The sequence below is a fragment of the Miniopterus natalensis genome, chromosome 20, assembly GCF_054644295.1.
Source record: "Miniopterus natalensis isolate mMinNat1 chromosome 20, mMinNat1.hap1, whole genome shotgun sequence".
NCBI classification, from domain to species: domain Eukaryota; kingdom Metazoa; phylum Chordata; class Mammalia; order Chiroptera; family Miniopteridae; genus Miniopterus; species Miniopterus natalensis.
The window spans coordinates 20,863,095-21,007,273 of record NC_142100.1 but is presented as its reverse complement, the minus strand read 5'-3'; the positions used below and the strand labels follow the sequence as shown (position 1 = coordinate 21,007,273).

The window sequence follows — 144,179 nt, the reverse complement described above, 5'->3', positions numbered from 1 at the left end:
GCTCCATTCCCAGTCTCCCCGCTGTCCCCTGCCTCCCCTGTTCTTCGCCCCCCCCCCATGTCCCCATGTCCTCTCATGTGGTCACAAGAAGACTACAATCTCTACAGCCCACATCCTTCCACATTCCGGTCCCCAGCGGGGAAAAGCCAGTGTCTTCCCATAGTTTTGGCCATATACCCAGGGTCATTCTTATTAGCCCAGCTTGGGCATCACATGACCGCCTTTAAGCTACAGCCCACGAAATCAGTGCTTGGATTGGCCAGGCCTGGGTCACAGGCTCCACCCCTGGGGACAATTCCATTTAATCCCACATCACCTTAGGAAGTAGATACTAATTTTACAATACAGAAGCTGAGGCTGAGAGACAAGAGGCGGCTTCGGTAAGTCACGCGGAGACAGCAGAACTCGAACCTAGATGTTGGCTTTTGGAAGAGTTCATGAGGAGCTGCTGGCTGCTTGTCAAGAGCACCCCCAAAGTCAGCAGGAGTCAGCGAATGTTTCCTGAGCACCTGCTCTGCCGGGTCCTGGGCTGGGAGCCAAAGCTATAGCGACCAATGAGCCACAATCCCTGCCTGCTAGAGGCTCACAGGCCAGAGGCAGGCCGATAAGAGAACGCCAGGGCCCCCCAAATCCTTACTATGTGCCAGACACTGTGCTAAGAGCTTTATGTCTGTAATAGACTCGATGACCCCGCCACTCTATGAGGCTGGGTCAACTCTTATCTCTATTTTACAGATAAGGAAACAGACGAGGGAGGGTTGAGTTTACTGTCCCCAGTCACAGGCCTGGTAAGCCACAGGCCCAGGCAGGCTGACCCCAGGATCTTCATTATTAACTCTTCATTGCCCAGTCTGCCTTTCTCCCAACAAAGCAAATGTAAACATGCCTCCGAGAGTCCATCCAACGTGGGGGACCAGAAGAGAGGTGCCACTGAGACGGGAGAAGTCCGCGTTCCTGCGGCCAGCCACTACCAGAACCAGTGAGGAGAGACAAAGATCGAGCCTTTACGGGCCCTTTATTCAGATGGTGGGCGATCTGAGAAGACGGCAGGTTGTGTGCCCTACAAGGACCCTCTCACCTCTCACCTCAAGCTGACCTTTTTTATAAAGAGAAGTAGGTGAAGTGTTTGGAATTCAGGAGAAAGGAGGTTAATCAGATAAAAGCTGCAGTCCGGCGATTTCCCAAGCATCCCCAATGCTCTCTCCCTGGAGCACAGTGGCTCAGACACGGTCTTGGAGGCTTGCAGTCCCCCTGGGGCACAAAGGTCCAACTGCTTGAGGGTCTCCTGGAGTCAGGGCAGGTCCAGTCATCCATTCCAGTCCCGGGACAATAGTTTTCTACGTGCATCAATTACCAAGCCTATTAACTATACCTCTAAAGCTAAAAACTTTAACTTCTTGAGTTCCCCATCATTATTTCCAGTTGGGGCTTTGCAAGGGCTGGGGGGGCGGTGTCAGGAGTGGCTTACAGAGGAGGGGTTACTCCTGCCAGGTCTGAAGACCCACAGGGTTGTAGGACTTGAGCAAACAGGGACGGGGTGGGGACGGGCCTCACAGGCAGAGGAAAACACATGAGCCAAGGGGAAAGGTATGTCCCGGTTAAAATCCTCTGACAGTCCCCATTGTTCAGAGGGTTGAGTGGAGTTTCTTTGTGAGGCTCAGGTTACCTCTCTCCACCCTACCCGGCCCCGCACCCTCGCCCTCCAGCCCCACCTCATTGCCCTCTGTTCCTGCAGCCAGACAAGCCCTCCTGTTACCGAGCTCGGGACACACCGTCCCGGCTCCAGCGTGACTTTCCAACCCCTGCAGTGGTTCATTCTTTAGGGTCTGTCACCGTAAGAACGTCCGACCCTGCGGAGAATTTTTGTCAGAGTTTATTGGAGCCGAAACTGAGCAGGACTTATGCCGCAAATGCTCCAGAGAATGACAGTTTTGCAGCTTCTTTGGGGGGTTGAAATTAAGGAGGGACCAGAAGGGAGACGGCCTGGAGGCCGAGGAAGCAGGGTGCAGGTTGGATTACAGGAGAGTTAACAAGATTATGAGGGTGGTTTTGCTTATTTCAAAGGTTTGTCCACCTGCGCTCGGGAAAACAATGGACAGGGCTTAAGGCAAAGAAAAACCTTTTACTAAAAAAGTTACGACACCCACAGAGACCCGCCCAGTTAGGAATTTACAATAAGATCACCCTGTGGGGTTATTTTCCATAAACCCCTTTTTTGTCCATGGGTCCCAGTTGGGACTCCCACCAGGCTGTCTAGAGGCCCCCCTTTACCCCTGTCCTAGCACAGTACACCCCATGACAGCCTGGGTATTTGTGGCAGAATAAACAATAGGCCCTGCAGGTAGCTGAGCTGGTTAGAGCACTGTCCCAATACACCAGGGTTGAAGGTTCAATCCCCGGGCAGGGCGCATACAAGAATCAACCACTGAATGCGTAGGTAAGTGGAACAAATTGATCTCTCTTTCTCTCTAAAATCAATTTTTTTAAAAGAATAAATAATAACAGTCATAAAAACCCAAGCCAACCCTAGCGGCTCTGCTTTCAAGGATGGAAGGAGGAGTCAGTCATTCCAGCCAAGGGGAAAATCCCTCGCTATTTGACATTTGCTCAACAAATATTTACTGGGTACCTACCCTTAGGAGGCCCTGTGCTGGGTGTCGGGTTGCAGTTTCGTTGGGCTCTGAGAGCCCGTGAGAGGAGGAAAACAAAGCTGGTATTGCACCAGTGCAGGGCCACTGAATGGTGGGACCCCAAGTGGGTAGAGTGGGGAGCCCACCTGTCAGCTGTGGCAAGGCCAAGGGCATGGAGGACCACGCGGATTTTCCCGAGCGGGGTCTCTAAGGCTAGGGGTGGTGAGGGCTGCCCTGCAGCGAGAGGTGGCCAGTGGGGAATGCTAGGTGGTGGGTGGACCCAGAACCTAAAACATGTTGCATGATGTTCGATGCTCAATTCTTTGCGTTGTGGTATGAAATTCATACGCCAGTGCAAACTTTGGGGGGCCTGGGGACAACCCAGAGCAACGAGAATGGAGAGGAGACTTCTCCACGGGCAGAAAGCTGAAGGGAGAAGGGACCATGAGAATGAACCTCCTGGGACATCTTGACCTCCTGGCCAGGGCACTGGATGGAGGGTGTGGCTGTTTTATTTAAATATCTCAAGAGGTCGAGGCTTCACCAGATGGCTGGACTGTTCCCTTGGCAGATCACAGGTCTCTGAAGGGCAGGGACCACATTGTGTTTGTCTCCAGTGTACCTCTAACTCCTAACACGGTTCCTACTACACAGAAGGCATCATTTTGTCCCCACAGGATGCATGATGAATGCGCTGAACAAATAAAATCCAAACTTCTTCCCAATGCCTTCAAAGTCCCGCACCTTCCGGCCCCACCGCCTCCCAGATCCACCTCCCGTGGCCCCCTCTCTTGTTCATTACACACAAGACTCCTTTCTGTCCCTCAAACACATGATGCTCACCCTCGCCCCAGGGCCTTTGCACCTTCCATCCCTTCGGTCACGAATCCTCTGCCCCCAGCTCAGCCACCTCCTTTTTACACCATTTCTTCAGGTTTCTCCTCGAACTCCACCTCCCCAGAGAGGCCTCGCAATAGCCGCCATCTGGTCACTGACTATGAGATACATCACGCTGCTGCATCGGCTCCAAAGCACGTCCCAGAACTGTGCCCGCTTGGTTGCAAACACGCCTGCACATTAAAATCTAAGCTGCCCTCAACACACGTCGCATCCATAGACACACCCTGGAAGTCAGCTCCAAAAGGGAGGGGGCTCTGTTTTTCTCTCTTGTCCAACAGCTGTGTCTTCTATGCTGAGGGTGATGTCTAATGCATCATGAATAAATACGTATTGAATGAATGGATGGATGAATGAATGAATGAATGAATGGTGTGAGTCACCCTGGGAAATTAAGCCAAGGCGTGATCTCAAACCCCAGGAACTCGGCTCATTTCAGTTTGGAGAGCTTCCAGCTTAAGGATACAAGCTTTGTCATCAAAATAGATGACTTGGCCCTTCCCAGGAGATCTTCAGTGAAATGACAGAAGAATAGCTCTCACTTCCATGATAATGCCGAGACGGGATCCGCGGAACCCGCTACCCCACTCCCTTGACCAGCTCCCCGGGAAGTCTGATTTGCAACCCACCTCTGCCTCCTCCCAACTGCCCGCCGCCAGCCAGGGGCTGCTAGTGGTGCTATATGGAGATGACTTGATTTGACCTTGAAGGGAAGAAACAAATTAATGTGTCTCGAAATAAATTCCGGGAATCAGTGGCTGGCTTCTCCCCCACCTCCTCCCCTCGGTGCCTCACGAGTTGTGCATCATAATGTGAAAATCAATCCTGTCTCTTAAATGAGCCAACACCTGGAGCTGGAGGGGCTGGGGCTGCCGGGAAGGTCCCTCCCGCCCCAATGTCCTGGGCCTGGGAGTTGTCAGAAGGGGCGGGCGGCTCAGGAGGCTTGAGACCCGGCCTTGGCCTCATTTCCCTGCTGGGGGCTCTGCTCTGTCTGCTGAAGGCTGGCTGAATCACCGCATCTGCGGCGAGGTCAACCGCAGCTCCGAGGCCTCCTGGGTATGAGCAGATGTGGGCTAGATGTTGGGAAAGGGAAGGGCAGCCACGCGGAACAGCACTGCCATGGCGGGTCTCCAAGGATAACTGAGATATGGGGAGGAGACGCCAAGACCAGCCCCCGATTCAGCAATTTAGTGGATATCTACCCAGTGCCCGTGCTGGGCACCAATTCAACGGTACGATGGTGCCAGGTGTCCCAATATTGAAATACTTCAGTGCCACTTGATAAATCGCATTGCCTGAGCCTCGAAGGTGCCCCCAATGTCGTCCCCAGTGGAGGTGTTGAGGGGCCCAGACACCTAGCCCCCAGCACCCATCACTGGCTCAAGAGGAAAGTAAGGGTGGGGAAATATTATTGGGGTGGGGCCGGGGCCTGGATAGTTTTAAAAGCTGCCCAGAGGATTCTAATCTGTAGCCAGGGTTAGAAACCACCGGAGAATTCGGCAGGGGCAGGGGGTGAGGGGTGGGGGGCTGCACAGGAAGAGCCCAGAGGCGGCGTGGACACAGCCTGGTTGGGGCGGGAGTAGTTCCTAATGGCTTCTAGGAAGAAATGATGTTGAAACCCGGAGGATGAGTATTAATAATAATGACATTATTAAATGTTTATTAGCTCCAAGGCCCTGTCTACGGTCTTCACATCTATCTTCCCACTTCATCTGAAGCCAACCCGCAGGGATCCAGAAATGAGCCCCCATTCCCACAGCCGGGAGGTGGCGGAGTAGCTGAGCCAGCTCCAAATGGAGGGGCTGGTTCCAGACCACTGTGCTCACCAGCGAGCAGGTGGGGGCGGGGGGTCAAGAGTTGCTGGCGCAGAGAAAAACTCATGGGCTCCGTAGATGGATGTCTTACGGAACGTTAGTCCGTACTCAGAGCCTCACTTGCTTCATCTGTAAAATGGGAACCATTCATCGCCACCCTGAATATCCATCCCCCAGAGGGGGGCTGGGAAGACATGCAAAAGTTCGTAAACTAAAAGGGACAATTGCTTTGTAATTATCGCCATCCTGGCAGCGAGGGCAGAGGAAAGGCGAGGACCGGCTGTCTTGGAAGCCTTGCCTATGACCTGTTATCAGGGGATGATTTCGTTTTCCCTCCGCCTGTCTGTGTCCCATCAGCGCTGCCTGACAGGCCGGCTCGTTTGGGTTCTGGCGGTGACAGCTTATACAATCCACAGCAGACAGGATGACAGAGCTCCCTGCCAATAGCTGCGTGGGCACAAACACGCCCTCGCGAGCCTCGGATCTAAGCCAGCACAGACACTGCTGTCAGGGGACAAAAACGGTCTCAGCAGAAGCGACAGATACTGAGAATCTCTGGGCGTGTCCGAATTTCATGCTAGATCAGCCCTTCCCCGAAATGAGTTCCATCAAAAGGAAAGGGAGTGGGGTGGGTCCCGCAGCCAAATGATTTGGGGACGTGCTGGGTTAGAAACACTGAGACATTCACCTTCAGTCTGGTGACGTGCATTTCGAACCTCCGAGACTCGGATCCGGCTGGTAGCTCTTGCTGCCTAATGGATTAGCCTAAAACCGAGTGGCTAACAATAAATATGGCAATATTCGAGATAACGATATCGATACATTTGATGTGACAATGAACGGTTATCATCACAGTCCCTGAGGCTCCGGAATTCAGCCGAGGCTTAGCTGGGTAGTGCTGGTTTGAGTGTCTCTTTAAGTTGAGTGACAGTGTCAGCCGGAGCTGTCCTCATCTGAAGGCTCTGCTTCTGAACTCACTCTCACGGCTGTTGGCTGGAGGCCTCACTCCCTCACCATTGGGCCTCCCACAGGTCTGCTTGGGTGTCCCTCTGACATGGCAGCCGGCTTCCCCCAGAGCACGTGATCTGAGAGAGGGCGCGAGGCAGGAGCCCAATGCGTCTTTTGTGGTCTAGCTTTGAACATGGCATGACACCCTTCTGCTACCGGCTACTGGACAGCCTTGCCACAGAGGAGTTCAGAGGGGATCAGAATTTATTCTGAGTCAAGGGAGCTGGCCTTGAGGACTCCCACACTGACACTCCTGGGCTAAGGTCTGCCCTAGGGACAGAACTGGGGGATCTAAACTCCATCATCAAGCTCTTCAACCCTGTGAGCAAAGTGGCTCTGGTAGTCCCAGGGCCGTCCTGCAAAAAAGAGTCACAGGTGCAAACCCCTGGAAACAAGAGGACCCAGGAGCCAGGAAGGATGCACAGAAACTGAAAAGGGATCTGAGCAGACCACCAGCCATGCCTGCTGCATCTATGCTCACGGATCATTGGAGATGACAAAATGACTCAATTACAGGGGTTAGTTGGACAAGTAATGGTCTGTCCACCCATACAGTGGGGAAAATTATGCAGTCAGGAACCGTCGTGTCCCTGAAGATGATTTATTGTCACAAAAACAGCACATGGGAAAAGCTGGCTTCAAATAATTAATAGGTAGGATACCCCATTTAAGAGAAATACAACTTTGCATTTATATTTGAGTTGTTTCAAGGTGCCACTGTTTTTCTTCGTGCGTTTTTGGGGTTTTCAAATATTCGGCATGGAGACTGTGTTTGCCTTTAAGACGGGAAAAGTCAACCTGGTTGTTAAATCTAAGATTAGATTCTCATAAGGGACGCTCGATGTGATATATTACTTGATGCAAATTTCAGTCCCCAGCCAAAACACGGCATTTGTGTGGCTGTGTAGGGTCCTAGTTATGCACACAGGCTGGAGCTGGACGGCCCTGGTTTCAATTCTCCTCCATCATTTATTAGCTGGGTGACCCCGGGCAAATTTCCTAACCTCTCTGGGCCTCAGGCTCCTTGGCAAGAGCACAGGGGTGATGACAGAGTGCCTTGTCCATTTGTGGCGAGGAATAAACGAGTTAAGAATGTAAACTACTTAGAGCAACTCCTGGCGTACAAAAAACGCTTTGGCAGTGTAGATGGACCTCCCTCCACCCGCCCTCATCTCTAATTAGCCGGAACGGCCGAGGTCCGGTCGTGTCCTTCCTCCTCTCCTTAAAGCTACCCAGTCCCGCCTTCTGTGGCATCCCTTTGGGATCCTGCCAGGTGCACGTGGGCGGTGGCGAATGAACCAGGCTGCCCAACCACCTTCATTCACGCTCAGGTCTTACCTCCCCCAGGGAATGCCTTTCAACCCACTTTCAGGAGCTCCAGAGGGCCCTGTGCAGGCCTGGGGATGGGAGGTGCACCCCTGTGGCCTCTACCTGGTGGCATCCGTGTCTCTTTCCTCTGGTCACAGCCCCTCAATATCCTCACCATTATGTGCGGTTCCCCTGGGAATTTCCATCAAAGGGCCTTGTCCCTCTGTCACCAGCAGTGGGCGGTGGCACCTGGCCCACGCTAAGCCAGTCAGGCCCCCTCGCAGGGGACTGTGAACCTTTTATAAAGAGACTGGAGGATGGGAAACAGCTGGAGCGGTGACAGTGTCCTGAAGAGAGGCCCATCTTCCTCGCTCCCAGGTCCCCAGAGCAGCTCCACTCCAGCCCTCCCTGGTCCAGGGCTTAGCTTTCCTCTCAGTGATCTGAGCTGCCCCACACCCTCTTCCTCTTGAGTTAGGTGGAGTCTATGCCTTTCACAAAGGACACAAGGGGAGAGAGAGACAGAGAGACACCTGAGTTCAAATCCAGCCCAACCAGGAACTCCTCCTGGGACCCTGGGCAGTCCTCCCACCTCTCCCTTGTTCCCGTCTCCTGGGCGCATCCCATAGAGGCCGTGGCGCTTGGGGATGCTGCCCGGAGCCCCCTATGCTTCTCCTGGGATCAGTGTGCACCCCCCACAGCCGCACCAGCCGTCTCTCTGCCACACACCCAACCCCTCTTTCCTGCCCAGATCGGCTCTCCCGAGCCCCAAATACCTTTACATTTCCACCCAAGAGCTTCTCAAAGTCCACACGTGCAAAACAGAATCCAACCTCTCTCCCTGCAAACGGTTCCTTCTCCCCACTGAAGTACGTGGCATCAGCACACGTACCTGTCCCCAAGGGTGCCCAGAGCTCCCCCAGATGTCTCTCTCCTCTGAGGCCTGTCACCGGGCACTGTCATCTTCTCTGATGTCCTCTGTCCTATGGGTCCTCCTGTTTGTCTAGCCATCGTGACTATAACATCCCTTCATCTGTTTATCGCTCAACCCTTCCAACAAGTCCAGGAGTGGGTAACGTCATCCCATGGAAGGAAATGGGGAAATCAGAGAAGGGAGCCCGACTGACCAAGGTCACATCGAAAGTAGGAGGCAGAGCTGGGATTTGAACCCGGGTCTGTGTGAGCCCCTGGCCTTATACAACATCCTCCAGGGCTCCCTCTGTCCATGGTGCCTGAATTAGAAGGATCAAGATTTCGGTCAGTCTCTCTCGGGCTGGTTACTAAGGCCCACCGTGCAAACAGCAACGGTGTTGTCCCTGAGCTCATCTGTTCCACTTTGCTCCACCCAGTTCCTAATCTGGGCTCGTGACCTTGGAACGCATCTCCCAGACAACCAGAGTGATGCAACAAACAGAGGCCGAGCTGCCGGGGCAGGACTGGATTTGCAAGGCCCGGATGTGGGGTGCAGGGAGGGGGAGTGCTGACGTCCACGGGCTCTAGCCCAGAACCTCCCCTCTAGGTAGTTAGCACCATGTGCCCCTAACGAGCCAGAGGATCCAACACCCAGGCCTGCCAGGGCCACCAGGCGCGGGAAACACTGGGAGGCTGATCACCTACATGAGCACAAAACATTCACTGTGTGGTCCCGGCATCCTGGGGAAGGTTCAGGAGACGCAGGTTCCACGCCTGGCCCTGAGAATTACTAGCTCTGCCTACAGTTCATCAGGAAATCCTTAGCCCCTCTGACCCCCTCCCCTGCCTCCACCTTGATCCGAGCCTCTTCCAGCATAGGCTGTTTCCAGCCTTGTCGATTTCTAAATGTTTTAAAAAACTGTAGTAACGCACATAAGAAATTTTGCCATTTTAACCATTTTTACAAGTGCACCCGAGTTAGTGGCATTAATTATATTCACGGCTGTGCAACCATCATCACTATCTATTTCCAAAACTTTCTCCTCACCCCAAACAGAAATTCTAGGTGTTCAGCAATAATTCCACCCCCATCCCTCCCTCTCCCCAGCACCTGGTAACCTCCACTCTACTTCTGTCTCTATGCATGTGTCCACTCTAGATTTTTCACGTAACTAAAACCATACAACATCTGTCCTTTTGTGTCTGGCTGCTTTTATTTGACATGATATCTACAGGGGGCACCCATGTTGTAGCATATATCAGAAGTTCATTCCTTGTTATGGCTGAATAATATCCCATTGAATAGCTGGACCACATTTTGCTTATCCAGTCATCTGCTGATGGAAACCCTACCCGTCAATTAGACTGCAAAAGCCAGAGCGATCCCTGGAAAAAATACTACTCAAGATGTCGGCACAACTTTATTCAAACCCCCCAATGGTTCCTCAGTCCATTCAGAGTAAAAGCTTCCGTCCTTATTATGGCTACAAAGTCCAAAAGGATTGTCTCTCCACACACACTCCATTCCCCCTGAGCCCCTCCTACCTCGTTCCTTCCAGCTCTCTCCACGTCACTCCCGCTGTCTCAAGAACTCAGGGCCTTTGCACATGCTGAATGCTCTGCTCCCCAGACATTTGCATGGCTGGTCCCCTTATCTCCTCGAAGTGTTTGCTCAGCTTATCTAGTTATCTAGGGATCAGGAAGGTCAGGCATTTGCTCATCCGAAACGCCCTCTTTAAAACCGCACCCTGCCTCTCCCTCACCCATCATTCCAGATCCCCCTTGTCAGGATGTAGTGGCTCCAAGCGTTTGTCACTTTCTGACATACTACATACATGTAGTTGACCTATTGATTGTTTTCACTGAGTCCCATCTCTGGAACATAAGCTCTACGAAGACAGGGTTTTTGGGGTTGGTTTTTTTTGGTTTTTTGCTTGTTTTGTTCATTGATATATCTGAAGCACCTGAAGCAGTGACTGGTGTGCAGCAGGCACCCAGTAAATGCTGGTTAAATGAATGAACATGAGTTCGGATGAGTTGCTGAACCTCTCTGGGCCCCCGTTTCCCTACTCTTGAATCAGGAATTATGATCTATCCCTGTGACGGTGGGAATCGTACCAGATGACTGTCACTACCCTTTGTAAGTCGGAAAGTCTCGTGTGAGCCACGTGGGGTGGGAAACAACTGATCTCCACCGAGTGCTCTCGAGGCCAGACACTCTCCACGGCAGATCTCACTTTATCATTCCCATTTTACAGATGAGGAAGCCGAGGCTCAGAAGAGTGAAGGAACTTGCCTTGGGATCGCACAGCATGGAAGTGTTGGGGAGTCACAGCTTGGAACCATCTGGCTATTTCCATAGGTTGTGTCCAGCTTTCGCATTTCATGAGCCTCAGAGGAAACCCCTTTTTCTCCGGGGACCTGCTCTGAGCCCTGGGGAATTAATAATGAGAATATGAATAATGGCAGCCTTAAATGAAAGGCTTCCTACCTGTGTCAGGCTCGCTTTACTGTGCCGGGTGCTCTACCGACGCTGTCCTCAAGCGAGAGCAGGAAACAGGCGCTGCTCCTCCCTGGGAACAGAATTCAGGGATCAGGCAGGTCAGGCATTTGCTCGAGGCCACGCAACTGTCAAGCAGCGGGGTCAGCATTTGAGCCCAGAGTGGTTTTTAATGCCACATACGCCCCCCCCCCCCACACACACACACAAACTCCATGATCACCTCCAGCTGCCTCCCCAGCGGAAGCAGAGCCGAGGGGCTGCTTCTGAAGGTGGGAAGGCAAACACGCCCCCCACCCCCCGGTGCCAGCCCCTGGGTGTGCGCAGCGGGACGCAGAAGGAATGCGGCATCGGCGGGAGCTGGCGTGGGGATCCCACGGGCCTGCATTGCCAGCGAAGACAAATGAATGAACCGTTCAGCAAAGCAGGGCACTTCTGGCCCAAAGCAGAACTGTCACCGATAGACAAATCATCGGAGCCCCACGCCGGACGTGCCAATTTCAGCCGGAGAAGATGAAGGCATTTATCTGCCTGGTGACACCCTGGCTGTCTCCAGGCCAGGAGGGGCATGAACATATTCCCCAGCATGTACTCTGCCTGGGGCTGGTTCCCGGGTGGGGGTGGCAGGGGGTGGAGAGAGGGTCTCAGGGCAGGAACGGGGTTCAGCTCAGACTTCCCACGGTGCCCAACTGTGGGGTCCCAGTGCTTTCTGTGCCTTTTAAACGAATCATAATCAAAGCGACAGCACACATCGAGTGCTAACTATGCACCAGGCACGATGCTGAGGTTTTTTTTACTACACATGATCTCACTAACTGGCTAAAAAGAAAATATTATTGAGGAGTCTCTGTTGCAAAGAAATAGGACCCTTTCGAGCACGCCTATTCTTTATCGTTATTCTCGGGCATTAAATAACATTTTAAAAAGGTGGCCCGGGTCACCTCCCAAGGGTTCACCAACCTTGCACCATCTCTGGCATTAACTCCACCACACCACCCTCTCCTGTTTGTGGTGGGACTGGGGGGAGGGGGGGCGAGCTGGGGATGGTGAAGGGAGACCGAGCAGTAGGACCTGGCAAAGCCAGCCCTGGGAGAGGGAAAGACACTGAGGTCCAGGGCACCGGGACCTCAGAGCCAAGTTCCTGCCACTCAGAGGAGCCTGGTCACACTGTCCTGCCAAGTTCTGCTGTGCGCTGCCAAAACACTATTGTCTTTATATATATATATAAAGAAAACATACAGGGTGTCCCAAAAAATGTATACACGCTTTAACATCTGGTAACTCAATTGCTGTTTCTTTCTTTCCAGATTTAACCCAATGGAATGAATAATTATACAAAGTGTGTATACATTTTTGGGGGCACCTGTATGTATATACACATAAAGAATGATTTAATTTGTCCAGTTTAATGTTTTCTAAAACATCTGATTTTTAAAAAATGATGCTGAGAAAACAGGGGAAATCGACTAATGTTTAAGAAGTGGTTCAGAACATTTTTTTACACCATTTTTTTAATTTAAAAAATTTTTTCAATTACAGTTGACATTCAATATTATTCTATATTAGTTTCAGGTGTACAGCATCGTGGTTAGACAATCATATACTTTACAAACTGTTCCTCCTGATACCTCCAGTACCCACCTGGCCCCAGACATAGTTATCACAGTATTATTGACTATATTCCCTGTGCTGTACTTTACATCCCCGTGACTATTTCGTAACCACCCATCTGTATTTCTCAATCCCTTCCCCTTTCTCACACAGCCCCCCAACTCCCCTCCCCTCTAGGTATCATCAGTCTGTTCTCTGTGTCCATTTCTGAGTCAATTTCTGTTCTGTTTGTTCCTTTATATTGTTCCTTAGATTCTACGTACAAGGGAAATCATATGGTATTTGAAGCCGCTATTGTCTTGGTGAAACAAAGCTACTAAAATCCATCATCCTTGGGGGAGTATACAGAGCCCTCCCGCGTCTGTGGGGGTGTCAGAGTTAAATAAACGGAGTGGAGGGGCAGGAGGAGGCACCGCGTGGGCCCCTACAGGGCTTATCTCGCACAATTCTCAAAACAGCCCCACTAAGGCGAGGGGACCTGCCCACAGCCTCAGGCCGCTGACGGAACCTGATCGTGAGCTGTCCCCACATGTTTGCCATCAGAAGTCTCCTGAGCCCTCACTGGCTGGGGGCAGGCAGAAGGCGACCCCGCCAGAGATACCTGCCCGCCGAGCCCTGCTCAGTCCTGTCCCAGGACCCCTGGCCCCGCAGCCGACACCCCAGGTAGCCCCAAAGCACTTCTCGTCTCTCACTTTTTGGGGGGTCATGGAATAAATCATTAACAATCAGACATCGGCAATAATAAAAATGACGTGATGTTGCCTTCGTGGATAGGGTTATAATAAATTAAAGGCAGCAGGACCCAAAATAGCAGGTGCGACATGATCCCATTTTAAAACTGCATAAAAACCAAAGCCCTGGGGGGGGGAATATATACCCACTATTAAGAATGGTGGTTTTTTTTGAGTAGGGGAAGGAAGATAGATTGGTGGATTTTATATTATTATTTTAGCTTCTATGTATTTTCTAATTTATCAGCAATGTACGTGTGGTTTGTATCTTGGGAAATAAAGAACAAAGTAAAAGTTGGGATTTTTCGTCAAAAGAAAGAATGAAGCGAATGCTTCCCGACGCTGGAAACTTCTAGAAGGTTTCGGGGAAACGGCGCAGGCATTGTTCACCGTTCCCTGTGCTTCGTTTCGGGGAATAAACACAGCCGGATCTGAGCTCCAAGGAGTCACACGACTACAGAACAAACAGACAGCCAGAGAGCCAGAATTTCCATTATGTTTGTGACCAGAGGGCATCGAGACAGGAGGAGGGGCCTGGCCTGTGACTCACGGTTTCCTTTTCTGCTTTGCCCAGTTCCTCTAATATCCAAATGGATGTGCCATCAAATCCCCCTGTAGCTCCCGAATTCCTTCACTCCAGAGCCCCATCCACTCAGCCTCCACCTCAACGTTCGTTTCTTTGTTCACTGAATCAGTGACGCTCCTAGAAGGCCATGTTCGTGGGACAATGGACAGTTCAGGGGTCAAGGTTCTGAAACCTACTGCCTGGCTTCGAGTCCCTCTCTGCCTAAGTCTGAACCCCTCTCTGCTTGGGTTCAAATTCCTACTCTGCCCTTAATTAACGAAATGATCTTGGGCAAGTCACTTCACCTGCCTGAGCCTCCGTGTCCTTATTAGTGAAAGGGGATCATTTCCATAACCACTGGAAATGAGTCAGTGGTTTGGCAGCCAACATGAGCCGACCTCTCCCTTTTCTCTTCTATGTTTTTTCCTCTCATGGAGGTGACCAAAGGGTCCAGGTGGCGCCTGGGGACACAATGTTTTCTTATTCTCTGAGGGTCCAGATGCAGCTCATGGCCTCCTAATAGGACCTGTTGAACCCCATTTCTCCCGCAGAAGTGAGAGGCCGATACCTGGCTGGAAGCCAGGCTGTGAATACACTAGCTTGTTAAATTTGCCAAAAATATCTTGAAGACTAGCTTTCTTTTCTTTTTTTAATTTTTATTGATTTTTTTAGAGAGAGAGAAACATTGAGGTGAGAGTGAACCCGGATCGGCTGCCTCCTGCACGCCCCCTGCTGGGAATCGGGCCCGTAACCCAGGCATGTGCCCTGGCCAGGGATTGACCGGCAACCTTTCAGATGGCAACCTTTCAGACGGTGCCCAACCAACTGAGCCACACCGGCCAGGGCAAGACTAGCTTTCTTGAATATTTTCGATGAATACGAATGTGGTCGTCTTCTTAATAAATTGGTCTTGAACACACTCAGTGAATATCTTCTCTGCACAATTTTCAGCTCAATTTGTCTAAAGCTAAATATCATGGGAGCTGTTTAGCTTTCTTATGACGAGCTTCTAACGAAGAATATATTCTTGAATATCTTAACCAGAGTCTTGAATATAATTAAAATATCTTGAATAAATTTGGGGGTAAGAGTATTCAAGAAGTATAAATTCATTGAATGTTATCCTCCAGCAAATTAAAGTAGCATATGTGTAAAAATGTAGCCTTTGACTGTATTCAAGAGGAGTATATTCACATTCATTAACTATATTTGATAAGAATTGCCCTGATTAAGGTTTGGAAAATTGGCAAATTTGACTAATTGGAGCAAGTGGTCATCAGCAATTTTATTTTTCAGGGAACCAAGTATTATGGATTTGATTTTTGGTAGATTGAGCAAAGTCCCTCCAAGTCTGCTGGAGAAGACATCCAGAGTCCACCAAGATTCCCCTCCAACTTTGACCAGAGCCCTGACCCTCCAGCTCTGCCCTTGACCCCTTGGCACACCCTCATTCTCTCTGGGCTCTGAGGCCAGCCCACATTTTGAGAGGAGCCGATCCTCTTCATTCTTTTCAACTCGCAAGCACTTAGTTATGGGATGTGAATAATGGACTAAGAGCCAAAACTGAAACACAGACTCTGGGCTGGAATCCCAGTCCTGCCACCAGCCAGCTGTGTGACCTTGGGCAACTGGCATAACCTCTCTGATCTTTAGTTTCCTCTTCTGTAAACAAGGCTCAAAATAGGTCCAATTCTAGAGAGTCACGTGGAAGATTCCATGAGATAATCACTTAAAGAGCTTAGTGCCTGGCACATAGTAAGAACTTGGTATGTGGTAACTTTTATTATCATTATTGTTTATTTGAAAAATTTGCTTCTGCTTTTGGGTAAGTCCCTCCATTTCTCTAGCCTTAGTGTCCTCATCTGTAAAATATAAAATTGTAGAGGTGGACTAGATCTATGGTTCTCAAAGTAAGGTCCAGGGATGCCAGGGGGCCCCCAGCACTTTCCAGGGTTCCATCAGATCCAAACTATTTTTTATAATAATACTTACATGTGCATAACGAGGAATGTTCTGGAGTCTACATGACCTATGACATCACAACAGACTCAGAAGCAGCCCTGAGAATCCGGCCATGTTCTGTTGTCCCAGTGTAGGTGGTGTGAACAACAGATATTTATTTCTCACAGTTCTGGAGGCTGGGATGTCCAAGATCAAGGTGCCACTGATTTGGTTCCTGGTGAGATCTCTCTCTCCCCCTGACTTGCAGACAGCTGCCTTCTCACTATGTCCTTCCATGGCCTTTCCTTGACGCGTGTGCAGAGAGAGAGAGAGTGTGTATGAGTTTATAAGGACACTAATCCTATAGGATCAGGGTCTCATCCTTATGACCTCATTTAACTTTAATTATTCCTTAGAGGGCCCATCTCCAAAGGCAGCCACACTAGGGGTTAGGGCTTCCCAACATAAGAATTTGGGGGGGATGCAAACCTTCATTCCATAACAGAGCTATTTCATTTCCAGTTATCACCACCTCCCTGCTCTGAGAAAGAAATGGCTGGTAGTGAAAACAAAGTTTCCTCCCTCCTACAATGCATAGAGTAAAGACAAAAGACAAAAGCATTCACCCAAGCAGCAAATATTTACACACTCGGCAAAGCCTTCCCGACTTCCCACACAATCGCAAACACTCCCCCGCAGGTTCCACTACTGCCGGGGCTTAGTTTATTGAGCTGAAAATATCTGCCACCGAAATACTTTTATTGGTACTATGATTAGAATGTCGTTGTTTATTTTGCAGCAAAGTCATTACAAGAGCAGGAGCCTATGGGCCACAGAAAACACCACAGAGGACGCCTAAGCGGGTGGCTTGTCTTCATTTCTCCCACAGGGTCTACATCAATTCCTTCACCACCACCCCTTTAATCTTATTATTTTCTAACTACATAAAAATATTTTATTGAAGGAGACTCAGAAACTCAGAAGAAAACAAAAATCGGGCACATCCCCCCTACACAGAGAAGCAGATAACTACCATTATATTTCATTTGTTTCCATTCAACATTCATATGTTGAATAGATATAGACATTATTATTATTACTGCTATTAGTTTACCAAAAAAATTATCAAGTTTAGGTTATATACTCCTTTTATTCTATAACATGAGTATCTTTCCACCCCGATAAGCATCACTTCATTTTTAACGCCTGTCTACTCTGCTATTTCTTTATATGGGTGCCTTATAATTCCTATTGGTGTGCATGTAAATTCTTTCTAATTTTTAAAATTTTTAAAAGCAAAGCTGAGATAAGCATCCTAGTGACTAAACACCTGCCCTCAGTCATGCTTTCTTTCTCAGGATAAAGCTCTAGACCCATCATTTCTGAATGAACGGCTCCCCATGGTTTGGCTGGTAGTGGTGCATGTCCATAAATTGCATGCGTGTGCATTTCAAGATCCAAATGGAGAGTTCTTTCCTCTCTTTCCTTACCGCTTGTTGGGGGGAGATCTTTGGAAAGACAGAGGAAACAGTCAGAGGTTTTTAAAAAGTATAACAACGCATCAGTGTCATACTGTGGGAGTTCACTGATCATTAAATTGGAATTGCATCACAGCTTGGAGGCCATCACAAATAATCCAAGGGAGAAACTGAGGTGGCTCAGGCCGGGTCTAAGACTGTGACAGATGCTGCCATCGTAATAGCTGAGCTCGGGGCTCCTTGGCTGAGGACTACATTTCCCAGCCACTCCTGGGGCCAGATGGGACCATGTGACTATGTTTTAACCAATGGAATGAGAGCAAAAGCACCGCGTTTAGCATTGCTACATTTGCTTAAAAGAAAACTGTACATGGTGCTCTTTTTCTCCCTTCCCCTTTATACAAAAGCCCAGGGATGGGCTTGGATGCAGCTGCACCACGGAGACGCAGTGTGAGGGAAGAAACCCAGGCCCCCGAAGGAGGGTGTGGGGCAAAGCCCGGCATCTTCCGAACCAGTTCACCTCGGGACTGTTTCACAAATAAGAAATAAACTTGTCTTCTTTAATCCGCTGCATTTGGGCTTCTTTGTTACAGCAGCTTAACCTTTACCTCAACTAATACACAGACTTTTATGGGAGATTTAGTGATATTGGGAGTGAATTACAGCACAGTGTGCAATAGGAAACAACCAAAAATGCAATACTCAGCCACCTCCATCCTTAAAGCTCCTTAACTAAGACCTGCAGGGATCTCTGTCTTTCCCCTGAGGTCCCTGCCAGATGCCTTTTCTGTTTGTGTATTGGCACCACCCCTGATGTACACATTTTGCCAACTTCCCCATGCCAGAGGACAGCTACAAAATTTTATTTTGTTAAGCAAATGAATATTTTTTTCCATCTCCATTGCAGACAAGCTCCAGGATTTTCCTTAGCATTACTCAAAATTCTTGGTGGTGTATCCTCAGGAAGGAAAAAGGCATCTAGCCCAGGTCTTCATCTTAACCCTAAGATCCAGCAGAAATTTCAAAATCACAGTTTTCCTTTCATCTGTCTCACAGTAAATGTGTTGGTGTTTTCCCTTCCCTAAAAAAATACCCTCAATAAGCAGAAGGGAGGGGAGGCGAAATGCAAGAGAAAATATATTTTCCTCTGGCCTGAGAACACCTTCGAGTTTGCTCCTGGGGTTTTCGATTTCCTCTCCCACTTACTCGAACACAAATGTTTACACAATGGGCACCCATAGCTATGCATCCACGTGGCTATGCGTCCACATGGCTCTTTCTCACGCACACACACTCAGGCACCACAGACACCCAGGCAGCTGGGCTGTGCAGGTGGACCCTGGGAGGCCCATTCTGTTCTTGTCTGCTTTCAAACTCCAGCTGCCAACCACGCTTCCCTGGCCGCCTGCTCTGGAAGTTCAGGCTGAAACTCACACCCATTGGCGCGGATCTGGTGGCTCACCTTGTTGGGGGCTGGTGGGTAGCAGACGGGTCCCTGGCTCCTCCCTCTCCTGCTGGATCTCCTCTTTCTCCCTCTCCAATCCCAGGTCTGGATGCAAATCACAACATCTTTGAAGTCTGGAGGCAACGAGAGATGGACATGGGTCCCAGGAAAAGACAGATACGGGTTCCAGCTCATCCTGGTGGGATCCTCTTTGCTCTCTCCCATCTCTAGTCCACAGTCGCTTTCTGACTGACGGCCGGAGGTAGCGATGAGTGGGAATTATTTGTTTGTCTAAGGGCAGAGTGGAAGTGAGCTGTTTCAACTGTGAAGTGGTGTAATGGACACTGTGCCTGTTATATTACATTTTATGGTTTTGTAGCAATTACATTGCATTTTATGGTGTCATAACATATTACACTTTATGGCTTCATATCAGCTTTAATAGGAGACACCACGGCCCAGAATTTTAACAAGGGGAGGCTTCTCCTGGTGGGATGGTAACAGGCTTTCCACATGACCACGTGCCTTGAGGCAAAAGGCCAGGGAAGGTGAAACAGGGACCAGATCTCCATCAGGCCTCGCGATACCACCCCATCCTAGGCCTCCTCCATCAAGCCTGGATTTCTCACCAGGGGTCCTTGTGCAGACTAGTTGAACAGCTGCTGCTCTGAGCTTCCAGCACCCCTCACCTCCCCCTCTCCCCCACAGTCTTCTCCATACAGCAGACAGGATGGTCTTTCTAAAGCACAGAGAAGATCATGACGCCGCCCTGCTTAAAACTCATCGATAACTTCCCATTGCCTTCAGAGCCAAGTCCACACATAAGTCCAAATTACCCCGTGGTTCAAGGACCTGTCTGGGCTCAAAAAATTGGTTGCATGTGTTGGCAAACACATTGACTAAAAAGCTTTGGCAATCGTAGTGCTATTGGAGAAGTGCTGCAGAGCAATGAAAACAGCTCTGGGCTAGGCACCAGGGTTTTGCCCTGGCTCTGCTATTGATTTACTGTGCTGCCTCTGGCCAGACCCTAAGCCTCTCTGGGCCTCAGTTTCATGAACTCTAAAACAAGGAGGCTGGGCAAGATATAATCCGAGCCTTCCAGAAGTTAGCAGAGTTCGGGAGTTCAAATTCCAGCATTGCCTTCACCAGCTGTGGTCTTGGGCAAAGCCACTGAATCCTATGTGCCTCAGTTTTATCATCTATAAAATGCGGAGAAGTGTAAAATACATACATTCCTCAGAGGCTAGTGTAAGGATATAGTAAGTTTATACAAATAAAACAATTAGCACAGAACCTGGGATATCATAAGCACCCTATCAATAAACCAAAGGGTCAACATTGACATCTCTGCAAACCACGGAAGGCCAGAGCCAGAAAAGATTCTAATAAAAATAATAGCAGATCCATATCAGGCACTATGCCAAGTGCTTTATAACAGCATTTCCTGTGAGCCTCACAGTAACTCTATGAGAAGGTAGGTTACTTGGTGGATTTACCAATCAAGCCCAAGGCAGGTGAGTAATATGCCCAGGTACACAGATGGTAAGTGGCATGGCCAGGCTCAAACCAGGATCTTCTTGATACCAAAGCTTTTAATCCAGTATGGTAAAATTTCAGCCATTCTTCAAATATTTTTCAATCCCACCTTTCTCACCTCTCCCTCAGGGAATCCAGTTACACATATTTTATACTACTTGATGTCCCATAGCTCACTGACTCTGTCCTTTTTTAAAAAAATTCTTTTTTCTCTCTGTGTTATGCCTTGTGTAGTTCCTATTACTAAATCTTCAAGTTCACTAATCTTTTCTTTGGCAGTATCTATAATGATTATTAATCCCATTCAGTGTATTTTTTATCTCACACATGCAGCTTTCATCACCAGAAGTTCAGTTTGGGTCTTTTTTATGTCTCTCGTATCACTACCTAACATTTTCTACTTATGGAGTATAGTTAGAATAACTGTTCTAATGTCCTTATTAGCTAATTCTAATTCTGTGTCTGTTCTGGGCTGGTTTCAATTGATTGATATGTCTCCTCATTATGGGTTATATTTCCATGTTTGTTTGCACGCTTGGTAATCTTTGATTGGATGCCAATCAGGAGTGGTCATGTGACCTGATTCTGTCTAATGAACCACTCACTGGTCTAAGCCAGTCACAGAGATTATATGTGCCTAGGAAGTGACTAGTTTAGGAGTGAGCATGTGACCCAAATCTGGCCAATGAACTGTAAGAAGAAATCTGCAGGGAGAATTTTGGGAAAGGTTTCCTCACTCTTAGGAAAGAGGCCAGTCCTCTGGATGTGACCACTTTTGGATGAGACACCAGGAACTTCTGCTTTTATTGAACACTTACAGTGTCCCAGGCCCTGTGCTAAATGCATTGTCATGTGATCATAATAGCACACCTCTGAAGTATTGATTATCACGATGCCCATTTCACAGATAAGGAAACTGAGGTTCAGAGTGCTGAATGCCCTTCCTCAAGGTCACATGGGTAGCAAAGGGCAGAGACAGGATTAGAAGCCAACTCTCTGGCTGCAAAACTAGTGACCTTAAAATCCTACTCTATGCTGTCTGTTTTAAAAAACAAACCCAGGTGAGACTCTTTCCTCTCACTGATCCACATTCATGTTGCTCAGAGACAAGTAATTGGGGCTGGCAAAGGATGCTGAGAAGCCATCCTAATGAGTTTGTTCAGCTCCTCTTCTGAAACGGCATCCCCTGCTGGGCCGTGGGGCCTCTTCTGTCAATATTGACACCTGTCTGAGACACTTGGAATCTGCCATGGACAGAGGAGCAGCTGCTGCTGAGATTTAAAGAGAGAAATGAAAAGAAAGAATACAAATCCCCTCAACAAAACTACCATTTGGCATTGCAGACCCTGCCAACCCTGTGCATCTGGGGAAACTGGGAAAGAAAAGGCGTGATCAGATGCCAGCCGATCTGCAAGGTGCATGGTTAGGCTCTAGCACCCAAGGTCTGCTACCTGCCTGTTCAGCAGCACCCTGGGGAGCTGGGAAATCTGCTCTGGCAACAGGATCATGCCTCCTTGCCAGGTATGCTCCTGGGGAGCTGAGAGTCTATGTTCCTAGACCTGCTCACAGGCACTGCCCAGACTGCAGCTCCCTAAGGGGCCAAAGTCATACTCAGGAAGGGCAATGGGGTGGGAGGTGGCAGCTAAGAAATCAGGACTTGGAAAAACAAGCCCTCCTTTTCAAGAAGGATGGTGCACAGTAAGGAGCACTGTCCGTGGAGTCACACAGTACTGGGTTTGAATCCCACAACAAGCGAGTTATCTGCTCTGGCAAATGTGATTCATTCACTCAACAAATATCCAGTCAGCTGAAGACAAGGGCAGTACAAGGTCATGGGGATATAAGTCCAATGCCAAGCATAGAGCCTGGCACCTGGTATATCCTCAAGAAATGCAGAAACTCCAGCTGGATCATGCAGGTGTCACCACCCCATGGCTGTCTTGTCCAAAAAGAGCTTTGAAAGTCTCTAGCTTGCCAACTACAAATCAAGGGACTTCTCAGCCTCCATAATTGTGTGAGCCAATTTCTTATGATATATACATCCTATTGGTTCTGTTTCTCTGGAGACTCCTGATGAATCTCCATGTCCCTAACTCTGTTTCTTCACCTGTAAACCGATGACAATCATCCCTCCTTAGTGAAGTTGTGAGGACGGACAACTACAGTGTAAGTTACAATATAGTTTGCAATGAGCCATGAAATGGATAAGTACAGAAAGCTGGGGGGCCCAAAGTAGCACATGAACCAGTCTTAAAAATAGCTTCTTATAGGAAGGAAGTGGATGGATGAGTAGGTGATACCAGCAGAGAGTATGGGAAGGGTGTTTTAGGAAGAGGGAACAGCATGTACAAAGGCTGGGAGGCCAAATAGTATGGGGTCTTATTGGAACACTTAACAAAGCTCAATATGTCTAGTGCCAGATCACAGGGCCCTTTTGCATCACATTAATATCTTGAAGGCAATGAGGAGTCATTGAAATTTTTAGGCACAGCAGTGACATGAATCTATGGGACTTTAAACAATTCATTTTAACCTTTCTGGTTATCAGTCTCCTTACAACTGACATCAAATAGCTCCACCTGCCTTGCTGCATTTTTGTGAAGGCTGGAAAAAGTTATGTACCTTAAAGAGCTTTGTAAATCACTGAGTGCCTGGCAAATAGAAGGCAAGGTTATCAACCAATAAGTCAATATTATTACATCAACTTCAAGGTATTTCTGTCCCTAGCACTTTCTCTCACCAAAGCCACAAGTCAAATGAGATATGGGGTGAGAGTGTATTTGGCAAACCCTCGAACTCTTTATTAAAGGTGGAGATTTGTTGGTTGCCTCCCTCACATCTGTGTTAATTTGGATCTTCCAAGCAGCAGATGCTAAAATGGGGTTACATGTGTGAGAGGTGTATTAGGGGAAATGCCTGTGAGAGATGGAGAGGGAGGGACCTGGGAGAGGCTGGGGGAGCTGCCACCTTGATGCAAGTCTGATCTCAAGCCATTCAGCAAGGCCACTAGGGAGTCTGTGAGCCAAAATTACCTGTCATGGGATGTCCTGTGTCTCTGGGGCATGAATATTCCTTCTGCACTCAGCCCCTGGCTGGGAGCAGCCCAAGAGAAGTGTGACCCCTGTAGAAACACAGTGATGGATTTCAGAGCATGGGACCTGAGCCCCTAGATCCATTGCGCCTCCTGCAGAGATCTGACACGTGCATTGTCATGGTCATCACAGTAGCCATTACCCTTCTTATGACTATAGCCCTTATTTTTATTTAAAAATCTGTTCCTTTCCTGCTCTCTCTCCACGTGACATAGGCCTGAAAGGTGTTGGAGCATCACAGTCCCCTGGCTGCATCTATGGCCTGGACATCTGTGCTTCAGATATCTGTGCTTCTTAGGCCAACACCTCCACCCCCTCAAATTATGTGAGTTAGGATATCGGCCCAAAGACCAGTGAGGATCAACAATGGCTGACTTATTTGATCAAAGCAGAGAACAAAGACATAGAATCTGTCCCCATGTGGACATGTGGGCCCTGAATTATGCAAATTATCTTACTGGACTGTTGTGCGGAAGGTGTCTATCACTGTGACCACCCAGCCATACCACCTCATAAAGGGAACTCTCTCACCCCCATCCCCTGGTTAAGGGGTGGGCCCAGGCTACCTTGATCTTGGCTCACTGTTGATCGGCACACACCTGATTGGACCGAATCTACCTGATTGCACCTGATCCAAGGGCAGCCGCTTATGGACGGGCTGGTGATACAGGCCTTAACCTGGGGAAAGAGATGGGCTCGACCAGTCATAGCCTCTCCCCTGGAAATCTGAACTAAGGTGTTCCCAGGGCCTGAAATAGTCAGACGTTGGCATTGAAGTGGCTGGGTCATGACACTGACTTCTGGCCAGGGAGGCTCTGATGGGCCAGGAACAGGAAGAGGTTTTGAGGAAGCAGAACCGCGGACAGCAGAAGGCACAGCGAATAGAAGCAGCACAGAGGGAACCTGCAGAGCAGAGGCCGTGCCGGGAGAGAACCCAGCTAGTTCCCGAGCTGCTTTCATTCCCGCTGTTTCCATTCCCTTTCTGGCTATAGTTGACAGGTATCCCTGGAAGTAACTTTTCCTTTTCTGAACAAAAAAAGCAATGCATTATCATTGGGTAAAAAAAAATCAGAAGATCAGAGAGAAATATAAAAACAACCTGATTCTCATCTCAAAGCATCACATTTTTTTTCAGTCTTTCCCATGCACTTATAGCCATAAAAATATTTTCCCATAAACCTGTGATCATACTATTTCGTTTCTTTCACGCAACCACATATCATAGCCTTTCCCCCATTCAATATTCTTCTCTAATATGCTTTAAAATTATTTCATAGCATTCCATTCTAAGGATATGCCATCTTTAATTTATGAAATTCCTTGTCATTGGACAATTGGGCTTTTCAAGGGTTTTATTCCCCCCCCTTTGCTTTTATAAATAATGTTGCAAAGAACACAGCTGAAGTAAAATCTTTACCCTCATGATTATCTCTTTATAATAAACAACGAGAAGGCTGATTGCTGGGTGACTGGGCATGCACATCTCTTAAATCTTTTGAAAGATATTGTTAAATTACACTCCAGGAAGGTTGCAAAGATGTACGTCGCCACCAGTAATGCATGAATGTGTTTGATTTGATTTTACCACATCTCGGGGACCAAACCGTCACTGTTTGGAAATGCATGGTGGTGTGCTGGTATACAACAGGCACTCAATGTGTGTTGGCTGGCCCCACTGAAGTCACAATGAGCGAATGAAGAGCCCTTCTCCTGAGCTAACTTGAGGGGTCTCGTGTTCTTCGGGGCCCCCACAGCACCTGACACCCTTCCCAGCATGCTCTTCTTGGGGAAAACCATTGCTAATTCCTCGGGGAACGCAGGATCCTCGGGCAGCAAGCAGATCTAGAGCCAGAGACCCTCCCCTCTTCGAGTCCATGAGCTCCCAAGACTAGAGTCTGTTCTTTCCTCCCTCCGAGTCCCACTGCCGAGTGGAGGAAGAAGAAACTGAGACAGATGGAGAGCTCATTAAAACAATCAATTACCTCGACGCATTTGGACATGACAAAAGTACACCAGGGCGTGTGCAGTTTTAATCAGGCGGGTGCCGGGAGAGCAGCCGCAGGACCGGCGGCGGAGGATGAGACATCGCTTGCGAGGAGGCACCTACTGTGATAATGTTACCTGCCGTCAACGCCGCGGCAGAAAATAGACGCGGAATCAGAGAACATTAAATCTGAGATAATGGGTTTTTTAATTGTTTTCAAATTCTGGATGAGCATTTTAATTGAAGTGGTTGGGAGGTTAATATAACTTTTGTGTTTGATTATCGGGCAAGGAGAGGGGGAAATGAAGAAAAGTAGGGGAAATCGAGGGAGTCTTGAAAAAAAACAACCACCCCACTCTCATAACACGTTGCATGACAAATTCCATTTCTCTACAGTCGTTTCCATTATAGGCGGCAGAGGCAAAATGATTTCTGTACATAATTAGTGCCAAGATCAGAGAAATGCTGGCAGCCTGGGGTTCTCGGTTAACCTTCTGCATACTGAGAAAGAGGGGAAATCGTCACTTTGTCGATACGTTTTTATGAGGAGTTGAGAAGGATCTGATGTTTTGGAGTGGCCGCTATAAACAGACACAATGCCAGGCCCTTCCCATATATATATATATTTAATATATCTTTATTGATTTCAGAGAGAGGAAAGGAGAGGGAGAGAGAGAGAGAGAGAGAGAGAGAGAGAGAGAGAGAAACATCAATGAGGAGTCATTGATCGAGCCCACAACCCGGGTATGTGCCCTGACCGGGAATCGAACCCCGATCGCCTGGATCCCAGGTTGACGCTCAATCGCTGAGCCACGCCCGGCCGGGCCGTATTTTCTTTTATACACCTCACAACACCTCTATGAGATGTGCTATTATCTCTGTTCCACAGATGAAGGGGCTCAGGCTCAGAATGAGCTCTTCAGGCAGAGAGAGTGAGGGCCAGAAGCTGAAGGACACACTGACGAAAGCCTCTGCTGCTTGGGGCACAAGCAAACAGCTCTGAAGCTCAGTGGCCTTGCCCCCTCACCACTGCATGGCCCGAGGGACCATCCTGGCATCCCCAAGCCCAGAAGCTTTGGGAGCACCAGGGGGTGACCCCTTGGTGAGGAAGGAGTGAAGAAACAAAACGGAGTCACTATGGTCAAGCTAAAAAACTCCATAAATCAGAGTGGACTGAAACAGGGAGAAATCGTTTTATTTTACTTTGACTGGCCCGAGGACTTCAATTTGTGAACTTTGCAGTTGTGCGTCAATGCCTGGAGGCCCATAAATTCCACAGATAGCCATCTGAAGAATCTAGGAAAGAATGTCCCAGAGCCAGATCCCTGGACATCTGGAGTATCTCCTTCATGGGCCAATCCAGAGGCTAAACATGCAAGGCCGATTCTTCTCAAGAATAGGCTTTACTCTAAAAACTCAGCTCTCTTCTTTTCTATGGAACACTAGTTGGGGTTCTGCCTGGATCAGCGCTTCTAGAGTAGCTGTTCTTTTGGGTCTCAAATAAATACCTGTTGCCTCTCACTCTAGCCTCTTATTTTCAGGTGGCATGGACGCTGGTGTTCTCCTAATGAGCACAGTGGTGACCATGTCACTACTCCCAGGGGATTCAGTGGCTAAGGACATGCGGAGTCAGAATAGGACACAGGACCAGCCCGATGCCATGTGGTAAGGGCATCTGCCCTTTTGTCTTCGGGGCACAGGTGAGAGCCGGAAGACACACGCTGGGGCGGGACGGGGGCTTTCTATTTGGCATAGGTAGGTTGGGACTCAGGCTAACGCAAGTTGGATGTAGAACCCCACCCCGCTCACCAGCCCCGCTGTGAACACCTGGACTGAGCTGCCATCGTCTGTCACCGGGATCCTTGCAGAAGCCTCCTGACTGGCCCCAACAGACTCTTCTCAACACAAGGCCCAGAGGAATTTTTACAACCCACGTCAGATCGAATTACTTTCCTGCACGAGATTCTGCGATGCATCGCCATTTCACTCAGAATAAAAGCCAGAGTCCCTACAATGGCCATGAGGCCCACGTGGCCCAACACCCCCTCTTTCCCCCCCCATCAATCACTCCGCCCCTGGATACCGGCCTCCTTTTTGTTACACACACACCAGACATGCTCCTGCCTCAGAGCCTTGGCACCTGCTGTCCTCTCTTCCTGTTACGCTCGTCTCCAGACGAGGTACATGGCTCACTTTTTGCCTTTTCCAGGTCTTGTTCAAATGTCACCTTTCCAGGGAGGCTTTTCCTGACTGCACTTCTTAAAACTGAACCCCCCGCCCGCCCCACACGCACCAGCCTGAGCCCACGCTTTGCTTTCTCATAGCCCCCCTCACCATCTGACGCGTCGGGTGTACATGTTTACTTGTTACTGTCGGTCGACCCTCAGCCCATGAAAATGTCAGCTTCATGTGCGGGAAGCACGGTCTTACAGTCTGTCTGCTTTTCTGCCGTAACCCCAGTGCCTGGAACAGCGCCTGCCGTATGCTGGGTGCTCGGTAAACATTCTTGAATGAATGAATGAATGAATGAATGAATGAATGAATGAATGAATGAATACATACAGAAAGTATGACCTTTTTTTTAATCAGGTTGACACTCATGGGTTATGTTTACAGGGTCATCATGAGCATTCGATGAGCTAAGGTCTGTAAAGAGGCTGGCACGCAGTAGACACTTATGAGTGGAAGCTATTATTATTGTCATCCTTGCTGTTGTTCTCAGTCTCCTAGACTCCAAACCTCTCTTCCTCCCTCTCTGATTCTCTCTCATCTCTTGCACCCTTTCCCAGCCCCACCTTCCTCCCTGATTGGTTCTAACGGGGCCTTCTCTCCCCGTTTCTCGGTTCCTATCAGCCCCCTGATTTTCCTCTCTTCCAGCTACCCAGGGGAGCAGTCGGTCCTGCAGGTCCCCCACTCTGTCTCCACTGGGTCTGCCTCACTCCCTGAGAAAGCAGATCACTGTGAATAGCTTCCTCCCAGCACCTAAGACCAAAAGCATCCTTGACAACATGCTCTGGCCCCGGCAGACCTTTTCAGGAGACACGAGCTTCAAATCAATTCTCATTTTTTCCAGGTGAGAAGGAAGAGATGTTTGTGACTCCAGGGGCCCTCCCGTGGCCCTCCCGCAGGGAAACACTTTGGCTTCGACTTTTCCACTTAAGACGAGCTGCCGGCTTCTCTGCAAACTCGGATCTTTCTCCAAGTGATTCACGGGAACGAATGCTCCCCAAAGGCGGGGCAGGCCCACCCCTGTGTGCTGGCATCTGAGGCAGAGTGGCATTGATTCAAAACGAGCAACACCATGATGGGGATAACAGTTAATCCTTATGAGCATTAACCAGGTGCCAGGCCCTAGACACATAGAGCAGCTTACTTAGCCTGCACCACAATGCTTTGTGGTGGGTACTGTTCCCCACTTTGTAGAGGAGGAAAACAAGGCACAGAAAGGTGAAATAACTTGCTCAAGGTCACATAGCTAGTGTGTGGAGAAGCCAGGATTTCAACTCCGGCAGTCTGGCTGCAATTACGAAACAGGTACCATCTGGCCCAACACTGGACTGGGGAGTGGAAACACAGCAAAGAACAAGAGAAGACACCGCCCCTGCCCTCGTGGAGTTTATAGTCTAGGGGGTGGGTGGGGGGTATCCAACCATTGAATGTACAAATCAGTACATTTCAGGACATTCCACGAAGGGGAAAAAGCGTGACAGTCCCTTTGGGTTTCCTCTTAGAAAAAATGCTAGCTTTGGAATTCCTTTCGTGGGGACCCACGGGGAGATTTCGGACGACAGAAGCCTGGGTTTAGAAAAGCCAAGTGGCTATTTGTCTCTTGGGACCCGCTGTGTGACAGGTACTAAACGGCATGATTCATGCCCAAACTCCCTTCAGTCGTTACAAAGAGGGGACTATTTCTGTCCCCTCTGATAGATGGTAAACTGAAGCTCAAAGAGGTGGAGGAACGTACTTGAGGTCGTCGGCCAGTGACAGAGCCACCAGAACACAGTGGAGTCCAATTATTTCTACCATATTATAGATCACATTTCCCAACCTCGGCCCCATTGACATTTTAGGCCAGGTAAGTCCTTGTGGGACTGTCCTGTGCATTGGAAGATGGCAAGCAACGTCCCTGGCCTCCAGCCACTAGATGTCAGTAGCGCCCCCTCCCCAGTGGGAAGGGAGAAATTGCTCTTGAAAACCAGTGCTCCTGATGTCCACCCATCCCCACTCCCAGGCTCTGTTTATTCATCTCTGACCACCCAGAACACATCTAGCCTGTAACAGGTGCTCAACTAAAGCTTGTTCAATGAAAGGATGGAAAAGAAAGGAGGGGGAAAGGAAGTGAGACAAGAAGAGAAGGAAGGAAGGAAGGAAGACCTAAGTTCACACAGTGTGTGTATTACTGAAAGTCTGCAGATAAATCAATCCAAGTTGATTTTGTTACCCAAATTCTATTTGAAGTATCCTGGGGGAAAGTCGGGGTTTGGCAGAGTCTTGTGAGAAATTCTTACACGACATGAACAGTCTTCCTATGATATGATTCAGTGTATGCGCGCGCACACATACGCACACACATGCCCAGCGGGTCTGGCTTTTCTACATTGTTTACCTAGAGACCACCACTCAAAGTGCTCCCCTCCTAGAAGCAATTCAATGATCCATTTGACAAAACACCCCCAGGGACTCCTCCAAGTTTCTTCATGAAGAATATTTATCAGTAATTGATTGTTGTTATGACCAAGATGGTCCCAGTTGGGAAGCCACCTAGGCTCTCCCATTTCCAGCTCTGCAGGACGTGGCTGATAAGACCATAAGCTCAACTCAGAATCTCCCCTGAGCTCGAAAGAATAGCTCTTCCGCTTGTACGTTTCCATCAACAGAAGCACCGGTGTTTATAAGGCAGATGTTTCCTGTCGGAACTTTCTGTGTCCTGAGCAGGTGGCCCCGTTCAAGCTGTGTTGCTGGACAAGCCTTTCAATCAAGGCTTTTATTCCCGGGTCTGAGTCATGGGCAACAGGGAATGGACCACTGATGTCCGTTTGTGCAATCTACCGGCTTCCACGTGCTTCCAAATGAAACCAAGATGTGTCCTTGTGTTGGGTGCCTGTTGAAGATTTACAATGGAGTCACTTTGAAGGAGCTACTATAGCTTTTTGGGTCAGTGTCCTCTTTTGCAAAATAGAGATACTAATGTTACCTACCTCGTAGGGGGCTACATGTATTATTGTTGGCCAGTTCCCATTAAAGTGAATGGGAATCCTAGAAAAAGCAGTCTAATCGGGGAGGTGATTGCTGATTGACTTCTAAGTCACCTTGACTTAGAAGGGTGTGGGACCATGAAACGTGCTTCCCTCCAGCTACTTCCTGTGATAACATCAGAGGGAATTCCTATCCACTCAGGACAATGTCAAGTGCGATCTCACTTCCTTTAGTGTCCGGAATTTGGGCTCTATGTTTTGAATGTTCGTGGACATAAAGTTCCTGGCTCAGAATGATGCTCATGTGTTTTCCAGTATTTTTCTAAGAACAGAGCTGGTGGATAACTTTGAAGGGTCGTGGGGGAAATTCTTCAGGTTTCTAGAGAAGCCTGGTGTTTATGGTACAAGATTTGAGACAAAATTCTGAATTTTTATCTTGGTCCCTAAGAGTCTGTGCAACTTTGCCAATGCCTCTTAACCTCTTCAAATCACTGTGCAATGGACACTTTAGGTTGTTTCTCCATATCACTTCCCCCTTCCCCCCCAAGAGCGCTCATTCACATTTTCCTGTGGGTACCTCCACCCTCTACCCCCATCTTCAGCTCTGTTGTTCTCAGTGTTCATCCCACCCTCAGCTCTAGGGTGGTCCCTGATTGGCTTAAACTAATAAGTGCATATATCCATCAGCCACTGCGATTGGTTGAGGGATGTGCACCTGCCCCGGTTCACACCAATGAGATATGAGCAGAGGATTCTGAGACAGACAAGGGTTCTGCCCTTCATGAGACCTGCCAAGAGAGCTCATTCGTCTCCCTTTTGGGCATTGTGATGTGTGGATATGAGAAAAAGAGGCCACTAAGAATCAATCTCAGGAAGAAGCCAACAAAGCAGTAGAGAGAATCACCCAGAAACAAAGCCAGAACCTACAAGACAGCATGAACCCCTGGATCAAACCACTCCTGAGTCAGAATATCCCAGGGCAATTCAGTTATGAGAACCAGCAATCTTACCCCCGCCCCTCCCTGATTTATTTATTTCCTTAAGCTAGTGTAGGTTGAGTTTTCCGTTGCTTACAACCAAAATATTCTCAACTACACTCTGTTTTCTCTACCCAAAATATTCTCAACTACACTCTGTTTTCTCTACCCAAAATATTCTCAACTACACTCTACCCTGCTCCCTCTCCAAATTTCTGGAAGAATGAAACAAGATAAAAAGGAATGTGAAAATGATATGTACACTGTAAAACAGTCTCCCAACTAGATGTGATAAAAATCAGAACAACTATCGTCATCGCATCAAGGACTTCCAAGCCAAGAATAATCCAATTTGTAGCAGATGTGGAATATTTCCTCCCATTGCTGTGAAATATATTAGTTTCATTATGTTGAAATTATTAGATCACGCATTGATAATGGTGTTTAATGGGGCTAAAAGTATTATTCTCCTCTAAACAGAAATGTATATAATTAATAACTCTGTTAAGAATCCTTATATTCGCTGGTACTGACGACAACCCAACCCTCATCAGTGTGAGTCCAATGTGAGGAGCCTGAGTGAAAACGGACACCCAGGCCTCTGCATCTGTACCGACGCCAGCTGGCCAGCCCTTGTTTGGAAAAGAGAGCCTCCTGAGGCCCTTGTGGGTGCTGGACAATCTTCCCTCTCCATCCCCACCTCTACCTCTGACATGCTAATCTATCACTCCTGTTGACCTTCACAAGCCTTATCATGCGGGTAAATATTGGAATGGCCACCCCATTTTACAGATGAGCCTAACATCAGCTCAAAGGCCAAAGACTGTCTCTAAGGTCACATGACTAGTAAATGACAGAATCAGAAACCCAAGCTGAAATCTTTTCTCGGCTCTGCACACCAGACAGCTACCCTTGTGTGGCTCGCTGGTCTCTAACAAGAAAGGGTGGACAGAGACAGAGAGAAAAAAAAGCCCCAGACACTCAAAAAGCTCACTCCAGTGCAGGGCTTATTAAATCCGTCTGGACAAAAGCCTGCCCCATCGCTTCCTGCTTGCCTCCCTCCCACCTTCCCTTCCACTTCCCAGAGGAACCTGATTAATCCATTAGGTTTAACCTCTCTTTAACTTCCTGATTAGTTACATTTATAAAACTCCATTTGTTTTTACTCTCTCATCAAGCCAAGCCAACACCCCCGGAAAAAAATTGGCCAATTTTCAGTGCCACTGATTTACTGTAATTTCTGAAAATCAGACTGAACGGAGGAGAGACACGACTGGAATTTCAATGTGTCCTGTTCACGGTACAGGGCATCTCTGCGGAAAGGGAGAGGAGTGTGACAGAGAAGACAGCTCCGCAACGGCAGGCTCCCGGACGGGGCCGGGGGGCGAAACAGCAAGCCCGCTAACAAAGCAGGTTAATAAATCCTGTCATTTCCACACCCTGGTCAAGTAACAAAGCTACAAAGTACCACGACAGCAACAGCGAAAACTAGAGCTGAGAGATGATCCGTTTTTATTGACCAAGTGAAATACTCATAATGATAGTATTGGTTTCCCTGCTCCCATTTCCTCCCCTAGAGTCTGTGGTTCACACAGCAGCTGGAGGGGATAGTTAAACATTAAATTAATCTTTATTTGGACAAAATAATACATGTACATAGTTTTTAAAAACAATTGGATTATAACATTTATAACAAAATTTCAGCAGTCCCCTTACTTCCTCCAACATCACTCCTCAGTCCCGTTCCACCGAGGTAACTATGTTCAATACTTTGGGCTGTCTTTTCTGGCCTTTATCTCCATATTTTAAATAACATATGAATACTGCTATTTATTGGGTTATCGGTGATAAGCATTATCTATTATATTTCTATTATGGAATTTTAATTCTCTTACATCAGGACCTCCCCCCAAGTCAGTCTCTCTCCTATCTATCTGTCTGTGTGTCTCTATCTTTCACATTCTTTCATATAATATCTCAATTTCTTTGTTTAAACCAATTTTAGTGTTAACATTCTTAAAACCATGTACCGTGTAAATAATGTTAATTCCTTAGCTAAGTATTGTACAATGATTACATGTCCTTTTTTTTATAACTTTTTGTTTTTCCTAGAGATGATAATTGCCTCTTGTTTTTATTTACTATGCACCTACTATTAGTTTATTCTAAAACCTACAACTATAATACAAAAATCTTAGTACAATTTTTCCACATGCTCAAATGCATCATGTAATCTATTCCTTCCTTCTGTCCTTCTTTCCTTCCTTCCTCCTTTGGTTTTTCCTTTCTCCCTCCCCGCACCCCGTCTTGCTCTCTCTCCCCCCTTTCTTTCTTGCCCTTTCTTTTCCCTTCCTTAAATTCTCATATTGCTTATATTAGTGAAAAATTGGAATTACGAAGCCTCTTTTCTAATTTTCCACTAAGAAAATTTCAAAACTGGGACAGATTCCTCTCTCATGACCTTTAGCAAAGCCCATAAACGCTGACTTTACAAAACAAGATGCTCAGAACATCCTCAGGCCAGTGCACGCTCAGATTTCCCAACGCCCTGCACCCAGCAGTATCACATGAATCTTAGAAATTTCAGCTTAGAATTTCCGACCTGCTAACAGTGGGCAACCTGCAAGGCACAGCTTCTAATCCAGTATTTCTCAAATTATCATGAAAAACCAATTATTTCCCCCGATCTTCATAAACCAGTATTTGTGGTCTAGACTCTGTTCAACAAGTCGAGCCTACTTACCACACACTTGGATGCCGTAGAAATGTTAAATCACTCTATAAATTTGCAAACACCCTTGATTCCTAGTGTTATCTCATCAGGGCAAATAACAAACCATTCATGAACCAGGGTAGCTTCTACCAACGTTTTCTGCCATTCATGGATGGAGTGGGCAGTCCTCATAGGTCCATGTTGTCTCAGTATGTTTCCTCCCCTCACTACTTCCCAATAGCTCTTAATTCCCATCTGGGAACCCACCTGGGTCTGGGGAAGATGACACCATCCCTGGCTGCAGGCATGGAGCATCTGACTGGGAGAAGCCAATGAGTGCATTTGTCCCTCTAATTTCTATGACTGATTCCAGGGTTGGTATGGGACCCAGAGTGGTCCCATCGGCCCACTGGAGTGAATCTCAAAACATTTCCTTGGAATGGCGGGGGGAGCAACTCTCTTTCCCTGGATTTGTGGGGTGTGGGGTGTGGGTGTGGGCCTGGTTCTGCAGGAGTGAATTTTGCTACCAGGAGGCAGATGGCAGATCTGAGAAAATTGTAGCGAAATGAAATCATAACCCAGATGACATCATGAACCTCTGAACCAAAACATGCCACAACCCACCTTATTTCTCAACACTTATCTTTTTTGTGAATTCAGTCTGATGCAGATTTTCTGTCCCTAGTAACCGAAAGTTTCCTTTTAGTTTCTTTGGTTCATGCATGTTTCTCAACAGGCAATTATTAAGCACCTACTGTGTCCTGAGCACTGTGCTAATTCTAAGAAGAGAACTTCTCACAAAAGAGATGGTGAAATGAGTCCACTGAGGGATGGGTGGCTGGTAGAGCTGGAAGCATTCACAGATAGTACCCAGCTCGCTTCAAGGATCCTATGTAATTTTACGATAACATTTAAAGCACAGATATTTGCAATTTATTTGCAAATTACTAACTTTGAAATTAAAAAAGAGAGATCTTTAAGGTTCTCCCTGGAGAGACAGCCTGCATTCTCTGTATTACAATATCTGCTAATTTCACAATCTTTGCCAATTTTGCCTCCCGTCTATCCATTTTTCTTTTAATATTTTTAAATTGATTCACTTAACAGAACTTAAACTATTTCAACAGGAATCTTCTATAACACCACTATAAGTGGAAAACTAGTACCACTTTACATGAGTAGAAAGTAATTATTAAATAAATACAACAAAACGATAAATTGTTGCTAAATTCCGAGTACTGCGACTTCATCAAGGCTCCGACTCTGTGGAGGACTCTGTCTTTTGTGAAAGGGGAAATTAGCAAGTGTTCAAAAGGTGTTAAAGACACGTTAGCACCAAAACTGAGACTTTCTCCTGGCAGAGTTTAAATAGATTAAAAGGAAATTGAGGGGGAAAAAAGGGATCAATTAATCATCAAGCAATTTATTGTTATTTAACGACGACTGTGTGTAGAACTGCAAATTATCCCCTTTGCACAAAATGCACAACCCCTAGACCCCTACCACACTGTTCTGGCCAAATCCCACTCTGTAGTTGAGCAAACTGAAAGTTTAGGCGAAGGGACTCTCCCGATTCCCAATAGTCAATAACATTTGATTACTTCCATTGGGTTCATATTGTCGTCACCTTCTAATTACAGTGTGTGACTCTGTTTTTTTTAATTTCTGGTCATGATATCCAATTTCCTTTTGTAATAAGCTTGGGTTGTGGTTAAAAATTCCCACTGTTAAGGACACCCTGAGGCTGAGAGACGCAAGAAGTCATCAGAGGGTGCAGGAGGCCACCAGAGCACAGGCGAACAGTCTGCAGACCATCTAAGGGGCAGGCCAGGGGACACTGCCCAGAGTAAGCACAGAAGGCTGCAGAGGCCTGGAGCAGCTTCCTGCAGCTGGACCGCCACCCTAGTCCAGGCCCCGGGCTCTGGGATGATTGTGACAACCTCCTCGACTTCCTGCCTCCATTTGTCCCCTCTCCGCCTGGCAGCCAGAGCGAGCCTCAGACAACACAAATTTGGTGATTTCCTTCACCTCCTCTTAAAACTCCTCGGGGCCTTTAAGATGAAGGACCACGGGACCACGATTAAAACCAGAAGTCCCGATACTGTGTGCGCCCAGGCAGCTGCCTCAGAAGGAACGCATTCCCTGGATGTCATCCACACACACAGACTCACTTATTTCAGGATGAACCTCTGGAGCTACACAACAGAAAGTCAGGGGCAGTGGCCCTGGCCGGAGTGGCTCAGTGGTTAGAGCGTCGGCCTGCGTGCACCCAAGGGTCCCGGGTTTGATTCCCGGTCAAGGGCAAGTACCTGGGTTGCAGGTTGATCCCTGGGCCCCGTCGGGGGCGTGTGCGGGGGGCAACCAGTTGATGTGTCTCTCTCACAACGATGTTTTTCTCTCTCTCCCCCGCCCCTCTCCCTTCCACTCTCTCTAAAAATCAATGGAAAAAATATCTTCAGGGGAGAGTTAGCAAGAAGAAAAAGAAAGTCAGAAAGTCAGTGGAGGGACACAGGGCTGCTACCTTTGAAAAAGAGAGTCTTTCGGGATAGGTGTGACAGGTGGCATGTGGAGAAATGGGTGGTGGCTGCAGGAAAACAGAAGGTGCAGAATTCTGCCCCTTTCCCAGCAGCCTCCGCCGGGGTCTGCCACCCCATCTCAGCCTCTTGGGATCCTCGAGTCTCCTCAGACGCCTAGACCTTCAGCTGATTAGCCTCTCGGTGGCTGGGCTGCTCCAGGAGGAGAGGAAAATCAGGGAGTGGGAGGGTGGATGGGTCTACTAAGATGCAGGAGCCATTTTCTGTTTACATAAAAATAGCTCCAGTAATCAGCAGTGATGAACAAGAGCTGGAAAGAGCCTGCCTGAGAGGCTGAGTGTGTTAAGATCAATTAAATACCATCTTTCCCAGCGTTTGCAGAGGGGAATTTTAAGGTGGAATTGACTTTAATTTGGCAAAGGAAACGTGAAGTGCTTTTCCTCAGGGCTCCGAAATACATGCATAACTGCCCAGCCTATGTCACTAGTGTATTATCACCTCTATATTTTTAGAATGAATTTTAAAAAGCCTCTAAATGATGAGGGCCTAGTCTGTGCCGGGCATTTGGCAAATATTATTTCTAACCTTGTAAAAACCCCATAAAGATGGGCATCTTTAACTCCACTTCACGGGTAAATAGACTAAGGCTTCCAGAGGTGACGCCACTTGCCTAGGATCCCCCAGGAAGCCACAGGTGGGGGGTCTGGTTTCACAGCTGTGCAAAGTCGGTATCACTGCTGTGTCCTCGTGTCCAAAGTCAGAGACAGGGCTGGGGAGCTGCAAACTCACCGCTTTCCCAGAGGACAGAGCTGGCTGAGAACAGGGACATTGAGGTCCCAGCCAGATTCTTCCTCCGGGGTCACCGGAAGGCCAGGCTGGATGTGATGATATGTAGGCCCTTCCAACCCTCGAGACCTCTGCTTTTCAGTGGGGTTGGCCTTGGCCTTGTTGCTAAGGCGAAGCAGATATTCTGAGCGGGAGAACAAGATGGAAACTATGTGCATTGGAGCCCGACAGGCTCCATTTATAAGCTGGTGACCTTGAGCAAGTGATGCACCTGGGACCCGGCCAGATGCGTGCTGGAGACCTGCCCCTTTTTAAGCTGTGTGACCTTCAGCAAATCGCCTCACTTCCCTGGTCCTCGGTTTCCACCCTCTCACCAGCCTCCAGGTTTACTGGGACAATCGCGTGAGACATGAGATTTGAAAGAGCTTTGAGAACTGAGCAAATAGATGCGACTTACTGCCAACAAAAAAAGGGAATTTCTCACGCAGCATTCTCATTACTTTGGTTGTTGTAAACACTTTGAATTTGCCTTGAGATTCCTTATTAGGTTTTCTTCACTCTCCCCTGATGTGGTTACTGAGACACAGATTGAATACAATTCTGTAGGCAGGAAACAGGCCCAGAGAGACTTGGCGGCTTTCTCTAGACCACATCAGTCTCGGGACTGCTCCCGAGCTCATCAGCCCGCTCTCTGAGCCGTATTTCCTTTTCAAGATTAGCAGCATAAAAATGGCTATTACCCCAAAAAGATGCGCTCAGATTCATAGCGAATCTGACGGTGCCGGCAATTTAAGACGTAAAGGCAATTTACCATTTCGTGCTTTGTAGCCAAATAAAAGGCGGCGAGCATTTCTTTCGCTTTCCAGAAGGTTTGGAACTCTCTCAGAGAGGCGGAGGGGAGGAAAGCGAGCAAGACTGCGGATTCCTTAAGCATTGAGGTTCATCCTATTTCTGCATTCGCATGGCACCCAGCACAGCTCTGGGCCCTCTTTGGAGACATCTACTGTGCCAAGGATTCAGCATCCGTCTCAAAACCGAAAATCTACAGCCTAAATGGTTTAGTAGCTGATCGATCAACATATAACGTATCAGTTGCCCACTAGATGTCAGACACTGCTCTAGGTGCTGGGCGGCTTTGAGCAAGTTAGCTCACCTCTCTGAACCTTTGTTTCCCGTCTAGATAATGAAGATAATAATTCCTACCCAGTAGGAGGGTGAAAGGAATAGATCTAGAGGAAGGCTTGTCACACGGTGGCGGTTCAATGACAAATCTGAGTGTGGGTAAGACGCATAAAACGACATCTCTTGGTGCAAATATGTAATTGTGCACACTCTGTGGAGGCGCCATGAGGTGCTCCCCAAAACTTCCACAAAGCGAAGTGTGACTGCCCTCCTAGAGGGCCACTCCAAGCACGTAAATAATGCAGGGTCGGGGTGACACGTGCCATACCTGCCTACACGCCCCTTCCCTAGCCCACAGCAGACACTGCTAATCAAACACATTGATCTTTGCCGAAATCCTTCTCAATACGGATTTCCAGCCACAGCCCTGGCCGGGTAGCTCCGTGGGTTACAGTGTCGTCCCGATATGCCAAGATTGTGGGTTCGATCCCCGGTCAGGGCACATATGAGAGTCAACCAGTGAGCACATCGATAAGTGGAACAACACATTGATGTCTCTCGCTCTCTACAAAGTAAAGATTTCCAGCCACAAACAGCCAACAGAACAGGGTTGACTAGTGTGATGAACCCTAACCAACCCCAGGTTTAATTCATCAGAGCACAATTATTTTAAATAATCCTCCTTGGAGGATTTTCTCCTGACAGTTGCTAAAACACAATGCCCCTTTAGAAACAATGTCGGAGAAGTACCATTTCCTCTGCCGTTGAAGATCACGACAGCAAGCCCTTCAAGAGTGACCAACGGGCCACAAGAGTAGCTTCTTACAAATGCCAGGGAGAGCCAGAAACTCCCCAAGCCTGAAGCCAGCAAGCTCAGGCTTAGGAGAGATGGGTGTGGTCCCTCCGTTCTGCCCTCCTCCAGAGAATGTGTCCAGGCCAAAGAGAGACTAGCCTTTATACTGGACGCTTGACCTTGGACCTCTCTGCTTCACCTCTCTGCCCCTCAGTTCCCCGAGCTGTAAAATGGGGCAATAAAATGGAACAATAAACAGTAACCACCTCACAGAGTTGACAAGAATATTAAATGAGCTAATGCATGGAAAGCCCTGGAACGTGGGACGTGCTCAGCAAGCTTTAGTTATTTTTCGTTATTATTAGCTATTATTATTAAGCGCCACCACGTGCTAGGCATCACTGAGCATTTATCTTGTATTGAAAACAATCATAGGAGGCAGGTTTCGTGTTGTTAAATTTGGTTAAACTAATTGTTGCTGATTGATTTGCACAAGCATATGGCGTTTGCTGCTATAAAGCATTTAATGACGGGTCTGTTTGGTTGCTGTGCCCACACTTTCTTTGCTGGCAGCCCCAGCCCGGTGTCGCAGTGACGCTACGCAGTGGATACGAGGGCCTGAACTGTACGTGGCTTTGAACAAGTGGTGAAGTGATTCTGTGGCGGAGTCAGAGCTGGACCGGCGTGGTTTTGGTTCTACGGTGCCATGAGGCCTCCTCTGGTCCTTCACTATCCCCCACTCTACACAAACACCTGAACAGAAAACAGAGCCACAGGTGAAACGAAAAGAAACAGCAACATCGGAAACCTAGCATTTTTCTTCCGTAGCAGGTCACTTTCTATGTGTTTATCTTCTCTGCTTTATGTAACTGTCACAACGGCCCCACATGGGAGCTACTGTTAGTATCCCCAGTCAGGGTGGGAACAAAAGTCTTTTTGACTCCCCAGTCCTCTCTATAAAGAGGGGGTTTGTAGGGGGCCCAGCAGGAGGGAATAGAAGGGGGATGGGGTTGTGCGGAGAACACGTCACATGCCAGGTTTTTATTATGTGCCATAGCAACCTGCTTGATTCCTTTTACTTACAAAGCATTTTAGGTCTTCTCATTTCCTTCTCCTCACCCAGCCCTGTCAGATGCCTACGTGTCTTTCAATTTCCATAAACATGCGCCTCTCTGTGGAAATAAAACGCACGTCCCCCTGAAAGTGAGCCCCGCGCGTTTCATTCTCCCGGGAAGGTGTGGAAACCACCCAGACGCGGTGCTGATGGGATGCGACAGAACTCACAGCTTCCCCCGGCCTGGAAGGAAGGATGTTGACGAAAGGGGAGCTTAATGAGCTTCCACCCACATTTCAATTACCCTAACAAGCTGCCAAAGGGAGCCCTGTTTGCCGGGCTGTAATCTGGAAAGTTTTGACAAGCCCGGGAGGAATCTATCTGCATGGAAGCTGAGAATGCTTAATGGAGGAAAACAGCCTTCCTCCGAGAGAGATGTGCACAGAAGACAAGGCCAAGCTGGCAGCCAACTTTGTCAGGTGGAATCTGAAAGGGCCCTCTGCTCAAAAACACCTCCCTCATTAGCTATGCCCATAAGACTGTATCAGCTATCACCTGCCACCATCATGCCGCGTAACAAACAAGCACAAAACCTCTGTGGCATAAAATAACGATTGTTTTTAATCACAAGTCAATGGGCCAGCCAGGCATATCGGATCAGCTGAGCTTAGTTCAGTGGGGTTCATACACGCCTCTGGTCAGGTAGGTGGCTTCACTGATCTAAGTTGGGTTTTGTCACATGCCCTGGACAACTGGGCTGACTCAGCTCTTCTCCACAGGGTCTCTCATCCTACTCACGGGATTGTTCACAGGGCAGCCAGAAGGTGCCAAGAGAAAGGCCAAAATCACACAGGGCCTCTTGATCCCAGGCTCAGGAAATGTATGTTACTTCTGCTGCAGTCTATTGGTTGGAGCAATGATAAGGTTAGCCGAAACCCAAGGCGCGGGAAACAGACTCCATCCTGACTTGAGAGCAACACACCACTTCTACTGGCCAAAGATTTGCTATAATAAATACATAGATTTATAATGTCTATGACGTGAGCAATAACCCTCTAGTCTTCTGTGCTATACAACCTGCCGGTCACATGTGGTTACCTGGAGGCGTTGCTTTAATAGCTTTTTCAAATGTTTCATTGTAGAAGTTTTCAACCATTTATAAAAGCAGGGGGAATAATAAAAGAAACATGGCCATTCTTGTTTCACTTGTGTCCCAACCCTTTCTCCGCAAGCCACTAGTTATTGAGCAGCAAACCTCAGGCCTCACGTTATCTCATCGATAGTAATTCAGCACGAGGCTCCACATACCCTATTTACCTTCCCATGGTTTGCAAGAACGCCTCCGTTTCACCTACTGTCTGGCCAATGTTCACATTTCTCCAGTTATTTCAGGAAGGTCTCTTTTACAGCTGGTTTGTTTGTAAGAACCTTTCATTTTAAAAAAAAACCCTGGGTTGTAATCATTCCCTCCGAGCGGGCATTTTAATCACTGCGATAGAACTGCTCCGTGAGTAGAAATGACCGCAGGGTGTTTTATTATCCAGAATGACCAGCAAAGGGATGGAGGCTGCTCAAGGTTTCACCCAGGGCCAGAGGGAGCTTCGGGCCCCGCGGCTTTGCCGGCGGGCGGTGGAGAAATGAATGAATGAGGCTGCTTGCTCGCCGCTCCTCGGACGGTGACTCTAATCCTTGCTACCGTCCTTCGAGGCCTGATGCTCCCATCATCATTTTTACCGATGAGAAAACGCAGATGTGGGAGAACTCACTTGTCTAAAGTCACGCCGCTATTATTGGATACAGCCAATGCTCCACCTCATGTCTGTTTGACCTTCCCAAAGGACTCTGGGAGCAAACGAAAAATTGACGCTGTCATAGCCCCTAGGACATGACGATACTGTGAATGCCTTTTTTCTTTTGTTTTTTTAAAGATTTTTCATTGATTTTTAGAGAGAGAGGAAGGGAAAGGGAGAGAGAAACATAGATCGGCTGCCTCCTGCACGTCCCCTGTTGGGATCGAGCCCGCAGCCCGAGCAGGTGCCCCCGACTGGGAATCAAACTGGCTACTTTTCGGTGCACGGAACGACGCCCAACCAACTGAGCCACACTTAACCATCTCTCCTCCTCGTGAAAGCCTTTATACCTGACATTCGCAAAAACTGAACCACACCTACTATTCACTTTGGTTTCCTACTACGGGGCACAGAACTGGGTACACAGTAGGTGCCTAAAGTCGCTATCACACAGACCCCTGTACCAAAAAAACCCCAGTTCTAACAGCCAGACAACCTGCCTGAAGAGCAATTTTACTCCACGACCCCAGCCACCCTCAGTTTTAGCTCAGCTCTCATCCCCTGACAATGGCGACGCCAGTGGAGGGACCTGCAGAGGAGTGAGAGAGACAGGTCCATGCCCACGCTTTCAAATTCTGAGAACACTCGATCTTACTTGCTTTCTGGAAACGAGGCCTTGAGAAGAGTCTGGTGGAGGAGTTCCCAGAATTATTTCTTTGGATGCGACAGCTATGGCCAAGGGAAATGCATTCTTTCATTCCACGAAACCTTCTCCAAAGCTGTCGAAACCCTTCATGCACCCCACCCCCTCTTTTTGCCGACAAACTCCCAATCCTTCCGGGCTCAGCATAAATCTAATTTGCTCCGTGCAGCCTTCTCTGTCTTCCCAGGCGAACTTTTATCCCTCTCTGTACCTATCACGTGCTCCATCTGTCTTTTCCCTCAGAACCATAAGCCCAATGAGGCAAAGACGGCATCTGTCTTGCACTTGGAACATAGTAAGCACTCAATAAATACTCGTTCACGGATTGATTCTTTTTTAAAAAAATAAAGCGATTTTGCCCTGGCCAGTGTGGCTCAGTTGCTTGAGCTTCATCCCATGCACTGAAAAGTCGCCGGTTCGATTCCCAGTCAGGGCACATGCCAGGGTTTCGTGTTCGATCCCCAGTAGGGGGTGTGCAGGAGGAGCCGATCGATATTTCTCTCTCTCCCTCTCCCTTCCTCTGTCCCTAAAATCAATAAAAACATATTTAAAATAATAACAATAATAAAGCCGTTTTAAAACTGCATTTTCGGACGTCGCTTAAAAAATAATCACAGAGTCTAGAGGCATTCCACTCATAAAACAGAGCTAAACTTGAAATTCACTTTTTTCTCCCCATTACTGTTCCCACGGCCCACTCCAGCCAAATGCCTTTCCTCTCTTTCGTAAACTCCCCACATCTCCAAACCTAACTCTGCCAGCTGTTTCGGGTTCTGTCTTTCTCTTCCTGTGCAGCTAGTTCTCTCCTAATTAACTTAAAATTTCTCTTATAATCCCTTCTGTCTATTTTGAGTTTTCGTATCCACCCATTATCCAGATTCCAGAAAGCAAAGGACTGGAGACGACCCGATAATCTGACCTCCTTAGAATGCGGGCCAGGATTGCAAACTTCCAAAGGCTTGGATCTCACCCATTCTGTTTCCCGAGGTGTTATCAGGGCTCAGGATAGCGCCTGGCACACAGCTGGTGTTCCATCAAGATTTACTGGTTGAATAATACATACTCTTTTCAAATGTGTCACATATTTTTGCACGGTGCTGTTGAATGAATGGATGAGTCAGTAACAAGAGGCGTTTCGGGAGAAAAGAGAAACAAGGGAAACATGAACCAAAAAATATTTTCTCGATTTGGAAGTCTAGGACGGGAAGTCTGCCTGCAGAAGCAAAGAGCCGTACACCAAGCCGAACACAGCCCCCGGTCATTCTCGGGCTCGAAGTGGCCGTCTGCTGCTGACTCAGCAGGAACGGGCACTGGGGACACGGGCAAGGTGCAGCCTGGCAGCGTGGCAGCCATTTGGCCGACAATTTCCTCCTCTGTTGCAGCGTAATTGAATTAGCATCCATGGAGACCGTCTCCCAGACATCCGCAAATGCAATACTGGGAAGCGGGCGCCGCAATTCATCTGGCATTATGAGGCATTGAATTGCCATCCAATCCCGCGCCTCTCCGCGTTGCTCTGTGCGTGCTCGTTAGAGGAAATGAGGTGGATGCGACAAGCCTGGGAACAATTAAAACCTTCCCACTTAGCCGATTCCCAGCAGCGGCGCCCGAGTTCTCCTGATAAGCACTCTGGTTTGCTGGGCTCGTGGGCACGACATTCAGGGGGCGCTTTCAAATTCTGAGTACCGGGTAACAATTCATTCTGCTCCAGCCAAGGGTATGGATTGTTAAGGCAGAGAGACGGGGGACAGCCAGGACACGAACCAACCAGAGCGTAGCAGATAGCGCCACGGCCACGACCTGGGGCTCAGTCCAACAGGAAAGAGCATTTCTCAAGAGGAGTCCAAGCAATGGGGCTAGATGGTGGGCCAAGGTCAAGGGCCAGGGAGACAGCACCCAGCGCTGAGGCCAGAGGGCGAGTTGAGGCTAGAAGCTGGGAGGATTCAGAGCGGATGATGTGGGGAGAAAATGGCACTGGGCAAGTGATTCAGAACTGAGGTCGTGAACATCAAGAACGTCTTAGGTTGAACGTCCTGGGAGGCTGGGGGTGGCCACTTAAAAGATTGTGTTTTGCTGGCTGGAGGGATCAGCTGACAGCTGCTGGGTTGCAGGGTAGTGTGGGAGAAAGGGCAGATTTTTGGAGAAATATGGACCTGAGATTGAGTCCCAGTCCTACCATGCTCGATGGTTAAGCCATTTCCCCCCTCGGGCCTTCTGCTTCCTCGGTGGAGAAAAGGAGACACCCATATTGCAAAATTTGCAGAGGATCAGGGCTGTGCAAAGGACTAGAAGTTTTGCGTATGTAACAGGACTCGGTCTTGGTTTGGGTTCCACCAGAAGGGACCTTGAGATAGAATTTGAACGCCAGTAGTTTATTTGGGAGATGATGGGAGGGCGGAGAAGGGGGAGAGAATGACGCAGAGAAGAGAAAGATGCCAATGAAGGGTTTATTATCACTCTCAGGCCACTGTGGGCACCAGAAATCATCCCCCGGGATCTCTGGGAAACTGCGCAGAAACACATTCCTCAGAGATATCCCAGCACAGGAGTGAGGGATCTGGAAACTGATACAGAGCAGAGCAGCTCCCAGCAGTCACTGGCTGGGGGCTGCACTTCTGGGTGCCTTGGACACAGGCAGACTGGTCGCCCTCATCTGCAGTCTGGGGTGCTGGACCACAGAGAACCAAGGTCGGCACAAACGTCCTTGCTGGATAACTGGAGGGTGCATCTCGAGTGCCAGAGAACTACAGATGCGCCCCCGGAGTCCCGCAGACCCAGACCCCTGCGCTCCCTGCTCAGAGGGTGCGAGTTGCAGGAGTCCGGCCCGTGCTGTGCTCAGGTGCGCATCCTCCATCCCCGGGAGGGGCTGAAATTGCAATTACGTCTCGGTTTGTTGTCCGGGGGGCGGCCGACTCCACCTCGCGCCTCTTTCTTTTTCTTAACCATCCTCATCATTATTTTCCTCTGACATCTTCTCATTTCCTTCCAGTTATGTGCAGACAGCTGTGGTTCCCGCACAGAATTTAGTGCCAAAATGGCCAGATCATTTATCGACTGGAGACACTTCCCATTCGGGGCACAAATCCTGCGTTACACTGTCTGTAGACACTGCCGGGGCTGAAAAGAACTTTGTCACGATCAGATAAGATCTTGTCCCTTCGGCAGTCTCCTCGGGCTCTCATTCTGCTGGGCTCTCATAGGTGCTGGGGAAAGTAACCTGGCATGAGACGTCAGCTTTCAAGCCAAAGTTAACATTTGGCGTTGCAGTTCCCAGTGGGGCAACCCCAACATTTCCACACACTTCCAAATTGCCAAAGAGAAGAGCCGCATCTTTTGTTTCAAGCCAGTTTCTTCCAAGTCAGTTTTCTACTGAGGAATTTATCTGAGCCTTGGTTGTTCCATCTGCAAAATGGAGCCAATGAAACCATCGTCTCTCACAGGGTTGCTCTGAGGATGGATGAGTGACCGGAGAAGTCAAGTTACTCCCCCTGTTGCTTCCAGAGGCCGGGGCTAGGCCCCACTCAGCTGTTTTTCTCACAGGGCTGGTCCCAGGATGGCAGTCAATCAGTGTTTCTTCTTAAAACTCACATGCACGCAGGAAAGGAAGGAAATACATCAGCACGTCCCCCGCTATCTCGGAGCTGTGGCACTCTATCCATTTTTTTGCTTATCTGCATTTTCTCACTTTCCTAGGATACATATGTAGTGTTTGTGGCACTATCCGTGATCTTGAAGGACACCCTCCCTCCACCTGGCTGGTCCTAGAGGTTACCTCTGGGAAATGGGATGGGAAGAACTAGTTAATTAGGGTCGGTTTTGTTAACTTTATTTACATCCTTACTTTTTGTGTGACTTTTGTAATTTATATTTGAATCCCCGCCTGAGGATATGTTTCTACTGGTTTTTTTGAGAGAGACGCGAGGGAGAGAGGAGAGAGAGAAACATCAATCGGTTGCCTCCCATGTGTGCCCCGACTGGAGATAGAACCCACAACCTGAGTACATACCCTAACCAGGAATCGAACCCCCAACCTTTTGGTGCACAGAATGATACTCAACCAACTGAGCCACCCAGACAGGGCACTTTTGCAATTTTTTTAAAAGAAAAATATAAGCCCTGTGCACATGGCAGCAGAAATAGCATCAACGTTGGCATGTGAAAGACTTGCCTTCAAACCCTGGCTCATCCCCATAGCAACCTCTCTTAATCTCGATTTCTTCATCTGTAAAATGGGGGCAAAATGCTATTTCTGTTGTAAGACTTAAAGATGTCGTGTGTGAAAAACAATCAGCATATATAGGGAGTGATGGATAATTTAGAGAAGTTACTAAAGGCTTACTTGGGGATAGTCATTTTGTCCCCAAAATGACTGGGGTCATTCTACACAAACAAGTGCTTCTCTAGGGGATGATTTGGTGAAAAATGACCCTTTACCAAACACCCAATCAAAACTCTACAACTCACTATGGTGAAAACACATGAGAAAACCTGAAAGAAAATGACAGATCGTGGACTTCCCCAAGATGGGCAGGAAAATCTGGCGTGTCCTATTTTGTTTTGGTCACATTTATCTATTTTTTTTCTATTCCGCCACAAAGTCTTCCTCTGGCTGGAAAATTCATCAAGACACTCTCCCCCATCCCCAAAAGATCACCAGGAAGTGAGCTTTATCCCGGATGCAATGGCAGGGGCGAGCTCATCTTTTCTATTGTCTTTGGGAATTTACTCGCCTGTGCGCACCTAGGTGCCCGACACAGGCTCACTAGGGCCTCCTGCCAAACTTCATTAGCCATTTAGGCTTCTGTGATGCTATTCTGAGGCTCTTATTTCCTGGCATTCATTTAAAGCAACATTTTCTCACCTCTGTTGGCCGGCTCCTGTGAGTTACAGGCTTACAAAAAGACTTGCAACAGATCTTGTCACAAATTGCCCCAAATCAAAGTGTTTGGTTTCATCTCCTGTTTCATTTCCAAATGATTAAGTCGTAGCTGCCTCTCACACCTGTTAGGAAGGACTCTAAGACCATTCCCAGACTAAACTAAAACAAAACAAACAACGCCAACTGAAAAACACCATAGCCTTATCAATTAATGTTTTCCGCTAATGAATGACTGTTGTCTGCCAGGGGCTGGTGACATATCTGACATCCCAAATCTAATAAAGCACTTTCTCTCTTCACTGCAAAGAAGAGAAATGGTGGAATTCCATGTGCTACGACATGGCAGTAACAACAGCTATTATTTATGGAGTGCCCTACAAGCTAGGAGTTTTCCATACATAATCCATCTTCTAGCCACTCCCCAGTTATCAGGACAGTTTTGGCTACAAGTGTCAGACAACCAACTCACACTAGCTTAAGCAAAAAGGGAATCAGTTGGGCTCATGTAACTGAGTTAGTGCCTAAAATCACAGGAAATGTTTCAGAAACCAACCCCTGTGACTGGCTCCAGAAACTTCCTCTCCCCATCTCTCATTTTTACTTCTCTCTGCTTGTCTTTGCCTGTTGATCACATGGCCTGCTACAAACAGGCCAATTCCATATGAAGAGGAACGTGGCTGCCATTCTCCCAAAGGATATAAAGTGTTGCTTTCTCCCAACATGTGTATATCAGTCCCAGGGAAAAACTCTGATTGGACCGTTTGGGTCACATGCCCATTCCTTGGACCAATTGATGTTTGTTGCCAGATAATTTGGCCGGAACTGGGTTGTAGTCGCATCCTTTTGGCCAAGCCTGGGTCTGTTCTTAGGAGAAAGGTTTAAAAAGCTTAATAGGGCCTGGCTGGCATGGCTCAGTGGTTGAGCATCAACTAGGATCTGGGAGATAACGATTTGATTCCCAGTTGGGGCACATGCCTGAGTTTCAGGCTCAATCCTCGGCAGGGCACGTGCAGGAGGCAGCCGATGGAAGACTCTCTTTCATCATTGATGTTTCTCTCTCTCTCCCTCTCCCTTCCTCTCTCTGAAATCAATAAAAAAATATTTTTTAAAAAGTTTAATAGACAGATAAAAACAAGGTCACTGTTAATAGTTGTGCAGACTGCATCCTGCCCAAGGGTGCCAGCTGAGGAGCTAGACAGGGAATACAATCCTGCCTGTGATCTGCTCAGCAAGCCATGCACCCTGGCCCCAGACACATCTGTGGGAAGAAGGGATGCCTTTTTCTAGTTCAGACCAAGGTGTCACATGGGCCAGCAGCAGCCCTGAGTAAAAGCAACAGCAACGTCAGGGCACTACACTCTCTAGGAAGCAAATAATGATCATCCCATTTTCAACATGAGAAAACAGAGGTCCACAGAGGCCAAGTGACTTGTCCAAGGCTATACAGCAGGAAACAGTACAGTCAGGGCTGGAACCCATGTCTGTCTGGCTCCAAAGCCCACACTTCCACCATCATAACCCACTCAGCCACCTCTGAAAAGAGCGGGGCTCCCCAGGCTCCTAATAGCATGAGGAGGAAATGAGAAAAGTGGGTTCTTTGTGCCTCTTTTCTCTGGAAACCCAGCTAACCCCATGGGGACAGACAATCTAACAGAGAAAGCCAAGCCAAACCCACACCAAGACACTTCACAAGAACTCTGTTTGCAAGCACCTTGCAAGTCACGGTGTTTCCCTTAAAAAGGTAATTTCTTGCTTGGAACAGTGAGAAATTAGATGCAATCTGTTCTGATTTCTTCCCAATTTAGGGCACGCTTTAGTGACCAATCTGAAGACATGCCAGCATCCTTCCGTCTGGAGGATATGTTCGCTTGGTTTATGTCTCTGCTCACCAAGGACATCTAAATCATCCCGCAGGAAAGGTGGCCCGGAATTTATACAACGGGCGGGGAGAAGGGCTGAGCTGCCTCTTCCTGGACATTAATAATAATAATAATAATAATCGCAGTTCACTGGGCACTTACTGTGTGTCAGGCCTGGTGCCGAAAGCATCCATCACTACCCAGCCCTATTTAGAGAGTTCGGGGAGGGGGTGGGAGGGGGGGATTTGGGCTATTCAGCCTCTGAGCACGCTTCCTGTAGGAAAATCCTTCACTGGGAGATTCTTGGTGGGAGCTAGACCCGTTCCCACCGCAGAATCAAAAGAGACCAGACCCCAATAGCCTTCCAGAACCCTCCATGGTGCTTATTTCTGTTGCTTGCATCCGAGCACCTGCTACATACAAGTGTTGTTAGCAACATTTTAGTGATAAGATTCTGCCACTCAGAGGGAGCACAAGACTTAGAGAATTAAAAAAGCGATAGAAGAGCCGAGCTACACAAGGGTACGAGAGGCGTCATGCAGTCAGCGTGAGCACAGCTTTGTGGTCAGGTTGGCGTGGCTGTGAATGTCAGCGTCATCGACCCCGCTGGGGGACCTCCGGCAAGTTACTCAGCCTCTCTGTGCAACGCCAGGTCTTCATCCAAAAGCAGGCCATCGGTTACGTCAATAATATGGGATTATTTTGCCCCACCCTGTCTGTGTTCATTAACCTCCTTCTATCACACCGCGTGGTAAGCGAGGGTCCTCTGACCGAGATTGTCATGCCTCCCACCTCCCTGAGACGCGGCTGAAGGGAAGTGCCGGCGAGGAGTAATTCTACTAGGAGTAACATCCCACCTCCCGACGTGAGTGGGCTACTGAGGCCAGGCGTACACTCTGGCTCTCTTCTGCGTCTCCGGAGGACCCTGGCACAGGCCCGCAGAGGTCCCGCCCGAGCCCATCCATCACACTAATGACGATGGATTTCCACCTCTCTGCCACGGCGCGCCAGCTGCCCAGGGCTTTATCACCATTTCCCAGGGCAGAGCAGGCCACCCCCAACTCGTGCCCAGAGGGATTTTTTTTCTGACTTCACGTCACCCAGGACACAGCCCAATTAAAGAACGCCTTCATTTCTCCACCCTCCACCCCTTTAACTGCAAACAGTGCTGAGAGTTGAATAGCACAGGACAGAGGACAGATTTGTTTATCCCAGGATATAAACAAGATTATGAGAAACAGGCATTCAGAAGCCCTCAGCTCCGCCGAGAATTTTAATTCAATGACCCCTGCCTTACAGAAATCCCAGGTCTTTGCACATAATTATAAAGCCCCAAGAGTTTCGCCTGCCTGAGTTGTTCATTGGCTCCTTGCTCTCATGAGCCAATTATGAGCCTCTCCATTGGGGTTTTAAACCAGGCCCTTTTGAGACAATGCAGGAAGCCTGAAAGAAATTCTCTTTCCCCTGGGTGAAAGTTTCCTACCACAGGCCACTTGGAAGGGCTAAGGTAAAAATCACACTGCTTAGCATGCTTTCGGTTACAAATCACTTAACCTCCCAGCAAAATGGCATTCAGCCACAAAGGGACTCTATTGGCCCCAGGAACTGAAAAGTCAGCCGTGAAAGCCACCTTCAGGCATGGTCAGCTCAGGGGCCGTAAGCAAGTCATTGGGATCAATCTCTCTCTCTATGTCTTGGCTTCTCTCGCATGTGGTGATGGCTACCTCATTGCACAGTCTCGTTCTAGATCTTCCAGATTTAACCATCCAACTGGAGGCAGAAAATGGACCTTGGGGAAATTCCTTTCCAGAGAGTCTGGTCCTGAAGGCGCATGTGGGCCAGAATGTGGGAATGTCACCCTGACCCCTCTCTCATGTCTCTTAGCCCCAGTCTAGGAAAAAGGTACCATAACAACATTAAAAGCTTCCAGAGGCTGAGCGCCTACGGTTTAACCTGTTCCCCATCATGTCCTTTCCCGACATCACTGCCATTCCTCTCCTCCACTCAGTGATGTGAGCATTATCAATGTCCCCATTCTGCAGATGGGAAGGCAGAGGCTTTGCAGGAATTTCTTACAATAAATAAACAGATGCGATTGGTTCTGTTTCTTTGAATAATACAGATGGCCATAGGGCGACGCCATCTCCCTGATGACAGGGCCAGGTCTTCCCGGAAGGAAGTGGGAATTAACCACTGACAGACATCCCGAAATGAGGTCAGACATGAGGATGCAGAGAGACTGGGCAGCAGGCACCGGGTGCCAGCTTCCCCAGGCAGGCAAAGCCCCAGCACTGCAGGTGCTGCCAAGGTGGAGGAAGCTCTGTAAATGCTGGGTCCCTGGGTCCCCAAGCACGTTACCTCCCTTCGAAGTCAGAAGCCACACTTTGCACCTGCTCCCCTTCTACCATCCTGGAAGAGCCCATCAGTCGGCATAAACGCTGCAGCCTGGTCCCTGCTGCCACGGTGGGTGGGCAGGTCTGTGCCTCGCTGGAGGGCAGGGCACAGGGCACAGCGGCTGCTGGAGCAGAAGGGAAGGAGCTGAAGCAGAGAGAGCAGCGCCTCGTGGGGGGCAGGGAGCGGTGGTCCAGGGACCCTGGCCGGCTGAAGTGACAAGCAAGATGGATCTGTGAAACGTGCCCCTGTCCCCCGGTGGGGGAAACCTGGCCACCGTGGTTGGTTCCAAGATGGTCATATGATCCTTGTCAATCAAATGAGAATTCATCCTGAGTCTTTTTTGGGGGGGAAACTATTGGGAATCAATCGATGAGAGTGAACCAAAAAAACAAAAACAGAAAAGAAAGAAAATAGCTATAAAGACACCAGATGTCAATGACCTTATTTAAGGTCCTGGGACCCAGTCATGCTTGGTGTATTTATTTAATTTCATAAACAGTCCTAGCTTATTTTTTTCTTAATCCAACTTGAGTTTTATTTCTATCACTTGCTCTTGAAAGAGACCTAATATTAAACCTTGGTGAACACTTGAGAGGGTGGATGAATTTACAGCATAGCAATGTAAATAAGATAAATTCAATATAAGATGTGCTTGTTTCTAGAAGCTGTTTGTCCTGTTAACTCAGGCCTGGGCCCCTCTGCCATGTGGCTGATGTGCTACACTCCAAACTCCTATTTATTCCTTAGGTGGAGCGGTTCAGCTACATCCCCTGCAGCACCCCAACCCTCCACAAGCAGTTACAAAGATATCGCCCCAAAGCAAATTCCCTTCCTGTGGGGAATTCTTGTACCAGCTATTGACAAAATACAGTTTTCACACCCCTGCATGTAAAATGAAGAGGCTGGACGAGACCCCCTCTGTGATTCCTGCCACTTTAAAACGCTAGAATTCAAATTACAATAAAGCCATTAAAATGGGGGCCTAGGAGAATGTTTTTCAAAATGCAAGTCACAACCCATTAGTGGGCCTGGAAATCAATTTACGGAGGCATAACCAGTGTTTTTAAAAAATGAAAGCGAACGAAATAGAAAATAACAGAGTACATCATTCATAATAGAGGTGAGTAGTGGTTCACGAAACTTTCATTTCAATTATAAATACAGAGGCGCTGTACACATGCTGCAGTGGATCAGAGTTTAAAATGTATGTTTCACTGTGGGACCAAAAATGTGAACACCAAGGGTGTAAATCAGCGCTCACTAACGGGGAGATGTCAATACGTTAAAAATTAGTATATTTAATGTGATCTAACTTTTGTCAAAACACAGAAGGCATAAGCTATCGCTGTGTCTAGAGACAAAATATGAAAGTTCTGTATACGAAAAGGCTAAATTATCATCCCTGGCTGGAGAGACGATGGTTTTTTATTTTCATGTGTATGCTTTTTGTGTTATCTACGTTTTATAAACAGACATGTTGCTTCTACAGTCAGAGATTTCTTCCAGCTTATTTTTATTTGGAAAGGTGAGTACACCTCTAAAAACCCTCTCGAAGAGATCTAAAAGAAATATACCCAAATGTAGGAGCAGTGCCGTCTTGGCTTGTTTTAATTTCCCGATTCTGCAGTGGGAGAAAGAAGTTTGCAGACAAAACTTGGAAAAATCAGCAAACAGAGTAAAACTGTGGGGCTGGGTGGGGCGGGGTGGGGGGCTTGGGCCAGGAGATATGCTAATTCTCTGAGTGCATTTTCCACATCAGTGAGCTCCTTTTTTTCTCGTAGCTACTGTCTTACGGGGGTAGGAGCCAGAACGCAGCTATTATACATTCCAAATGTCATACACCTCCACACCTGTTTGAAGGAGCGTATGTGATTGAGAAAGAAGCGTCACTGAAGCTGAGAGAGAGAGAGAGAGAGAGAGGAGAGAGAGAGCGCTTCTACCAAAGTGGCAGGGGCCGGTGACTGCCAGGCAGGAATCCGCCGCGTGCTTCTGAGGCTGTCCTTGAACAGGACACAGAGGGCAAAACCAGAGACGAAGGATGCCGGCCGAGTCTCTTCAAGGGAGACACTGTCAGGAAATTGAGAAATTGGGCCACCCCATCCAGACTGTCTAAACAACAACGCCTGAAAGACGGCAAGATTGGGAAAATTGCCTCCCAGATGGTTAGCCGAACTGTGAGTTCAAAATGACAAGCTGTATAAAAGAAATTATAGGGGGGACAGCGATGGGGGCCGGTAGGAGAGGAAGGAGGGAGAGAAAGAGGAGACGATGGTGGCAGAGTAAATTCTTAGCTGTCACTTTTCAAGAGAGTGGGCGGGGGGGGCAGGATGGGGGAGCGCTGCATCTGGGGTCAGATAAACACAAATAAATGGACATTGCAACCTTGTCTGCGTGGTGATCAGCCTGGCAGCCACCGTCGCGCATGCTCGAGCTTGGCTCTTTCCTTTTCCGAGACAACGCTTTCTCGTTGCTTCTATGTGCAAAGCGGGGGGGAAAGAACTGACATTTACTTCTATTTGTGTATTTTTAAAGTAATGCATGCACATCGGTTAGAAAAGGAACTCAAACAGGACAGAAGGCTCTCCAGGGTAAAAAGGAAGTTATGCCTGATGCTGGGCACCCTCTGCTTGCCCATCTCCCCCGCCCCCACCCACTTTCTACCTCTGTTGCACCAACAGGCTCCCGAGCCGCTGACCTGTAGGCGGGCTGAGCCCATGGGAGGCACCGGCAGAGCAAAGAACCAGGGTGTGTTTAGGGCATCCTTCCTGCAAGGCTGCCGCAGACGGGCTGTACCCCTCAACTGCGAATCGCTGCTCCTCTCAAGGACGCCTTCAAGACATGGCCTCTGTCCTTTAAGGGCTGGTAACCACGCCCTCCTCTCAGCCCATAGAAACGGTCCCGGCTTCATCGATTCCAGCCCTTGGCTACTGCACATTCCCTCCTCTGTTCCGCTCTACCCACACCTGTGTCGATGGCCCCTTCGTAAATAAACCCTCCTCGTGTCACCGTAATTTGAGTCTGACATCTGTGCCCTGCTGGGTCCTGACTCCTACACTTTCCTGTTCCCAGTTCCTCCCCAGCGCAAGGTGACGTGTCCTTCCCTAGCTCTAACTCCCCTCTTCTCTCTCTCTCTAATAAAAAGTTAACATATGATAGATACACCTTGTTCGGGAGACTGGGGCAGGAAATAACCCTTCAGGTAAGGAAAGAATTAAACTAGTCAACTCTTCAACGCAGGTGACAAAATACGAGCTCAGGCCAACTCACAAACAATAACAACGGCCACAGCCACAACACCACAGTGTTATCCGTGCACTCAAATAAGTGGAGTTTTACGGATGGCGCTGGCCTCAAGCCCACTTGGATCCGGGCACACACACAAACTTCACCAGAATTCAATCTCTCTCTTTGAGCTGCTTGAGATCAAAGGCCGAAACTGTTTTGGCCTCAGTTCCTTTATCTTACAGAGAGGCTTTTCCTTGTGGACGGAGCCCAATTCCCACCCTTCTAGCTCCATGACCTGAAAGGAAGTCCCCTTTCCTGGAATCGATTCTGACGGGCCCAGTTTGGCTGACATTCTTACCTCTGGTCCAATCACTATGGCCAGGTGGAAATGGGGTTCTCTATCGGCCAGGCATGGAGATCAGCTCACCCCCGTGATGGGAGCAGGGTGGGGCTCGTTCCCCCCTGGAAGTGCAGATTCTGGACAGGCAAAGACAGCCAATGTCCACTACACGAGGCCTTGGCTATGTTCCCCCTGGTGCTAGGTCCCCACTGTGAGGGGTGGAGAGTCAGCTAAAGTTGATTTCAGGTCTCTGCAACCAAGAAAACATTGTCCCACCCAAATGAAACAACCCGACTGTAGAGCCAGGACTAGCATACACTGGTTCCCGTTCAAAACTAAGGAACTGGTTGGACAAGCTATTGGACAGCCATAAAAATCGGAACTCCATTTTGGTGAGCACTCATTTAAAAACCATGTTTAAAAATGCATCTATAGAAATGGAAGGATATTTATTTATGATTATGTGAAAAAGCAGCTCACAACCAGGATGTGTGGCAGGGGTTCCTACCTGTGTGTTAGACTCACCTGGGAACTTTATCTGTATTTAATTGAAAATTCACTGATGCCTAATGTTTAATTTTAAGCTGCTGACTCCGAGGAGCTGTACTGCTGTGTTCTTCTATTATCCCAGTTGGGGTGGGGAGGGAAATGGAGCTGGAGCAAGATGGGTGGTGTGTTTGTTTCCTGGTGCTGCTGTAACAAATTCCGATTGACTAGGGGGATTAAAACAACAGAAATGTATTTGCTTACAGTTCTGGAAGTTGGAAGTTCAAAATCACAGCATTGGCAAGGACATGCCCTCTCTGAGGCCCTCTCTCTCCTAGCTTCCAGCTGTTGCTGACAGTCCCTGGCATTCCTTGGCATGTAGATGCATCACCCCAGTCCCTGCCTGTCGTCACGTGTCGTTCTCTTTGTGTGTCTTCCATCTCTATTTGCAAATTTCAATCTTCTTTTAAGGACAGCAGTCATGGGACTAGGCCCCCCCCAATCCAGCATGACTTCATCCTAACTTGATAATATGTGCCAAGACACTCCTCCCAAATGAGGTCACATTCACAGGCACCAGAGTTTAGGACTTGAATGTATCCTTTGGGAGGCCATGATTCTACCTACACAGGTGGGAGGCAGGCCAGAGCATGTACTGAATAGGAAACGATGAACTACTTGGAAATCCATGGGAATACTGGCAAGGAACTGTTTTCCTGCCTGCGATTGGGGATTGAGATGTCTTATGTGGCCGTTAAAGCAAGAGCTCCCCCTGAGAAGGCTAGAGAAGACAAAGTCTTCCAGATGGCTTGGAAATCCCAATTGTCTTGGCAGGGTTTGCACAGATAACCTGTCGTACACACACACACACACACACACACACACACACACACACACACACCCCTTTAAGTGCAAGACCATCAAGCCTATGAGAGACTGCCAAATCTCATAGGAGATTTGGAATCATAAAACCTGGGTTCTCGGGCAACCTCTACCATGAACACATTGCTAAATCCCAAGAGCTTCCATTCCCACCTTTGTAAAATGGGAAGAATAATTCCCTCTCTCCAATCTGTCCTGCAGCCAGGCACGCTGTGACTAAAGCATGTGAAAATGGAAAGCATCATTGATGAAAATCACTTGGACCGCATCCTAGATTTCCAGGGGGAGAATTCACTAAGAACATTCCTGGAAGCCCACTCCTTCCTGGACCAAAGGAAAGAGACAAAGAGGAAGAGCCAGATGTTAGCATTACATATCCTTCTCTTTGTTTACAAAAATCCATATTCACCTCCCCCTCTTGGGGTGTGGTTAGGAGGATGGGGTAGGACCGTGAGATGGAACCACAGAGCCCCCAAGAGGCAAGGAAGCAATCAGTGACTACTCTTTAATCTGAGGAGGTACAGGAACCCCAGGAGGTGGTGCACACACACACTCCACAGCGTTATTTCATCTGGGCAGTGATTCATCAGCAGACTGCCAGCTACTACCAGGTGCCAGGGGAGCCCCAAGTTTTACTCTTGCCCTGGGCTCCACAATTTGTAAATTCAATACTGACATCTCAGTAAAAATACCCAGAAGGAGTGCTCTGGGTGCTGGATGCCACCCAGAAAAGTCTTTCAAAGATATTTTTTTAAATGATGACTTTTCCAATAGGTTTTTAATGCCAAACATATGTATTATTGACTGAAACTTGCTGTGTTGAGCAGATTTTGAGATTTCACTTCAGCTACCCCAGCTGGTGTCCGACACATTCCAAAAACGCTCTTCTACGTGACACATCTATTTCAAATGCTTCCGGATGCCTTGCGTTTCGGCAAATTAGGAGGAGAGGATGCCTGTCATTTCATGTCTCTCGGTCTATATTTTGCATAAATCAACCAGGAATTAAGAATTAAACAATCACTTTGCCTCTTAGTTGTCAAATGTTTCGCCGTTGGGGGGCTGTGTTTGCCTAGCTGAGAACGTGTTGCCCTTTCAGTGTTGAAGGGATGAGACCAACAGCCAGACGCTCCTTGAGAGACCATGAGAGCAGCGGTGGGTGAGGCGGTGATCACGGGCCAGGGAGTCAAAGGCGGCGGCAAGTTCACGCAACAAGAGGAGGGACGGGGAAACTTCAGGATCTGGCTCAAGTCTGACCTCCTGGTTGTTCCACTCAACACTGACCTAGGTTGGGTTCCCCAGAAGCAGACCCAGGGACAACATGTTGGGTTTAAGTGGTTTATTTAGGAGGCCACCCAGGCAGGACCAGAAGGGGAGGGGGGAGGCAAAACAGGAAAAGGGAAGAAGTCAATGCTGGGTCATTGGTGAGCGGCCAACAGGGCTATCTCTAAGTCAGTCCTGAAGGGGACCTCTGAGGGAATATAGGACACGCTCCAGAAATGTCCTGCCCGAGGGGCGAGGAGGTGAGAAATCTATCCACACACTCCCATTAGTCTACTCCCATGGTTTTTAACTTCTTAAATGTCCAGGCTGCTCAGCCTAAAGACAGAAAACATTCTTATAGCCCTGTGGTTCCCAAACTATGCACCAAGGTACCCCATGATGCCACAGAAAATTCACAGAAGGTGGGGATATTTGAAATCTTTGAGGGAAATAAAGTGAGTTCTATCTAACACTGTGTGTGCTATGAGCTTTGATAGCTCAGTGTTATGGGTTGATCTACGTCTCCCCCAAATTCATATGTTGAAGCCTTAACCCCGCAGTACGTCAGAATGTGATCCTATTTGGTTGAACATCAAACTAGCTGAGTCCCTCTTCCCCAAGCCCATCCCTCAAGGCCATGCAAATACAACCCTCTGTCTGTTCTGCTCCAGGCAAAACATGTCCTATCCTCTTGTTTTCTTATCGCTTCTCGCCCCAGCCCCATCTTCTGAACATGATTCAGCTTATCTGCATCCTTCTGGAAACGTTTGCTGATTGCTAATGCTGCCCACGAAGGAAGCGGGAAGGAGCAAAACTTCCCGTGAAAGGGAAGGTCAGACTCGGTCTTCAGACAAAGGCAGGAAAATAATGACTTCCAAGTGTCCGCCTCTGGAGCTGTGTGGGTAGGCATTTTGTATTCTGTGGAGGATCATCTTGCAGCAGGCGGCCTTCTAAAGAGAAGGTGAGGTCACCGTGTGGCCATGATGACATCATAATCCTCAGCAGTTCAAGGTGGAGGGGTAAAATATGAGTTAGATTGATCCAGTGTGAAATAATGCCAAGGATAAAGCATGCAAATGATCACATGTAGTAAATCTTCTGCAAGCTGGCAACCTATCCCACAGGGTTATTGGAAGGACTAAATAAATTAATGTATATAAAGCGCTTAGTAGAGCACCTGGCACAGAGCGAGTGATCGATAAATATTAGTATTAATATCTGCTATGAAATGAACACTGTAAAAATGACTAATTCTTCATGGGGATGGGGTGTCAGAAGATAATGATAGCTGCCACTTAACTTGGATTCCTCGTGTATTCAGCCTTTACATACGTTATCTGTCTTAATCCTCAACAACCTGGGGTAAAGTTGTTTTCCCCATTTCAAAGCTATGGGAGCCAAATCTCAGCAAAACAAGGCATCTTATCTGGAGTCGTGCAGTTAGGTGGTTAAGAGCTTGGGTTTTAGAAATCAAACAGGTCTGGCTTTGGATCCCAGCTCAGGTACCTCAGGTGGGGGGAGGGGGAGCCTTAAGCATGTCATTCAATCTGTCTGTGCCTCAGTTTCCAGTCTGTTAAACAGAGTCATAAAAATACCTTCCTTAAAGACGTTTTGTGAGGATTGAGTTAATATATGTAAAACAGAGCAGTGTCTAGTACTTTCTAAGCACTCAATAAATGTGATACAGACATACATGTCTATGTGTGTGTGTGTAGGTTTTGAAGGATGAGTAGGAGTTTGTCAGGTGGATAGAGAAGAGAGATGGGAACCTCAGGTTAAGGTAATTGCGAGGCTAAAGGCACACACCTAGCTTCCCAACCCAAGACACAGGAAATCACTAGGGGGTTAGTAGCAGGGCAGGACAGAGTTGGAAGGGAATTAGTTGCTTGTAGTTAGACAGACAGAAGGGTCGAGGTCCTCAGGCCTAAGGGGAGGCTCCCTAGCCAGCCACCTGCTCCCAGCCAGCATCCCAGCAGCCAGAGTTCGCAACCACGCCCCCACCAGTCCCAGCCAATGAGGAAGCCCGCTTCGGCGTCCCGTTGCCAGGCAACCGCGCGGGCCCAGCCTCGCAGTTTGCCCCTGGCGGTTTCTCTCCCTGGTACCGGGGAACCTGAGTTGCAGGCTGGGGCCGCCTTAAAATGGGGATCCGGGGGCCCCTCCATGGGCCCCCCTCGGACTTTATCAGTGGAGTTTTATTTTTTTAGTTCATATTTTATTTTTGTTTATAAGAGAGAAAAATACTCCTTGTCAGGGAGAGGGAAAGCTCATAAAAGTTTGTAACTTTCTAAACAAGTGAAGAATTCCAGGCTTTCTTCACCCGCTCCGGCTGGACTTCCTCACCCTGTTGGTGGGAAACCCTCATGACTTGGTTTCCATTACACCTGGGTCAGAAACCTCTTTGGAGTCTGTAGTTGGCAGTTGGGAGTCAGGGTGAAATTGCTGGCGCGTCTCACACCCGTGGCTGCTGCGGTAGAAGATTCTGGAAAAACTCTTCCCTTGGGGACACAGGCTAAGCCTGAAGGATTTCCAAAATGACCAAGGCAGCAACCACCAAGAAGATGCAGAGTTCCCCCAACTCAAGGGCCCTCTGGCCCTTTTATGCCTCAGAACATCCAGCACAGGTAAGTCTCCCCCTCTCTGCTGAAACCAAACATGTTTTCAAGACCAAGTGAAGTAAGAATTAGCCTCCCGACCAACAAGGGGCGGGGGAAGAGTCGTGGTGTGACTGCAGTGTGGAGACACGCCCCTGTTGCTATCAACGGTTGGTTTCTCCTACAGAATGAGACGGCAGCCAGAACGGTGAGCTAGGCCATCCTATTAGCCGTTAATTCCAAAGTGATGGGATAAATCGGCAGTGACACTGTAGAACATCAGGGGAAAAATTAAGATGAATTGCAGGTTTGCCGTTGCAGAAATTATTTTCAGAGATCCACTGGGCTCGAGGTACCCACGCATCCTCTCTCTTACGGGGAGAGCGCAGAGTGCCAGACTTTGGGTTTTGAAGCCTAACTCTGTTCCTGACATTAGACGAGTTGCTTAGCATCCCGAGCCTTTATTTTCGTGTTTGAGAAGTGAGTGCAGGAACCTCAACTCAGCAGAAACAGTGTGAGGATTAAGTGAAGTAAGATATGGAAATTGTTTAGCATGATGCTAACTACTTGATAATGTATATAAGTGACATGAAATACTGTTGTTGATTTAATGACCGGAGTCAAGTGTTTCTGTTTTTAAATGATCATAACTGGGTAGGCCGGTTATGTCTTTGTAAAGTGTGTCTGTTATTGTATCCACAAACCCTGATATCACCATCGATTGGCCAAGGTAGGTGAACAGTGGGGGAGAGGGTCAAAGGCCATACTGGCCCACTGTGGTTCACCCAAAATCCTGCCCCCGGAAGGACGACAGGATTTTTTGGGGGGGGTGTCAGTGCACAAAAGGGAGCCTGAAATTCGGCCATGCTTACGTGGGAGTCCCAAGTGTTCCTGAGCTTCTCGTTTCTAAGGATTAACACACCTTTATGCACCGCTCATGGTGAGCTCACTCTGCAAGATGCGGTCTTCGTGTGTGTCCTTTCATCTCACAACGCTACACAGGAGTGGGTTTCATCCAGAGGAGCCCCCTCTGGGACTGCACTCCCCCCCTCCTACGAGAGAAAGGATGAGCCAGGTAGCCCCTGTTTCGGAAGCAAAGGTGAGTGTGAGAGCACGAGAAGTGACCCCAAAAGTAGGTTTACAGCTGTTCGTATGGAAAGTAATACAATCATTAATAAGTGACAAGACAGGAGTACTCACAACTGTAAACCTACTTTTACCCTGCCCTGTATTTACTGAGCTCAAAGAATGTGTCAAGCATGATTTCACGTGTTGGGGATACTGCAGTGGAAAAAAAATTTTAAAAGACAAGCACATGTAACCGCCTTCTGGAAACTCTGAAAAACATATACTTAAAGGAAATAACATGAAGAAGGTGCCCCACCTTTATTCTCTATCTGTTTCCATCCACTCCTTGCGGGGGCCGGGGAGGGGGGGGGCTGAGGAAAGTCGGGTTAGACGAGCTTTTGCACAACGACGGCAAGAGACCTGCTCTTGACCTGCTTTCAGCATTTCCCCAACCGCCAAAGACCCAGCCGTCAGCTGTTAAATTCAAAAGCGACAGAATCCGCGTGGGGTTCAGCAGCAAGTAGCACTTTCATAAAATCTGACAGAAGCCAATTAAACCCTTCTTGGACTGAATAAACCAACATATTTTTCTCGATCTTTCCGACAGCTAAATTCAAAACCATCATCGCCGGTAATGGGATACAGTCTATCCTGAGATGGTGGCATTTTCCCTTCTAAAATTCCCGTTTTCCGACTCTGCTGAGAAAACTTCTGGCGGGGCTCAATTTCAATCTAATGTGTTTCTGCCTAAATTGGAATTTATGCAATCGGCAGTTTTATTTAATAACTTGAAGAGTAGTCGCATGTCTAGTGATCTGCAAGCCTGGAAGCAACCTTGGGGATTCAGGATTTCACAAAGTGGGGAGATTATACAGGGTGTCCCCCAAAAATGTATACACATCTGGCTGCCATTATTAATTCCAATGGGTTAGATTTGAAAAGAAAGAAACATCAATTGAGCTATCAGCTGTTAAAGTGTGTGTATATTTTGGGGGGACACCCTATATAGCTGTGATGGTTTCTGGAATGGGTTGAGGGTTCTCAGGGGATTCAAGGGGTCCATGGTGGGCTGTAGTACACTCAGTGGCAGAAGTGACAGCAAATAATGCCCATTGTAGCCTGGTACACAGTCAGGGCCACCTTCTGAGGTCTATATTGAACAGCTACAAAGATGGATGTTGGGGGGCACTAAGATGAATAGACCTGGGGTCTTCTCCCACGGAACCCACAGTTCCTTTGGAGAGAAAATTCATAAATAACCATGAATCGAGATGGCAAATAATAAATACCCTGTCTGACAAAATGCTCCCCTACAGAGCTCCAGATCAATCTAAAACGCTTTCTCTCCACACACAAAGTTGCCCACGTTTTTCTACCCCGTGGGGTTGTCAGATTACGGAGGACTTTGCTCGATGAATTCCCACTACAGCTCTCAGTAACCAAAGGCCTTGCATTTCAGCAGAGCAGGGGTTCAACAGCCTTGGCACTGCTGACATTTGGGGCCAACAGGCTGTGCTGTGCATCGCATCCCTGTCGAGCAGCATCCCTGGCCTCTATCCACTAGATGTCAGCAGCATCTCCATCTGTGACAACTAACAATGTGTCCAGATAGTATGTCCTCTGGGGGCAAGATCATCCCCGGGAGAGAACCACAGCAGTGGAGGACTACTAAGTCCTGGACACCTTCCCCTAGTTGAATGCTGATCTGACGGTGAGACGTTCCCCATATAAATAAATAATGCAACTGTGTACCCAAATATTCAGGCAGCAACCCGAGCTTCCCCTTGACCCCGCCTTCGCCATCACCCCTTATGTCCAATCAGTGTTCTGTGGACACTGCCTCCTTCCCCAAGGTCACTGCCCGGCCTGGGGCACCATCATCTGCAGCCTGGACTATTCCACCTGCCCCCTAACTGTCCTCTTTGCCCTCACTCTGACCTTCTTCCAACCCATTGTCTTTCAATGCAAGCACGACAGTGTCATTCCCCTGCTTAAAACAATTAAGCGGCCCTCCACTGCCCTCACAATGAAGGGTAATGTCCTTAATGAGGTTTAAGAGGCTCTGCATGATCTGGTCCCTGCCAACTTTTGGATTCTCATTCCTCATTACTTGGTCTACTCGGAAGCCAAACTGGGTCTTGACTATGCCATGCCCTTCACCCGCTTTCTTCTAGAATGCTCTGTCTCTATTTCTATCAGCCCCTTTTCCACGACGAGGTGTTTCCGGAGCTCCAAACGGTGGAGGGGCCAGCCTGTCCCTCACCAGCCTAACCCCAGCTCTCTGGCTACCTAGCTGTATGACTTTGGACAAGTCACTTAACTTCTCTGGTTCACTTCGTGTTCACCTGCAGAACCAGGGAATCCAACCTGGCTCCCTCCTTGCCCTGTGACTCTAGAGACCAGATAGATAATGGCTGCTGTGCCTCATGTGATTTATAAATATTATCAAAATCAACTCCTCGGTCTTGTGGGGCGGGTGCTGTCATTGGCCCTCTTTATAGAGATGAGCAATCTGAGTCTTGGAGAGGGGTTTGTTTTGTTTTTTAACCTGCCCAGAGAAACCCAGATAAGTAGGTGATGGATATGGGATTTGAATCCAGGACCAACCAACTAGACAGAGCCTCTGTGATCTTAAGATCAGCTGGGTTGGCTGCAGTAAGAAGGGGAGATAGACAAGTCTCTCTCTAAAAGGGGCATCCATGGGTGAGATTTTAAAGAGTATATCTGAAACTCTCTAGCAGTAAAAAAAAAAGAAAGTGCCAATTTTAGCTGTAGGCAATGCAAACAAGAATGTGACTGTGCCCGTGACCACAGACAAGGACATTTGGATTTTCCTGAGCTCTTGGTAAAATATGCTAGGGAGCTTTTCTGGAAGAGAAACACAGCTAAGGATGGTGGGGGTGGGGAAAACGCTGTATGTGGTTTAAACTCATCTTTCTAAATTATGCTCATTTCAATGAAGATTGATAAGCCATTTCTAATCAAAGTCATTTCTAAGAAAGGCATATTTTGATCCTGGGTCAGTACACTGCCAAGACATGCTAGCTTAAAACGGAGAGGAAGACAGGCCCAGCTAATGAGCAATGAGTTGCTGGCTGAGATGTGGATCATCATAAACAGCTTAATTGGGTTGAGTAATTTGGGCAAAGATCTAGTTAAGTGAATTCAGTCTGAATCCAGGCTCTGACCCATTCTAAACATTTTATTTTCTACAGAAAAATATATATATATATATTACCCTGCATCATAATCACCTATTTGTCTGATTCTACCACTAAGTTTGGAGCTCCTTGAGGGAGAGGACCATCATGCCTTACTCATGATTCTATCCCCAGAGCCTACTACAGGGCCTGGCACTAGGTAGAAATTTATTCTCAGGACCAAGGACAGCTCTATGCACAGGGTGAGGCAACTATAAATTCCATTTGGACAAGAGCCACGAATGTTTTGATCACAGGTACATCCCCAGCACATGCTGGGTGCTCCATAACTACGGATACCATCCCAGTACTTGGCCTTGGGCAGGTTACTCTCTGTGCCTCGGTTTCCCTACCTCCCATACAGAAATGAGTTCCTGTTTCGAAGGGCGGCTGTTGGGAGGATCACTGAGGTAATGCCAAGCTCAGCCCCTGGCACACAGGAAGTGCTATCTCTTCACATTTCCACTTGGGGAGGGAAGCCACTGGCTCCCAAATATCAAGATGACAACATTTAAACACTGACATTTCCAGAGATGATAACTCTGATGCTGATCATTTTTTATGCATTCAGGGGAAAGGCAGCCAAAAGGGTAACAAGACTAAAATGTTGCATTGCCAAGAGCCCTTGAAGAAAATGCCCAAAAGGCAATTAGCACATGACTGTCGCCTCTGTTGCTGTTGCTTATTAGCTGATTTCATTCTCAACTAATCAAACTGCTTCTCTGGTATTTTTGACCTTTTAAAAGATGCCTTTCAAAACACAGGAAGCCATGCCTAACTGACAGGTAGCAAGGAATGTGAGAGAACTCGAACCTGGCACCCTGGGAGGGGAAGGAGGAATGATAGGCGTGGGGAGCGTGGTGCCGCCGCAAGGTTCGTAGAAACCAGGGTCCGCAGCCTGGACGATTCTGGAACCCCAAAATAGCCACGCCTTTACCCTTTCTCCCCCAAACCAATAAATATCCCTTTCCCTGCGGCTCCAGGGCATGAGATTTAAACTGTCTACACATCAGGGCTGATTGACTCAGCACCTGGGCCACGGATCGCTCCGGGGTCCTGCTGCCGCTGGCCTGCGCCTCCACTTTTCTGGGGCTGAGCTTTCTCACCTGTAACTGAATTTTGTGAAGAGTCGAGATAATATCCGGAGAGGCTGGATTCAGCGTAATAACTGAGGTTGACTTATGATTCCTGGTGTTCCACCTTTTTTAGTGTTTTATGTACATCCCGACCCCCCTTCCCCAAGCTCTGTCATGTGTAATGCCAACAGTAGGGTTCTATATATATATACACACACACACACACACACTACACACACACTACACACACACACACACACACAGGGGTTGGCAAAAGTAGGTTTACAGTTTATTCCTGCATTATTATTTATTACTTATTTATTTGTATTACTTGTCTTTTCTCCATACGAACAACTGTATATTCTATAGGTGGTAAGAATCGGGGTGGGAGGGCCCATTCTCTTAGAGCTACCTGGAGTTTGATGCCTGCGGAACCCTGGCTCCTCAGTCTATACTATCCTACCCGTTTACTGTCTTGTTTCCCTACCACTTACGGAGGGTTCAGTGCGCCAGGTGACCTACAAACATTACCTTGAGGCCTTACCCTGTAAGGGAGGTGTTATCACCTCCGCTTTACAGAGAAGAAGACCGACGCTCAGAGACCAAAAGTGATTTGTGTGATGGAGAAGCCGAGACTCAAAAACCCGGCTGGTCTGGCCCCAAAGACCCATTTCCCTCCCCTCGGCGTGATACCCCCAGAGCTGCTAATATGAGCCCCATGGAGACCTGGCTTCACTCCCAAGTGTCCAAATGCAGTTCCAGATCGCGCTCCTACGGCTGGGTCCTGCTCGCTGCCAAAGCCTTCGGAGCTCATGGGAAATTACAGGGGTGCTCTGGGGAGGATGTCACACTGTCCACAGAAGTCCCATCCAATCAGCCATCTCACGGCTACTCATGAAACAAAGTGTCCCCTTTTCTTCCTCTCTGATATAAGAACAGGGTCCTACTACAAACTGACGCGGAAGGAAGCCAAACCCCATTGTCCCTTGTCCGCCTGTGACGGAAGACAGCCACTTCTGGCCCCATAAAAGACCTGCGTTTAATCCATGGTGGGGGCCTTAATGAAGGGGTGGGGATGGTGGCCAGAGGTCAGACACCCCCCTAGGCAGCCAGCCCTGATTCATGAAAAATCAGAAGCACTTTCAACCTCCCCTCCCCTCTCTCCCCCCTCCTTTCTCTCACTCTCCCTCCTTCCTGCCCTTCTCCAGGTCTCTCTCCACCCCCTACCTCTTCCTATATTTCCTTTTAGCTTCTTTAATTATCCTAACAATTTCACCTGTTTCAAAAGAGAAAAGAAACGCCCTAGACGGCGGGGCCACCAGGACAGCCTTTCAGACCAAGTGCTCAGCCGGCCCTCCAGTCCCCAAGACCCACAGAATCATCACTGTTCTTTTGTCTGCCCCGGATTGTCAGGGAGCCCGGTCCGCAATTTCGCACTTTGGCTAAACAGATCGTTAGACAAGATTGATAACAGAGTGGCCCAGGTAATGTTTGAAACCGAAAGCAGATGAACATGAGGGTGGCTCCACTGCAAGTGGCGGGACCGACCCGCAATTCACGCGGTTTCGGTTAAGGGCATGTCAGGGTTTTGCAGCATAAATTGCCACTTTTCCGAAGCCTCGCCTTTCTGCTTTAACAAAGAAAAGGGAGGCTTTCTTTCCAGCTGGACACAGATCCCAGGGCTTCAGGCAAATGGCGGGGTTTGTTTTGATAATGAACTTGATATCGAGTTACGGTTCACTAATATAGACCAGGCAATGGTGTTGCAGCTTATGTCTTCATTTGACAAAGCCTGGTTCTCAGCAAAGCATAGTATTGGCTTCAAATGGATAAAAAATAAAAGAGTCGATGCCACAAAGGCCCAGCGGGTTCAAGGCAGAAATGGCACAGCTGCAGCGTGTGGAAAGCGTGAACTTACCAGCATGCTTTGCAGCGGATTTAACCAGCGCCACAAAGCGCCCAGACATCGTCTTTGTTTTCACGCAGAGGTGGATTTCAGGCCGATGGGGCCGACGCCAAAGAGTTCCTCTCTAGGGTTCAGGAGGCAGAGCAATGCAGGCCAGCAGATTCCCCAGTTCTGAAGAACCCTGAAGATGAAGATCTGGCGCCCAGAGTCACAGAAACCTGTACGTGGATTCGTGCAGGGCCCACTCTTCTGTCTCTGGCTTCTTCCGCTCAGCATGTTTTTGAGACTCATCCATGCTCTTGGCTATACCGACCAGTAGTCAGTCCTGTCTCGTGTCGAATTGTGTTCCATCGTATGACTATATGAACGTTTATCCATTCAGCTGTCAATGGACATTTGGGTTGGCTCCAGCTTCTCTTCCTTTTTAATACCTGAACTGCTCTGAGAAGTTTGCTGGTGCGTCTTGTGACTGACGCGCATCCTGGTGGGCAGAGCACAGTCCCCGGCACGGCCGGTCACGGGAGCAGACGGCAGGAGCATCTCGGTTAGTCCGGGGCTTCGGGAGAAGCTCCCTGGAAAAGCATTTGGGATTAGAAGCAAGGATGACCAGGTGTGAACACAGCGAAGACTGAGGCCAGCTCCGGGGGTAACGGAAAACCCAGTGGGCATGGGAGGCTGACAAAAACCAGCGCATCGTCGAACATCTACACAGCGAGAGGGATGCTGTGGTAGCTTAAAAATATATTATTTCACTTAATCCTCAGAACAACCATGAGAAGTACATTAGGCTCCATTTTACCAGCGAGGAGCCTGAGACTCAGGGGGTAGGATCACGTGTCCCAGGCGACGCCATGAGTGGCAAATCAAGATTTGAACCCAGTTCTGTCTGGATCCTAAGCTCCTGCTTCCTCCCTGACCCTAGGCCACCCCTGGTTAGACTGACTCCAGGGGAGGTGGAGAGAAAGGGACAGATGAGAGGAGGGTCAACACGTCCCTGGCATGTAATGGACATTCAAAAAAAATACACCTATTTATTGAATGAATACACGTCTGAGCAAAGGAAACACTTTAGCATATTGTTTGTATTTCCTCACTTGTACTTACTTAATTGCTTAAAAATGAAAGTAAAGAGACACCACTTCCAAACTGATCAAATCCTACCCATTCTGCCCTCACTACGCCACATTATACGAATGTACACGGTGCCTGCGTGCACGCGTGCGTGCGTGCGCGTGTGTGTGTGTGTGCGCGCGCGTGTGTGTTCTGTGGTCAGAGGCAAGAGCTGGAAGAAAGTGGGATCAGAGCAATACCGGGAGTTGTTTACAAACTAAAGGGCAGAGAGGATCTACCGGTTAACCAAAGTGAGATAAATGGCCCTGCCAATTAACTTCCTGTTCTGGGAAGCAGTGAGCAGAGAACGCCGCCTGAACAATGAAAAGCGTGGCTGGGAGCTTTCACGGCCGACGCTGTCTGCATGTAATTTGTTTCCCTTTCCACAGAAATATGTGGCATTAACTGGGGGATGTGATTGGAATGCCGGCAGAGGCTCACTTTGATGGGAGACACACAGGCAGGCGCCTAACAGCCAACGGAGATCAGAGCCGGTCTCTCTCCAGTAAACTCACAAATTGCAGGCACCCCAGTCTGCTTACTAAGGGAAGGGTACTGCGGCCGAGATCACACTGTTTAAAAGGCCCGGGCCTCCCGCCGGGGGGGGGGGGGGGGGGGGGGGGGGGTCCTGGCCTCACAGTAACAGTAGCAGCTAAGATGCACTGAGAGCTTACCTACTACAGGCCGATTGCTTTACATGAACTCACCCATTTCATCCTCAAACAAACACAGGCGGGAGATGACCTTATTATCACCATTACGGGGATCAGAAAACTGGAGATAAAGGGGTTCGGTGACTTGGTCCAGGAAGCCCTTGGTTTTAACCTTTGCTCTATCCTACACCCACACGTCGTAGGGCAGAGGGATCAGGGCAGTGACAAGGTAGGGCACAGGATGACAAACTCTCCCCGACTGGAGGTCCTGAGAAACCCCACTCCCGTGCCGACAGAGAAACTGCGCTCTGGGAACGGGTGTGTGTGTGTGTGTGTGTGTGTGTGCGCGCACACAGGGTGCAGGGGTGGGGGTGCTCCATGGGGAAATCCAAGTAGTAAGATAGAAACTTAACATCGCCATAAAAGGGAACAAGTTACATGCAGATGGCTCCAAATATGAAAGCCCCGAGATGCTTTCTCTGCTCACTGTTTCGGAGAACATGCATGCAGTTCACTGGCAGAGAATGTGCCCACTGTCCTAATGTTATATACAGGAAAACTGAGGTCTGAAGCAAGGACAGTGGGGCTGTGAGGGTCTCTTAGCCAAATATAGTCTCCAGGGACCCTCCTCTGTGTATCTGTGGGATCAAGGTGAGCCACCCCGGGAAATACTTCCTAGGTAATAAGAGAAGTAATAGCAAACACGCCCACTGTGCTCACGGTGGGCCAGGTACCAGTCCAACTACTTATACAAGAATGAGCTCATTTAGCCTCCAAACAACCCTGCAGGGAAAGTACTGTTATAATTACCCTATTACATAAGAACAAATAAGCACAGAGAGGTTAAGAAACTTGGCAGAGGCGCACAGCCCCACCCTCTGAAGTCAGTCCATCGCTCCCCTTTTGTGCAAGAGCCTCTACCTCTCCAGAAAGAGCCCTCAAGTCTCTCTTTTCCCTGGTTCCTCCATGGTCACTCATAGCTTTCATTTCCTACATGCCAATCCCACACCCTACATCCCCAGAGTCCCCTAAACTGTGTTTGCCCTACAGGAGCTTCACATCTTCCCCAAACAATATGGAGCGAGAGATCCATAGCAGTGTCTGGGTGCATGAACCAAGGAAGCCGACCTGGGTCTGCGTCCCAAGTTTGCCCTTGACTGTGACCTTCAGTGAGCTTCTCTGATGTAGAGGTCAACATGTGGGCTCTGCCCCAATGTCCATCTGCAGAGACATGGGTAAAAAAGACGTGGCACATCCATGCCGTGGAATATTACTCGACCATGAAAAGGAGTGAAGTCCTGACGCATGCTACACCACAGATGAGCCTTGGAACCAGTCTGCTCAGGGAAAGAAGCCAGACCCCAAAGGACACATGCCACATCATTCTATTTACATGAAATGTCCAGGCGGGCAAATCGATAGAGGCAGGAAGAAGACTAGACTCCAGGGGCTGGGGGAGACTGTGGGATAATGGGTTGATAGTTAAAGAGTTTCTTTTTGAGCTACTGAAAATGTTTTAAAATTGACTGCGGTGATGGCTGCACACATCTGTGAATATACTAAAAACCACTGAATTGTACACTTTAAATGGGTGAATTACATGGCATGCGAATCGCAAGGTATATCACGGCGAAGATGCTAAAGAAAAGGGAGAGAGGGGAGGAGAGGGGGGAGGGGAGAGAGCTCTAGAGCAAGACTGCCCGGGTTCGAACCCCAAACCTGCCACTTTCTAGCTGTGCAGCCCAGCGTTAACTGCCCGAGCCTCCCTTTTCCCATCTCGTAGTAATAGCTGAGGATGCGTAAAGGGTATTAAAATGTTTAGCAATCACTGGGGCAGGGACTCTGGCCATCTGTTAACCCTTTTGCTGCTGGGTCGTGTGGAGATCCAGGGGGACTGAGGGGACAGACTGGGGCGGCCAGGGCTGGGGGCACAGGACATAACTCAATGCCAACCAGTAAAGAATTACGCCTTCGGATTTCTGAGCTCGAGAGTTTGCGATCATGAGAGAATCTGCTGCCTGAAATCCAGTGTGTGGTCAGCGGCGGCCAGGGCACCCGGGGTTCCCGTGTAATTAACAAGAGGTCCTACCTGCGCCCAACTTGGGTTTCCATGGAGACGCCCTGCGCTCCATCAGCGTGGCCGGGCGGCACCTGTTCCTCCTCTGAGCCGACCTCGCTTACTTGCCATTTTATTGTCATACCCGGTCACTCCGCTGTTCTCTCCTCTCCCTCTGTGTTGCTTTTCCTAATTTACATCCCGAGAGGAGAAAGGAAAGAGGGAGGGAGGAGAAGACAAAGCCTGTTCTCTCTGGGGACAGGGGAAGAACCGGGGAGGGCGAAGAGTCGGCCCCTCGGGGCACACACTGACTTCCCAGCCCATGGGGCTCGCCACGGCTGCACCATGAGGGCCCCCAGAGACGCAACCAGGCAGGCAGATCTGTGCAAGGAGATGGAAACTACACGAGCATGGCCTTATATGGGGCCTTTCTCGCCTCCACGGGGGGGAACAGACGCTAAATCCAGGCCTGAGAAGTTGCCATATTTGGAAAGACAGCAGGGAAGGTGCTAAAAAGATTTATGATGCACAGCCCAGCAGTCTCCCTGTAAATAGTCCAGAAAGGGGTGAAAATGACAAACAGGGGGTTGACCAATGGCATTCCTTAGCAGGCGGGAGGAGCTGTCCAGTTTTACTGGCATCCGTCACACTGTATTTCTCAAACCTGCAGAGCAGGGGAGATCCAGAGGGCGGCAGAGGAGTCCTCGAAAGCTAATGTAAGCTCCCCCGGAATCAGTCTTGCCAGAGGAAGTGATGTGTGGTGGTTAAGAACCTGGGCTCAACAGCTGTGCAACCACAGGCAAGTTACTTTGCCTCTCTGAGCCTCAGTACCCCATCCATTAAAGGGGACAATACTAGTGTTTACTTGAGGGAGTCTTAGTGAGGATAAGTGGGTCAGTGCCTGAAGCAAGTAGTGATATCACCCAGTGTTAATTACTATTGTCCTCTCCCTCCCTGGTGCATAGAGTAGGTGCCAGTAAATGGTTGTCGAATGAATGAATGAATGAATGAATGAATGAATGAATGAACCGGCATCCAGAGGTCTGCCTAGGGCATGAATAAGCGCTGCTGTTGTGCAGACTTCTGCCTCCTGACCCACTTCCTGAAAGCAGGGATGTCAAATTTAAACGCCTTCCAGGTCTAGGCAGGAGGTACAAATGAGTCAAGTCAGCTAAGGGCTTCTACACTTTTTTACACACCTTTCTCTCTCAAACACCAGGCAAGTCCAGCCGAGACCCAGCCTCGAGACCCCATCAGAAACCGTGACCACTCAACCTGTCCGAACCTGCCTGAACCTGCGGAAACCTGCCCCACCCCTACCCTTAGATAGGTGCCAAACAACACAATCCATGTTTGAAGTTCAATTTCTCTCCAACCCACAGTATCCATAATGTATTAAGAAAAGCGTATTAAATGCAATCACGCATTGTTGTGAAGCTCTTGGCCAAGTTGCCAAACATCAGGCAGTTGGTGCGCGCTCTGTGTCCGCGACCACGGTTTAAGTTGTCATAGTAATGAATTGCCATGGTCACTGAGGCTTGGGAATGGATCCAAGATATCGCATTGGGTTGAGATAAGTAGTCTGTTGCAAATGTGACACCTTGTACCTCATTTACAAGACAACAATCCCAAACACACGTCACAGTTGGATGAGTGACAGAAGGTTCTTTTCAACACGGCTCCTTAAAACTGCACTTGAGGTTCCGAAGTCTATTTGAAGGGGCCACATGGGTGGAGCATTCTGCTCCTCCCTGCCCATCTCAGCAATGTCTTTGACATCCCACCATCAGCCTGGGACATGGGTAATACTAATAACATGAGGCTGGGTGGTTGGGGCATCCGCCAAAACACTCGCATCCCAACTGTTTGGTTGAAAGTACGTGGGCAGCTCTCTGACCAGCGAGAGCCCTAGCACCTAGAGGTTGGGCGCTTTGACTCTCCCTACCCGATTCCATTTCTTGAAACATGCTCATGTTTCTTCATTAAGCAGCTGTCACTGGAGAATTGATTCCTTCTCTAGGAGAGGAAGATCACTAGGTTGTGTCTATATATCAGCAAAATAGATACTTGAGATAATTAACAAAAAATGCAAGACACCCCCCTCCCAGGGATACCTGTGTTCAGTGGGAGCAGAGGGTGGAGGGACTTAAATCAAGAAAATTCCAGGGATTTCTCTCCAGAGCCCAAAACTCGAATATAGTTCCCAACCTATTCCGAAGGTCTGAACAGAGCAGTGACTCAATAAACAGTTGTGAAATGAATGAATGAATGAATGAATGAATGAATGAATGAATGAATGAATGAATGAATGACTAAGTGACCTATATGTCAGGAAAACATCTGCCTGGTCAGACCTGGGTTCAAGCTATAAAATCTTGGTCAAGACACTTGACTTTTCTCAGCCTTGGTTTTTCCCACTGTCAGAATCTCAGCAGCTCTCCTAAGCTGCCACTTAAATTTTCTAAAGCAAACCCCAGCATCCCCAAGGTCATTCATCTCTTCAAAAGTAGATTTGTCTCCAGACCTCAAGAAAAAGGCTGCCTTGGAATTCTCCTCTCCCTCCTGCAGAACCTGGCCAGATCCCCACCTCCCTGTCTCTGGGAGGGTCCCAACAGCCACAGCACTGCACCCACTTCTGAAATGTGCCTGTGATGACCCCACCCAGGGACCTTCCCAGGTCTGATGATCCAAGGCGGGAAATGACATCAGGCCAGGGGCCAGGATGGCAGCTAAGCATCCCATTTAAGAGTCTGGGTTTTGATGCTGGGCCAGCCTGGCTGGAAGCTGGGCTCCTCGCCTTGCTAGCTGTGCCACTGTGCCTCTCTGAGTTCTCCTCTGTGAGGTTGGGGTATAATGTCAATCTTGCAAGAGGTTGGGAGGTTTAGAGCTCACGCATAATGAATATGGTCACTAGGAGACATCCTCCCATTGCCATAACCTCCAGGGTTCTAGAAGAGCATACATCAAGGGACCATTTTCTGGCAAAACCTTAGAGATCTAATGGAGAACCCTCCACACCATGGAAGTGAGGCAGTGCCTTGGTCCTAACCTTCTTCCTGAAAGTCTTGAGCATCCGTCAAAGAATCTCCACTCGGAGAGACACCTTGGCGCTCGGACCCTGCCGCCTTGTCAGCAGGCATGATACAGATTTCGCACGACACCCAGGCCACATTGCCTAGAGTCTGCTGTACAAGCCACCAGTGGTAAACAGGATGATTTTATATGTTCATAATTATACGACAATTTTGACAGTGCATTAGGAAAACTAATGAGCACCTCAAAGGCATAGTGTCATGGGTAGGAAGAAACTAAAGTAGGTATGGTTTTGGGTTTAGCGTCACTGTAAAGAAAAACATTCATAGTAAAAGAGTGGTGCGTGGATTCCACAATAGATGATGATGACTGTATGTGAACTTTGGAAAACTTGGAAGTGGGCAGACAGGAAGATGTCAGGTTTAAGTTGTAGAGTGGCGGGGGGAGGGTGACTGACCTTGACCCAACCCCAGAGCAACTTTAACTCCCCAACGCTAAATGGGGAGCTCAGACTACACCTCCAATTCCTTTCCAGTCATGAAATGCCTGGCACAGCCCTGGATGGGCGGCTCAGTGGTTGGAGCATCATTCCATGCACCAAAAGGTCCTGTATCAATTCCCCATCAAGGCACATACCTAGGTTGTGGGTTTGATCCCTGGTTAGGGCATGTATGGGAGGCAACTGACCAATGTTTTTTTCTCACATCGATGTTTCTCTCTCCCCCCACACCTCTCTCTCTCTCTCTCTCTCTCTCTCTCTCTCTCTCTCTAAAAAACATATCCTCAGATGAGGATTTTAAAAATGCCTAGCACGTAATCTCCACTCAATAAGCAACTGTGGTTCTTGCCCACAATGCAAAGCTGGGTTCCAATCCCCTTCAACCCCACCAGCAGTTCTGTGACCCTGAGCAAGTTACTTAACCTCTCTGAGCCTCGGTTCCCTCGTCAGCAGATGGGGGTTTTCATCAGACCAGCCCTGCTTATGAGAGCTAAGGCACTTCCATGGGAAGCGTGCTCCCAAACCACTCACGACATGCTTATTCACGTGGGACCTCGAGCTCTCCGTGGGCAGCTCACCGCAGGCTGTTTTTGATTTTCTCAGAGTCACGGGGTGTGGGCCCAGGGATGGGGGAACCTGTGTCCTTCCTTGACCTGACCCGCTCCCTGCACACGACAAAGACATTTTTCAGCAGAGTGGGCAGCAGTGGAGCTGTGCAGGGGAGCGGCTCTGATGTCATTAGAATTTCATGTATACTCCTGGTGCCCACAGAATGCAGCGCAGGGGCGGGGGGTGGAGGGGAGGCGGCTGCCCAGAAGGCCCAGGGACCGCTGTTTTGAAATGAATCAAGCCCCCAGCTCCTTCCTGCACTGGCCACCCCCTCCCTCAGAGCTCTTCAAGTAAAGTCTGAGGGATGGAGAGATGCCTAATTAACTAGCCTATTGTCTCCTAAAAATACCTCTTCTCCTGGCTTTCCTTTGGTGAAAAGAGCACAGTGGTAATCAGATGGAAAGGTCACACTATGCCAAGAAGTGTGACTGTGTCGTAAGCCGGCCCCGAACCCCCCCCCCCCAGCCCAGATCCCTGTGCCGGACACATATCCTCCGGGTATGTCGTGAATAATTAAGGAAGCACGGCCCCCTTCATGGAATCCCACGGGCTGCCACCCCAGTGGAGCTGAGCGGAGGGTCCCCTCTCCAAGCTGAAGACGGGGGCCTCCCAAGCTGCCTTACACCACGGGGGCTCTTCCCCAACCACCTTGCTTCCCCGTGTCCTGCCTCTCCCGGGGTACCTGCAGGTATCCAATAAAGCAGCATAAAGAAACCGGCTCCCTGTGGCCAGAGGAACCTGGGGAGCCATGTCCATGTGGGTCCACTGGGAAGCAGCAACGATCCCCATTGTCGAGACAGTTATAAGGGCAAGAGGTCTGCTGGTTAATGAGCTTGAGAGTTTAAAAGCTGGGGGCGGGGGGGGGGTGAGCAGGGACAGCCTTCACAGCATGCGCGGTGAGGTCCGACACCTGGGAGAGAAGGGAGGAAGGGGGTTGAGCACAAAGAGCCTCAGACCGCAGCGCAGCTCTGAGAGGGTCTCGGCCAGCCAGGCCCTGCCGCAGCTCCAGAGCACAGGCCACCCACTGCCGGAGTCCCACGTTGGGCAGAAACGGCCAGGCCCCAGGGCCCTCACAGTGCTCTGTCACTGGCTGGGGCTGTCCAGGCAGCGAGTGTCCTCAGCTCCGATGCTTTGTTCTTAACTCAGGGGACTGACCGAAGTATGAGGCAGAAGCCACGTCAGGATGCTGGCTTTGTTGGGCCCATTATCAATCCTCCTGCGGCTCCTCTCCTTCAAGCAATTTCCCCCGTGTATCCCCAATAGCAGGGCCACTCTGCAGGCAACGGGGTTCCAGTGGCTGGGGGTGACTTCCCCATTTCAGAATATGGGGGGGGGGTGTTCTGTAGCTGCAAGGACTTGAGGCTAGAGAAAGATGTTCCCGTGCTCTGGGCCCGAGAGTATCTGCAGGCTGCCGCCAGACTACAGGGTGGAAGCTGTCCCCTCAATATTCAACCCAAGTCACAGGAGACAGAGAAGTAGAAGCAGAATGATTTCCCAAATATCATAAAGCCTCGTCTATGTGGCCCAGGAAAATCCTGGAAACTCAAACAACCGGTTCTGTTTCCTTTTCATTCTCAGTGTCTTACATGCACAAATAATAGCATAAACGTAAGAACCTTGTAAACAGTCACGATATTACCAATAAGGTTGAAATACCTTCGACCATCATCCCAAACCAGTTCTTACCCCAGAAGTAGGAGTCACTAGCTCATTAGTGTGACTCCTTCCAAAGCGCCCCCTCCCCCTTTTTGTGCACAACTAGTAAATGGGAAAACTTGGAATCCAACCCAGGCAATTTGGTTCCAAGTCTTTCCATTTTACCTCTACACATGTTCTCCAGCAGCTGTAACTAACTGTGAACACGGGCTCTTAAACGCTTTGCCAAAGAGTATAAAGAAGTCCCTACTGCCTGCCAGGCACTGTGCTAAGTACCTCAATGAATCTTTAAAACAACCCTGTAAGAGGTGGTGGTATTGGTCCCACTTTATAGACACAAAAACTGAGGCTCAGAAAGGTTCAGTAACTGGTCATAGAGCTAGTAAGTGTCAGAGATGGGATTTGAACCCAGGTCTGTCCGTGCTCATAGCAAATACTGCACCTGCTTCCCAGGATATGGCTGAAATTTTATCTCCCTCCAACAAGTGGCAATGCATTGCTGAAATTAATATCATTTGCCAAATCCCCAAGGCGCAGGCCTAGACAACATCACAGGCAAAGCCCTATGCACGGGCCCAGCTTGACACAGGCTTGTCAGTGGGCTTGCTGGACATGCGCAGAGAGCAGGGCCCAAGGATGAAATCCTCCCTCTGTCCTTGATGACAAGCCACTAATCTAAGATGTCGGTATCAATTAATGCTCAGCCCAGAGCCAACACATCCTGGTGGGTCTGGGACCAGGAGGCACAGCCATCAGGCGACCTACTTTATCCAGCAGTTCTCTGTTCATTCTGGAAACCCCCAGCTTGGCCTGGCAAGGTCATACCATATAGTGGCCAATTCCGGCACTGAAGAGGAGAAAACAAAACAAAACAAAACCATAACAAGAGCTGGCCCAAACCTTTGCTAGGGAGCTAAAAATAGCTGTGCCTGCGGATGGCCACAGATCATGAAACGCATATGCCAACATAATAGGCCTGTGTAAAATCGCCCCATGCGGGGTGTCCTCCAAGCCACTTGCAATTAAGCTTAAGTGATGATATATAGAACAGCATTTTCCAGGTGGAGGTCGCCCAGATGCTTCGTGGCCTGGGTACCCGGGGAGGTGGAGGGAGGACCGGGCTGGGCTGAAGAATGGCCAGGGCTTACACCTGGACCCACTGGCAGCCCTACTATCATCAGTGAGGATTGACTGGGGGCCCACGGGGCCCACAGCACTGCTCTGGGCTTTGTTGATTACAGGACTAAAGAGAAAGCACAGGACAGCGTGGCAGAGGTGGGTCAGCATCTCACTTCCTCCCCACCGCAAATCTGTGAAACCGACACTCTAACAATCATACGATGCCTGGCACATAGTGGGCCCTCAGTGACACTCGGACGTACAGTGAGACATGCAAACAGGTCGGGTGAAGGTTCAATGGCCATGGTAATGCACAGTAATTCAGCTGTATCCAGATGCAGATGCTGACTGACATGTGGGAGATGCTAGACCTTGAAAGGTGACGACTGGTGTGAACTGACCCAGGGAAGCTACTAGAGGGGGGGTCATAACTTAAAAGTTAAGCAGGAAGGAGTCTGAACATCTTGCATCGATACAAAGCACAGCTGCAGGTGGGGTTAAATACAGATGTGCACAAAGTGGACAAGTGGACAGTCACACCCTACCCTGGCGGTCACTCGAATGCTCTTGAAGTTCTGCTTCCAGGTGCGGCTCGGAATTGGGACTGCACCAGACCCTTCTCGTAGGTCAATGAGCCAACTTACCATTTGCTTTAATTCCTGTCTCTGCAAAAGCAAAGCCTACAACCAGGATTTGAGTGCTGGGAGTTTATGTGGGAGGTGATCCAGGAAACAGGAATGAAGGAGTGGGAAGAGAGAGAGAGAGGAGGTGCATCATGGCCCCCATTACTGTTGTGGGCCAACGAGGGTGCAAGCCTGCTGGGAAACTACCACAGAGTGAGAAGGTAGAGTGTTTACCCCCATCGGCTGGGGGCTGCCCCAGAGGTGTTAACTCCTGCAGACTTGTGCGCTGTGCCTGCCTGGAGAAAGATATAAGAAGGAGACGCGGGTGCTGGAGGTGGGGTAGTGCCATAGTACACAGGAACTGTTCCCAGCACAGCGGCTGAAGTTGGAGGTAGGCCACAGGACATAGTGTGTGCCATTTCTGGGCATTTACCATATGCCAGACACATTCACCTGCATTTAGAAATGGGTCGACCCATTCAAACCACCCCAGAACACTGTAGGGTCAACCTTACCACCTCCATGTGCCCGATGAAGACATGAAGGCTTAAGAGAAATTAATCTATCAAAGGGTACAGGTCTAAAAGTGGTTGGGTGGAGAGGAATTGAAATCCAGATCTGCTTTTGCCACCAGAGCATCCCTTTCTGGAAGTTCTAGAGAAGTCTTCCTGGCTCCGGCCACACGTTCCCTGTGTCTGAGTTATAGAGACAACCAGAGTCCCACCCTCCAAGCCACACATGATTGGGCCAGAAAAAAGCACCTGATCCAGGCTACGCCCATCAGTCTCTCTTATCTGGGAATTTGGACTCTGGACACTGATCCAGATAGCCACTGAGTATCCACTAATCTCCACGGTCGGGAGCACCAAGTTGGCACAGCTGTTATGGGCTCTGTAAGGGAACAGAAGGAGCCAGGATGCAGAGAGAAGGAACTAGACATGCAGAAACAGCAGGCCTGAGCCTATGCCTTTCTGAAGAGCCCAAGAGACAGAGCAGGTAGCTGAGCTTTCCGGCCATTAGATTGCTTTTTTTATTTTTCGCTTGAGTTGGATGACTGCATTTCCATTTCTGCTAACCTCAGATCCCCAAATAAAACACAACCTAAAAACGACAAGAGCCGTACAAGGGAGCACATGCATGAGATGGGCGACTGTTTTATAGGCAGGTGAGAAGACCTGGGGTGCCTGTGGGTTTCTCTGTAATCTCTCTGCCTGGCCTCTTTAAAGAGACAAAGATCGCTTGCAAATGAGGGAGAGTTATGAGAGAAAGGTGTCAAACGCCTGGCCGCAGAATGAAAATGAAAGATGCTTCGTTAGGGGTTCGGCATCTGCTTTGAGAAAAAAAGAACAGGGGCGCAGCCCGGGCCTCATCTCTCACCACTGCTTCACCGCTAATAAAAGCGGCCGGGTGATGGGTTTCTGCGTCCGGCGATTTCCACCCCATTTTTCGCCCTTCTGCTGGCTGCAACATAAGACAGCTCGAGAAGAAATTAATACTCAGAGTGGCTGACAGCCCATCAAGGCTGAAAGACAAATTGCTCATTACAGTTCAGGGAGCCGGAGCCGGGAGAAGACAGCCACGCCATCCCCGGCCAGCGCCAGGCGGCTCCCACCAGTGACTTAACTTCGGCCGAGGGCCCATCCTGCCTGTGAGGTTTGGGGGGGCTCCAGAGGGGCTGGTTCTGGGCTATCACCCCATCTGGACCTCCTCAGAGCCCCTTATCAGTCCTGTTTGTATCATGTCATCGTCATGGCCAAGCCTAAAGGTTTGGGAAAGCTGCGCATGTGGGTCAACCGTCACCTGCTCATCCTGTGGCCCTCGGTGGCAGCAGAGCTAATAGGAAGGCAGAGGACCCCAGAGGTACCCTGGATCAATGAGAAATCAAACGTGGACAGGATCCCCATGGTCTCTCCTTGCCTTGCATTCTCTATCACCCCACTCTGATGTTTTTATTTATGGCACCACCCCGACTCCTTGGCAGGGGTATGGTATTGGAAACTGGTCTCTGGGACCATCCTTCCCACCCCATCTTTCCGTGGTCAGCAGCCCCTGAATCATGCTGTTCTCAACCATTTGTTCCAGGTGACAATTAGACCCTGTCTGGAAAAGTTCTGCTTTTCTCTCCTGCTGGAGAGAAAAAGAGTAGGTGATGCTCTTAGAGAAGCATCCTTCCTGATCGTCAGAAACCCATTTCTTCTACCTGTCACCTTTTCTTTGCACCTGTTCTCCAGGCCTCTTTCCCTAAATGAGAGCTGGCAGGGGCTCCCTCGGGAAGATGAGCTTGCTCTGAAGAGGGGGGGCACCCAGCGCAACGGGGCCCTTCAGTCCGGGGAGACATCACTGTGCAGCCTCAGCAAAGGCGTGCGTCTCCCAGGGCCGCCGTTCAAGAGCCGTCGGGCATAACGACCAGGTGGCAGCGTTCTAGTCCCAGAGACCGTGCCCTAGTCTCCCTCTGGGGTCTGACAGAAATGACACTGTCCAAGACAACAATGATTTAACGGCCGCACGACAGAAGCCCTGAGACGAATGGTCCCTAACCCAGGAATGAGAGCCGGGCACACGTAGGCGAGCACAGGGAGGCAATTACGACCCAGCCTGCGCCCACCTCTCTGCCACTGCTGTCCCTCTGAGCATCACTGCAGAAGCCCCTCCCTGCTGGAAGGTCAAGTTTGCATGGTGCCAAATAGTTGAGGGAAAAGAGCTGGTGTTGGGAGACACGGGGCAGACCTTTCAATACGGAATTCTCTGGAATCACCCCATCCACCTGCGCGCGCTCTCGTTCAAATAATGCAGCCCTTCCATTCTGCGCACCCGCTGCCCACGAAGCTCTGTTCGGGCAGGTGAAGGGGAAACGACACTGCCTCCCAGACAAGCAGCTTCTGATGAGAAACACTGAGCTCTGCGCCCCGGTAACTGCACCACACACAAGACAAACGTTTGAGGGCCCGAGAAGACCTTCCTCTTTGTGTCCAGGAAGCTGGGAACGGTCGTTAAAAATAAATAAAAGACCCCTGGCTCTCACTGTCTGAAACTTACAATCTGCACCTTCTAGCACTTGCTAGATTTTTCTGTAACGAGCATGTGAGATGTTTCCTGTCCATTATTTTTAATGACAAAAGTTGTAAATGAAACCTGTTCATGTTGCCAAAAGGGCAACTGCTGTACATGCATTTAAAAAGAAAACAAAAAACACGTTTCTTTGACTATCAGTTCCTGTCCATCTCCTGTCTCTGCAGTTACATACTTTTATGCAGCTCCTCCCATCCCCTTTCTCTATAGGTATGAATATGTGTATATATATATGAGCCTTTACACATACTTTGAGAGTGATTTTGGCTGTCATAAATGGGGTTCAACCACATGTATTATTTCACAGCTTTTTTAAACTTAAGAATACGCCCCGGAGATCCCTGCATGGTGGAGTCGGTGCATAACTATCTTTGGACCTGACCTACATTAGGCTCTCATTAGCATGAGGAAACCAAGCCCTGGTTGTTTAGCCATTGGGTCTTCTTTTACTTGGAGCTCAAAGTATCCTAACTGATAAAATTGTCTCTCCCATATAGAAAAAAAGGGGCTCACGTGTCCAAGGAAACAACGTACAAGTATTTTACTGTAGCCTTGCATGTAATAACAAGACGTGAGGAGTCACCATCAGTAGGGACCGAGTGACATGAACGATGGTTCCGTGACACCACCGAATTCTGGGCAGCCGTAAAAAATAACAAATCTAGTTTTTACGCACCGATTCCACGGATGCTGGTCCTGCAGCGTGCCCGTGGGTTGCTCGGCACGACTGAGTGCTCAAGACACCTACCTGTGCTCTCCACTGCTTGGCTCTACCGCAGGACACAAGATTGCAAAGGGCAGAGGCCAAAACTCAGGACAGGGCCCTGGAAATGCTCAGAGACCTGTGATTTCAAGATCAGCCAACCCAAGCCCTCTTGGTGATGAGTAACACAAAAGGTTTCAGAGAAGCTTGATTGAAAGGGGGGGGAATTTATCCTAAGAACTGGGGTGCCCTGTGGAGTTCAGCGGTAGAAGGTGCAGTGGAGGCTGCTAAGAGCAGAGGAGAAAGCCAGCCATGTGTGCTCAATCCCAAATTCCCAGGCCCTGGCACATCCTTGGTCTCCTCCCAGGCCTTCATCCCTCCCACATCCCCTCTCTGCAGACCAGCAGACCTGGAAGAAGGTGACTGCCCCTGGAGACCATGCTCTTTTGAGAACTGCCTTCTGCACTGCAGCCAGCTTTGAACCACATAACAGTTCCACCCCTACTCCTCAGTCAGTTCTTCCCTGGGAATTTGGGATTGAGCGCACATGGCTGGCTTTCTCCTCTGCAAAATGGTGATGATAACGGTAATATTGACCTCGTAGATTGTGGCGAAACTGGATAAGAGAGCTCATGCCAACATAGGGTACCTACGCAAACACTCAGTAAAGTACAACTGATGTTATAATTGCCATCCCTAATACCAAGCACCCTAGCAGAGGGCCTCGCACCCAGTGGCGGTGCTCGACAAATATTTATCCGATAAACCTATCAATCAACCAACCAACAAGTGAACGCCATAGGCCGAGCTATTTGATGATGCTCAGTTAGAGCAATACACGGGCTGCAAATCTGTGCAAAGTTTGTCTCTTCCAAACACTAGACTTCGTCTCCTAAATAGAGCCAAGTCGCACCTCGTGCTGTGAAGTGCAGGTGCCATATAAAAGTTCTGAGCGTTGCCAGGTGCTCATGAAACATTTTACAGGCCGTTAAACCTCTAGTTAGACAAACTCAATCATGTGTATTCGTTAAAACGAGATCTGAGCCATTTCAAAGATTGGGCTCAGAGTGCAGGAAATATGGTTCAAGTTCGCCTTTGGCAGGGAGGAGGGGGAGTGCAATCTACAGTCGCACTGCAGGGTTCCACAGCACATTTCTGTCTTTATAGTCCCTGCAGTCATTCCCTCTCTCCCGAATGGTCCCTTGTTCTGCCTTCACCGTTCCTGTGCAGTGTTTATTTTGTTTGAGTCCCCGCCTACACCGCAGGTTTAAAAATGCACATCCCGGAGATTTGTACCTGCATTAACCAGGAGAATGTTGATATTTTTAAAATGTGGCTGCAGTAAATGACATTTGGAATGTACCCCAAAAAAACACAGAACAAACGTGACTCATCAGCTGGCCCTCGGAGAAGTTTTGCTCTAGATCTTCTCCCAAAGGTTTAGAGAAGACCCTTCAACATGGTACCTGAGTTCACACCTGAGCAAGTCGTCTCCAGAGGAGAGAAACATCAGTCTGTGGCTTCCTGCTCCTGTGTGACATTTTCAGCCAAGGGATCCAGCAGGAAAAAAGGGGCTCGTTTATTGGATCTGCCCTCAGAGATGTGGGCCGGGTGAGAAAAGGCTGGGGTACAATGAAGCCACCAGACACTAACAAGCACCTTGAGGATGAGAGTGAGAGTGCCCGCACACACCTTCTCTTGCAAACAGTACTGAACAGCCCTAAGCACCTTGGGCTTAAACAGTTCAAGTCCAAGGTCACATAGCTGGTAACCCATGTCTGCCCAATGCCAAATATGTTTCTAATTTGTCATACTGCTTAAGTGGCTTTTTCTCCAATACCTGAGGTGACTCCCCATCTACTTTGGCCCAAGTATTTGGAGCCATAACCATCTAATCTCCTATCATCAAGAAGTTAACAATTCCATCCACCCATCCATCTGTCCATCCACCTGTCCGTCCATCCATCCATCCATCCATCCATCCATCCATCCATCCATCTGTCCATCCATCCATCCATCCATCCGTCCGTCCGTCCGTCCGTTTTTCCGTCCATCCATCCACCCTTCCCTTCTCAAGCATGTATCCTGTGCCTGCTGCACAACTAGCTCTGTGCTCCGTGCTGGTGGTCCACTCGAGGACAAGACTCAGTCTTAGCCCTGAAGGAGCTCAAATCTAAAGGAAGAGAGAGCCCCATAATCTCAGCACCTCCCTCCACATTCCCACGACTTTGGCACTGCATTCAGCCCACTGATGCCCAGACGCCCACCCCTGTGGAGCTGGCAGATAATAAAAGCCCAGGCTTTTTTTACCCAACTCGGATTTATACGCCTTTGGAACGCTGGGATTTTTTTTTTTTTTTTTTTTTTGGTAACATCATTAAAGCAATTCAAGATCTTCAGGAACAGGGATTATATAAATATTCAACCATCACAGCTCCATGTTTATAGAGCATCAAAGTGCACCGCACATTATAAAACTTCTAATTAATCCTCGTAATGCTCTGGTGTCATGAAGGAAGGGCCGATAATAACCCTATTTTACTGATGGGACCACGGCCACTGTAATTCAGTGCCTTGCCCATGGTCATGTGGCAGATCACCTGCATTTTACACCTTCATTAACAGCACAGCTTATTAATTATAACAATTACCTTAACGACTAGCATTTACTGAGAGTTAAGAGACCCCGTAAGCCAGCTCTGTCCTGAGACCCGACACTTGTTAGCACGCTGAATCTCCATCACAACCCTAGGATGTAGGCTCTGAGCATGAGGAAACTGAAGCTCGAAGAGGGGTTGTATTTATTTGCCAAAGACCCTGGCCAGTGAACTCAGGTCTGTGTGGCTCCAAATCTTATCCCCTGGCCCCTGAGTTACTGTATCAGGCATGCTGGTGAGGGCCTGTGTGTGTTTGTCCTGAGCCTTCTGTTGCTTTACTGTGTGACCTTAGGGAAATTCACAGCCTCTCTGGTATCTGCGTTGCTCATTTGTTCACGGAGCAGGGAGAGTACGGACTTTGGAACCCAACTGCAGTTTGGATTTGGACTCTATGTCTGTCCCCTGCTTGTCATATAACTGGGGCAATGTAACTAACCTCTCTAACTCCATTTTCTATCTGTGAAATGAAGTTAACAACAGTCCTATCCTACAAAATGTGTTGCAAGGGTGAAATGAGTTAATTCATGTAAAACGCCTACAACGGCACCTGGCACTTAGGAGGCACTCACTAAATGTCGGCCGTTTTCGTATACGTATCATGTGATTGGGGGGGGGGGGTGTTGGGCAATTGCCCAATTCTGATGATCTCTGACACCTCTAGAATGAATGACCTCCCACGGGTTTCGGTTTAGCCACTAGGGAATAGTATAACTCCCCTCGGATATAGTTTGGGGTCCTCTAGACAAAATACTTGCAATGCGCTAACGAAAATCACAATCATTGCAAATGATAGGACAGCCCAATTCAGCGCAGCCTAAGCAAAAGCGAAAATGGTCTCAGGTAAACAAGAGTCGGTAGGTAGATCCAGCTTCAGCCTATGATACCTGCCTCTCCCTCCTCACCAATCCCCCACCCTTGCCCCATCCCTGTGCTCCACTCGGACTGAACCACCTCAGTCTCAAGTTTACGATCGCCTCCGGATCTTTGCACAGGCCATTACTTCTGCCTGCAACACCATCTTCCTTCCTCCTCCTTTAGACGCCTCCCAGTCCTTCAAGGCTCTGCTCAGACACAGAGTCCCTTCCTTCATCCCTGACTGGCCCTCTGCCCTGGCTTGGTTAGACGTGCCCACAGCCCCCAGGCCCACTGCCACCGCAGCCAACATATGGTAATTTGCCTCCTGTCTGACTACCCCCGTGAGACTCTGAGAGGGAGCTTTGGGAAGGTGTGGATATCCCTAGCACGGGGCTGGCACCCTCAGATGGGATCAGTCAGCCTTTTTTGAATGAAAGAATATGCAATATGCCCTGGACGGCGGGCATGAGTCATTGTCAAGCCCAAGGGGCAGGAGCAAGGCCCAAAGTGTGAGAGGAAGTGAGACGACCCTAACGATTGTCAAGAGACCCCAACGTTAATGGAGACAGGTAGGTGTAGGTAGGCCCACACGAGGTTGGGCAAAACAAGGCACACCTGGCTCTCAGCTCTAGAAAGGATCTTAACCCAGCCCAAGTACCATGTCCCAGCAGGGGACCCTTGGGGCCAAGGGTTATCCCACCTCCCCACCAAAGGCACATCCAAGATAGTTTTACAGAAATCTCTGAAGTTCCGGCACAGAACCCTGAACTCCGAAAACACAAGCGCTCGCTCACCTACCCTTGGGGTGTCTGGCTCGCCTCCCTCAAATTTGCTGGCTTCTCCCATGCTCAGCCCCAGGAAAACATGAAAATGAACATTTGGTGCCACCCAGGGCACCCATGCTTCCTTTGAACAAGGGCTCTCTGTTCAGGCTGGCTGTCACGCTGGAAACTAGTAAGCAAGCCTAGCTTATTAATCAATCTTCACCCCACGCCGCCGGCCAAGTCCTCTCCCAGCTCCCCTCACCCCGAGAACCGCGTTTACTAACCAGGAGGAGGAGGGAGGTTTTGCTTTTTCCAAACAAGCCGGAGCCCCAATTAGTTTCTCAGCAACTTGACGCTCGTTGGTGGCGACCGCGGTTTCTCGTCTAGCGTTGTTATTGATTTGGTCAGAAGTAATTAAAGAGATAATTCTTACTCAATTACATTTCCCTGAATTTCCTGAGGTTGATCGCTCTGCTCCCCGGCTGTATTTTCTTTTCCAAATTAATTTTTGTCTTGACTCTGAAATGAGAATGGATATTTATGCTTGTTAATTTTCATGGGAAGAAAGCGGGGCTGTGTATTTTAATTCCAACTAGAGCCCTCACACTCTGTGATTCCCTTTTTTTTTTTTTAAAGTTCACGTAAAACATACAGGTTAAAAAGAAAAACCAGCCAGGAAAGTCTTCTACCCACGAGAAGGAGACCCTCTTCCTCGCCATTCCCCAGTCAGCCACTTCGAACACTGTTCAGTGGTTCTTCCAGTGACCCACGTCTCCAAATTATTTAAGTTTTACCTGGATTTCTCACTTTCTACATTTAAGACTTTAATGACTGTCTGCTCTGAAAGGTGGCAGGGTCTGGCGTCTTTGTATCCTTACATGCTCCCCACCCCAAACTCCCATCCCCACCCAAGCCAGAAGTTCCTCCCTCTACTGGTTAATAACTTTTGAAAGTATCTTACAAGGACACTGAAACACTTCTGTATGACACGATGGACACGTGTCATTATACATCTGCCCAAACCCACAGGATGCACACGGAGAGTGAACCCTAATGTAAACCATGGACTCTGGGTGACAACGATGCGTCAGGGTAGGTTCACCCATTGTAACCAATGGGCCACTCTGGTGCCGGGTGTTGGTAGTGGGGGGAGGCTGGCTGCGTGTGGAGGTCGGGGGCATATCGGAAATCCACCTTCTGCTCAGTTTTGCTGTGAACCTAACGCTGCTGTAAAAAAAAAAAAAAAAAAGTCTTAAAAAAATAACATCTGTGTTACACTTGGATTTCTTGCCCCACTCATTTAGAGAGAGTATCTCACTTTGTAGAAGGGATTAGCTTCCTCATTAATTCTCCGTGTGTCCCTTTCTACTACTTTTGCACCGTCAAGATTGAGAACCACCCACATTCTGCTCTGGACCCGTGATTCCGTTTTCCCGGCTTTATCTATGAGTTGAATCTAAAAGTTAAAAAAAAAAAAAAAATCAACTAGAGGTGTCTGGTATTGTGCCAGAGACCAAAGACACGGTGTGACAAGGTCACACTCCCCGCTCACACTCATCGCAAGCCTAGAATTTAGAGAAGAGAGAAAACACGCAATTTACAGTGTACGCATAATAGCTGCCTAAATCAGTGGTTTGAACTTTATGTTAAAAATACCGCTATGAAACATCATAAAGAGGCAAGCTGAGTGCAGCAACAAAAACATGTTTAATGGAAGCTGCCTGGTTTTCTTTTAACCTTGGGAAGGCAAGCAGGGCCTTGCTGCTCGAACCTCGGCCCCTGTGCCCTCTCCACTGACCCCGAGGCGGAAGCCAGGATGCCGGAGGAGTGAGTCCAGGCACCGGGAGCTCGTCCTTCCTCCAGGGACGGAGAAATGGTGACAAGCGTCACAGCAGCAGTTCTGCTTCTTGTTTGTAAAAATCCTCCGTCAAGAGGAAGGCTTTGCGGCATGAGATGTATTTGTCCAGAACACAATAACTGGAAGCAGCACTCTGAGAACAGCTGGGAACACGCCCCACACGCCCCAGCTTATGATGAGAGGTGCCAAGCCAGTCACCATCATGCCCCGGGGGCCAGTGCAGGACACCGAGGGGAGCTCCAGGGCCATGCAGGGGAATAGTCTGACTGCCCTGGGCATGAATGTCCCATCCAGGTTGGGGGGAGGTGTAAGTGGGACAGGAAAACACTGGATGCTCCCAGCTCCAGCTCCAGAGACTCCAGAGCTTGGTATCATCCTTGCTCTGGCTTCCTTATGCACCCACACCACTCTGACTCTCTCCCAGATATATTGTTACGTAGGGGAAACCGAGGCACAAGCAATACTGCCACGAGGATTCAATGAGAAAAAGCAGGGGAAGTGCCCAGCACGGGATTGGTAGGGGTAAGTCATGACGCTGCTTTTCCTTCCCCAGACCATGGCAGACATTGCTAATCAGTCCAAGAACTCTTTTTCTGATGAGACTGGACTGCAAGGGAGCTCCAGACAGCCACTGCGACTGGTGGGCGGACGGAAGCAGGCACCCAAAGTTGGAGTCCGTTGGCCATCTCTAGCCTAGCGCATCTCTAGACACATGGAAGGTGCTGAAAATTCAGGCACTGTCATGGTTATTAACCAGAAGTACTGTTGGCAAGGTGGGTGTTACCTCCTGGGGCGGGCGTCCTGAAGCTCCTCCAGGACTACGAGCAGCGGCCCATGTGGATTCCCATCGGCTAGTGGTGCCCAACAGCTGGGCTGCTGGCCTCGAATATCAATCTTTCAAAGGAGCTTATGAGATTAATGTATTTGATTAAAGTCTCTCTCTCTCTTTTGATTTTAACTCGGTGGATAGCACACTGGCTGCTGCTGAATCCCAGAGCTAAGGGTGGGGCTCCTTGAGGCTGGAAACGAATTTCCATTTCCATCGAGAGAGGCGGCAAACAGGGACTTGATTGAAAGCTATGGCATCTAGCGCCACCTCCTGTTATTCTGCGTCGTTACCACCGCTGACTCCAGGGGCGGTTGACAGCCTTCATCTGCCCTTAATTTGTTTACTTTGGTAACATTTTCATAATCTCATTCGCGTTACACTTTTCATTTATAATTTGTGATTCCATTTTGTGAAAACTCCAGAGACTCGTGACATAGTGACAATGACAGTGACATTTCCTCGGCGTGTTCGGTTCACAAAGCCCTGTGCATCAGGCCTGCCTCTTACTTAGCACCCTCCCAGCTGTTAGGCGAGGACTGGGCCGGCGCCAGGTGGGAGCCCTGAGGTATAGAGAAAGTGACTGACCTGATGTCACACAGCTAGTGGGGCAAGAGGCCGGGACTGAATCCATATCCTGTTCTTCCCCTGCGTCTGTCGCCCCACCTCTGGCTCACACCTTGCCAAGCCTTTCAAAGCACAATTCCCACTCCAAAAATGCCAGTGCGTAATGCAGGTTTTACTGGAAGTTGCCGGGAAAAGAGACAGGGGAGGGTTACATTGCCTCCCAAGGAAGAAACAACCAATAAAACAGTCCTTTAAACTTGAGCACACACCACCCCGAATGCCAGTTCCTCCCTCCCCGCCCACCCCAAGGCTCCCTGCCCAACCCCGTAATATCTGAGTCGCCTTTGTTAACTGGGACCACTCGGCCTCTCTCTGTGCCTCTCACCCATCTTCCTGCTCAGCAAACCAGCCACCACCTTAGGAAACAGGAAGGATCTAAGAAACAACCGATGGAATAATGTCCTTCCCTCTGACGGGAAGGACTGGAAAAAAGCTGTATTTTCTGGGAGGCTTAAGAGTTGAGGACCCAAGTTCTAAATACAAGGAGACTGGGTGTGCGGGAGGCAACCAATCCATGTTTCCCTCTCACCTCGATCTTTCTCTCTCTCTCTCTCTCTCTCTCCCCCTTTCCCTTCCTCTCTCTCTAAAATCAATAAAAACATATCCCCAGGTGAGGGTTAAAAAGAAAAACGAATTCATTAGCACACTTCATCATATTTCAGCTTGAAGGGTCTGCATGTGAGTGAGGTCACTCGTCCCAGGTCCTCTCTAAATATATCCTTACAACAAAAAAACCTTCATTGCCCCCAAAGGAATGCGCCCGTCACCACCATAAAACCAAGAATAGCTTAAATACCGGTGTGCCAGCTCTTCAGGCTCTTGCGTCCATTCTCGCCGGGGGTCCTGCCCCACTCTCCACCCTGCTCTTTACAGCTCCTCCACAATGAGCCTGAACGGTGTCTGCTCCTCAATGCTCTCTCCCAAATGCTCTCCCTCCCCCCACGCCCCTCAACAGAGCAGCCCAGCTGTTCATTCCCCTGATGTCTGTATCAGCCCAGGTACATCTAGCAGGAATTCATTTCCATCTCAATCTGATTCTAGGGCTCGATCATATTACAAGAAATCACAAAGATGGGCTGGGAACATTCTTTCGTAAAAGAAAACGGCAGGTATTTAAGAGATTGGCTTTCCAGCCGTGACCTCCGACAAATCATCCTGACTTTCTGTCAGATAAAAATGTCTGTGATGAACTCTAACAAAATCAAGCAGGCAAGCTTTGGAGGTAACATCTGTAAATTAATGACTAGCGACTGCTTTCCCTTATTTAGCCTGCGCTATGCAAGATGGTGGGGGCAGATGGGCCTGTAGAATTAAGAACACCTGCTTGACGCCACTTGAACTTGAGTTCGGATCCTGACTCAGCCTCTGAATAGCAGGTCAGTTCCACCTTTTGGAGCCTCAGGCTCCTCCTCTATAAAATGGAAACAAGAACACGGCAAAGTCTAAATGGAATCATGCACTTAGGATTGTGTATGGCACATAGAAGAACAGTAATGTTATTGGTAGGACAGCCTTAGCTCCATTTCACAGATGGGGAAACAGACTCAGGGAAGGTATGTAACTTGCCCGCGATGACTCAACACCTAAGTGACAGGGCCAGGATGCCAACCTGAATCTTTCGGACAGCAAAGCTCTTTCCCTGTGTTCCTGCCACCTCCCACTCCTCAGCTGTCTCATTACACCAAATCACCTCCAGATACTATTACTTAAACAGTTCCATAATATGAATGAATTTTGTTGTTTACATTGATTTTTAGAGAGAGTAGAAGGGAGGGAGACAGAAAGAGAGAAACATCAATGTGAGAGAGACACATCGATCAGTTGCCTCCTGCACATGCCCTGACCGGAGCCTGGTTCAAACACGCAACCCAGGTAAGTGCCCTTGACCGAGAATCGAACCTGTGGTCCTCAGTGTGCGGGCCGATGCTCTAAACCACTGAGCCACACCGGCCAGGGCCCAGCACATGAATGTTAAATGTGAGTATACCTACCCAAAAAAAATCCCCACCTATCTTTACTATGAGTCTGTGCTCTCCCTGCCCTCACACACATATATCAGCTTTTTCCCTGGCTCATGACAGAGCATTGCTTGGCATTTCTCTCATAGGCCCACTGACAGATCGGTCAACGAAAGGACACCTGCTGTAGGAAAAAGGTAGACAGGACGGAGATTCGACTTTGTTTTCAGGAATCAAAAAAATGGAGGCATCCCCCACGCTTTGCAAAGCATTGGGAAAACGGAGGGCTCTTAAGGCCAACGGCACTCCCAAGGGAAGCAGGGACAGAAAACTAAAGTCAACTGCACTATGATGGCTTTTAGGAAACCCGTCCTGGAGTAGTCACACAGAGCGAGACAAAGGACACCCAAGGAGATGGTGACGCGGTTATACTTGGCTTTTATTTTTCTCCTAATTTTTTACCTTTTCTTGATTTTCTACCATGCTTCATTAGTTAGTTTCATAACCAGAATACAATCTTAAAATGTAGAGTTGACTGCAAATGTGTCACCTGGGTAGGGAGACACATTCATCAGTGCCAGTAGGGAGGGAAATATTTAGCACCAGGCTGTTTATCAGTGGGAAGGACCTAAAGGGCGTGAGACATAGAACACACAAGTTCTGATGCGAGAGGAGATCATGTACAAAGATCTGCGATGTGCAACACTTCCCTGCAAAGAAGCTGGCAGAAGTGGGAGGGGTAGGGATTCCTAGACACGTGGGATTTGTTACTGATTTTGACGGGAGGGAGAAAAAATTCTGGATATGCATCTAAGCCGTGGGAAATTCTGGCAATCTCAGGCTTAGGATCAAAAGACAAGGAACGTACTAAGTTAGCATCTGCAAAGGTGTCCTTGATTAAAGGGAGAACCAGCTTGATAGTCCCAAAGGGCCACCACCTGAAGCCGAGGAGTCTGCGTAAACGTCAACTGTAACCACAGTCATTTGTCTTTGACCTTCATTTCCATGTCCTGCCCCCCACAGGGGGCTGGTCCCTGTAAACTGCATTTCCCAGGCACCCTTGCAAGCTGGCTTCCCGGGAGGGGGCAGAACCTTCCTTCTTTGCTAACACCTAGTTTGTCTTGCCATCCCCCTAACTTGGCGTTTCAGCTCTTCCAACTCCTTCAGAGCTGCTCCTCTATTTTAATTCCCTCTATTGAACTACCCGCATGAGTTTTGATTCCCTGCCTAGGCCCTGCAGTGTATTTAATACAGTGTATTAAAATAAACTATTAACTTACATCATTCCAGACATTTAGATTGCTCAATTTAAAACAGCATTGAAAAGTTACATTCTGCTTATATTGGCAGAATTAGTTAGAATTGCTTTATAAACACGGAAAACACTATTATTTTACTACAGAAGTAATATATGTAAGTTATTTTAAAATTAGGAAAAAAGATACCCCAAATTAAAAATTATTATTTACGTATAATTCAAACGCCCTGAGATAATATCGCTACTGACAATTTGTTGTATTTCCAGCTTGTTATATAATTATACATATACTTTGGCATATATCAGTAGTTTAAAACATAATTTGTATCAGGTTACATAAAGTTTTAGAAATTTCTATAGATTTTTAAAAATATATTTATATTGATTTCAGAAAGAGGAAGAGAGAGAGAGAGAGAGATAGAAACATCAATGATAAGAGTCATTGATCAACTGCCTCCTGCACACCTCCTACTTGGGTACCGAGCCCAGGCATGTACCCTGATGGGACATCCAACCGCGACCTCCTGGTTCATACGTTGACTCTCAACCACTGAGCCACCACACTGGCCGGGCTGTAGGTTTTTATAAATATAAATCTTAAAACTCTCTATGATCTAAGTTCTTTATATTTGGTAACATGTACGTCAATAGCCACATTAAATAGCAGCACCAAATTCAAATGTATCATATGCCACTGTCTGCGGTGACCTGGATTTGTCCCCCAATGTCTCTTGCTGAACATTTAGGTGTTTTTCAGTTATTCGCATTGCTGCGACAGACATCCTCGCGGATGCCTTTCCATCCTCGCTGCATAATTTCCTTGAATCGCAGTGCACTTGCTCCAGTCAAAGGAAATGTATTTCCAAGGCTTGTCGTACACACGGTGAAACTGGCATCCAGCAAGGTGGCAGGGAAAGGGATTCTTGGGTGCTCTGTACACTTTGACTTGTGTTACTACCAAACGGTGTTTGTAAATCCCTGACTAGCAGACGAGCCTCACTCAAGGCCGGTGATTCCCGCTGGCTTTTTATAATTGCAATTAAACAGTGATAATAATGAAACTGGTGTCCTGAGAACCCATTGAAATGTGGACAGAGTTGTGGGACTTGTGGGGAGGCTCTTGTCCTGCTAAAGTTTTGGGTCAAGTCGAGGACACAATTAGGCTTTGCTGCTATAAACTGTTCGGTACCAATGCCGGTCAATACAAATTCATTCTGTTTCAACAGCGTGAATTCCTGGTGCACAGGCAACTAAAATTAGGTGGGATTTGGGGGGGCGGGGGTGCTTGAAATATGTGCAGTGTCGCAGTTTCTTCACGAGGAGAGTGACGGGCCCACAACTGTGACATCACGCGGGGTTTTGATCACGTCTTTCCAAATGATCTGGTGGGGAAATCTGGGGGTGTTTGGTTTTCCTTTATTTATAAGTAAGGTTTCATTCACAATATCTTTTAAGAAAGTTGCTTTGGTCCTGAAAGAAAGAGTGAATGGGGCGCTTTAAGAGAATGAGAAAGAGAGGCAGCCTGAGCGGACGTGTTGGACGTCAACATGGCCAGTCTCACTGCCTTCACTACGAAATGCACCAGGATAGGGGTCATCTTACTTTGATGTCCCGAGAGGATTAGTTTCAAATAATTCTTGATCTGTCAACTGCCTCGGCACAGCGGGGGACATATTTCAAAGACCAAGGCACCACGCGACAACTTTTTCTTTGATTCTCCTCTCTGCCTTTCCCCACGTCTTTTGCAGCTGGAGGATGGCCTGCCTCATGGTCACAAAATAGCTGCCAGCAACTTCCATGAATGTCTGCTCCTCTGTTCATCGTCAGTGGGGAAAGAGAACGTCTCTGCCTATGGTTCCTTAAAAGATCTAGGAATCGTGCTTCCTAGAAGCCCCTGGCAAATGCCAGCTTGCACCTTTTATTAGCCCAAACTGGGTCACAGGACCATCCCCAGACCAGTCCCTGTGATGAAGGGTGGGCTCTGCTGCTTGAGTTCAGCCATTAGGGACCCCATGGTACACCTGCTGCTGGTCCCATGAGTATCTCCCAAGGTGCAGGAAGGTCTAACCAAGGAGCTGGTATCAAGAAGGAGGGTGAAGGGATATTGGGGGCATGAGAAAAGCAAATGTCTATTGCACAGAACTTTTTAAAAGTACTCCTGGAGATCCTTACATGCCTCCTAGGAGGTCTGTCTCTCTACCCATTCCATCCATCCCTCAAGATAAAAACTGATAGGCCTGCCATCAATTTCCAGCCACGTTGAAACACCTTGGTGTATTGAGATGAGCAAGATATATTACCCGTGTCATTTCTAATAATAGCAAAAGAGATAAAGCTTATAAATGATTTCATTGTTTCATATCCAGTTGAGCGTATTCAAGGCTATCCCAGATACTTTTTTTTTTTTTTTGGTTATCTATATACTTAGTGGGTGAGAAGGAGCTGCGATTATAAGTGCTCTGGGGAACTGCCACAGACTCTCCCCCCTTAATCTGAGCTGCCATGCGCAGGACTGGGTGACCCAGGAGTAAAATGGCTGAGAATCACACAGTGCCTTCCCTCCACTCCGAGCTCTGTCCACCACCCTGCCACAAACATCATCCAACTTCAATACAGCTACACGCCTCACCTTCCACTTAAAAGGCCCAGAGAAGCAGGTGCCCGCAGCCCAGTTTCACTGTCAGAGAAAGTGAGCGCTGACAGCTGCGGGGAGGACACCCCGCCTCCCCCCACGTGTCCATATTATGATCTCTGTTAGCGAGCACTTGACCGGTCCTCGCTCTTTGACCACCAACATCCTCAGTACAGTACTTGAGACCAGCCTCTGTCAAACTTCACCTGGCCATTTATTTTTTTTAAATCATTTCTCTTTGTTCATTATAGAACTGACTAATGCTTGTTGCAGAGCGAGAGGAAACTCACATAAGCAAAAAGAAAGAAGTACAATTTTCCATAATCCCATCCCCAGAGAGAATCACCGCATTGTGGGGCTTGGCTTTCTGTATCTTTCAATACGTGTACATCTGCATAGATCATTTTTCAAAAAAACCCCACGAAAACAGAATCACATGATGCATATTACTTTGTGACACGTCTTCCCACTCAAAAACCCAAACATCTCTGTTTATATAGATAAGTGCACTTGCCTCATTATGTTTAATTGCCGCACAGTGTTCTATTGTTCAGATGCAGTGTTAAGATTGTTTCCGATGCCCAGGTGCTTCCAAGAGTTTGCTCTTACAAGCAAATCTGTGGATGAACCTCTGTGCCCACGCAGGGATGTCCCCATAGGATGCTGGACAACAGGACAGCTGTTAGATCCAGGGGCAGGCGCACTTGTACAGTGTTTACTATGCATCGACGAACTGCCCTTCGGAAAACTCATCACACAGCATCCTCCCACCAGCTTCCTCTGAAAGCACCCGTTTCCCCATAATTTTCTGGCATTTCCTTTTATTTAAAAAAAAAAAATCCAAGTGTTCCAGGATCAGAGCTCAGGTCTGCCTGTCTCCGAAGCCCTTGCTATTTCCACTGTTCCCCACGGCCCCCCTCTGGTGTAGAGAAAGACGTTGGGCTGCCCCGAACCCCTCTAACCTGATCAAGACGCCTCAGATGCTCACGTGAGCCTGGTCCCACTTGTAACAGTTGTACTAACACCTTTTTCTTTCACTTCTTGGCTTCCCATCAGGTCCCGGAGAAGCAAGGGAACAACATCAAGTATATGGAGAAGGAAATAGTAAACCTCAAGAAAGACCTTATGCGAAGCCGGTGGGTGAGCCCAGCATGGAATAACCCACAGACAGCCTGGCAGGGGTGATCAGGCTGCAGGGTGGTGCCTACAAGTCCTTGCCGGGTCCCAGTGCCCCACCCCAACCCTGAACATTTCACAGACTTACAGGAGGGTAACCCTGTAAGGATCCGTTTCCTGGTTGGCCTAGAATTCCCTCTCCTTTCCTTCCCAGACCTGAATCCAACTCAAGGGAGTTCCCATATGCTCCAAAAATCTTTCCTTTTCACGCCAGGTCTATAGCATGGTAAGCGAGGGTCAGGTAGGCTCGGGCTCAATACTGGCCCTGCAACCTGCCAGCTGGTGACACTGGAGGAGTTCCTTAACCTCCCGGAATCTCTCTGCCCTTACCTGTGAGATGAATATAATACGGGCCGTTAGAAGGACCCGGTGAAATAAGGCATTCAAGTCCCCCTGTATGGCCTTGACTACAGTGCCATTCCTGTCCTTCCCTAGCCCGCCGATCCCTTCCTCCGTGACAGTGTGAGCACTTTCAGGTCTAGGACTATACCTGACTCATCCCTGGGGAATGAATGGGGTGTGTTCTCCTCTCCCCTTAACTCCTCCCTGGGAGCTGGAATGATCCACGGTGGGATCGTAAAGGGGGGCCTTAGGCAAAGCAACTCAAGGCAGAGTAAGAGACAGAGACTCTCTTAGCCCAACACGCACAAGGACATGCTCAGGGGGGCAACCCAGGCAGCGTGGAAGGTCTGCTTATCTTACGTGTCTCTCACCTGGAGCCAGATCCCTGTGAAAATCACAGCGAGACATTTCCTTTCTTCACCTCTGCCATCTGGAAGCTCCTCCCTCTCCACTGCCCACCTGCATCCCCACCCTTGACCTGTCCCCCAGCGCAACTTGAGGGAACTGGATGACTGAGCCCAAGAGGAGGCGGGGAGGTGTCGGCAAAGAAGGTGGGGAGAAGGAAAGGGGTCGGGGCATGGCCCCAGAGAATGGCAGCTCCCCACCGACCACAGGAGGAGTGGCCGTGTCAGCTCCTCGGGAGTCTCTGGCCACCCACTGTCCAGCAGAAACATACTGCGAGCCATGCGTGGCGTTTTAAATTTTTGAAAAAAATTTAAATTTTAAATTTTAGAAAAAAATTTAAATTTTAAAAAAGGCAAATGGAACTGGTGAAAGTCATTCTAATAATGTATTTTACTTAACCCAATATACCCAAGGTATCGTCACTCAACGGGTAACCCATAGAAAAAGAGTAGTTCATGAGAAACTTTATATTCTGCTTTGAATACATGATGAAAAGTGGTGATGAAAAATCCAAGTATATTTTACCCTTAGAGTGTGTATTGCTTTGGGCCAAACACACCTCAAGTGCTCGATAGTTGTTATGAACTGAATTGTGTCCCTTCTCAAATTCGTATGTTGAAGACACAACCCCCAATGTGACTGTATTTGAAGACAGGATCATTAAGGTTAAATGAGGTCATAACATTAGGGCCCTAATCCAATAGGCCTGGTGTCCTTATAAGAAGAGGAGCCCGGCCGGGGTGGCTCAGTGGTTGAGCATTGACCCATGAACCAAGTGGTCACTGGTTCGATTCCCGGTCAGGACACATGCCCGGGTTGTGGGCTCGATCTCTCTCTCATCAATGTTTCTGTCTCTCTCCCTTCCTCTCTCTCTATTGCTATCTATGCTCTTGACATTCCTTTTGGTTATAGTATCTGTCTGGTGGGATTAGTACAAAGGGGGGTGGGGGGCCTGCCGCAAATCTCTTCCCAGCTGCACATTCACTGACATCACATCCGCAGCTCAAAATCAGCCACAGAGGGAATATTTATGCCACAGAAATCGGCAAACCCTACAAATCAGGGCTTACTCGTCCCCAACCCCCTTGGAGACATGGCTGTTAAACATCCCTGGGAACGCACCCCCCCCACCCCAGTATAACCAAGGCTGAACGTCCCACTAACCCAGTATAACAGAGGGGCTTGATTAAAAGGTGATAAAGACCATGGCTCTTCTGCCATCCTTGAGCCGGCCAGCTGAGCCTGCCTCTCCCGCCAGACACATTAACGGTGGCTCTGAAACTAGCTCGAATTTAGCATCCGCATCGAACAGGTTAGCCTGCCCAAGGTCTCGACAGGAAGGAAAATGCGGGAAAAGCCAGACAGAACAGCCACAAGCAAGAAAACACGAATCAACAATAAAACGTTCCACCCGGCCACTATCCTGCATCCCACTGACATTTAGGGAACGGACGATTCCCCTCCCCAAGGAAACGCCCTGTTTTCCAGCGGGAATCGCCTCTTGCAAAGAGATGCGAACTGCACAGCCCCATCTCCCGGGATTAAATGAGGCAAATTATTAGCGAAGAAGATGTTGTCTTTTCCACCTAATGTTTTTCAAATCTGCTTCGTCTCCCATTAAAATCCAGCCAAACACCTTGACTATCTGCTAGACTTTTATTTAATACTTCAGCCCTCTTACAGTGCAACCGCTCCATCCCTGGTTTCATGGCCAATTTAGCGCGATGCTAAAAAGAATAAAAATCCAGCTGCTCTCCTCTTCGCCTGCCCCACCAGATGCTCGGTGGCACCAAGCAGCACGCGACGCCCTTCCCCGCCGACTCTCTCCTCACGCAGGTTGGCAACGGGGCACCTGCGCATGCCCAGTTCTTGGGCCCGGCTGACTGCTGGAGCCAGCAGCGCACCTTCCTCCCGAGCTGCGGGTGCTCTTTATGGGGAGTGTTTTAAGGAAAAGAAACACCTCTGCAGCTAAAACAACTGAAAAGTTAAACTCGCAGCCATAATTTGCCCGTGGCGATGTTTAGTTAGGTGCAGGCAACTGCAAATAAACAGTGATGATGAAGCCCCCTCCCCCAGCGGGCCCCAGGACCGTATAGGTTATGCAAGTGTTTCTGGGGCCTGAGGCTTTGCTTTCTGGTGACATTCGATAGACAGGTGAAGCGAGGCAATTAGAAAGAACAAAGGCGGGCTCCAGCAAGGGAGGAAGGTATTTCCTTTACATGAGGTTAGGTACTTGCCGATGCCTCCTTAAGTGTTCTGTGCTCATTCCTTTTCCTTGACAAAAGTTTACTGAGTCCCAGGCACCGCCAGGTGTACACCAGGCGTCACCTTATATGCTGGAGACACGGCAGTGGACAAAGCAGACAAGATTCCCGTAAATGAGAGACAAAGATGTGTGCTATATCATAAGGTATAAGAGGCCAGCTGGAGAAATGGCCCTCACCCAAATCCCTTTACGAATGAGGCTGATTTTAATTTGTGAATTTAAACAATTGGGAAAATTGTCGTTGACCTCAGACGTTTATGGACTGTCCTCAGTAGCTCCTCCATTTCATCATTGGGCACCCAGGACCTCCACAGCCGTAGCCTGTAACCCAGAACTTGCTCATTTAGAAGTTCAAGCCTGATTCTTCCCACCGCCCCCTCCCCTGGACTTGAGACCTGCCTCAAAGCCCCAGAACGTTTATGATCATGGATTTATAGACCGGTCAATACCCTGGATGCAGGCAAAGTGAAGGCTTCTGAGTTGCACTTTATAAATCATTCAAAGAAGACCTTAGAGCCCCCCCCCCAACATCACATCACCCCCACACCCCGCAGCCAGCAGGCAGACATTAATAAAAGCAAATGCTCTGCCCCATGGCCTTAGCCCAGAACTGATAAACACAGCCACACACCCAAAGGGTAGGTCATTGCTGAGGGCTGGAGGAGCCTGGCTCAAGTTAATTGCATTTTTATCATCTTGAATGTGACCCGGGTGTCCTGCCCATTTTTTTCTCTGTTTCTGGTGTCTTCCTGTGTCTTTTCCACCCCTAGGTAACCATAATTCTAGGGCAAGTTTTCTCTGCTTTTCTTGCATCAGTCTCCGCTGAAGGCAAATATCCTTTTAATCCTTTTTTTATGGCCAGGGCTACCTCCGAGGAGCCCACATAATAAAGAATTTAACTAGAAGATCATGTACTCAAAGTTAAGCATCAAAATATCTTGAACCCCTGAGCCTTTTGTCACATCAGGGTCTACACCAAACTTTGTTTTCTGAGATTCTTTCCCAGATGACAGGTAGTGAGCTCAGTCTTATAGCCGGGCTTGGAGGGCTCACATAGTACTGTTGAAAATTCACTGACTGTGGAGGGAGCTGTGGGTTCAAGTCCCAACTCTACCCGTTATTAGCTGGGTGGCCATGGCGCAAACCCATTCACTTCTATAGGCCTCGGTGTCTTCATCTATGGCGTGGGATATAACAAACTGGGCGATTAATGAGTATCTGTTGAATGAACAAACGCATGCATGCTTCAGAATTCCTCTGGCATTTTCTAAGCATCAGGCTGAGGGGAGAGGAGGGAAAGTGACTAGATGCGCCCTTGAAAAAATCATGTGGCCGGGCTAGGCCAGGAAGGAACCTAGCTCAGAGCAGCAAGCACAGGCCTGGCTTCTGCCCCAGGAGCTCATACAGGCTTGGAGCCAGACTGCTTGGGTTCAAACCCCAGCTCCACCACTTACAAGCCAACATAGAGGTGAACGACCTGCCTAATTTCTCTGATCCCCAAAGTGGGGAATTACAAAAACACTCTCTCCTTCGCGCAGGGCGCTACTGTGAGGATTAAATGAATTAATACACATAAAGCACTCAGAACAGTGCCTCACCTGTGGTCAGTGCTCAGGGCATGGTAGCTGTGTGTATTACATCATTCGTGTTCCCCAGTGACCGTAACCATTTTACATGGGTTTCTCCCTGTCTCCAATCACGGGGCCATACACAGCACGTCACACCGGATCCCAGATTCTGAACCGTGGAAGGCAAATGTTTTCGGCACAGCTGGAGTAAATGGGGGGCGGGGGGGGGGCGCCGGAGGGGAAAGTCAAGTTCATAAGTGAAGTCTGAGCAAATGCAGCTGTTAGTGCTGGATTTCCATATTAATTTTAAATCTCTTCCTATTGGGATTGTTCAACAAGCCATTACTCTAATGGTTGTAACCACAGGCTGAACAATAAAGCACTAATCCACCACTTAGTGCAGGCGCTGCATGCATTAAGCCCTGTAATTTTTTTGAACTTTTTTATTGAAATATAACATAGCACAGGAAAGCACACAAATCATTAGGCACACAGCTCAACAGATTTTTCACAAAAATGAACACACCCACGTAACCCACACCGACATCAAGAAAGGGAACATGACCAAGCCCTCTACCTCCCCCACAAAAAAAACACCTCAAGTCCCCTTCCGGTCACTACCTCACCCCAAAGAAAATCACTGTCCTGATTGCTAAGACTTAGGTTAGTTTGTCCTGTTTTGAACTTAAAATATGTGAGATTGTACAGTTGGCTTTTTTTTCACTCAACAATTGCGTTTCTGAGACTCATACTGTCTTAGACAGTGAAAGTTTGTTCTTTCTCAGTCTCTTTATAGTTTCCACTGTGTGAAGATAGCACAACATATCCATTCCAGTGTTAATGGACACTTGGATTGTTTCCACTTTGGGGCTATTACGAATAGAGCTGCTATGGACATTCCTGGACGTGTTTTCTTTGCTGAACATATGTATGCGCTTCTGGTGGGAGCATACCTAAAAGTGGAACTGTTGGCTCACAGAGTCTGCATATGCTCAGTTTCCAAACTATATTTCAAAGAACTTTCAAAAATACACAAATAAAACAATCGTGAAAAACTAGAAAATACAGATAAATAGATACAAATAATAGAGAACCACACACAATTACATCACCCAGCAATAATCCTTACTTATATTTTGGCGTATCAGTTTTCAGTATGTTTCTGTATATACATGTATTTTTTAACCAAAATATCCATTCTGCGTATACCATTTGGTACCCTGGTTTTTATTTAGCGATAGATTATGAACATCTTCCATGTCAATAAATACACATCTACAACTTCACTTTTAAAACTTTTCAGTATGAAAATGTTCAGTTATCTATAAAGGCAGACAGACTAATGTAATGAACCTCTCTATGCACCCATTACTGAGATCAGTATCAACTCATAGCCAATCTTGTTTCATTTACACAGCATCTTCCCCCACTATTTTGAAGCATTTATCATTGTATCTGCAAATATTTAAACAACTACCTAGAGAAGGATTCTTTTTAAAAACCATGACCACGATAATATCACATCTAAAAATAGCAATAATTCTTCAACATCCAATAGCCTCTCAAGCATAACATCCATCTTAATGGTTGTATAATATTCCATTGTAAAAATGTGGCATAATTTATCTAACCAATTTCCTATCACTGACTTCTTGGTTGTTTTCAATTTCTTCTGTTAAATAAACAACACTTAGATGGACATCTTTGTAGTTACATCATTATATACTTTAGTTCCTTAGGATAAATTCCTAAGGCATGCAGCTTTAAACTTCTCAACTTTTAACCAAAGTCCTCTAGACTTATATTGTATTTCAGCAAGTTCCCTGAGGTTTGGTCTTCTAATTGGATTCTTTAACTTTGCACCCACATTCTGCCAGGAAGCTGTTGTTTGGAGCTAATCCGATTCGAGATGATTCCTAAAGCTAAACCCACACAGTCAGATGTGCTGAAGGGCCAGGCCATGCATTTTCTTCAAGTAGGACCCACAGGCCTCATACAGCAGCACCAAGTCAGAATTTCCTGACCCCCAAACTCTGTCTGCCCTGGGGTTGTACAATTGAGCAGCCCTTTAGTGGTAGCTACACAAATAAAAAGAAGAGCTTAAAGAGCTCTAGGGAGGGTCTGGGTAGGGGAGAGAGAAAACTCACAGGCCAAATTATCGGCAAGAGTGTCTGTCATGGTTCGCAAACTAGATACAGCCTCAAAAGGCGTGTGTTTAGGCTCATTTACCTTTTACTAGCAACACCCCTCTAGTTTGCACCTGTTTGGCCTAGAAAAGTGAATAGGAAGTGACCAGGTAAAAGGCATGTAGGGAGTTGGGGGAAGGCATCCCAGGCAGAAAAAGTCTGCATACCATCATGGTCAGGATGGGACCTGGAAGGCTGGGTGACTATAGACACCTTTTTACCAAGTTCCTGCTCTGGGTCAGGCACCAGGCTAGGAATTGATGTGAGTACATCTCAAATGAGAGAGGAAGATGGGGGATGCTTGCTTAATCTGGGGGACCAGACAGGTAAGAATAGTTTCCGACTGCTACAGCACAGCAGACCCTGGGGGGATGGGAGGGAGCTGGCCGGCAGTCCCGGGCAGAGGTTGCCCATCTCCTAGGACCTGTCTGAACGTGCCACGCCAAGGACAAACAATAACAGACGACCGCCCCACGTTCAGGAGGCCATCAGAAGCATCTTCTCATGATGACAGGCGAGACCCAAGTTGTGAATTCAGAAAGGAAGCCTTTGACAGCACCCCATCCTCCAACTGCACCGCATCTCGGACCCTTCTGATTTCCCCTGTGCTGACACCCAGTGGAAACGCCACTGCCAACTCCTGAGGGGCTCTGGGTGCCCCGCAAGTCCTCCCCACCGCCGTCAATCAAGCTGAAGAACACGGGTCAAAAGATCGCAGGCTGGTGGTCTCGGGCCTCACTCCGCTGTCTGTTGTCTGTCTTGAAATCACAAGCCAGGAGCGCTCTGCAAATTGTCGGCGCGCTCCAGCAAAAGCCTCTCTCTCCGCTAATGCATTTTTTATGTCCGCACTGGCAGGTCCGTGAAGAATAATCCTCCCATTCATTCCATTTAGTCACTAAGCACAATAGGTAATGACGGGGATTACAGGGTGGTGGGCTTTGCATTCTTTAAAAAAAAACACACACCTCAATCAGTTTAGCTCAGAACTGAAAACTGACTGCTGACCTGCCTCTGAACTGCCTCTGTCCTCTCGGGCGGCATCTGTCTGCGTGCTGACAGGTGGCAGAAGGGGACAGCAGTTAAGACAGTGGCTCCTGGGTTCAGACAGACCCGAGGGCAACCGCTGGCCTCCCCACCGTCTCACTTGGCGACTTGAGGCGAGTGGCTGCAACTGTGTGGGCCTCAGTTTCCCCATCTTTGAAACTGTCATACCTGCCTTGTTGGTCTATCGCAGGGATTAAATGAAATAACGCTGGTGGGGCACGAGGGCCCTGGTAACAGAGAAAGTGCTCTGTAAGTAGAGACTATCATCAGGATGATTTTATAAGCCTGAGTCCTCCCCAGGGCATTTGCCTTAAGGCTATTTAGCTGCTTCTGCACCCCCGCACTCCAAGCCATAATTTGCTACCAAGTAAGATGGGGTAATTCGACCAGAAGCGGGGTGGGGTGGGGAGGGGAGGGGAGCGGGAAGGGGCGCATTAGACTCCTTCGCAAGGCAGACTTGCCAGCATTCCCTTTCCAGCGAGCTCAGGACTCCTGCTCACAGTTGCCTGGAAACCGGAGCTGCGGTGGGCTTCCGCTGCCTTCCAGAAATCACCCTAATTGGGATGCGCACAGAACTGCTGGTTGACACTCGGGGCAGGTTTTGGGAGAGACGCAGTCCTCACACACAAATGCTGACTCGCATTAATTAAACAGTAGCCGTGGGCCGGGGCACCCAGAAGCCAGTGCGGATGGCGGCCTTGGTCAGCAACCTCTGCCAAAAAGGCCATTTTAGGTCACGGTCACAATGTTTGCATTTCAGGATGTTTGCAAGGTCTGAGGGGGTTTTTGTGGGGGGCAGGACCGTGTGTGAATGAGGGTGGGAGGGTGTAGACAGAGAGGTCACATAAACGCTTGCAAAGTCCAGGAGATCGGACCAGCAATCAAAGCACCACGCGTGCCTACTGTGTCACCTGGTATTAAACGCTCCCTTCGGGGGTCTGAACACCACTTGTAGTCATTTGGCATAAGGCAGGTCAGAGACCGAATTACGAGCTAGAGAAAGAACCTTCCTAAGAGGCAGACATGGAGCCTGCTTCCTTTGATCACTTCTTCCAGAACAAGCTGTATTCTAGTTCCCAGTTGAAAAAATGTGTTTCATGAGCAACCATTTATCTCTAGCCTGTTAGGATATGACTCAGCTTCTGAGAAGAAAGCGCTATCCACCTGCTCCATCCAGAGAACAGAAACCACTACATCGAAGTAGGTGGCAGAGTCACTCTCACGCACTCCAAAGTAGCATGCACTTAGTTAGGGCCTGAAATGCAAGGATTTCGAATGGCTTAGTTATCACGCGATAAATATTTTCTGAGGACTCCCTGATGTGCCGGCTCTGGGGTCCCAGGAAAGATGCAGAACTTGTTCCTGACCCTCCAGGAGCTCGGGCTGGGGGTGGAGGTGGGAGAATGGAATTCACAGCCGGGCAAGTCAACGGGTATTTCAGGGTGGCACCGGCCAGGGGTCCTGAATCCAGCCTGGGAAAAGCAGAGGTAACTTCAGGTGTGGGTTGGGGTTCAAGTCTGAGCAAGTTCTGAAGGATGAATAGAAGAAGTGAGCTGGTGAAGGAGAAGAGAACATTCCAGGCCAGCAGCATCGCCAGCAAGGCCACTGAGATGAGGGAGCCCGTGGTGATGCAGCGGAATCCTCGGCTCGGCTAGGACATCGCGGGGTGAAGAAAAGGCTATGGAGATGGGCCAAATCCAGCTCACGCAGAGCCCCGCAGGCTGCACCGGGAGTTCGGAGGCGATGGACAGATCGGAAGGGGAAAAGAGGTCCGGGCAGGGAGGCCAGGGAAGAGGGAGTGAGGGCTATCCGGGGAGACGGCGGCAGCCTGATTTTACAGCATGGCAGCCACGACAGAAAACACTTGATGCCCCACGCAGGGGCAGAGCCCTAAGACACAGCAGGGTGGAGCCTGCATGGGTGGAGGGGAGACACCGGAGGACTTCGACAGCGAGTGGTGCACTTTTCACAAGACGTGCACCTTCCCATTCAGGACGGTGACTCTGGGGCATCAGGGAGGGCCAAAAATGCAGGAGAGCAGAGCTAAGACACAAAAACGTCTGGGTAATTCCAGGGCCAAGATTTTTGAACTCCAAACCCCCTTGAGTGGCAGAAGGTTCAGAAGAGAGAGCATTGGACTGGGAATCTGGAGACCCCATTACTGTCTTGGGTCTGCCTCTGGTTTGCTATGTGTCATCTCTCCCCTCTGGGCCTCAGTTTCCTCACTCGCAATCCAGGGACTCAGGACTTTCCCCAAGGGCCTTCTCACCTCCAAAATGCTCAGTCGAGCTTCTCTCTCAGGTCAGAACAAAGGATCCCAACACTGAGCCACGGAGTGGAGGGCTCTGGCCCCCAGATACCAACCAGAATACAAATTCTCTGAAAGCAAAGAATCTTTTAAATTTTACATCTCTTCTCAGCCTCACATAGTACCTTGTACATGGTCAGTGTCCAATAGAGATGTCAGGAAAGAAGACACTAAATGAGTTGCCGTCAAAATGAGGCAGGATACATGGAAACGGGATTGGCAAGCAAGAGAGAGATTTACATTAAACACTCATGACAGTACAATGGCGAATCATGAGAAATGTTGCCCGAAGACATGATCTCTAATTTTAGAGATACATTTAAGAAGAGAACTGACCTTCCACGGGAGATCAAATAATCAACATAATCCTTCTTGGGTTTCTTTTCTCCCTTCATTAAATCAACTCACCATTTTCTTAAATTGATGATAAAAAATAGATATTAGGTCCCCACTATATGGCCCCAAATGGGGAGGGGACAGAAGTGGTGAGTACAACATGGGGTCTGCCTTTGAGGAATTTAATTTCTAGAGATCTCTGTAGCCCAGACTCTAAAGCTGCTTTGCAGAGAGAGAAATACAGCTCTTTTGCATGTTAGTTTTTCACTCACCACCTGCTCACCTGTGTGTGTACCCTGCACGGATGAGAGGGCTCACTTTTCCAATTGTCGCCCGGGCAACGAGCAATAACTGATCAGCAGCCAAGGACCAATCCTTCCTCTCTACGAAGCAGTTTTGAATATCCCGTTTAGAACTGTACTTTATGTTTGCACGACGTATTTTTTAAATGCATTCACGTCTATTTCCTCATTTTTCACCGTTCACAACAAGTCAGATAAGACAATATTATCTTAAAGAACCGATGAGGAAGACAGGCTCAGGCCCGGCCACCAGTCCAGACTCTGCCCCATCTGGGCAACCTTGCCTAAGTCACTGAACCTCTCTGGGCTTCAGTTCCCTCGCTGTGAAATGAGCTAATAGTACTACTAATAGCTGCCTTGAGGATTACTTTAAGTTAGAGATCAGTAGCTACAAAGATTGTTTCACAGTTACTGCCACATGGTAATTATTCATCTTCTAGCTGTAATGGTGGTGGTGGTGGTGGTGACTGTTATTCCTACTTAATAGAACAGAATGGTTAATTATCCTGCCTAAATCACACAGCCAGTTGTTGGTGGAGTTAGAATTAGAACTTGGCGGGTGGTCTAAGTGGCATAAATGTACGTTCCACTTTTTCCTAAACCCATATAATTCCCCATTATCAGCCATGTCTCCCTCTGAAACATCACCAGGCTCTGACGCGGTTCCCTAGATTCTTACCCCCCTTTTCCCTCCTCCTCCTTTCCCCCCTTTCTTCATTTTCTTTAGTGAAAACCTGAGCTAGAGATTAAATCAAAGAAGAACTCAGAAAAGAAAACCACTTAAAATAATAATTAGACGTTTTCTGCATGTAATTTCTTATTCAGTGAAGCAGAGGTTAATTCCCTGGCCCTTCAGCTTAATAAATTTCATCATGTACATGATAACCAAGCATTTATCCTACCACCACCACAGACGGTAGATTCACAAACCTTTATGAATTACTGAGTGATGCAATTTACCAAATCCCAAAATAATTGCGGTCTAATTAGACTGTTTTGGCCATCACCCTCAGAGAAGAGAACCTCTTCCTAAGCTCGCCACTTGAACCAAGTGCCACTTCCCAGAAGCCTGCAGGGCTTAGAGCCAAACCACCGTCCTGGCTGTAGGCAAAGCCAGAAAGTTGTAACAGCAGTCATTCATGGCTCTGATGCTGGTGGTGGTGATGTCTGCGATGATCACTGTTACCATTTGTCGCATACCTCCACTGTGCCAGGAACCAAGCCTCTCATATGATTCCCACAATATCCTAGGATGGCCACAAATTTATCCCAATTTTACAGATGAGGAAAGCGCATGACTCACCCAAAATCATGGACATTGAGTGACAAGGAAACAGTGACTAGTTAAAACTAGAACAGACCTTTGCCAAAACCAGTGCATTTTTCTCATGTAACACTTTGGAATCCGACCACCTGGGGTTAGATTCCAGTTCCACCGATTATTAACCCCATGCTCAGACGACTTGACCTCTCCAAGCCTTAGTCTGCTAATCAGTCAAGTGGGGATAGCAGTACCTAATCCGCAGGGATGTTGAGAATTCATGAGGATAACAAACAGAGAAAGCCTAGCTCAGTGAGTCACTCAAGTCACTGTGCACGCACCTGCTCCCCCCATCCCAGATAGAACAGATCTCTTCACAGCTCCAGAACCTCTGCTCTCCCAGCCCTCACTCCTGGCAGGCTCACACATACCTGTTACCTATTTCCTAGCTGCCCCTGGCACCCTCAGTGGAGACTCTCCCAGACCTACTTCTCTTGGCAGAGACTCAAGCAAATGGCTGGGTAAGAGGTTAGATATAAAGCCCAGATCTTAGAGGACCTCGCTGCCATGGGAAGGAGCCTGGACATTATCCTGAGAACAGTGGGAAGTCACTGAGGGTCTGGAGCCCTCTGATGGAAATGATGAGATCCCAATTTTAGAAAAGAGCCCTGTGGCAGCCAAGAGGACAATGGATTAGGAAGGAGAAAGACCAGGTAGGAAGCCACTTAAGAGTAACAGAAACAACCATGATAGTTTCCAGCCAGGGTGGTGGCAACAGGAAGGCAGTCAGGTGACATTTAGGATGTAGAGTTGACATGGCTCATGATCGATGAATAAACATGAAGGGGGGCGTAAAGGGAACAAAAGTAACCTCTCATTTTACAGGTGAGACAAATTATTTTGGGCCACCCTAGAGTGACATCCTTAGCTGAAGCAACTCTCTAGGTTGTGCCTTCTTCCAACTCAAACAGCATCTGCCGGGTACATGTCTGCCCAGACTTCAGAAACACCCATATGAGTTTTGCAAAGGAGCCAGAAAGAATAAAAGTGGAGCAGCTAAAGTCAAGTTTCCTGAGCCTTTATCACAGTTCCCATAGCATCTTTCCTTCACCTGATTTATGATAAAAAGGAAACCATGAACAGACTCTTTCTCTTTGGGCTGAGTCATTCAGGAAGGAGACAAATCCGTCTTGAACTTGTGATCTGTGAGGTAAAATCCTGACTCGGCAAAGCTCCCACTGTTGGGCATTACAATTAGCAAATGACCTAGGGATGCTAAAGGGATGTTCTGATGTGATTTAATAAGAATGTGGCTGCAATAAGCACTCAGAATATGTTTGCAATCAATTTGCTATATACACAATATGATACCAGAGCAATCTTTTGTGTATGCAACTGACCTTTATCTCTAGCAAGCCTGTCCTATAAAGAGTGAGATCTCCACTGCAGATCATTAGCACTTTGGAAATGACTAATTTGCATGCTGACAAAGATATTAACTTGTGGCTGGTGGGGGGAACAATACAGCGCGTCCTTTTGTCTGAAAGGCAGTTCAAAATCTGTGTTGTGACTACAGTTGACTGAAGTTCAATTACTGTAATAAATGTATTCCAAATTTCACCTCAATTGCATTTGCATTTTAATGAATGATTCTCACCTTCTTGTCAGTTTGGCAGCCGGGCTAGATTTATTAAGTTATTGTATAAACAGGGCATTCTAATGCGGGGATTTAAATGCGAAAATATTTGCTTGGTGCCAGCCTGAACTGGAGCTGCGTTATTAATTTGCCTGTTGTATGGGTCGACTGAAAATTCAAGAATTTAAGGGTAGTGTTTCCAACGCCTCCGGTACACCCTGGTGGCCCTCTCTTCTCTGAAATCAATCCCTCTGGGTGGGCTGACAAAGCAAGGTTGGGGAGCCAGCCTGATGAAGTGGGTTCTCCAAGCTGCTAGCCTCCACAAACTGGGGAGCAACTGAATTATTGGCTATCATTTCAAAACAGTAAAATTTGTTAAGTGAAAATTTCCCGTGTAGGCAATTCCCCTCTGTTAAGAGCAGGACATCCCTGAAATCAGGTTGCTAGGAGTGTTTGTTCATCTAAATGTCATTCTGCCTTCCCTGTCGAAGCACTCCTGGCCTTATGGCCCCATATTTCTCAAAGGCAGAGACAGAAAATGTGAGTGAAAACCAGCTGGATGCAGAGCCATAATCCCATTAAAAGGTGTGTGTGGGGGGGGGTGCGTGTGTGTACATTTGGGCTGCTGCTTTTTAATAAAGCGATTTGTAGTGGTTAATCCCATGCCTCCCATAATAGAAAGGTTGAACTTAAGTTCCCTTCGTGGCCTCCAAACCCTCCAATACTCTGCAGCTTCCTGCAAGGCCCCCGTGAAGATAGCTAGGACTGTGTCTTAGATGACGTTCAGTCCTAGTGTCCTGCAGGGCCCTACGGATGGAGGCTGATTCAGGTAGTGGGACAATTACGGCGAGCAGAGTGCACTCAAGGATGAGACTGTCTCCTACGGATGGGCTTAAAGAACTTTCTCAGATGAGCTGATGGCTAGCCTGTGTTCAGAGTTTTATTTCCAACTTGTAGCAAGGGAATCGAACTTCTGATAAAGCCAGTTTGAAGATTTTTCTGGAGTTTTGTTTGTTTTTAGTTTTAAGTAGAGAGGAAAGAGCGGCTAGACCAGTGCAACTCAAACTTCAATGTGTATGTGGGTTACTTGCTTGAGAGAGAAATTGTGAAATCAGCCCTACTGGCTTCCAATCCCTGCTTTGCCCTTTTCCAGCTCTATGACCCCCATCATTTACTTAACCTCTCCCCTGCCTTCGCACCTGTAAATCACACCAACCTCTCAGGAACCTTGCGTAAACTGACAATAATAATAGCTCCCAATCACTGAATCCTACGTAGTAGGCACCATACGAAGCTCTCGATGTCAAAATCCATCTCATTTAACCCTCCCAGCAGCCCTTTGAAGCAAGAACTAATATTTTCCCTACTGGAGGATGAAGAGGTTGTGGTCCAGAGAGAGGCAGGGTAGAGACGCCATCCAGAGGCTGCTCCCCAAGCCCTACCACTGCAGACACCTGCCCTCAAGTCTGAAGGCGCTTGGGAGTGAAACCCGGGCTGCTTCACTCCCGTCCCTTTGGTCTGTCTCAGCCAAGCCCTGCTGAGCGTATCCCATCGCCCAAGGGAGCATTTTTCATTCACCAGCTCACACACAGACTCCGTACAGAGAACATATGTCCCTTAAAAATAAAGGCCCACCCCCATGCATTGGCTAAGAGGACGCTGCACTGGGGAGAGGAAACTTTCCATTTTCGAATCCGCCTTTCCCTCCGCTTGCCTGATGCAGTTAATTATCTTACTCCCCACCCTTCCTCCTGCCATGGTAGCCAGGGGAGTTTTCCATCAGGGGAAGCAGTGCCGCGCGAGACGCAAGCGAGTGGATTTAAAGGCAAAAACCGCTCTTCCCTGCAAATAGCTCCCTTCACACAAATAGCCCGGTAATCAGCAATAACGATGAAGAAAATGTAGGGAACATACAAGGGAATTAAATGGGCATTTGCTAAAATATTAAGCATTTTTAAATCGGTCTCCTGCAGCCTGAAGTTCCCAGAATAGAGTCATGTGTGTGGCATGAGGGTCCAGACCTTCCCCGCAACTCTATTCATCTCTCACCCAGGACTTTCCAGAAGTCTGGCAGCTGGGAGTCTGGCTGCCTTGGTTCAAAAGGGGCTGCAATTCCACCAAAAAACTTGCTAGATTTCTTCAAATTGGCCAACACTGACAACCACCCCCCCCCCCACCCCCCAATCCCTCTCTGTGAGTTAACTGCCAAGACAGGCATTCATCACTCCATTTGCACCTCGGGGTTTGTTGCACACTTGACTTTTCACAGTGTCCTCCCTGTAAAGGTCGAGAGAAACCTCTTCCTAGTTTCAGCACCAGGAATAGCGAGGCATCACCTGAACTGCTTTTGAAAAACCTTACGGTCATTAGGAATCACGTGAGGGATTGTTTCCCTCTTTGCATTGGCCCCTAGGACGCTCAGGGCCAAATTTGTACACTAGGTCATGTGGCATGGGTTTTTATACTGTCTCACCTGACTCTGTTTTTTTGTTTTTCCTGCCTTTTTTTTTTTTTTTTCTGCCTCTAATGCCTTTTGGAATAAGGGCATAAATAAGTTTTAAAAAAAATCTCTTACCAATCTCCTGATTACTACAAAAAATATATATAACTAAGATACGAATTCTTGGAGGATATGTTCACCATTGCAATGCCAGTGCCTTAAACAGAACGTGAAACATAGTATGTGCCTAACACAGAGTCTGACATGTAACAGGTGTCTGCCCCAGGGCCTGGGACATAGTATCCAAGCCCCCCTGTGACACAGACCATCAGCCTGCCACTCATTATAAAATTAATTAATAAAGATGCTGTTAACATTAAAGAAAATAAAATGGGTTAGGCTGTTCCATGAGTGTGGGCCTACGCATTCGATCGTACTGCGTTCTTGTCACATGGCTGCCATAACAAAGTACTGCTGGTCAGGTGGCTTAAACAATGGAAATGTACTGTCTCACAATAATTTTGGATGCTAGAAGCCCAAGATCAAGGTGTCAGGAGGGTTGATGTCTTCTGAGAGCTGTGGGAATTTGTTCCAAGACTTTTCCCTGGCTTCTGGTGCTTTGTTTGCGATCTCTGGCATCCCCCGGCCTACAGAAGCATCACCCCATCTCTGCCTTTATCTTCACATGGCATCCTCTTTGCATGCATGTCTGTGTCCAGATTTCTCCCTTCTTATAAGGACACCTGTCCTATTGAACTAGGGGTCAACCCTACTCCAGTACGACCTCATCTTAACAAATTACCTCTGCAGCGACCCTATTTCCAAATAAGGTCACGTTCGGACACACTGGGGGGTTAAGATTTAAACCTATGAATTTGGGGGGACACAATTCCATCTATAACACATATATTTCAAGATCCAGTTGGTTACAAGTTCTGCAGCGGACGGTGGAGGCTTTTGTCCAGTTACAAGCTGAGATCGGAGCCCAAGGCTCACAAAGCTGGCTGGGTCTGCTCAGCATCCCTGGAGCCCCTCCCAGTGCCATGCGAGGCCATCGTCACACGCGATGGGTGTCCTCAACCCCGAACCTACTCTCTGCCTCCCACGTGACCCCTACCGGGAATCGAACCAGCAACCTTCCAGTGCCCGGGATGCTGCCCAACCGAGCCACACCAGCCAGGACAAGACTGTATTTTTCTTAATGGTCAACTCATGTCTCTGCGTTCCCCCCGTCTAGCTTCCTGATTCAATCTGTGAAAATAGGCCGTGGGTATTTTACCATGCTGAGGGAGGAGAGTGCCTGGAAAAAAAGCCAACAGCAACTTCAGAAACTGAAAGAAGAAGAAAGACATAAATTCCAACCGGCCAAAAAGGTCTCAGAAATCCACTACAGGGATATCATTCTGGCGTAAGTAGACACCGTGGCCGTGGCCCATGGTCTTGGGAAGGGCCTCGGACAGCGAACGCTGCCTGGCTGGGTTGAGGGATGGGAGCTGGCTCAGACGGGAGCCCCTTCTCTGGCCAGTGTCTAATGACTACGTTTAGCCTGGTCCAGCCTGACTTTCCAGCCTCGCCCTCTGGCACTCGGTGGAATATTTTCTCCTACATGTGTCTGTCCTCGTATCTAATTCCAAGAGCTACACAGGCACATCATGACCTGAGCCACCTTCATCCAGCCACTCGGTGGGCCACCATGAAGTGTCCTCGTGGAACCTCGAAGGGGCATGGGATACAGAGAAGGGCACTCAATGGTCAGGGGGCCCTTACTCTCTCTGTGAGGGTCCCGAGAGCTCAAAAGAGAAGGAATGGACCCAGCTCTTTTTTGCAGGAGCTGTGCTCAGATTAACGGGCGAGTGAACAGGCGCTGGGAGGGGGCGGTGTCTGTTAAAGATCCTCCTGTGCCTGCTTAAATTGTTCACTTGTAACGTTCCCCTTGTCTGGATGGGGCTTTTAATCCACGGTCACAAAACAGTGCTCCCCTCTCCGATCCATGTTTCTGTGTGAAAGATGTGGTTTATTTAAAGTTTAATAAGTTTAAATATGCATGAGGTGGCTCCTCTTGTAGACACTGGTCTGGGTATGTCTTATCTGGTGAATTCTATGAGCTGTACAAGGCCGATTATTAAACTATAATGAGGCCATTACTGCAATGTGGCCATCAAATCAGGTCGGGGAGCAGGGGTTGTAAAATAGCATTGATAGAGTATCCTGACCAGTACAGAGTAGTGGTTAAGAGCACAGGACTGGGTTCAAGTCCTGGCTTCCTCCATACAACTGTTTCGCCTTGGGCAGGTTGCTGAACCTCTCTTTTCTTCACCCATATGGATGATCCCAAACTCCCAAGTTAATTCTGAGGATTAAGTGAAATAGCGCTTAGCACAGAGCCTGGCATATGAGACGTGCTCAGTGGCTGTTAGCTGCTATTATGCAATAAAGAGAATTTGATCCTCAGATTTATGGCTAATAATCTTAATGTCCAGGCTTGAAAGCATCTCACATCTAAGAGCAATGCTTCTATAATTCCAATCACAGAAGTATCAGAAGTACAAGTGTCCTTTCTTAAATACTTTTTTTAAACAAGGTATTTGATCTTGTGCATTATAAAAGCAAAGGGGATTATGCTTCTCCCGTCCAGATCTAAGACCATGGGATAAGTTCTTTTAGACAAAAGTTTTAAGTCTGGCAAACTATGCAGGGAAAAAAGAAACTCAAGCACGTCCCCAAAGGTTTCTGCCTGCCAGCAGTCTTCCCCACTGTGCTCAACAAACTCGTTTTTCAGCTGGAAATTAAGCTGAAAAGTTGGAGAAAACACAAGGGGTAAAATGTGTCTTACGGTGGTTGAGAGAAGACGTAAAACCAGAGGTTAAGGAGTGTAAAGGCTGGGTTAATTTCTACATATTCTAAACCCCTGGGGGTAAGAGTTGAGAGCCAGTAAGATTGGGCACTGCCATAGTTGGGGGGGGATAAATGGTGATGGAAGGTGGTGAACACACAACACAATCTACAGATGATGCACACCTGAAAACTATATAATTTTATTAACCAAAACCACCCCAATAAATTCAATTTTTTAAAGTGTAAAATTGTCCAGCCGGCATGGCTCAGAGGTTAAGCATCAACCTAGGATCCAGGAGATCGCGGTTCCATTCCTGGTCAGGCACATGCCCCAGTTGCAGGCTCGATCCCCAGCAGGGGGTGTGCAGGAGATAGCCGATCAGTGACTCTCTCTCTCATCATCAATGTTTCTATCTCTCTCCCTCTCCCTTCCTCTCACTCTGAAATCAATAAAAATATGTATTTTTTTAAAAGTGTAAAACCTGTACACTGAAAACTACAGGACGACATTGAAAGAAGTTAACAAAGATCTGAATAAATGGAAAGACATCAAAAAACAAAAACTTGGCACTGCCAAGGTATTTGCTTGTGGCTTCCTCAGCTCTAGGGTTCAATAAAAAGCCCTTGGAAATGGAAATCAGGTGACCTAGATTCTGGTCCCATTTTTTCCCGTTAACTCTGTGACCCCAGAATTGTCCTCGAATTCCCAAGAGGAAGGTAAATTCCTAATATGTACCCCCACAGCCTCCTCTGCCCCCACTGTAGGACATTCTCAAAACACCAGCCAACGGGATCCTTCTCAGATGCAAGTCAGATCATGTATTCTCTCAGCTCAAAATCCTTTACGTTAATTCAGAGAAAAGGCCAACGCCCTTGCAACAGTCCCCAAGCCCCCACTTCTCTCTCCACCCTCCTCTCTCTTCTCTCTCTATCGCTCAGTCCACTCCAGCCACACTGGCCTCCTTGCTGTCTCTATAACACAGGTGCACCTCAGGACATTTGCACACGCTATTCCCTCTGTCCAGGATGCTCTGCCCCTAGACATCTGAATGGCTCACTCCTTTACCCTCTGCAGATTTTTATCAAATGTCACCTTCTCGGTGACACCTTCCCTATCACCCTCCTTAAAATTGCAACTCCCAGAGCTCCCAGCCCTTCCAAACCCCCTTGGTCTGCTTTTTTTTCTCCCCATAGCATTTATCACTATCTAGAATGGGGCAGGGAGGCCAAGCTGGCCAAACCCGGCCCCCAGGCTGATTTTGTAAATAAAGTTTTATTGGAACACTGCCATTATATAGTGTTTCCATACGGGCAATGGCATGACTGCTTCCATGCTACTAAGTAGTTGTGACATATACCGTATGTCCTACAACGTCAGAAAGATTTGTGTGACCCTTTAAGAAAACAGATCCAATGGTATACTAGTACACCACACAATTTACCTATTCATCCCCTTTGCCCCTCCACTGGAATATGCGCAAATGTGACTGGGCGCCAACTATATGCCAGGCGATAATTATGGCTGGAGAGATGAGGGTTCTATATGCCCAATCATATTTGCCAAATAACCCCTGGCGAGAGGCGTTTGAAACCGCTGCTCACTGTCCGCTCTGTTTCTCTCTTCCTGCCGGTCCTTCAGCACCTACGATGATGAGAAGGTTAAGAAGGCGGGGGCCGGAGTCATACCTCGCCCCTTCACCCCCAAGCACAACTGCATCATTTCGCCCCTGCTACGCGAGGCTCACGTGTAAGTACAGCGTTGCCTCTGACTCAGCCAGCCTTTCCTTTGCCCTCCTGAAAGGGACATGGAGCCTGGAGCCTACAACACTATTTGGCAAATAAAAACAACAGAGAGCAGACTCGGTGGTTTAGAGCTAAGTGGCAAATCAGCCGGGACGGAGTCATTCCGTTCCTTACCGAGCCAGACGCTCTAAATGTCAAATGGTTTGCGAAGCCTCATAAAAAATCTGTCTACAGCCCTCACCGAGGGTGTGCGACAACATTGCAGCCACGGCTCGGGGGACAGGTTCTCCCCAAGGCTCGAGCGCAGAGCTATTTCCCAGAGAAGCCCCGGGTCCCCTGACCCAAGGCGTGAACTCATCAGCGCTCGGCGTACCCGGCTAATGAGCCCCCCGAAGAACACTCCGGCTCTCTGAAACCTTGGCATCTTGCTCCCCTTGGGTCTACGCCAGAGAGCTTCAAGCCCAACTCTTTCTCTTCTGCTAGTCAGCACTTTTCAGTGGGAAGATTTCAGGCACAGACATGGAAGCTTTTGACTTCAGGGCAGGGTTTCTCAATCGGACATCGGGGCACGAGTAATTCTTTGTTGTGAAGGACTGTCCTTTGCTGTAGGGTGTTTGGCAGCACCTACCCACTAGGGGTCAGTAGCACCCAACCCCGAGTTGTGACGACCAAAAAATGTCTCCAGACACTGACCCAGGGGCAATGAACACAGTGCAATGAATTCTAGACTTCTCTGTCCACTGTCCACTCGTTTCTCAAATATCGTTTGGGCCCTACGTATGCACAGTAACAACGGCGCACTGAGCACTCTGTAGGCAGTGAATCTCCTTCAGTCCTCTTGTGTTGGTGTGTGGTTGTCCCCTCTCTGCAGATGAGAAAGCAGAAGCTCAGAGAGGTGTAGTGAGAAAGCACGGCCTCAGGGGTTAAACAGGCTCGAGTTCAAATCCTCACTAATCCTTGAAGTCAAATCTGAGTGTGACCTCGGGCAACTGGCTCTCCCTCTCTGAGCCTCAAGTCCCTGGTCCACGAGGAGGCCGTAATCCCAGTACCCTCCCTATGGGGATGTTGGGAGCATGAAATGAGATAGTCGCATCTCATCTCTGTCACCAAGAAGCTGTGTGACCTAGAGCAAAGTCACTGTACCTCTCTGAGCCTGTTTCCTCTTCTCTAAAGCGTGCATAATGATTCATACCCAGCAGGCTGCTGAGAGAAATAAATAACACGTGTAAAGTGCCTTAGTCAATGCCTGGCTCACTGTAACACGAGATGCCCCCCCGAAATCAAAATATAGCTTAGACATATTTTTAAACAATGTTTCAGATGCATTTTCAAGTAGTATGTTCAAAAGTTTTCCTTTCTTCAATATTCAGGCAAAGGATTTATATACACATTTAAAGCAAGGGACCAATTGTTAATCTGGGGGAGGGCGAGAAATATAGTAAATACGCTAGTTTCCCTGCGTTTCGAGACTTCATCAACACTCTTAGTGTGTTTACTGTACTCTTATCAGGTGAACAATTGGATACCTGTAGGATGTTAATTTCCTTCAATCCCCTCATTCCCCCGAGTCGAGACCTCCAGCTGTGGGACCCCTGCACTGTCACTGGCACAGGGTCATCTTATGTCAAATCATGGCTCTGCCACCTACTAGCCCAGTGACCTGGCACAAATTCCTTAATTCCTCTGAGCCTCGGGCTCCTCATCTGTAAAATGGGGCCATTGCAAACGTTGAATGAGCTGCTGCATGAGAAATACTTGTGCCCAGAGCAGGGCAACACCTCTAACTGGGAACCAGCACAGCTCTGTCTCTGTTGCCACAACTGTGAGGAATGTTATTCTGACAGGATCCCGCTGTGCTCCCCCTCTCTGTCTTTGCAGGGAATCCCTCTTCCGCCAGCTGTGTGCCCTCCACTGGCTCCTGGAGGCCCTGACTATCGACCACACCCACCACACCATGAAGCCCTTGATCACCTGCTGGAATACGAAGTAGGTCTCAGCTCTGCCACCAGCTGCAACCAGCAACAGACCAGACCCTGGGGGAGGAAACACCTATTTGTCCTTCCCCTACGTTTGTTGTTTTGGGTGGGTCTTGGAGACCTGGGACCCCTCCCACTCCCACCAAGGCACCCTAGTTATTTTCAAAATACCTCTGTTGCTCACAGAATTTGTTTGAAAACCACCGCCTAAAAACAATTACCACAACGTGGGTTTTTTTAAAACAAAAGTGCCCAAGTAATAAATAAATATAATTTATTCCTATTACAATTTTTCCAAAAATTCCAAAGTATATAAAGTATGAAAGCCTTTACCAACCCCCAATTCATTCCCCTCCCTGGAGGAAATTCCTTCCGAAGGTCTGAGGTGCGTCCTTCTAATGCCTCCCCCTTATAAATATATATACAGATACATAAATTTTTTTACAGAAGTGGGATCACATTACACATGCCGTTTGTTCTCTACGTGCCCCCCCACCCCCTTTTACGATGTCTCATGGACATCTTTCCATGATGGTATATACAAAGTTTTCACATTTTTTAACACTTTCCACATCCCTTTAAGAGAATACTCCTGTTCTATGGTGTGGATGGACCATAATTTAGATACCCATTTCTCTATTGATGGCTCTCAAAGTTCTGCATTTCAAACAGGACTGCACAGAGAATCCTCATGCATATACTTTAAGCCCAGTTGGAAATATTTCTGTTGGCTAAATTCTGAGAAATCGAATTTCCAGGTCAAAGCAACATTTAAATTTTTTTCACAGTTGATTGCTTGGATTCTAAGAAAAAGGGCCCTCGGCCAATGGGCTTCTAATAGCATTTCATTTCCCCGAGCAAGCGGCCAGCGGCAACGTTTTGCTTCTGACATCTGAGCGCCTGTTCTTCCAAACTGAGGAAAGAACATAATGACAGAAAGGGCCGTCTTTATCTCCTTTGACTGGTTTTAGAAATGTGCCCAGACTGGGGTCACAATGAGAGTTAGTTATACAGGTTCCACTATGAGGTCTCAGGGCAGAACCTGAACCAGAGCGTCAGCCAGGCCCTGACAGCCAAGATTCCCAAAGGAAGTCAGAGTTCTCCTTGGGGTTTCTTCTTTTTTCTAGAGAACCATTTGCTCCCGATGGTGATTCTAGTTCGGGGTCAGTGTATGCAGGTAAAGGGTTAATAGCCAGTTCTCCCAGCGGGAGAAGCTATAAGTTATAGTCTGGCCAATGCCCACGGTGGACATGGTCAGGCTGTGGCTGATTCCAGGCTTAGCAACATGACATCATCGAACCTGCAGCTGGGAAGAGATGCGCACGCTCAGTTCTTGTGAGCCAGTGTGGGCCAACCCCAGCGCACCACTGTCTGAGATTGATTTTTTAAAAATTTAGGAATCTGTGGGTGGGGGGTGGGGCAGGGGAACTAAGTTCCCTGGAAAGTGCCAGAAAGTATCTTTCTAGTTAGCAAGAAAGGAGAAGGGCATCTTTCTTCTCTTTAACACCTAATCCCTATTTGTGGTGTTTCATCTTCACAAGCCTTATTCCATTGCATCTCCACAACATAGCTAATATCCCCACCCCCATTTTACAGATGAGGAAACTGAGGCTCAGAGAGGCTCAATAACTTAACACAAACACACATCTAGGAAGCACTGGGGGCAGGCGGATGCCTCCAACAGCCAGTCCGCCCGATTCCTAAGCCACCAAGATACACCACTCTCCTGGGTCCGATGGTCGGAGGGGCTTGCCTGATGTCACAGACAGTAAATCAGGGGCATGGATTAGGTAAACTGGGTTAAGCTGCCGTAATGAACAATCCCCAAAATCTCGGCAGCTTCACACAACGCAAGCTCTATTTTTTGCTCACCCTACATGTCATCAACAGGGGGCTCTCTGCTCATCAGACACTCAAGGACCAGGCTGGTAGGAGGTCCACCTCAACGCGAGCTTCCACCACCCGTGCAGCAGAAAAGGGACGCCGCTTTGTGTGTGTGTTTTGAAATATATCTTTACTGATTTCAGAGAGAGAAAGGGAGAGGGAGAGAGAAATAGAAACATCAATGATGAGAAAGTCATTGATGGGCTGCCTCCTGCACGCCCCCGACTGGGGATCGAGCGGGAAACCCGGGCATGTGCCCTGACCGGGAATCACACCACGATCTCCTGGATCCTAGGTCAATGCCCAACCGCTGAGCCACGCCGGCTGGGCTCACTCGCGCATTTTTGAGCAAAGCCAGTCACGGTGCTACACCTGACTCGTAGGAGCCTGGAGACCTGGGACCCTGGTGAACTACGTAATAACCAACCCACCAAGCTATGGGAGGGGCAGCAACTTGCTCTGTCCTTCGAAAGGTGTGCAGTCAGCCCGCTGCGGACGAGGCTCGGGCTATTTATTTCTTTCCCTCCTGCTACTGATCTTCCCTTTTGGTTTACTTGCTGCTGAAAATGAAACAGAGAGATGGATTCTGTCTAACCAGACCCTTTCTTCATCAACGGCTTTGCCAGAGCTCGGACGCTGGGCTTTTTAAGATCTCTAAGAAGCCTGCTGCGTGTTCAGCTCATTCCGCCAGCCGGCTGAAGTTGTCCCAGATTTCGGGTCATCTTGGAAGTCGCTGTTAACAGAAAACCCCCATCCTCCAGATCAGGCCAGGACATTTAAGGTTTCTGAAAGCTTGGCTTGGACCAGATTTAATTTTAAAAGGGGAAGGGGGGCCGCTTTTGAACTTCAGGAAGGAGATGACAGGCACAGCAGGGGCTGTGTTAGCAAAGGGGGGGAAACAAAAGGCCCTGCGGTCTTGAAACCTCCAAAGACGACTTGCTCAAGCCTCCAGTTGGTGAGCCTTCAATCAAACTTCAGGAGTGATGCTAGTTTAAATATTGCTTATAGGACTGAAGTACTGCTGCTCCTTCCTCTGGCTGGATTTTAAATATTCCTTAATTCGATTACTCAGGGGGAGAGGCAGGCAGAACCGACATTAAATGAGCTTCACTGTTAATTATTCAGAGGGCTTTTTATTGTGTAATCAAACATAAAGTCTTTACAAAAACCTTGGAGGCGCATGCTCACCCCGCCTTCCCCAGCCCGACTCCCACCTTGGGGTCTGGGTGCATTGTTTGCTTTGCAGCTGTGAGCTGGCAGGTGCTCGGCAAGGCTCTGCCAGTGAAGGGCACACCCCCCCTCCCCATCCGGGCTGGTAAAGGCCTTCGATCCTGCGGCTCAGACCCCCATGCCAGTCCTAAGTAAGGTTGGTCTTGATCACGTTTTGCCTCCTGTATCTGAGCATCCTCCCCCACCAATGGCTCTCTGCAGCCCCTGATAACTCTAGGCCCCCGACGGTGCCTCCCCCCATCAAACTGGTCTGGCCCTATCATTTCCTCAGGTTCCTCGTCTATGCTAGGTGACAGCAGCCAAAGGACTGAAAGGATCCCAGCCATCTACAGTCCTTTCTGCCGAGAAAAGGGGGATAAAGGGATGGATGGATGGAAGGAAGGAAGGAAGGAAGGAAGGAAGGAAGGAAGGAAGGAAGGAAGGAAGGAAGGAAGGAAGGAAGGAAGGAAGGAAGGAAGGAAGGAAGAATTCGATAGATCAATCAACCAACCAACAGATAGGCGGGGTAGTTGAGAGAGCACACAGGAGTCTTCAGCTTGCTCATCAGAGAGCCACTGCGGCACAGCCACAAGTCCAACGTCCAAAAGGCTCTGAAAACTCAGTTTCCCCGAAACCCATTTGGCAGCAAAATCTGCGATGAACCCAATTATTTGATGGTAAAAACTTGAAGCAATTTATAGCCTTTATTTACACACACACCCCCCAGTGTGAATATTCATATACATCACTGCAGAAATATCACCATGTTTGACTTGCAGCATGCCACCTCAGGCCCCTCTGGAGTGATGATATTAGCACGTGACACGTGCTGCTTCGCTCCTTTCCAAGATGCCAAAACTCTGAATCTGGTCTCACATCTGGTTCCACGGGTTTCAGATAAGGGATTGTGGGCATGTCACCAACAGAGCCTGCTGGGGCTTCGATTGGTCGCATACCCAGAAAATCCCCCAACCCACGAGGGGAGGAGCCAGGTTTTGCAGGACCTAAAGTTTATTTAACTGGGAGAGGGGGGAGCTTTAAGAAACAGAATACAAAATTACAATACAAAGTTCGGTGCAGGGCCCTGGAGAGGCCCATGGTAAGAGCAACTTAAGACCCCTTCCGGTTTGTTTTCTCATCTGTAAGAAGGGATGGTAATGACTATATCACAAGGTTTCGTTGCAGCGATTTAGTGAGAATGCACAGAAGCGTCTTGCCTATAATATCGTACAGAACTTTTGCTCAATAAACTCCAAGCCAGTGATTTTCACTGTGCAATCCACCCCCACGCTCCCCCCAGCCCCCACCCAGCAAAGCTCTCTCTGTGTTACTGAGAAGTGTCCCTGATGGTGGGACCCTCAGGCATCAGAGTGGGCAGAGATTCCGAAATGAACACGCTTTTCATTTCACTCCCCCGGAGCAAGCGCAGACCTGCCCTGGAGTCTGAGAGGACGGGAGTCCAAAATGCAAGCAGATGCAGAATGCATGCAAATATATTCCACCTCCCTCGGAACCGCTCCCACCCCACGCATCCCCACCCCCAGTGAGCGGGGGTCTCTGCTAACCTTGATTTTCACTCGCAAGACCAGCTATGGAGAACTGTCCCTCCCACTTCTTCACGGGTACAGGACAGGGTAAAAAAGATCATATCTGAGACCAGCCACCAGCCATCGTCTGCTTATTGCATTTCTTAAAAGAACTTGTAATAAACCAAGACTCTGGAAACGGAAAACTCATTAAGCTGTTTCTCACTCAGGGACCCAGGTGGAAGCAAGAGCACGATAAAAAAGATCATTAAGGACAAGTCCATGGGACAGAGGTGGGAGCACTTCATCACGGCGCCCAAGGTAACAGACAGGTCTTGACTTGCCGCCTGACTACCAGCCCCGGCGTGTGCCGGTGGCGTCCTTGGCAGTCTTTTCTCTCACGGGATTTCTCTTTTTTTCTGGTGGGTTCTCTGAGGGGAGGGGAGTCAGAACCACCTGCTCTTGGGTAGTTATCTGGGGATTAGAGGAGAAATGACATTTGGCTGGACATCTCTTCACAGAGGAGGGGAGGGACGGCCGAGGCGCTCCTTAACAGATGTCACCAGAAGGAAATGGGCCCACCTCACTCTATATTTTTAATCAGTAACAGTCACCTCCCTCTCGATTTCCCTCTTTCTCTCTCTCTCTCTCACACACACACACAGTCAGAAAATAAGATTGGACAGACATGGCTTTCTATGAACTAGAACGTGCTTATTAAGAGAACATCAAGAGGTCGACTCTTTTCGCAGAAAACTATTCTCAGCCCCCAATCTCCCAAATTCATCTACTCAACAAAATAACAATAATGGCAGGTGATCTTTAGACATGTGAAGGTGGGCGAGAGAGCATATGACTAGAGCGTTGGCGGAACCTTTCCCCTTACCCATGAAACGGGTGTGATGCTCACCCCCGGCTACTTCGCAACATCAGTAAAGGATCCCAGGAGACAACACACAAACTCACTTGAAAATGCCCAAGTGCTGGGCATTCCTCTGGTTATATAATTTTTAGAAGCCACTTGTTAACATAACTGCAATGGACCAGGTTGTGTGCTAAGGAAGCTAGCCTGTCCTCTTAGCAATCCCATGAGGCAGCATTCTGACCCCCAGATGGGAGAGGAGGAAGCTGGGGCTCAGGGACGTTAAGTGACTTGCACAAGGTCACACAGCTGGGTCACGGCAGAGCCAAGAGTCAATCCTGGTCTGTTTATTAAACACTGTTTACTAAACACTGGGCTTTCGGATGCATGTTCTCCATGGTACCATGACTATAACTGCCCCTCATGAAGAGTTTCGGCATGTTCTTGCTATTTCATCAGGGTGCTCATAGCTCTGAGAAGTAGGAACACTGGTTTTTATCACAGGAAGTTGCTATGGAGATATCGTGTGCATCCGTCTCCAGAGATGCACAGAAAAAGCAGCAGGAGCCACAAACCTTTAAAAGATGTCCTTCGGGATTATACACAACGGAAATTGGAGGAAGGGAGAGCGAATCTCCACACTTAAACTCTCACAAAATTGAATTCCCCCAGGGAAGCCTGTGGGGTCAAACTCTGTGCTGCAATGTGGTCCACTCTGAGGATGGGGGAAGCACTAAATTAGGAGTCAGGAGACCTAGCTCAGCCACCACGGCTCAGTCTGCTGCATCGCATGGGACAAATCCTTTCATCTCTCCTGACCTCAGTTTCTCCACCTGCAAAATGAGCACTGTGAAAGAGAGGTTCTAATCAACCCACACAGCAGTGATATTCTTCTGTATGTGTAGAGCTTGACAGTGCCAAGGCAGTGTTCATAAGAGCCTGGCAAAATGAGTAAATAAATAAAAAAATAAGGCTGAGTAAGGCAACAGGGTGTGGTGAGGTCTGTGGCAAACAGGAATACTACACAGCTAAAGGAAAGAACCTCTGCTCAGCATTAGCTCATTTTGCCATGTCAGAATGAAAACCCAAGGCTTATCAGTTTCAAGAGAGACCAAGAGCCTCAGTTTTCATATAAAATTCTCCTCAATTTGTATAATTCTGGGCAGCTAAATGTTTCCCCTGGGGCTGATAGTTTGGAGCCCCTACTTCTCAAAAAGTATAAGGAATCATTGCAGTCCCTACTGAGGTGGAACACAGCAGCTGGTTAACACAGCTCTTGAGTGAAATATTCTTTTAAAAAATAGAGAAGCATTGGGGATTTAAGTCAATTCAGAGAGAGTCAGTTCAATAAAGGGCAAGGGGGATGCTGAAACTGCTTGTCACATTTCCCCCTTCCCCGTTTTACTTTTCTGCCACTCTCAATTAATCAGAAGTGTCAGCCCTTCACTGTGGATTTCCTGACTGAGGTCGTTAATTGAATTTTAATTAATGGCAACTTCAGAAGCACAAAATGAAACCCTAGCTCATGGAAGATGCACACCGAACTCTGGATACAAAAAGCTCTTCTCAGATCATCCCAGTCCCTCCTCTTTGTTTTATAGATGATGAAACTGAGGCAAGGCAGAGCAACTTGCTCCAGGCCTCACCCCTGAGGTCCCCGGGCTCTGAGTCCAGTGCTCATTGCAAGACTCCAGGCTGCCCCCTCGACACAATCTGTCCAGCCTTCAAAACTGACACTGACCTCAAGCACCTGGTTTCTAGAGTCGGAAATTCACATTGCGCCAAAGGCAATGGAAGGAGGCAGCTTCTCTATGTAATATCCTTGAGCTCGGACATCATCTCTCCCCAGGGTGGCAGGGAGCAGGGGGTTCTCGTCAGTCTAGCAAGCTCTTGACCAATGTCAAGACAAAGGGGCCGCTGTATCAAGCTCCTAATTTATACAAGGAGAGAACATGCCAACTTCTGGCGTTGGTTTTTCCTTTATCACAGTCATTCTGTAACCCGCGTGCTCCCTTGGAGATCGGGGTAAACCCAGTTCAAATTCCAGTTCCCCCGTCTGTCACATTCTGAAGCATCCCATCGTTTGTCCCTCCCTCTTCCAATGCAGGGCAGTTCCGCCCACACTCGGCCACAAGGTGGCCAATCAAAAAATTACTTCTGATCACATACAGTGGACTCCCCGAAATGGGTCCTGCTGGATGCGTGACCTTGGGCAAGTCAGGAGCCTCTCGGGGACTTGGGTCCTGAGTGAAATGAGGACATGACTTCACACAGTGCATTCTGAAGGAACACCAAGAGCGTGTGTGTACACACACACACATAAAAGCACACATAAACACACAGACACAGACACTACCACACACCCACACAAGCACACACACACAAATACACACAAACACGCACACACACACACAAACCCATAAACAAACACACAAACATACACACAAGCACGGACACATACACACATAACCAGACCTCTCTGACTCCATTCCTTCCAAAAATCCACATTCCCCTCGCAGGACTTTCCCTACCTACCCAGAGCTTCTGAGACTTGTCATCTAGACTTTCCTGCCCATCACAACCACAGGTCTTCCCCCCGCGACAAGAGTGCCAATGCACCAGCCACATCTGCTTCCCCCTACAAAAACGTCAGGCTTAGAATTTTCTGTCTGGTGTTCTTTGGGGTGGAAAAAAACACACACATTAATACATATCTTCATTCCTGAGGCCCAGGCGTCAACCTGGTGAACAATTAAGTGTGATAGGTGCAATTTGGGGTCAAAACCAACATGTAGAAATTAGAGCCACCCATCCTCTCCCACAGGCTAAAAATCAGTTCTGATGACCACTCACTCCAGAAAAGCCGAAAACCATTCTAGGCCATGGCAAGGCCGTGGGAACACAGGTCTGGCTCCCTGTGGCAATGGCCTGGGCAACCACGGAGCTCAGTGAATAGAAAAGTCTCGTCCCCTTTACCTCAAATAGCACACATTCTTAAATTATCTCAGTTTGTGACAGAGGGTCACTTCAGGCTGGCCGTGTATCTCCTAGTGTTTGGGAAGAGCCAAAAGGAATTCACATTCAGGACCAGGTTTTCACTTTTTCTCCCTCCTCCCTCCCTCCCTCCCTCCCTGCCTCCCTCCCTCTTTCTTTACCTCTTCCCACCCTTCTGTCCTTCCTTCTTCCTTTCTAAAAGCCCTCTATCTTCTCTCTCCTTCAGACCAAGAAATTCAAAATTCCTACACTACGCACCGCGAGCCGCAAACCAAGCCGGCGAGGCTCCACACTCAGCCTGTCCCGGGCCAGCGCGGGCTCCTCTCCCCAGAACAGCATGCTCTCCATGAACCCTGGCTCAGAGGAGCCGCCCACCGTGGTCATCCAGGCCACAGGCAGCAAGGACGTCGAGGACACTGAATCGTCTTCAACCAAGCCAGACGAAGAACCTCTCCACATCAGTAAGTCCTGCCTGAGATTTGGCCCATCTGCCCTGACGCTTCGCCCTGAAGCCGGACATCAAGACCGCCTCCTGCCCCACTTCTGCCCCGACTCAATTAGAGAGACACAGGGGCCCCTGGCCCTGTTCTATTTCCTTGGACCCCTTTGCTTTACTCCAAAGGAGATCAGAAATATACCCTATAACCTGGGTTACTCTGAGCTACCACTCCTTGGGAGACAGCCAATGGTCATCAATTTCTCTGTTTACCACGTTAATAATGCATTTCATTGAGCCCAGTTTATACAAAACATTATCATTTCAACTTGTAATCAGAATACAAATATTATTAATGAACTATTTTATATTTTTTCATACTAACTTTTGAAATTCATTATCTATTTTAACAGATTTTGAGGTATAATTCTACACACCCTAAAATTCACTCATTTTAAGGATACAATTCAATGATTTTTAGTAAATTTACAGAGTTGGGTAACCGCGATTTAACTTTAGAACATTTCAATCAACCCAAAAGAAAACCTCATATCCATTGGCAGACCCTCTCCTATCCCACCCACCCTCAGCCCCCGGCAACCACAAACCTACTTTCTGTCTCTAAGGATTTGCCTCTCCTGAATGTTTTCTACACGGGAGTTTTACCACCCTGTGATCCCCACTCTGGAGCACACCTTTTCCGTGGTTCATCATTTTGGAGACACGGGTTGTTTAGAAACTCTATTGAAAGTGACAGGTCCTCTCTCCAGAAGAGAAATTCAAACATGCACAAATACACAGTTCTGCAGACTCCTTCGGGGGAGCCTGCGGGCCCCCACCAGAGGCAGCTATGAGTGGACCCCATATGTCATGTAAAAAGTTCACTCTCAGGACTTTCTGGCCTGAGCCTCAAGGAGACAGGGAAGTGAAAAGAAGGATTTATACGGAAAGATGGAGAAGGCAGAAGGAAGAAAGGGAAACAGGGGGCGTGAGAGGCGGCTGCATGGGACACGTTCCTGCCATGGCCACATCTGCCATGTCCCCTCAGTGGCACCCAAGCTGGGCCAAAGCTGGGCCAAAGCCGGGCCAGGCCGGGCCGGGCCGGGCCGGGCTGGGCTGGGCTGACAAGGATTGAGTGTAGTGTTGATTCAAGTAGGTTGGACAAGAGGTCAAGGTAGACCAGAAAGCCCAACTGGGGCCATCAAAGCTAGAAATGTGCAAAAGTTCAGTGAGTGGCCAGGACTCAGAGGAACAACCACCCATGATTCCTAACATCTCCCTTGTCAACAAGGGACCAAAAAAGGTCCAATCCCTGAAGAGCTGTTTACAGAACAGGAGTATCACCTGAAGTGGAGCTAAGATAAGCCATCAGCAGATGCGTGACTCTTACGGATCTCTTAAACCTTCTTTCATTCTACACGTATCTATCGATTAGCTATGGAGAATTACAGTACCTGCCCTCCCTAAGCTCACATTTTGGAAGGAAAAAGCAGACAATAAACAAGAAAACCATAAATAGCAAGATAAATGCAGATAATACATGGTCAAAAAGAATAAAACGAGATATCGAGCTAGAAAGAGACTAATGGTGGGAATGGGGCTAGTTTAGCTGGGTGGTTAAGGGAGGCCTCTCTCAACCCTGACGTTTGAGCTGAGACCTGAAGATATGAAGCCAGGGAGGGAGGCAGGGGCCAGAGCCTAAACAGCCTTTGCAGGGGCAAGGTAAGGACTTCAGAATTATTCCAAGTGCAACAGGAAGTCTCTGGAAGGTTTCGGTACAGGAGTAATGGGACCCGGTTTTCTTCTTAAAAATGTATGGTTATTGTTATATTCATACCACGTTAGGCTGGGGGCTGGGCCCTGTCCTGCACAATCCAGTCTCAAGAGAGTCCTCCAGATAGTGAGTGACCTCTTATGTTCCATCAGATCTGCAGAAGCTCCTGGAGATGGTTCGGGAAGAGGCCCGGAGGACGGTCATGAAGGATAGTGAGACGCAAAAAAGCGCACCCAGGTATGTTCTCTGGACTCCTGGGGCAAATAAAGGGTATCAGAATAACCACGGTACCATTGACAATAGCCTTTCCCAGTTACCGAGTGTTTTCTCTGGTGTAAGCACTGAGCGATGTTCTTTTCTCACATATATCATCTCTCCAGGTTCTCACAACCACCCTAGGAGGTCCATACTATCATCTTTGTTTTACAAATGAGGAAATGAGGCCCAGAGAAGTAAAGTGACTTGTTGGAGGTCACCGAGCTAATGAATGTAAGACCACAACTTGAATCCAGATCTATTTCCAAAAACCGTTCTCTATCCATCCATTCTGTTAGTGACTATGAAAGTGTATGGGCTCTGTACTCATTACAGAGGGAGGTGTTCTGGCAGGAAAGCTCAGACCTGTGAGAGTAAATACTACAGGTATCCGATCTGGTCTGGGGATCAGAGAAGGTTCCTCCAAGAAAGAAACATTAAGCTGAGATTTTCGAATGAAGCATGAAAAGGAGGTGGGGATAGGGGGAAGGGAGAGCATTACAGCCAGCACATATACATACACAAACATGTTCAAGAGAGACCATGGCACCTTCAAAGAACTAAAATGCAGCCAAAATGGATGTGAAGAGACATAAGTCTGTCTGAGACCGTGGAAGCTACCTCCAGGATTCTCGTGTCTATCCCGGGAGCCACAAGACTCCTTTGACATTTCAGGCTGGTGACCAATGTGATTGGCTCCAGGTGTCAGACTTAAACCTGAAATGTCTTCCTTCTGGTGGAAAGCTTCATCCACAGAGCTTCTGGCCTCTAAAAGCCTTGGAGAGCAGACGGGCTAGAGCTGGAGCTCCCTTCCCAAGTGTGGGTTCCTCCAAATAAGCAAAGCACTGGCTGAAAATAAATGAGGCACCAGGAGAGGTTCATCACCACCTTGAGCCTACTGAGATGCCGGATATGACTTAGTGGTTATTGTTATTACCATAATTAGAGTTCGCCGAGCACCCTCACCTCTGCTTGTAATGATGAATTTCCCTGCTACTGCCCCAACTGGCATCGGGGCTCCGAGGCGTGGCCCTCGCAGGCACTCGGAGACGACACTGGCCCCTGACTGCTGTGCCTGATTCATCAGCAAGAGGCACAGAAAGTAATGACGATCAGCTCCTTAAGGCTCCTCCCTTTGTAAGAACTCACAGTGTGAACACTGGCTTTGGAGTCGGAACTGCCTTGGGTTCAAACTCTGATGCCTTTGAACAAGTTCCTCAGCCTTTCTCTAAAGTTCCGTTTTCTCATCCATAAAATGAAATGGAGCAGCATCAAAGCGTTGGCCTTGGGACCAAACAGACGAGGGTCAATTTCCATTCTCAGCATTTCACTGCTGTGTGATGTTGAGCAAGTTGCTTCACCTCTCTGAGCCTTATTCCGATTCTGTAGAATGAGGCTCACCGACAACCTATCCCAAAGGGTTGCAGTGAGAGTTAAATGCTATTATCCTGGTAAAGTATTGTTATCATTGTTACGGCGGTAATGTCTACCCCAATGAGTCGTTTTAAGCATTCAGTGAGATATTTAACATATTAGAATGTGCCTGGTATTGTTGTAAGCACTCAACAAATGGCAGGTGTGGTCGTAGTGGTGGTGACGGCCGTGACTTTTATTTCACACACACAGTGTCCCACAGTCCTCGCAGCACCCCAATGAGACAGGTTTATTACCCATTTGCATCGCTCCGTCTCCCAGTCGTGGAGGAATGGTGATGAGCGACTCGCATGAGGTCGTCAAAGACAAAACCATGCAAGGACCTGGTCCGCACAAACCTCACCATGTGACCTCTGCATTCGCTTTAATGATAACATAACCATGGTTACAGAGCAAGAGCCTGTTGAAATCTCCCACCCTCACCCTCCGGGAGGAAATTCTCCCCCATCTCTCACCAAGGCAGCGGGTGGGCGTTGAAGGCTCTCCCCGGAGCTGCAGGGACAGGAGGAGCTGCAGGTTTTCTTTCGCCCTCCTCACTTCAGAAGCTAGATTCCCTTCTCACTTTAGGCACCAAATCTGCTCCCGTCGAGGCTGACAAAGAATTCTGGGGTTTTTAGGAACCCCTAAAAGCCAACTACCCAGTCCCCAGCCTCAAGGCCAGAGCTCCTTCTGTCATCTGTCTTAGTTGTCTGGGCCACTGTAACAAATACCATAAACTGGGTCATTTATAAACAACAGGCATTTCTATCTCACAGTTTTGGAGGCTGGAAATCTGAGATCAAGGTGCCGGCAGATCTGGTGTCCGGTAAGGGCCCTCTGCCTCACAGACAGCTGTCTTCTCACTGTAACCTCACAAGGAGGAAGGGACAAGCTAGCTCTTTGGGGCCTCTTATGAAGGGCACTAACCCCATGGATGAGGGCTCCACCCTCACGATCCAATTACCTCCCAAAGGCCCCACCTCCTAACCATCACCTTGAGGGTTGGGATTTCAAGGTATGAACCGGAGGTGGAGGGGCACAAGCATTCAGATGACATCATCATCTAGGAAGACAGCCTTTTCGTAAATTCCTCTAGCAGTGTTTTCCACAGGTCCCCAAAGATCAGAATCAGCTGGGGTGCTCGTGAAAAATACAAATTTCTGGTCCCCACCCCAGACTCAAGGGGTCGGAAACTCCGGAAAAAAACGTATTTTGTAATAAGCACTTCGGTGGGCATTTCTTCACAATATGCTGAGAAACTCTAAGGTTTCAAAGTGTGCTCCCTGCACATGTGCAGCAGAAGCGCGCATGTGTATGCAAGTGTGCATGTGCTCATGCGTGTGCGTGTGTATGTGCATGTGTGTGCACATGTGGTTTTAAATGCAGCTTTTAGGGTTGGGCCCCACCCACCCTAGGCCTGATGTATCCAAATCCCCAAGAGATGACCCAGGAATATGTATTCTCAGCAATCTCTCCAGGCAATTCCTGTGCCTGGGAGAGTCTCAGTAGCCCTGCTCTAGAAAGAGAATGACTTGTCCCCCCACAGAGAGTAACCGCCTGAGGAGCACCATAGGTCTGGTACCTTATTAAGAGACTCGTCTTGCTTTGCAGTATCTTGTCGATGGTGAGACAGATCAAGAGCGATTCTACCTATAAAGACACGCAGACCACCTACAAATCCAGGTAGGAAGGCCTGGGGCCCACAGCAGGTAGGCGGGAGGCACCCCGCAGTTCCAGGGGCTGTGTACAGACAGGCTCCTCACCAGACCGTGGAAAGGGGGATGGGGATGGGTGGCTTTTTCCTTCCTCACTAGAAATAAGCCCCTTAACTCCTGAGGCTGGGGGGCGAGTACCCAGGCCTTTCTCCCCAGCGACTGTACACTAACCAGCCACACAGCTGACACTCACCGGTATGTAGGGATAAAGAAGGGAGGGCACGTTGCAGAACTAGTCCTTTCCTCTTTATTGGGTTAGTTGTAACGGAGCAGAGGAGATCTGTCCCCATGTCATTCATTCGTCTCAAGAATATTCAATGAGCCCACTACGTGCCAGGGACTGTGCTAGGTTTTGGGGGGATTCAGCAGCAAACAAGACCGTCGCAGCCTGCCCTGATGAATCTCTGTCTGGACAGGGGTCATCACTTTTTTTGTGCCATAAACCCTTTGACAGTCCAAGGAAGCCTATGGATCCTTTCAGAAAAATGCTTTCAAATGCAAACTGTAAATTACCAAGGTTTACAAAGAAATCTATAGTAAGAAGGACTACGATATTACAGCCATATCTGGATGTAGTAAATCTGTGAGCATCTTCAACAAACACACCACGTAACAAGACTCGGCGGCAGCTCCAGGAACGGCCATAATTTTGGATTAGTGTCAAGGGCAAATGATTTTTCAAAATAGCTCCCACCGTTGCAATTGTGATGTGCAGACGCCTGTGATTTCCATTCCTGCGAACGGCTAAAGCAAAGGTGTAACTTTCTTTCCAACCGCATGCGCGGACTCCTTGAATTCTGCCCACGGTTAAGAACTGCTGGTCTAATGGGCCAATCATGCATTTATCAGATAACCCCCCCGAGTCAGCCCTGTAATCAGGACTATGGGTGAACGTCGAGCATCAGGGTCCTAACCAAGACTGACTTTGACATTTAAGAGGAGACCTGAAATAAAAAAGAACAATCTAGCCTGTGAGTGGGAAAGGTGGGAATAGTGTTCCAAGCAGAGGAAATAGCATGTGCAAAGGGCCTGAGACAGGAAGCAACTTAGAGGCACTGAGCAAAGACCAGTATGGCCAAAAGTCAACGAGAGACAAGGGAAGGAAGACTGAGACAGGCCAAGGGATCTTTTGTTGTTTATATCTGTTTGTTTGTTTACCACAGCTAATAACACTATTTCCCTCACCTCCCAACTCCTCCCTGAGTCATGGTGTCAGGTCTAGAAAAGAAGGAAGCCATCTGCATGAGGAAGGTCAAAGCCAACACACTCCCCCAAAGATTCATCTGCAGGGGTTGAGGTAGCTGGTTAGAATCCAACACAAGGCCTTCTGGGTATCAGCACTGGGGCTCTGCCTCCCAGCTGAGTGGGATAAGCATTTGCTCCATCACCTGCCAGGCCTAAGACCTCATGGTCTGTTCCCATGAGCCTCTGGGAACAGCAGGAAAGGCCAGGACCTTTCCTATGGAGAGGGGTCTGGAACAGCACCAGCCTTCCTCCTTAAAGAAGTCCTGGATGTCACAAGGCCAAAAGGAAAGGGTTAGCCACCCATCAAAGGGAGGGGAAAAAGTCTTACCCTCTAAAACCACACAGATAAAGCAGTCCAGTCAGATTTTGAGGCATTTGGAAGAAACAGAGGGAGACAGGGTGAGAGAGAAGGTGCTAGACCCACGTGAAAACTGGTCAGATGGTGTGAGGAGTTGACTGGTCACAGATGAAGACGCTGACGATCCAGAGTGGAGTTCCCTGCCCAAAGACCAGGGTTGGGCTCTGCACCCAGCTCTGCCTGCCTCCAAAGTCAAGTGAAATAGATGTTCAGCCCAAGGGTCCAATTTAGAGAAGAGAATCCTTAAAGTAAAGGAAGAGTCAGTCAGCCTGGGGTCAGGAGCACCCAAGACAACTTGACAGACGAGCAGGACTCGACCATCCCATCACCAAGTCCTCCCTCAGCTCTGGGTTACGAGCTCATGGGTGTAGACAGGAGGAAGGAAGTATCTACAATGAACCTATCCTCTAGGTAGAGAGACCTGTTTTATTCAAAAGAAGCTGGGATCCAGAAAGTATGTCATCCTGCCAATAGGCAGAGACCAAAAGTCAACGCTGGACCAGAGGAGGCGGCGCAAGTAGAACCTGCTGTAGACCAGGAAACACTGTAGGATTTGAGTAATGGGGGAGGGAACAAGGACACCCCAGGAACGGGGTAAAGGCAAAGAGATGGGGAAAATACACACCGAGTTCTATAACTGGCGACTTCACTGGAACCACCTCCCTTACCTGAATCCTGGGGGCCGGCAGGTGTCAAGGGGACCCTGAAAGTGCCCTTTGTGTGAAAAACAGGCACTAGGCAACTTGAAACTGTCCCTCTGTGTTTCAGCGAGAGGTCCAGCAGCACAAGTGGAGAAAGCCACAGCCAACCAATCCAGAAGATGAAAAGGTAAGCCAGGAGGGCCAGAGGGGCGGTGGTGACCAGACCCTCTACCTTCCCGGGGAAATAACCCAGTGCAGACCAGGCCCCCTGGAGCCATAGACACTGCTGAAGGACCAGGGGCTCCCAGGGCAAGGGGCTCAAGGTCAAGACGCTGAGCACCGACACAGGCCATGGCAACAGATCCAGCCTCTGTGCCAGGCCCTGGGCAAAGCCTTCCATATTCACTATCTCACTTATTCATCAAAAGCAATCCTATGAAGCGGCGACACCATCCCATTCTACAGAGGAGCAGACTGACACTCGGCCAGTGAAACGTCCCGCCCGACCCACACAGCTAACAAACGTGGCACTGGAGTCTGAGCCTGGACTTCCCAGCTCCAAACTCCATCTTTATCTCGTGGTCCTTCACATTTGCTGGGCTCAACTAGCCAGATGTGTCACTGTGGGCTCATTTCAGAAGGCCTGCACCACCAGCCTGATACCGCTGGGAAGATCTGTCCTTCCTACATCTGGGGGGGGGGGGGGGAGCGGGGGATGCTGGGGGAGGCTCCAGGTGAGCCCAGAGAGCCCAGGTGGGTCCAGGGAATCCCCACTGCAAAGCACCTTGGGGCCCAGAGAGGCCAGCCTCACGGGTCGGTCTCTTGGGCCTGATCCCCCAAGCCCTTCTTGTCTGTGCCCACAGCCGCACCTACCGTGACCTCATCCACTGCAAGACCAACGTGTGTACCACCATGAGGGCCAAGTTCTACAGTGTGGCCCAGGAGGCCGGCTTCTGTCTGCAGGACAAGATGGAAATCCTCATGAAGTAAGGGCACACACAGATGCATTCACTCAAAGGACACACTCAATTGGCACCTACTCTGTGCCCACCCGATGCCAGGTGCTGGTGCCGAGGCTACGGCAGGGGACAGGAAGGACGTGCTCTCTGCCCTCGGGGAGCTTAGAGTCTCTCCTGAAAAATATGGGCAGGAACAAAAATAACTGAATAAATACATAGGTACAGATTACGATCACTGCCGTACAGGGAAAGAACAGGGTGCTCTGAGAGGGGGAGAAACCGTGGGGACCTCATTTAGGTCGGGTAATCCAGGAAGGCCTCTCCAAGGAGGTGACTCTAAGGCTGAGCCCTGAAGGATGAGGAGGAGCTGGTGGGGTGGTGAGAGGGCAGATGTACATTCCAGGCAACAGGAAAAGTGCATCCAGAGTCCTGAGGCTGAAAGGGACTCAGGGAATTTGAAGAGGGCAGAGAAGTGGCAGGTGACAGCTGCACCAGGCACAACCACAAACATCATAATTAAAATTTGTATCTGGATTTCAAGAGCACCAGGGGGCCCCTGGAAACTTTTCTATTCTGACAACCCAGTTACTGCCTCCCGTCCCAGCCTGTCCCTTGACTGCAGGGGCCGTTCACGCCAGTGAACTTGTCCATTCAACATGAGTTGCATGGCGACCCTTCGCTCTCTCACCCTCTCAGCGTGGATGGACTGGCTGCTCTGGGCCACGGGGTCAGAGGTGATCCGCACCCGCCTTCTGGGAGCCCCCAGTCTCGTGAGGGAGACAGACAAGTAGACAGGCTGTTACCACACAGGGTAATGAGGGCAAAGGGGAAGTGAGCAGGGGGCTAAGGCAACGCAGGAGGAGGGTGTCCCGCCCGGCCTGCAGCAGCAACCAGAAGGTCTTCCTGGAGGAAACAACGTTTTCAGCTTAATAAAAACAGGTGATATTTCCAGGGCACTTACTGTACAGCAGTCACGGGTGTAAGAGCCTTGTGTTTACTTACCGCTGAGTTCTCACAACCATCCTATGGGGTAGGTACTATTATTAGACCCATTTTATAGATGAGAAAAGTGGGCCCAGAGATGTCTCCTGTCGAAGGTCACCCAGGAGTTAAGCGATAAAAGCGAAGGAATTCAATCCCAGAGTCACACAGGAAAACGGAGGAGGCCAGGGAGTTCCAGAGGAAAGAACAGCCAAGTCCCAGAAGCCAGAAGGGGCCCACTGGGCCAGGAACTGCCAGTAGCCAGGTGTGGCTGGGACTTGGGTTGCTTACAAGGTGATCAGAGATAGACAGAGGCCAGATCATAAAAGGCCTTACTCGCCCGGCTGTGGAGGTTGAACTTTATCTCAGAGACTTATCATAAAATTCTGGGAGAGAAGAGATGGGAAAGGTAGGGATAAAGCTGGAAAATGTTGTAGGTCCTGAATAATCCAGAGCCTCAGAGGGCAAGTTACTCAAGAGGGCTTTATTCTGAGTAAAATGGGAAGCCACTGAAACATATACAGTATCGGTGAATGGCACAGTCATATTTATAACATAAAGTCTCTTTGGAGAGATAAGACACATGCACAAAATTATAAGGGGAGTGGAGAAGAGAGGAACCAACGTGAGTTAAACTCCTACTGTGTGGCAGGTGGGCACTAAGTTCAGCACTTTAAACACATTCTGCTACTTAGTCTTCACCTCTGAGAGCTAGGAACCATTATTACCCTTCACTTCACAGGTGAGGAATCTGTGCAAATACAATCAAGAGCAGGGAGAGAATAAGGCTGATTTATTTTTTATTTATTTAATTTTTTAAACTATATCTTTATTGATTTCAGAGAGAGGAAGGGAGAGGGGGAGAGAGAGAGAAACATCAGTGATGAGAGAGTCATTGATCGGCTGCAACCCGCAACCCGGGAATTGAACCCCAATCTCCTGGATCCTAGGTCGATGCTCAGCCACTGAGCCACGCCTGGCGGGGCAAGGCTGATTTAAAAAAAAAAAAAAAGTTACTGGATTTAGCAAGAGCATTTCAGGACCATGGAGAGAGCTGTGTCACCTCCGTCACCAAAGCCAGACCGTCCATTCAACAGCGGCCGGGTTAGGGGAACCTCAGGAAGGAAAGGTGTTTCGAGTCCGATCTCAAGGGGCCGCTAGGATGGTTTAAAGGAGCCGGGGGTCTGACCCTTCCCCCTCTTTCTCCTACAACCTGTGACGCAGGCGCCAGGAAGAGAGAGGCCTCCAGAAGTTCCATTCTTTTGTCCTTGTTTCGAATTTTCAAAAGGACATAGCAAAAATGAGACACAGAGTCGCCATGGTAAAAGGAGACGCGGAAGAAATCGCCGACCACTGGTAAGTACCCTGAGAGCCAGATGAGCCGGTCCTTGGAGGGGAGGCAGGGCGGGCTGTGGTCACAAAATCACATTTGCTCCCGTTCGCCCTCGAGACATAGGGAGGCATCCCTCCAAGACTGTCCTCCGCCAGCAATAGGACCTCCCCCCTCCACCCCCCAAACAGGCTACGTCCAGAGCACAATCAGGCAAGACTCCCTCAGTTCCTGAGGCACAGGCCAGCCAGCCAGCTCAGTTCTCCACATTTATCTTCTGTTTGATTCAGACTTGCAAATAAAGACTAGCTCGCCAGCCCCGATGGGACAGGCTCACGAGGCAGAACAACCTGAAAACATCCAGAGTCAGAGGTCTGCTGGGCGACCACTATTCCCCAAACAATTTAACCCCTTCAGGATACAAAAGCAGGCGGGCACGTGCTAGGAACACTGTGCCCCAGGTGATACTGTAAGTACAGCCAAAAGCAACATGAACTGAGTGGTTCCTGGATGTGGCAGACACCACCCTAAGCAACGTTCATAACTTACCTATTTTATTCCCCACAAAAGTCCTGATAGGTAAAGGGTACATATCAATCCCCACTTTACAAACAAGGAACGGTTAGGATTTAAACCCCTGCCTGACCCCAGTCTCTAGGCTCCTCAGCAACACAGAATTGGAGTCAGGTGGACTGTGCTTTTACGAACCTAATCCTGGCAGGGGGAGTAGTAAATCGAGCTCTAAGAGTAAGGTGAGTCTAAAAATGAGCCCAAAATTCCCTTCCATGATTTTAATAATGTGGGACGTGAGCTTACAAAGAGACACAAACATATATAATCATGGATCTTAGAATATAAAACAGTATCAGGAGCCCGAAATGTGCGATGATGGATAACCACATTTCTTCTTCAAATTTTTCCACAGTGGGTACGTATATTTCAGGGGGAGGGGAAACTTTTTTTTTTTTTAAGAGATGCCACCACCCCTCTTTTTTAAAAGACACACCTTAAACCCTGATCACACCCGAACCACCTCCGGAGTAGAGTCTACCTTGCTCCCACCGTGGATTACCAAGCAAACCTCACGCTCTGTCACAGCATCAGAACCCACCGAAACGCACAAGAGCTGTGGCCCAAGCTTACGCGCTACAGAGACATGGGAAAAACACACACTTCCTCCGCCTTTTTACTCCCCTACCCCCTTCCTCCTCCTACATTCTGTGTGTGAGGACCTCCTGCTTTCTGGAGAGTTCCCCACAGATGTGTCCATGTCCTCCTGGCCTGATTAACTCTCAAAAGGGAAGCTTCAAAATCTCCGTGTCCCTTCCTTTCTTGTAAGCTTTTCACATTGTCTGCAGGCTAGAAAAATCATAAATGCATCCCTAATTTGTTTTCCTAATGAGCTGCAAGTCACGCTCCAGCCTTTACTGCCCTTAAAAATGAAAGACTTACCTGATCGGTGGTGGGCCCCTTACGTTTAGGGAGGAGGAAAGGCCCCCAGGTAAAAACGGATGCTGCCCTGGAGGCATCACAAGAGAGGTAGAAAGAGAGTGGAGATGGAGGGCCCGAGGTGCCCAGACCCACCTCCCAGCAGCTTCCTAATTGGCCCTCTTTTCTTGAAATGGAAGGTACTTTGATCTTCTGTCCAAACTCCCTGAAGATCTGAAGAACTTCCGCCCCGCCAAAAAGATCCTGGCAAAACTGCAGAAGTACGGAGAAAACCTGGACCTGAGGATCAGGCCCCACGTCCTCCTGAAGGTGCTGCAGGATCTGAGGACCTGGGAACTCTGCTCCCCAGACGTCGCTGCGGCTGTCGAGGTAACCGCCATGTCCTTTCCCCTCACCATGCCCCTGGCACCCACATCCCACCACCTCTCAACACCCGGGCACTGTTTAGAAGACAAAGATCTCTACCTTCACAGAGCGTATCATCTAACAGAAGAGGGATGGTCACATGACCTTGGTTGTTCAACTCCAGGGGACAGTATGTTCTTTGTAAATGGTGCCCCCTAGAAACCAGGAGGCCTTGCCCGGCCGGCGTGGCTCAGTGGTTGAGCATCAATCTATGAACAGTGGAGATGTGCAGGAGGCAGGCGATCGCTGACTATCTCTCATCATTGATGTTTCCATCTCTCTCTCTCCCTCTCCCTTCCTCTCTCTGAAATCGATAAAAACATATTTTTAAAACAGAAAGAAACATGGAGGCCTTAGAGAGATAGAAATAGACGGACGAGTGAATGAAATACCTGGTGACCATAACAAGGAGCCCTCTAAGGCTGGCTACCAAAATTGTGGCCCACGGACCAACAGCATGACCTCCCCTGGGTGCCTGTTAGAAATGCATAACCTCAGGTTCCAAACCATATCCACCAACGCATCCCAGGTGACTTTCCTGCACCATAAAGTTTGAGGGGCACTTGTTCAAGGTAAAAGGTAAAGGGGACCTATCTCAACCAGGGCGACGGGGGAAGGTGGCTTTTAAGCTGAGACCTGAATGCTGAAAAGACAGCACCATGAAGAGAAGGAGACAGGGCAGGGCAGGAAGGGGGAGAGCACGTGCAAAGGCCCCAAAGCAGAGCAGAGCAGGAATTGTCGGGGGAACTCACTGGCAGTCGATGGGTTTAAAAGAAAGCGAGCAAGGGGGTTCTTCCAGGAAAGACTCCAGCTGCCTACTCCAAAACCAACTCTAGGGCAACTGTCCCACCAACCTCCACTTGCCAGTTACGGAGTCCACCTTTAACCAGTCAGTTGTGGGACAATCTCTGAATGGGTAAGAGAAGAGAGGGGATAGCGAGGCTCCCCCCATTCTCTGAGGTGAGTTCACGACCCCGGCTAGTAAAACAGCATGTTCCTCCCCCGGTGAAAACGTCCCAGAACTTCTGAGAACCTGAATAGTGGGCATCTTAATCTAGAGTCTATCTGAAACTACATTCTGTGTCTTAACCCTTTCCTGGAGGCCAGCCCATAACTGTCATCAATTCTCAAAGGGGTCTACACGCCAAAAGAAATTTAAAGGACAAATGACTTTTTTTTTTTTTTTTTAAGATATTAAGGAGTAGAAAAGAAAGAAAAATGTGGACAGCTGGGTTTTCCTGATGTCCCCGAATTTCTTTGGGTCAATAGAAGGGGCTTAAAATGAGCCTAGGATGCTAGACAGGGATCTTTTCCTAGAGAGAACCACCCCCAGCACGATGCTCCAGGCACCACGAATGCCTGGTCGCTGGCATCCTGGGACCGCCAACCTCAATCACAAATATTCCAGGATCTGGGGTGGGAGCGGGGGGGGGGGGGGGGAGAGCAAAGAGCCCGGCTTTCAGACCAAGTCTGAGGCTGCCGCTGTGTTTGCCCTGCAGTTTGTGCGAGAACACATTATCCATATGCCTCAAGAGGACTATATCAACTGGCTGCAAAACCGGATCAACATCCCCTTACGGCCCCAGAGTGCCCAGATATAGTCGGGGCCGGGGTCGACCAGCTGTCCCCGTGGAGGAGCCCTCGTCATTGACACTGGGCTCCTGCTTCTTGCCTACGCTCACAGATGCCGGTGCAATAGCAGGGTCATCTGGAGACGCTTCTGGCCACATGCTAAAGGGAGACGCTCCCAGGTAGAAACCCCCCTCACCCTCACGCCCCAGGCTCCACCTCCAGTCCCTGTTCCTCCCTGGTCCAGCCTGACTCCCACCACTCCCTCTCCAAATTCCTGCGCTGTATTTCTCCTCCTCCAACCCCGGATAATAAAATTAAGCTGAATGTTTGATGCCTGGCCGGGAAAGAGCTGGAGCTGGGGAATGCGGGCATGCTGTTCAGACACTCGCAAGACGACAACAGTTGCCACCTATCGAGCTTGTTACGCATCCGGCCCAGTGCCCGGTGAATAATATTGCCTCCTAATATCATTGAAATCTCACGATAACTCGGTTACAT

The 144,179-nt window shown here is 48.6% G+C and overlaps 1 protein-coding gene across 1 annotated transcript; it reads left to right on the top strand.

Annotated features, from left to right (window-relative positions):
- The first annotated feature begins 60,974 nt into the window (after positions 1–60,974).
- Positions 60,975–143,710, top strand: CCDC60 (coiled-coil domain containing 60). Its single transcript, XM_016201551.2, has 14 exons — positions 60,975–61,064; positions 97,906–97,985; positions 115,357–115,527; positions 118,594–118,701; positions 120,576–120,683; positions 125,523–125,613; positions 129,375–129,609; positions 131,511–131,595; positions 134,638–134,709; positions 137,113–137,172; positions 137,849–137,971; positions 140,150–140,281; positions 141,884–142,073; positions 143,609–143,710. The coding sequence occupies exons 1-14, from the start codon at positions 60,975–60,977 to the stop codon at positions 143,708–143,710; spliced, it is 1,647 nt and encodes a 548-aa protein (XP_016057037.1).
- Positions 143,711–144,179: the final 469 nt, after the last annotated feature.

Bases quoted from the DNA above. Each gene is read 5' to 3' on its own strand.
- CCDC60 (XM_016201551.2), top strand. From the start codon at position 60,975: ATGACCAAGGCAGCAACCACCAAGAAGATGCAGAGTTCCCCCAACTCA. The intron at 120,684-125,522 runs GTAGGTCTCAGC...TTTCTCACTCAG, and splicing joins ATCACCTGCTGGAATACGAA to GGACCCAGGTGGAAGCAAGA. The intron at 142,074-143,608 runs GTAACCGCCATG...TTTGCCCTGCAG, and splicing joins ACGTCGCTGCGGCTGTCGAG to TTTGTGCGAGAACACATTAT.